Source organism: Pinus tabuliformis, chromosome 8, assembly GCF_031772625.1.
Source record: "Pinus tabuliformis cultivar Carrire ecotype Pingquan chromosome 8, CPIR1, whole genome shotgun sequence".
In the NCBI taxonomy this organism is placed as follows: Eukaryota; Viridiplantae; Streptophyta; class Pinopsida; order Pinales; family Pinaceae; genus Pinus; species Pinus tabuliformis.
In genome coordinates, this window is record NC_142294.1 from 261,466,026 (window position 1) to 261,610,204 (window position 144,179).

Sequence of the window (144,179 nt, forward strand, 5' to 3'; positions counted from 1 at the left end):
TCAACGGAAATATCTGAGCTTGATCATGGGAATCAAGCCCTGCAGCCAATATCTAGGCCTAACCCCAAGGGCTTCAGGGAGAATTGACTTTTTGACCTCCCGAATAGCTAGGTCTAACCCCAAGGGCTTTGGGGAGAATTGACCTTTTGACCTCTCGAACAACGAAGCACTTATTTGACAAGTTGAGCTAACCCTTCGAGCTTCTATTGTCTATATCTTATATCTATCTAACATTTATATATATGAAAATATTATTAGTTTTAATTATATGTTCCAAAATATCATGGTTACAAATATGATTCATTATTATTTAAAATATTTTATTGTTATTTGTATATATTATTTTTTTATTATAAATAAGAACGTTATAATATAACAAATTGAATTGAATCCATTTATTGATTTTACTACCTTTTTAAACATCATAGATCCATCTTAACTTTGAACCTACCAAGCATAGAAGGATCAAATCTCTCAAGATGCAAACTTCATTTTGAGTCCAAAACTTGAGGAAAGGTTTGCACCTGAGAGATTTGACTCCTCTCATGACTTGGTAGATCCCTAGTTGAGACGGATTCCTTAATAATATTATTTATATTATATAAAATTTCACATCTTTATATATATATATATATATATATATATATATATATATATATATATATATATATATATTGATTTTTAATTTTATTGAAAGCTTGTCCTAATCTCTATAAAATATGCATGTAATATTTTTAGTATTGAGGATAGAGGGATAATATATATCTCAAATAATCATAACTTTATGCTTTCAAATTTAACTAAAAAAGCATTATAAAATTAAATTAAATTTAACATTTATAAAATATTTTGATTGTGAAATGAATTATGTTTTTTGGACAGTATTAATACACAATCGTATTGGCCCATATTATTTTAACAAAACATATTTACACGTTAATACTATCCATGGTAAAGTGGGAGTGAATATCTACCATAAAGAATCTTTTTATATTGTAAGTTTATTGAAGTATCAAGCTTTTATGTGTTTATTAATTAAATTTAAATATATTATACAATAATTATTTTAATTTATATGGTGAAACTAATTTATAGTTAATAATAATAATAATAATAATAATATATTTTAATGTGATATGTATATTATGGTTTTCCTTCATCTGAAAATTTGTTCCTAATTTTATTAATAAAAACAAAATTACAATATAAAACAAATTAAATTTTATTATTTTATGACATTTAAGTTTTTGTTATTAATTGAGATAAAATTTAAATGTTTATGGTTATTTATAGACACTAGAACATTTCCCTTGTATTGGGCTCTATACTAGCCTAGATCCATCATAACCTCAGACCTATAAAGCTTCCAGAGGGATCAACTCTTTTTAGGTGCAAACCTCCTTTTTGAGTGCAAAACTTGACGAAAAGTTTGCACCTCCATAGATTTGATCTCTCTCACCATTTTATAGATATCAGGTAAATATGGATCTACGCTAGTTCTAGTAATGTGCATCGTACAAAATTTGTTCAACAACTAATTATTTTGATCATTTTAAATATGCTAAATATGTTTAAGATTAATTTGGTCAATTTAAATTTAAAGCTGAGAGAGATTGTTAGTAACTTGATGAAAAATGATGAAAAAAAAAATTTAACTTCAAAGTGACAATGTAACAACGTTGAAGAATAGAAAATGTGAATAATAAGAATATAGTGAATTACACACAATATTCATTGCTATCAATCTGAAACTATTTTTTTCTACTATTCTTCTTATTGTCACACCTAGTTACTTTTTATTAATGCATTTGAATGCAAAGTGATTAAAAATGGTGAAATATGGAAAATGGGAATAATAAGAATGTAGCCAATTAAAAATAGTTTATAGTTTTAAGAAGAAGACATCTTGTGTAAGTGAAAATTTTATTTAGGATGAAAATTCAAGTATTGCGTTTATGGTTAAATTACTATAACAAAGAAGTCAATTAACGTCACGAATAAGGTTTATTGTGCACACAGTGAGATATATTTTGTATGTTTTGGGGGTTAGATAAAGATATAGATGGATAGGGGGAGAGAGGGAAGAAGAGAGAGACAAAAAAATGGAGAGAGGAAGATATATATAGATATGGAGATATAAGTGTTAGAGAGAGAGAGGAGGGGAACAGAGAGGGGGAATGGAAAAGGAGAGAGAGAGAGAGAGAGAGAGAGAGAGAGAGAGAGAATCTGTTTGTTTGGGGAGTGAGATAGAGAGATAAATAATGAGAGACAATGGGAGATAGAGATATAGATGGAGGGGGAACAAATGTGCTTACATTGAGATCAATGCACACAGTAAATCTAATTACCTTGAAATTAATGTACATCATACATCTAGTTGCGTGAGATCATAAATCAACATCTACACTGAAATTAATGCATCTAGTGCAAACAATCAACTAGGATTAGAAATCAACATCTATGAAATCAATGCATCTAATGCAAGCAATCAAATAGGAATAGAAATAAATATCTACACTCAAACAAATGCAAGCAATCAAATATGAGTAGAAATCAACATCTACATGAAATGAATTCATCTAGTGTAAGGTATTAAACAAGATTAGAAATTGACACCTACACTGAAATCAATGCATCTAGTATAAGGTATTAAATAGGATTATAAATCAACATCTACACTAAAATCAAAGCATATAGTGCACACAATCAAATACAATTAGAAGATAATATCTACATTGAAACCAATGCATCTAGTGCAGGAAATCAAATAGGAGTAGAAATCAACATTTACATTCAAATAAATGCATCTAGTGTAAGGTATTAAATAGGATTAGAAATAACATATACATTGAAATCAATGCATCTAATGCAAGTGATCAAATAGGATTAGAAGTCAACAACTACACTAAAATCGATACATCTATTTTAGTGAAAAAAACAAATATTGATGACTTTCTAGATCTAATTTCTATGTCTATATTTGTCTTTGTGTGTCTCTTTCTTATTCCCCCTCTCTCAGCCTTCCATTATGTGTCTATCTCCCTCCCTCTCTACTTCTCTCCCCCCCACCCTCTCTCCCTTGTCTCTCTCTCTCTCCACCTCTCTCTCCCTTTCTCTACCTTTCTCTTCTTCCCTCTCCCCCATGCCATCTATATCTATACCTCCCCCCATCTCGCCTTAGTATTTTTATCTTTATCTCAACCCCCTAAGCACATCTCTCTCTCTCTCTCTCTCTCTTTCTCATACACACACACACATAATCTCTCTTTCTCTCTCTCTCTCTCTCTCTCTCTCTCTCTCTCTCTCTCTCTCTCTCTCTCTCTCTCTCTCTCTCTCTCCATATCTATGTCTCTTCCTTCCTCCCTCACTTTACGTCTCTATTCTTCCATCTTTTCCCCCTCCATCTATATCTCTATCTGCCTTGTCTCTCCTTATCAACCTCAAAACATACACTCCCTCTCCATATGTATCTCTCTCTCTCTCCCTCTCTCTCTTCCCCTCCTCTCTCTCTCTTCACTCTCTCTCTCTCTCTCTCTCTCTCTCTCTCTCTCATCATCTCACCATCTCTCCCTTGTCACTCCCTATCCCTCTATGCCTTTCTTTCTATATTCCTTTCTTCCCCTTCCAACTCCATCTCTCTCTCTCGTTGCTCTCAAGTCCTCTCTCTCTTCCTTCATCTTTCCCTTTCTCTCCCAACTCATTTTGTCTCTCCCCCCATCACATACACACTCGCTCTCCATCCTCCAACTATGTCACTATATACCCCTCTCTCTCGTTCTCGCTCTCCCCCTCTCCCCCCCTCCATCTCTATGTCTCCCTGTTATCTCTCTTCCCCTTCTTTCCCTACTTTTATCCCATCCTTTTCTCTCCCTTCTCTCATCTCCTCTCTCCCACATTCCATGTTCATCTCTCCCTTATCACTCCTTTCTCTCTCTCCACCTCTATCTCTCAATGTATTTGTTCTTCCCTCCCTCTCTCCACCCCTTCCAACTCCATCTCTCTCTCTCCTCTCTCTCAAGTGCCCTCTCTCTTCCCTCCTCTCTCTCCCTTTGTCTCCCACCTACCTCTAACTCGCCCCCTCATCAAACACACACTCTCTCTCTATCCACCATCCAAATCTGGTGTAATGTCCCTTAATAGTAAATAATAAATAATAAATAATATAATATAATATAATTAAATAAAAAACAATAAATAAAAAATAGTAATAGCAAATAAATAATAAATAATAATAAATTAATAAATTAGTTACGTGCTCTAAATAAATATAAATAAGAATAAAACAAGAAAGTAGAAAAGTTGCATGTGGACACATGGAGTATGTGCATGTGGTTCCCATTCCAATGTTTTCTCTATTTAACAGATGGAGAGGAAGATGAGAGGCAATCCATCATTCCATGATTCCGTCATCCATTCTCTTGGGAGAATAGTGTTGTAAGGCAAAGGATTCCCTGGCAGTAGTATGTTGATTGAGGGCTCGGGGGTGGCCATTTGTAGCAAGATTTTGTGCAACTGAGCCTACGGTTGGGTGGAGAGTCATCCCAAAGACTTTGTTGCAATTAGCTGAATTCAACTAGCATTCAACCCCGAAGTCACAAGTGAGAAACATCATCACCACAGGTAAGTTATCTGTACTCATATTTATGAAATTTGATGTTAATTAGTTGATAAATTGCGTGTTGATTATAAATGTCATGATTAATCTAATTAATTGCATGTTTTTATTTCGAGGTTGTTACATATGGTATCAGAGGTTAGGTTCAGCTCTTAGGGCCAATAGACATTTTAATATAGAAAACCTCGATCTAAATGATTAAAAAAAAAGAAGAGGTTGGACTTGTTTAGATTTTCCCCTACATTGTCCAAGTCATTCTAATCATACAAAAAAAATCTACATACATAAAGTTTATGACTTCAAACAAAAGCTCATGATATAAAGGAAACTAAAGACTTGCTATTGGCCACACAATAACCTAGAGAGAAGTTTATTCCATCTTAAATACCTTGAATGGAAAGGTGAGGAAAAGAGACCTTATTTTTACATACCGTCACATGGTGTAGCTTAGCGGTCTTCGTTGTCACATGATATTTAAGGTGCTTGTCCATTGGTGGGTCGAGGGTTCAGATTCCTCCCATAACTTATTTAAAACACATATCCATGGAGTGGCTGTCAGCGGACAAGCGCGTTAACAATGGGACGGGTGGTCCATGGATAAGAGGACAGATGGGTTAATGGTGGAATGGACGGTCAAGGAAGGTGTCCAACCATTTTTCGTGTTCGTTGCAGACAGAAAATTTTGGATCAGGGTGGAAATTCAACGCACCTTGTGACAGGTAGCACAATATTTAAGAGATGTGTACTATTGAAATTTCAATGGGAAATAATGGTGTAGCCTGTAGGTATTGTCTGATCTTAAGCACGAGATCTAGAAAATGACGGCCAACTTTTGCTGAAATACGGCAAAATACAAATTCCTTCGTGGATTGATCTTTGTATATTTTCGACAGAAAAGAAAATTCATCATATATTTAATTTGATAGATAGAAACCATTAAGACTCTTTGATACCGGGAAGAATCATGATTGAGATGAATTTTTGATATAACTATGATTAGTTTTCAAGAGGTTTGGGATTTATTTGAAATTTTTTGAACCCTCAGAAAATTTTTAATCCCTTAGAAACAGAATCATAATCCAAAATTCCAAGTAAAAACTTGAATAGGACCATCAAGTTCTAGGGAATCGTTTGTCTCACAACACTATTCTCCCAAGAGAATGGATGATGGAATCATGGAATGATGGAATGCCTCTCATCTTCCTCCTCATCTATTAAATAGAGCAAACATTGGAAGGGGAACCACATGCACATACTTCATGTGTCAACATCCCACTTTACTACTTTCTTGTTTTATTCTTTTGGTTTTTTTTTTTTCTGATAGCTTTACTGATTTTTATTGCTCTCTTGTTTTATTCTTATTTATATTTATTTAGAGCATGTAATTAATTTATTAATTTATTACTATTTATTATTTATTTACTATTACTATTTTTTATTATTTATTGTTTATTATTTATTTAATATTATATTATATTATTTATTATTTATTTCCACCGCTATACGCAATTTCATATAAACATTTTGTCATCATGATTAATTTTATATCGTGCTATTTCACTTGTCCAAAAGCTTGTTGATCCATGGTGATTTATCCATCACTTAATAATTATCGTTTTCATCGTAATACCAATAATATCATACAATCCTAAAAAGATTGTCTTATCTCATCAAGTTTCCATCTCAATACCACTTGATCACATTATCATAACTTCACTCTTCTTCAAGTTCGACAAGAGATTGTTCCACTTAATGTGTTTCTCATTAAATACAATATTTAGTTTAGAATTTGAAATTGTTGGAACACTACCACCATTATTGTCCATCGAAATTTTAAATGTGTGGTGTATTGTGGAAACTTCTTTTACGCTACAATGCTCAATAAAAATAATATATAATAAAAATAATACATAATAAATAATATAATATAATATTAAAAAAATAATAAACAATAAATAAAAAATAGTAATAGTAAATAAATAATAAATAATAATAAATTATTTACATGCTCTAAATACATATAAATAAGAATAAAACAAGAAAGCAGTAAAAATCAGTAAAGCTATCAAGAAAGTAAGAACAGAAGAATAAAACAAGAAAGCAGAAAAGTTGCATGTGGACACATGGAGTATGTGCATGTGGTTCCCCTTCCAATATTTTCTCTATTTAATAGATGGAGAGCAAGATGAGAGGCATTCCATCATTCCATGATTCCATCATCCATTCTCTTGGGAGAATAGTGTTGTGAGACAAAGGATTCCCTGGCAGTAGTATGTTGATTGAGGGCTCGGGGGTGGCGAGTTGTAGCAAGATTTTGTGCAACTGAGCCTACAGTTGGGTGGAGAGTTGTCCCCAAGACTTTGTTGCAGTTAGATGAATTCAACTAGCATTCGACCTCGAAGTCACAAGTGAGAAACATCATCGCTACAGGTAAGTTATCTCTACTCATATTTATGAAATTTGATGTTAATTAGTTGATAAATTGTGTGTTGATTATAAATCTCATGATTAATTTAATTAATTACATGTTTTTATTGTGGGATTTTTAGATATGGTATCAGAGGTTAGGTTCAACTCTTAGGGCCTATAGACATTTTAATGTTGGAAACTTTGATCTAAATGATTAAAAAAATAAAAAATAAAAAATTACAATCACATCCTAATGATTCTCTAGTTGTGACTTATCACTCACATAATGCAGCTCTGCACGTTGCGGCTACACATTTTCTCATTGCCCCGCTTTGGCTTTGGCTCTATCCTCAATTCCGCCAAAAGTGTAGGATCTTCACATGCATCAATTCTATCAAAGACCGTAAATTGATTATATCAAGGCAGTTTAACACAACTGGTTTGGTTCATCTATTAAGATTGTATAATTCAAATAATTGTATCTCTGTTTGATTACCCATTTGAATTTTTACTTGGAAAATTTAGATATATATAAATTGTTGTAGTGTGCAAAACAATCCATTTGTATCCACAGTTCTGAAACGTTTGAATTGAATCTTAATTGTAAAGCTGTGATGTATGATCCATTTGGTTTTTCGAATGTTCAATTACAAAGCATAAATGCAATAACGTGCCAGATAACCTCTTTGTTTTTCTACTTCTTAAAAATTCAAATAAGTTGTTATTGAGATACTGTATCACGTGCTGGGTTGTGCATTTCAATTTTTTTTATTATTCAGTGTCCCAGATGATCCATTTGGGTTTTGTTGATTTTCGGTAAAAAAATCAAAGCGTTAGATGCTCGTTTTGGTAGATTTCAAGTGGAATTCTCAGGGATGTTGCTGATTTTGGAAATTCCACTATTTATTTGAAAGAAATAGCAGAATTGTAGGGAGAGCAGAACTTCTGCCTAGAATTGACCAAATTGCGCAGAGCTGTTGCAGATATTCTGCTGTTTTGGGATTCGGAGACGATGAAATTTATGAACAATGTTTTGCCTAAATGAATGACAAATTGAACAAATTTAAAAGAAAAACACATTGGTTACCTGTAAATGAAGTGCGACAGTCAACCTTGCATGAGATTTGAGATCTTGGTGCAGAAAATCTGGAGAACTCAGGGTGGAAGAATCTCTAAGAGAAACCAGGGTTGCAGAACCGTAAAACCCATCTCCAACAACATATTGGACTGAGTGATCTAGGACTATGTTTTTCTAGTAGACCCCATTATCTCAAACCTTATTAGCTTGTACATTGTTTGAATTACCCAATGGATGCCCCTTTCAATTTTCATTTGCACCATAAAATTTAAGAAGCAAGGTATGAGTGTAGCATTTGTCCAACTTTTTTTTTGAATTCATTGACGTTTTGGTTTTTGATATACTGCAATAATCCGTCTGATAAATTTAGGTTTATTTTTAAAGTCAGAAATCTAGCATCATTCCTGGAATTTGCCTTCGCATAAAATCCGCCGATGGGTATCAGTTTAAATTTAGGGCGTTTCTCTATCGTTCATTTTACTCATTTGACCTGCATGTGCATATTTTGTTTCATTTGAATGGCTTTGTCAATTATTTTCCATTTGAATTGATGCCTCTTTGGACCTGGTTCACTTCATTGTGCGTGGATAATTCAGATCATATGTGCTATTAGCAATTCGTAATAATATTTTTTTTGCATCTGATCAGACTTTCTCATATCCTTTGCCTTCTAGAATTAAATTGGTGAATTCAGGGTGGGGTCACTCCTAAATTCATCATGAATTGCCACAGCATGGGTATGTAAAGTTAGAGTCTGATTTTCAAGCTGAAACATTGGAGGAATTACTGATTTTGACGTTGCATGCTAACCGTTTGACGAAATGTGTTCTTGAAACTTTGCATTTGCTCAACAGCTATGGTCAAATTAGTAGGCTAGAATGCCCACTTTATATGCAGGTTTAGACTCAAATTTGTAAGTTGGAATGCCTATTTTTCTATGTCTAAAAGTTTATAGTTCCATAACTATGTGTCGCAACAGTTTTTGAATTTCTTAGAGTATTTTAATAAATCTGAAGAATATGCCAGCTGTAGCATGAGTCTTGGTATGCACATTAACATTGACAAATCATAACAAATCCCTAGGCATATCTTCATTTGGATTATATTTTCACATTATTTCACATTAGTGAAATCACTAGGACTATCCCATTAGGATGGATGCATACAGACTATTTGATAAAATGTATGAACGAAAATTTTCAGTTGTTTGATGATAGCAAGTGGGAAGCTTTGCCTTTGATTCTCTAATCATTTTCACCACTTTGAAATTGCCTCAGAATTTGACTTCTGAACAATATATTGGCCATTAGCGCTTGTCAAAGGATTATGTATCTAGTTGCATTGGTGTTTACATAAATAAATAACCAAAATTTGAACGACCATTTTTTATTCCTAGGTGATTTCTACAAACTGAAAGAAAATACATCTCAATTCTATTTCAGATTTGTGACTCTGTCTTCTTCCTGTCCTATTTGAATGTTGCCCATTTATTTAGTAAACACTCTAATTTCAGAGCTTCCTCTATTCTATTATTGTCTAAAAATACGTGCTTCATTTTGATAATAGCTCCATTTGCATGATGGAAACAATAGTTTGATGATTAGTAACAGACTCATTAGTTTATGGATTTGGCTATCCATGAGAAGGAGATTCCAGTACATTATATCTATATTACATTGAGAGCTATCCTACATCTGCCAAAAACAAGGTATTTCCCTGCAGCATAGATACGAATTGAAATGTCATTTAAGAGTGTTATTTAGGAAAACCCCTAGTGGTGATTAGATTCACCTTAAGTAGAGGGAGGAAAAGCTGAAGTGATAGTGGTTTATCCGAGTTCCCATTGCTTTATCTTGAGAAATACCATTCATCTCTTGCAAGACAAACTGAGCGGTAACAGACCCAAACCTTGTATGTGCTTGTCATGGAGACCCGGGCTACCTCCTCCACCATAAGAATGTCTAAGGGTGCATAAACAATATGCCCCTTTTAAGGCCTAATAGTGGTGAGATGGTGAATGGGCATTTTGTTGAAGACTTCTTTCTTACTATTTTGGAAAAAAGAGTCAGTTGACAACATGGTTGGAATGTATTCAGAGTTTTAATGAAACCTCTTGCTCCTAGCTTCAAATGGCCAAAACATAGTGCTATCAAGAAGCTGAAGAAGCTATTTTTAACTGGCTTGTTGGTTAGGAATGGTTATGGCTATTTTTAACTGGTTTGTTGGTTAGGAATGGTTAGGAACTTGAAGTTTTTAAATTTTTGGGATTCCTTTTTCGTTTTAAACCTCTCCCACATCTCTGTGTGAGGAGAGAGGAGATCTAGCAATAGAGAAAGAACATTGGACTTGTAGCACAATCTTTAACCTCTCCAACGACCAAGCCTATCAAGCATGGAACTCATCATTCCATAACCAAGGCCACACCCACCACATGATTAAACTCATGGGAGTTTCACTTATAATTATAATTAGTTATTTTAATTAATTATATTAAATGCAAAAATATTAATTTTAATGCATTCATTTAGAGATAAATATAAGTGTTTGTGTATTATTTGTGTAGGTATTAGTGAATTATTATAAATATTTGTTTTAATTAGTTTTGAAAATATTTAGAATACTATAAAATTAGTGGTTATTGATAACTTATGGTTTAAGTATTGTAATAAATAAATTTGGATGAATGGAAAATAAATTGTGGTTTGATCTCTATTGTGAAACTTATTATTATTGTTAAGAAAGATAGGGAAAAATAAAGATGAAATGTTGGTCTTTTCATGTTTTAATTCTAATTAAAAATATTGATTTCTCACCTAATGTATACTTGTCTATTAAGTTAAGATGTCAATTTTATTTAATGTTTGGGTTTCCTTGGGTCTAGTTATTAATGTTGTTGACACTAATATATTAAATTTACATTGATCGAGCGAGAATTTTCTGGACCTTCATGAAATTAGTTTTACAATAACTAACAATGTGGTGTCCCTTATTGAATTATGTGAGTTTTGATGATTGGTCAATTATGACTTGATTCATCAAATTGATTATAGAGGTATCACGCTTTCTCATGGTGTTGACCTACTATACGTTATCTAAAATATAATTTGTTTATTATTTCAATAATTCTCACTATGTTTATTTATAGGTTGGTTGCAATAATGTGATCATGTGCCTATGTTGTATCCTAGTTTCCGACATCTTATATTTTATGGAATTGATGCAAGAGTTTGAGCTCGCAAGGGTATACATATGTGTAATTTTGGGTTATCATTTATGGTTGGTAGTGTCCTTTTTAGAAAGATATAGATGTAATTCATATGATTGAAAATATATGTGATTTAACTCTCATAGTCCTTTGGGAATATCAATAGTTTAGTTGGTCAACATTGCTTTGAGGATGTCACCCCTTGAAATTTGACGATGATGACCATAACCCTAGGTAAATAGTCAACTTCGTAGTTAAAAGAACTGTAAATGATTATTAAAAAAAGTAATTGGTACCTTGAGGATATGCATTAAGTAAACAAATTACAATATATCTATATATATAGACCACATGTTGGTATATTTTAGTCTCAGTGGCAAAATCATATAGATTTGGAATAGCTTGTTTGATTAAATGTCTGATTTTCATTAGAATTAATTTATTGTTGTTATTTCATTCTCTCGTTTCATATATTTTCTTCAACTGAAATAGTTTCTTTAAATAGAGTTTCGTGGTGTCTATGTAACTGATCTCTCATTACTGATGTAAAAACCCAAACAAAGTTTCGTAATTAACTGAGTTAAATATTTCACCCTTATGACCATTTGAGACCTGGCACTATTTAACTTTGCAAAGAATTTATAGAGGAATGACTAGTTTTACGTAGATGCTAAATAAATGAGCATGAATTTTCTTGAGTTCTCTTTCAGCTGTTTGCTTGTTTCCTTACTCTCACTAAATTTTAATTTTTTTTCACTTTTTATTGAGAAATTTGATGGTTTCATTGCTCCATTTTATCTGACTAGGTTGCCGGATCTCTATTTATTTAAATTGTTATATCATATAAAACTTTGATTTATATCATTGCTGACTAGTCCTTTTGTGACAAACCAATTAAATTTGGCACAGGTTAGGGTAGATCTCATTTTCTTTTTACTCATTTCCAGATCTACCCTCTATCAAATAAGATAATTCCAGGATGCATAGTCTGCTGTCATTTTAAGTGACTTACTGTTATTCAAGTTTGGAAAAAATATGGTGAATACTAGTCTTGTTCCTCATTGAGCTCAGTAATTTATTTCTAAATGGATGTTCATGTTCTAACTCATACTTCAGCAACATCTTCCATCCAAAAGCCATTAAGAATTAAACAGACCCTATAATGCTTGAATGACCTTTTAATGGATACTAACAATTGATTGGTTCAAGCGACTGTTTGTTTCTTTAAGGACTGCAACATCTGAGTCTAAGGAATAGAAAAAAGGTCACGGTCATATAGTTTATTCTCACAATCCTAGAGATGTTTTCATGTTGAATACATTGGATGTCCTGCTTCTTGAGCTTGACGTCACCCACCAAATTTGCTTAGGCCTGCTGAATCACTGTTAGCGAGTTTTTGTGAATGATTTGTTTTTATTTTCAAATTATTAAAAGGGTAGTTGAGGTGCATGCTTTTCTACATCCTAATGGGCTATAAATTCTAAATTATTGCTTCGTAGTTATGTTCACACTTAATAAACTTGTGGATGGTGATAATCTACCCACAATTGACGATGTATAATTCTCTAAAAGATCGGTATTTTTTCTATCTATCAGCTTATTTTGATATGAATTTGGCCTTGAGAATCTTGTGATACCATGCTATGATGTTAAACATATCTTGAATGATGGTCATTTCTAAACATTCTAAACAACTAAATTTCACATCCTAAACATTCATTTCTTGTGATTGAACAATACACCAACTGACATGATTCGATCCACATTGGATGGCATTTTCCCTAAAAATTTTGAGCACTATTGATATGGTATACTAGCATGTCTTTGTGGAGGAACAAATTTTTAATGTTGGTGTATTTTCTTAACTACTCACCACCATTTCATTTTACAACACAGTTTACATAGTGCTTGAAGTATGTGGATAATTTATGTTGACATTTCTAATATCGTCACCATTTGAAGTGCTCTAAAATAGTGAAATCTGTTCCAATTCACAATGGTATAAACTCTAATATCTTATTACCTTTAGATGATCGTTGTTTATGTGAAAAAATTGTTGACTCTGTCCACTTGCATCTGTTCATTATTTTATGGTTTCAATCTAATCTAAAAACAGAGAGATAACATTCCTTGAATGTTGATCATATTATTCACTATTTATTTGAGTTGAATTGTTGTTCTCATTGTCCTTTAGCGATAGCAGTTTGCTTAGCATTTCTCTGGTTTATTATTGCAAGAACACAACTCTTTGAATATGATCTTCTAAAGATGACAACGAATGCCTTGTCAAGGATCAAACCCAGGTCACCCACGGGACAGGCGGGAATACTTACCACTATACTACAACGAATCCTTGATGATTAAGATCTAGTGAACTAATTAGGAGTGCTTACTTAGCTAAGACAAATACTTTTATGGAGCATCTAAATTATGTGTATTGTTTAAACTTTATGATACATCTAAATCATACACGACGATTTCAGTTTAGTTTAATTAATTATTATGATGTTGAGTATAATGTTACATGAGGTTTCATGATAAAATGGTAGGAGGATAATGATGCACATGTGGTTCTTATAGTGATGATGTATCCTTATGATGATGATATGCATAGGCATTATGATCTTATATCGAGGTATATTGACATATTCATAGGTATTTAATGTTGAATACTCATGATGGATATGATATGCATGACATGGCATAGGAATTATGATGCTATATTATGAGGGTTATTGACATATGGGTCATTTATTATGTGAAGTCATGCAAATATGTTGATGTTATAACTTATGATGGTATTTCATGAGGTGAAGAATGTGATAGTTGCGTACAAATTTAGGACATGCATGGCCATGCAGTTTGTTATTATTCATAACGTTGCGATTAAGAATGATGAATGATCTCATGATGACATGCAAGACTTGGTATGTGGATTATTTTCTATGATACTATGATGGTATAGCTAATGCATTGGTTGCATGTTGAGGTGTGATGATTGACAGGACTCCGCAAATGGGCCGAGAGGGCTGGTTTATTTGATGATCTCGTGTGAGCCCATATGCACAAGGGAGAATAAGTAACAGCATATGGGCTGGGGACAAACTCAATCAACACTACATATGCCAGTGGTTCCTTTGTCTTGTATAGCTCTTGATGGATAGCTCTTAAGGGCTAGGGGACCATCTCAAGGAGGCCAAGTGCCTAGTATTGAAGGCTAGGTACCTAGTATTGTATTGGGACGCTGAAGTCTGGTGGGGGTGTAAGGACTTCAATAATTGGGGTTGTGCACCTTAGTGAGTTGTGGAGGGAGTGGGCCAACCTTGTGATATGCTCGGAGACATTGAGAATTATACCGAATGCCTGCCTTGGGGCAGATGACGACTGAGTTAGGCACCAGCCTTGGGGCATGCCTTGGACTAGGATACAGACCTGGGAGGCTTATGCCTGGTTCCGAAAGTGGGAAAAAGGATAGAGATTCCTTGGGATTTCCTGAGCGTTGTGAAACTTTCGATGCCTGATGGTTATACTAGTTCAGCAGAGAGTGCCAAGACTGTTACATGAAGTAATAAATAAAAAAATAAATGTAATGTCCCTTAATAATAAATAAAAAATTATATAATATAATATTAAATAAATAATAAACAATAAATAAAAAAATAGTAATACCAAATAAATAATAAATAATAATAAATTAATAAATTAATTATATGCTCTAAATAAATATAAATGAGAATAAACCAAGAAAGCAGTAAAAATCAGTAAAGCTATCAAAAAAGTAAAAACAAAAGAATAAAACAAGAAAGTAGAAAAGTTTCATGTGGACACATGGAGTATGTGCATGTGGTTCCCCTTCTAATGTTTTCTCTATTTAATAGATGGAGAGGAAGATGAGAGGCATTCCGTCATTCCATGATTCCATCATTCATTTTTGTGGGAGAATAGTGTTGTGAGCCAAAGGATTCCCTGACAGTAGTACGTTGATTGAGGGCTTGCAGGTGGCTAGTTGTAGCAAGATTTTGTGCAACTAAGCCTACGGTTGGGTGGACAGTCGTCCCCAAGACTTTGTTGCAGTTCGTTGAATTCAACTAGCATTCAACCACCAAGTCACAAGTGAGAAACATCATCACCACAGGTAAGTTATCTCTACTCATATTTTTGAAATTTGATGTTAATTAGTTAATATATTGCATGTTGATTATAAATCTCATGATTAATCTTAATACATGTTTTTATTTTGAGGCTATTACATATGGCGCTATCTCCCTCTCTCTCCCCCTCTCGCTCTCCGCCTCCCACTCTCCTTCTCTGCACCCCCTCCATATCTATATCTCCCTATCTCTCCCTTCCCTTTCTCTTCCTATCTATATCCTCTCCTTTTCTCTCCCTTCCATTGTCTCCTCTCTCCCTCATTCCATCTTCATCCCTCCCTTACCACTTCCTCTCTCTCTCTCTCTCTCTCTCTCTCTCTCCACCTCTATCTCTCAATGTCTTTTTCCCCTCCCTCTCTTTCCCCCTCCAAATCCATCTCTTCCTCCCTCCCTCTCTCCTCTTCTCTCTCTTTGTCTCTTCCACTTCTATGTCTCTCTCCACAACTCTATCCCCCTTCATCTTACTTTGTCTCTTAAATATGATCCCACTGTATTGTATTTAAGAAAGTTTTCAAAATAAAATATATATAATTGGTTGTAAAATATTAAAAGTATATTTTGGATCAATCGTGTCAAAGAAAATAAAATAATAAAAAACCTAAAATAATCACGCACTATCTTTCCTCTATCATTGTTAGCACTTTGTTTTCTCTTTTTGCTTCGATCCTTGGTTAAAATTCATCTATCCTTGATTTAATCTCTATGGGAATATTTTGAGTATTTGTGTGGATGGAGGGTTTAGCTATACCTACAAAGTAATTGTAACTTTTTTCTTTTAGATTTAATTAAAACATGTTATAAATTAAAATAAAACAAAGTATTTGTAAAATATTTTGATTATGAAATAAGTTATGGTTTTTGGGCATGTGGTATTGATAAGCTATGGTATTGGCCCATGGTATTATAACAAAATAATAAAAGCCTAGATTCATAACATAATAATCAAAAGCATAGATGACCCATGGCATTGATAAACCATGGTATTAGCCCATGCTATTGTGATTTTCTTCCCTCCTCTCCCTGTGTCCCTCTCACTATCTTTTCCTTCTGGGTATGGCCCATGGTATTGTAAAAAAGGCTATTTATATGTTAATAATATTCATGGTAAATATTCATGACTAAAAACCTTGTTATACTGTAAATATTAAATTTGTATCCACTTATATTAAATTTAAAGATCGTTATGCAATCATTATTTTAATTTATGTGGTAAAATAGATATTAATTTATAAGCACTAACTATATGATATATATTTTAATATGATATGTATATTATACTTTTTTTTTTATCTAAAAAAATGTTCATAATTTTATTAATAAAAAACAAAGATACAATAGAAAAAAATGAATTGAAAAAATATTTCACATCTAATGCTCACCGATCTAATATTTACACATTTAACGTTCACCCATCCACCCTAAACTGGGTTGTAAAGCGCCTCGAAGCAATCACTTTTAATAGTTTATTATTTTTTAAATAAACAAATATATAAATACAAAGAAACATCTATACCACTACAACATCTAATTTACACCACTACAACATCTAATATGCAGTCTCTAAACACATACACTACAACATCTAATATGCAGTCTCTAAACACATACAGAATTTGTAAACACAATTGCTAAGAATTTTTTATTTTTTTTAAATATTAATCTGTAAATTTTATAAAATTTTGATAATAAAATCTTTAACCAAGGCTCAATGTTTTCTGGGTTGCTTCCAATAGCTACCCTGAAAACATAAATGGAAAAAAATAGGTACCAATATAAAGGGGGAAACGACACTAAATCAACTCACACAATGCTTTAAATTATTCCATATTTTTTTTATTTCGGTTTCTGCTTTTGTTATTCTGATATTATGCAAGAATGTCATCTTGCTATTGGACGTGTTATGATATAAAAAAATATGTTATTAATTATTATTTCTAAAACCGTATGGAATTGCATTTCTTAAATGGGAAATAGTTGGTTTTCTAATGTCAACAAAGCTTTATCTTCACTTTCGCATTTCTTAAAAGAGAAATAGGTGGGTTTTTAATTTCGGCACAGCTTTATCTTCACTTTCCTCCCATTCATGTACAGGCATTAAGATTTAGCTTTTTAAGAGAAACTAATCTGAGGAAATATCATTAATAAACTTTTAAATTCCACTTTAATAATTTTTTATTCCACTTTAATACTTGTTCAGAGAATAAGCATTTATGGTAGGGAAATGCCATATTCAATGGCATATATACCTTTTTGAGTTGTTTTCTATTATTTTGCGTTGGTACTTATTTTTATATCTTAATCTTATACTTTTAGTAACTATAATATTTAAAATGCGATAGTAATTTAGTTTATAGGAAAGATATAGAACTATTTAGAAAAATAAATAGTTCTCTTTGGGTTGATTTATTTGAAATTTAATCTCAATTAAAGTTATTAATTAAATTTTATGGCGAGGCATTAAAATGAGAGCCACTTGTGAAAAATAAAAACTGTGTAAGATGCCGGCAGACGAGCAGGTAAACCCCGTATTAATGGTATTTCAACGTTGGCGTTCTTTTAAGATTCCTACTTATGTTATTATGGTCGCAGGCGTCCCAAAGTGGTGCAGGATACCCATTCCGCAGTGCCTAATGCCAAAAACTAAGTGCTACAATTGAAAAAATGCGCCAGTGTCGTAGAGGGGCATTCCTTTGAATATATCTCACATAAATATCTTTGTTGACAATTGTTTTACTTTAGCTTTTCATATTGAACACCTGGATTCCTGACATCGAATGATCGCCATCCAAAACAATTTGTTCTATTAAATCAATGCGAGTTTCTACAGAGTTTAAGCCTAAGCACAATGATCCATACATCTACAGACCACTGCTGCTGCTTCAAACTTGTCAAGCAGATGAGCTGCACCAGTGCTGTGCTGCCCTTTATTATTGTCGTCTGCACACTTTTAGTGGCGATTCTTCTCGTTACTGTAAAGCGACCTTCGAAGCGCATACAAATTTCCCCATCATGATCTTCAAGCCTCACCGGTATTACCTATTCCATTGTTATTTGATTGGATAGAATCCATGGTCGTATCATCAGCAGAAGTTTGGAAAGACTGAACATCGTGAATTGCTCTAGCACTCTCGTTTCTTTGCACGACTTCGATTCTGGCGTTGTGCGCAATCTCAGCGGCTGGTTGGGTTGATTTCTTCAGAAACACAAAAAGCAAAGAATTTCGACATGAAGGACAAGAGGGATTGGAAACCAACCACGCGTCTATGCAATCCGCATGGAAACTGTGACAGCATTCTGGTAAAACTTTAACCTTTTCTCCTTCCACGAATTCTGCTAAGCAAATAGAGCAATCAATATTGCGGAACGGGGAGCCCGTACGGTACACTGTGGCTGGCAGTGCTTTGATATTGATTTTCTTGATGTTGGATGTACCTCCTTCGACATCGGCAATGAGCGACGGCCTGGACAGCGCCCACCATCGTCTGAACCAGAGTCTACAGCGTCCCACGAAACTCACGCTCAACGCGCATAGGATGGAACACAGCAACGCTCCGAGGATGATGACTAAGCTCGCGTCAAAGCTAGATTTCGCTACCTTGGTAACCTCTGTCGATCCCTCTGGACCCTCCATTCGCGGCCTAATGGGAACGGCTGGCTGCAATATCATACGACTTGCGAGCAATTTCTGCAATGAATAGACCCCAAGAAGGATCAGCCGGAATCGCATCAAACGTCCATGTGGGCGAAGGCACAATGCCTCACAAACCATCAAGTCTGCAGCTTGGGACTCTGACTGCAAGATTAAAGTAAAAGGCAGGGAAAATGTTGCAGAAGAGGAAGAGTATAGAGGGCAGAGGGAAATTGGATGTTGTAACCGATGTTCGAGGACGGTTGCCGCTAAATAGAGCAGCAGGAAGAGGAGGATATATTCTACAGCTGGCGCACAGAAGAGGGCACTGAAAAGCCTCCTGGAGACACGGCGAGACCTCGGAGAAGTCTATCTGAACAAATGGCCCACCTTATTGGCGGTTATTAAGCTGGAGAATATCGAGGATGGACTACAGCTAAATATCTTACGGCTGACGCTGGAGAATATTAATCATGGACTACAGATAAATATTCCAAGGAGTTTTGACCCGGCCCTACAATTACTCTCGGGACATTCAAAGAGATATGAATACTGAGACGAGTAGCCATGAGCAAGTGGTGCGAAACAAACGGACTATAATTTTTTCATTACGACATACACAAACACCCATGAATGAATGAGGACATGTGCGGTAATAAAGATGTGCGCCACTATTTTTTGTTTTTATGATGAATACTGAGATGACTAGCTATAATTTTTTCATTATAATTTTTTCGGTAATAAAGATGTGCGCCACTATTTTTTGTTTTTTATGGATAGAGATTTGCACACTTCCCACCGACAGTTTTGGAATATTGAAAAGAAAATCATGGCCATGCCAGAATAATAGGACTTCTTTTGTGTACGTTAATGCAAAAAAATTGTGTTCCCATTATTGAGGTAGGATGATAATTACCAATATATACTCCAGTGCATCTATTTAAAAGAAATATCAGTTTAATTTGTTTTTTAATTAAATTAATGTATATGTTTTGTGAGTGAAGTTTTTTTTTGTTAAGCATTAAAATCGTTTTAGTACTTCAATATATATGACCCATATTTATTTCAAAGTGAATTATCTAAAATCTGTGTCTATTAATATTAATTGCAAATAAATAATTTTGATAATTTTTAATATTTTGATTGAGTAGAGATGTTTATTGAGGCGAAAGGTTCATTCTACGGTACAATATGATGTGTAAGAATGGCCCATCTATCATCCAAGTTGAAATTTTGTTCGTCTCTCAAAATAAAAATTTTAAAAAATTTAGAAATTAAAAAAATTAAATAACTATACAAAACATTTAAATAATGTGGGCTCAAAAAGAAATTTGCACGTGAAGAAATTGGATCCCTCTTGGTTCATGTTTATTTGGTTCTATATATCTTCTATGTAGCATTCAAAAATACAATTTAAACAATAAAAACTTACACATTACATTTGCACGTGCAGAAATTGGATCCCTATCGGTTCATGTTTATTTGGTTATATATATATATATAGCATTCAAAAATACAATTTAAACAAGGAAAAGTTACACATTATATTTGCACTCTAAAGAAGGTTGAACGTGAAAAAAATTGATCCTATTGGCTCATCATGTTATATTAATATTTAAAATTGATGTATGTTGGTTCTACACCCCAATGTGAGGGGGATGTGTATGTTTGTCCATCCATTATTTCCCTAGAGTACAGGTGCTTTTAAGAGAAATAATGTTTGCAATAATTAAAAAAAATGAATATGGTGTAATGTAATTAAAAATAAAAAAAAATGTGTGAATAAGATGTTTAAAATTTATAATTTTAAAAAATATTTTAAGAGGAGGTTAAATAAACTATTTAAGATCTATGTTAACTAATTTGAATTGATAAAATGTCTCTTTTGACATGTTATGAAAAACATTTTAATGTCAATTATGTATATATTATATAACATTTACAAAATGATAAAATATTTTTTTTATGTTTAAAATATTTATTTGATCCTATAAATACTTAATATAGCATTCAAAAATACAATTTAAATGATGAAATACTACATACTGTATTTTGCACTCTAAAGAATTTTGCACGTGAAGAAATTTTATCCCTCTTGGCTCATGTTAGATCTGTACTTAAGATGGATCTATGCTTGTTAGCACTCATTGCAAGGTGATGCTTATAAGGGCCAGGAAGTGGAATTGAAACTAGTGACACAAATTGCTAGTAGGCTCATGTTAGATATATATTTAAGATGGATCTATGTTGGTTAGCACTCATTACAAGGTGATGCTTATAAGGGTGAGGAAGTGGAATCGAAACTAGTGACACAAATTTCATTGGACTAGCTTAGGCCATCTTAACTTCAGATCAATCAAGTCCCAAGAGAGATCAAATCTCTCAAGGCGTAGACCTCTTTTTTGAGTGAGAAACTTGAAAAAAGTTTTTCTCCTTGATAAATTCTATTGTCTCAACACTTATAGATCCAGAGTTCAGATAGATCTATGATGCTTATATATATATATATATATATATATATATATATATATATATATATATATATATATATATATATATATATATATATATATATATATATATATATATATATATATATATATATATACTAATAATTTTATCTTTTATTTATTTTGTTTTATTTATTTTTTATTTACTCTGACTGAGTAAAATAATTTACATAATAGGGTAAGATAGGACAAGAGAACATCTCTTCCACACTATGTTGGAAAGCACCTCTCAATGTAATCAATCATCAAGTGTGAGACTTGATTCAACAACTAATTCTTCCATGGGTGTAACCTACCCCAATACACCTATGGCTCAAGTGCATTTAGCTATGTAATATTCCCGAAAATCAAGCCCACTTGGCTTGCCTCTTCATTTCCAAAATATTTAAGGCATCTATGATATCCATATTTTAATTATTGGATTTATAGAATATGTTTGTACAACATGGAATGTTGGAGAACCTAATAGTGTAATACTTTTCAAATATTAATATTGAAAATACTTGACTAGTTATAAAGAGACAATCATAAGAATTATAAGCGATTATATTTCCTGTTTAATGATAAATTTCTCTCATAGTAGTGAGTTACTTTAGATCTGGCAGGCCTACCTAAGACTTACCGAAATGGGCGATGTGGAAATAAATAACAACAATAACTAATCCAATCCCAAGTATGCAGACTAGAAATCACAAAGAAAGATAAAGGACATACATTTTCTATCGCAAGAAATAGATTCCAGTTGTTCTAGCCAACATGTATGTTAACACTTATCTTTGATACTATATACCTACACATAATAGAGAAACTAGTGAACCACTATTCCCTATAACAATGATTAATACATGCATATAAATATATGCAAAACAATCATGTAAATATCAATAAATACACGAGAGAATGGGGGAGAATACATGCAACATGAGTTATACCAAAATGAATGTACATCTTTCACTGTCTTTTAAACATTGCCCATTGTCTCCTCCTCACCAACACTCATTGTTCAGTAAACCTATTTGTCCAAGCCTATCATAAAGATAGACTATAGGTTAGTTTTCCAAAAAAATTCTCACATTCTAACTTTACCCTCCATTATGATCCATGGAGAGCTTCCTTTTATAAGTTTTCTTAAGGAGTGATCACATTGAATGGAGACATTTTCTCGACTGTGTCTCATCCTTTCATCCTTATCCACTCTAAGTGATCAATTGTAACTTGAGCAAGCCTTATCCATGTAAATTTTCACTATGCTTCTCCTACTCAGTGGAACCAGGGCTTTGTTAGCCTACTATTTCTTGAGTCTAGTGTACACACAACGTTGTTTGGTTTAGTGTTTCTTGGCAACAACTATAGGGAACGTTGAATTCTTCATTTCTTACTTTATGGAGCAATACACAAACCAATTTTGACACCCTAAATGGGTAGATGGTGTTCCATTCTAATGTACCCTATGGGGTGGCTTTTAGAGTTATAAAATGCCTCCCTAATGTACAAGGTCATAAGATAAATTGATGGCAAAAACAAATTATGATAACTAGACTAGTGAGTGAGGTAGAGAGAGACCATAGACATAGGATCTATGGAGGCTGCAAAAATCATACTTAGATACATCTAAAGTACATCCTGAGGTAGGCATACTCGTACTCGATACTAAGGTAGGCAAACTCTTGTCATCAAGGTCTAGTCATGATAAAATATAGATATTTTGCACAATAGGTATTAGTAAGGATGGATAGTGATGTAAGCTCCCCCAATGATGGATCTCAAATGACATAATATATTCTCAAATGCAAATTGAGGGATGCAATGGTCATGAGTGAGTTAGCCCCATACCTTAATGTCATCGACTCTTCCTACTGGTATAACTCTACTACATGTGAATGGATGATTTGGTGTCAAGCATGTAAGGAAACTATTTGATTACTAGGAATTAAGGTATCTCGTTAATAGTTGTGAGGGAGAAGACCAATAATAAAAATTCTTACAAGGTTACCTAGCATAGTCTACAGAGTGAAAATGAATGAGCTGATGTCAAGAACTATGTAGAATCAATCAGCATGAGCCAATGATGAAAGCCTACCATCAATAACGAGGAAACTTTCCACTAAGGTTCGAAGCTTGAAGGTACTAGACTACTTCTAGATGTACATCCTAAATAAGGTGTTGATGTTGATGGGAAGAGATCAGTTGAAGGAGGGCCTTAATGTATCCCCCATCAATTTAATTGAAACTAGCACAAAGATAATTTCTCCGATAATAGTAGCTAAAGAATTGATGCATAACTGACACAAAGGTTGCCGACAAAAAAAATATAATGATACCTGCAAATGGTCGACTTTGACTAAGACTTCCCTTGAACATATGAAAACATAAAACAATAGTGAACTTGGAAGGATAGAATGACGAATACCAAATACACATAGTGGTTACATAGGAGGAATCATCAAAGCCCATGGACCAGAAGGGTAACCAATGGGGTGGTATACTGACTTAAAAACATAGTGACCCAACTCAAGCTAATTGTATGGTTCTGAAGACTAGAAAAGGGAAAATGTAATTGTATGAATGAAATAACTACCATGTTCAAGGGTAACATATAATGACCATTATATAACAAATAAGACAACAGATACTTACCCACCCTCGCACCCCAATTTTCTGTATAGTGTATCCCCTTCATAGTTTAGACAAGTTATGGGCCTCCAAATTAGACATAAATTAAAGCCCATCTGACCATAATTAAACACATTAAGCTTCTCGTTCTTGCATTAGATGACATATTTTTAGCTTTAATATGTGCATTAGGAAGGTTTAGAGATAATTTCATATTTGTGCCTAATATAATTTATTTTTGTAGAATATTGTGAAAATCTTAGGCAGATTATGAAGATTTGGAGGAGGAGATAATTTAGGGACTTTCTCCCTACAATAGGAGGATGAAGGTTGGATTATAAATCAATAGTATATTATGAAATTATTGCATAAATTCTCGAGCTCTAGTGATTGAGAAAATCTGAGAATGTGTTCCCCATTATTTAATGGAGATTCCTAGTGTTGGGAACTAGATCCACTATTTGAGGGGTTTTTGAGTGGAAATATTCATCCTTTCCAAGAGAATGTCTCTTCATCACTTCGAATTTTACTATAGAGTAAGATATTTCATAGATTTCTTGTGGAGAATAGTTGTATTTTTGTAACTCCACTTTCATTTCTAGCAGATATGTACTTGGATTGATTCAAATAATGAAGTTTGTTACCATTTTTAGCTTCTAAAGCTTGGTATCCTTCAAATGACTTTGACTATCCATGGACATGGACATCCCAGGAGCCTCAAAGCCATTCTATATAATTTTATTTTATTCTTTTCACTTCTTATTCACATGCATCTCTTATTCTTGTTTTTCTTATTTCTGCATTTAGTATTGATGTTTATTTTGCTATAGGACAAGGTTAAATGATTGAAGTGAGTTGTTTTTTAGGTTATTTATAGAGTCACAAGCATGATTCAGCCTTATAATATCTTCTAAAATTCATATTATCATTGAGCTACTTGGATTGGTTTACTAGTTCACAAATCTAGAATTTTTGGATGTCCCTTGTAGCAAAACGTCGTAAGTTTCTACTATTTTTTAGAACATGTTAATGCGATTCAATTGAGTTTATCAAACATTTATTAGGTCATAAAAACATTCAAGTTGATAAAAAATTTACCCCAATGAATTTTCATTACTTCTTGAATTTCTAGTTTTTAGAGTAGTAATTTTTTGTTATTTTTTAGCACATGTTAACAGGGGTGATTTGTAGTGATTCCACATGGAATGGAGTCCTAAGACACCCTACTTAATAATAAAAAAATTCCTATCCCATTTTAATTTGATTTACTTTTCCATTCGATGACTTATCTCCTCCTATAACAATTTTGTTTCGTGTGTACCAACCACCAATAGCACTTTTGTGCATGTTCAAACTTGACCATGTTATGAAACCAGCTCAAGAAAAGATGGAAAAGATAGATCAACGCCTTAGAATTCAACCTCTTCGAGGGGGAAACCTCCTTTACATTACATAAATGAACGATTCTTGGATGATACAAATGAAAAGACCTCCTTTCTATATATAGGAGTCTAAGGGGTCATAACATAATCAGAGATGACATAACAATAATAATGTAAGGGCACAATAATAACAGTAGTGGGTTTCTATGGGGCACAATAGTAACAATATGGGCACTACATGGGTACATCAATGTAATAAGTGGGTTGTACTAATAACAATAAGGGGTTACACTAGTAGTATAGGGGCCTAACATGCCCCTCTCCTTCAAAAAGTGTTGTCCTCAACGCTTGAGTAGTTCTTGATCCTTCTGTATAAAATTCTTGTCCTCCCACGTGGAATCTTCAACGGGTAAGTTCCTCCACTTGATGACATACTATGAAATTGATCGATTTTGTAGTTGTCAGGTTCCTTTTTCTGTGACTGCTCCAGGTTCCAATATGATTTTTCCTTCCTCTTCAATTTCTGGCAACATTGTTTGAATTGGGATCTTTTGCAACTTTTGAATAAGTGGCCATACTTCTTCGTCCTTCTTCCATTCATCCCTTGCTTCGTTTATCCAATCTAGTTGGATAATAGAAATAGCACAAAACAATGCTTCGACATCCTCATCCTTGAAGAGTCTTCCCATTCGATAAGGTCGTCATTTTTTAAGTGTATGTAGTATTGCCAACATTTCCTTCTCATAAATAGCTTGCTTGAGATGTAGCAGTAAAAATACCCAATCACCTACATCAAAACATTTTTCACTACGATGTTGATCTACCTATTGTTTCGTTTGATTTTGCACCAAAGTGGCGTTATCCTTTAAAAGTTGGAGAACTTCTTGTTGATGCTCGATGTGATCTTTCACTACTTGAACCTTTTTCTTCTTGATATGTCCTTCTATCTGTAGAGTTTGAGGAGTGGTAATTTCTTCCAATCCTTTAAAACAAATGGTCGGATTCATTTCTTGATGCTCGATGTGATCTTTCACTTCTTGAACATTTTTCTTCTTGATATGTCCTTCTATCTTGATAGTTTGAGGAGTGGTAATTTTGACCAATGAATTAAAAGATATGGTTGGATTCATTTCTTCTTTCTCGATGTGATCTTTCACTTCTTTCACTTTTTATTCTTGATATGTCCTTCTATCTTGAGATTTTGAGGAGTGGTAATTCTTGCCAATGCTTTACAAGATATGTTTTGATTCATTTCTTCTTTCTTTGGGTGGAGTCCTCGCATATATCTTCTTCTTTTGATATTTATTTATCCTTTTCTTCCTCCTCTTCATATTCTATGTAAAATAATTTCTTCTCAGCACACTTATGACCTTTAGTGCATTTGCTATCACAATTGTAACAAAGCCCTTTTTCTATTTTTTCTTCCAATTGTTGTGGTGTAACCCTTGTAGGTTGTGGAAGGCTAGGAGAAACAACACTTTCATCTTTATAGTTATGAGGGGTATGCTTCCTGGTTTCCATAATTTTGCTTTCCACTATGTCACAAATCCCTTTTAATCTTTCCAATTGCTGTGGTGTTGCTCTAAAGAAGGTGTTGCTCTTTGTATCCTCATAATGTGCTATCATTTCCTCCGTGAAAATTGAACACGTAACAAGTTGTTTACGAGAACAAAGCCCTTCATACCATACAAATTGGTCTGGTTCTAAATATGAAGATGCAATACATACCTTCTGTAACAGTGGTACACCATGTAGATCAAAATATTGCTCCATCTAAAGTATCCAATTTACCGGATCCTTGCCATCAAACTTCCTCATCTCGCTTTTTCTTGATTTTAGGAGCTCAATCTTGAAATGACTGTAACTCTGTAATTTTGGATCTTTAAGTTCTGAAATTGCGACCTGTAGTAGCTGTCTCTGTCCTCTTTCTAATGCCACTAGTCTGATCCAAATTGGATTCTCTAAGAAGGAGTTATGCACAATCTCCCACAGTGACCTCATTATAGACTAGTTCAGTAGAGCAAACTTGTACGACATGTCACGAGTCACTATATTGATATTCAGATCTGAAAAAGATATAAAAGAAACTAAAGTCCATGCTATTTTTTACCTTCTTACAAAATTTCAATCCGATGCTCAGAGAGAAAGTTATGACGATTTTCCCTAGGTCACCTGTTTGGAATGTAATTCAGGAGTCTGCAAAAATACCAACTTCCTCAGGTCATATCTCCGCAAATATACCACAAAAGGCTCTGAAATTCGGACCCGACATTCAACGCAATTTCTTCTCAAATGGGGTTTTTTTTTAGCTTCTGAAAAATTGCAGAAAAAAAGTTATAGTGAAAATTGCATGATGACCTGTTCGGAGCAGCGAAACCCTAGAATCCAAAGCTCTGATACCAATTGTTATGAAACCAGCTCAAGAAAAGATAGATAAACGCCTTAGAATTCAGCCTCTTCGAGGGGGAAACCTCCTTTACATTACATAAATGAATTATTCTTGGATGATACAAATGAGAAGACCTCCTTTCTCTATATATGAGTCTAAGGGGTCATAACATAATCAGAGCCGACATAACAATAATAATGTAAGGGCACAATAATAACAATAGTGGGCTTATATGGGGCACAATAGTAACAATATGGGCACTACATGGGTACATCAATATAATAAGTGGGTTGTACCAATAACAATAAGGGGTTACACTAGTAGTATAGGGGCCTAACAGACCAAATTTTCTCTAAAAGATTGTTTCTTATCTCTTAGACTTAAAACATGACCCCGAGTATCTGAATGCATTATTGAGGAAGAATAAACACCACTTAGGACATGCCTTTTTACAAAGTAGATTGGGCTTGTTTATTTGAATTCATGCTCTTAGGATTTCAATTACAAATTGTTGTTCTTTCCTAGCATTAATTTCTTTTCAAAGTAACATTTCTATTTCTACAATTAGTTTAGGCTTTGATTTCATTACATTCACTCCATTACATCATATCAACGAAATAAGGACACATTCTATGTTGCACATATGATGTCAACACCTCTTAATTTTGTACAAACCTCGGTTTGATAATTTAAGTTGGTATCCTTGGGAGTTGCAACATTCTTGTTGCAATACTAGGGCTATTCACTTTTTGGCACCGTTTCTATGGAGGTGTCAAAGTATGAATATTTTTCTTCCATAGTCGATTCGTTTCTTTTACTTTTTCAAAAAACAAAAAATTGCATTAACCATATTTCATTTTAGAAAATTTCATTGCATTAGCATTCTTCTTCAATTTGTTTTATAAAAGCATAAAAAAATTACTTCTCCAATACCTAACCCCTTGATCACGTGGTGCAATAAGATCCACATCACCATCCACTTTTTCAAGTATAAGAATAAGAGGTGGCAGAGAAGGTAGAAGAAATGGATGGAGTGGATGACAATGAAGAAGATCTTCTTGGACTTCCCATTCAAGATATTGATGTCAATGTTCATATGAAGAAAATCCCTCCACGTTTCCTTCCCAACTTCCATGGTATGAGGTTGGAGGATCTGGAAGCCTTTATCTTTGAATTTGAAATTGTTTGTAGATCATAGGGTTACCTACTAAACAATAAAAAGTTGAGATTGTTTCCAACAACATTGAAGGATAGGGCTCTTAAATGGTTCACGATTTTAGGGGATAATTCAATAATATCTTGGAATGATATGCAAAAGATATTTCAAGAAAAATATAAAGATAATGATCTTAAAGAGGAAATATCTAGAATGAATAAAAAAGAAGATGAGAGGCTTGAGGATCTAATAGAGAGGTTCATGTATAATGTTAAGAGTGAAAAATTACATCACTTAGGATCTAACACACTAAAAATCCTCTTACTTACAACAATTAGGTATGATTCTATTGATCTCATGAGTAGAGGTGCTATATACTAATTATCATTTGAAGAAATTTATGAAACATGCAAACACATATCAAGAGGATGGGAAAGAGTAAGTAAATCATCGTCAATATCAGTAAGTCAAGCTAAACTTGTAAATTTGTTTGATGACTTTAAAAAATAAATTCTTAGCAATCTAAGCGAACAAGTATCAATGTTAAGAATGAAATATGAGGAAAATGAAATGTTGATATTTGTGTTGTCCATGCAGAATCACATACTACTAAATATTTCCCATCATTATCAAGGTTGAAGGAAGTTTACCATGAGGACAATGGAGCAAGTCAATCACCAAAGCAACTATGCTATGTAGCTCCATGAAGACCATGGAAGCCTAGTCAACTTGATATGATGTAGAACCTAATTCAAAATTTCAATCTTATTCACATCCATCTCAAAGTAACTGGAACACACCCTTTCCTTTCCAACCTTGGCCATCTCAACCCGAAAATCAACCTTGGAAATGTGTTTGGCAAGGAATTTATGGGATGTATCTACAATATACTCAATATCCTGCATATCCAACTCCATGTTTTCCCTATCATCCACCTCCACCACAACCACAACCCCCACCACATTTGATCCAAAATGGATCTTGGATAGACTTCTAATTCTAAAGTGTTCCTCACAGAGGAAAATTAAAGTCCAAGGATGCTCCTGTAAATAGTCCCATTGCATAGGTCTTTTCATTTTGAACCTACTACAATTTGAAAGGGCTAAAATGGACTTTGGGTGAAGAAGTTATCGCAGAAAGAAGATTGCTTTTGTCCTCTGGAAAAGGAGGCATTTCTTCTAAAAATGGCATAAAAGGCCTTATATGAAAAAAACGCATGTGAGGGTTTAAAGGGCAGACCTGAGATATTATGTTTTGTAGCCTAAACCCTTATCGGATATGTGATATGTATCAAATCACAACAATGAAGGGATAAAGTTCTGGCAGGAGGAATTGGTGATTGCGATATGCCGATGCGATATGTGATACTGTGATTGCCGATGACAAGATCGGTGGATCAGCATCGGCGATGTACAGACCCCATAGGACCTAATGAATGCTATTTCCGATTACCAATCCACGGCATGTGATCTCAGCCATTGAATAAAAAATGAGATCAGTGGCTAGGATTAAATCGGTGGTCGGGAGATCAGTGATCCCCGATACAAAGGCCCAATGCGATAGCGATATGCAATGTGATCTGGACTGTCCAATCAGGGATCAGATCAACGGTCTAGATTAGATTAGTGTTTGACGATCCCCGATAATAGGGGTAATGCAATTGCGATTGCAATAAGCGATAAGGGCAGGACCCGATGGGGATTATAAGCCTGATTACATAATTTTTGAAGTCTAGGAATTCAGCTTTTCTATGTTATCCTGTGTATTTGGGATTTTGGCCATGTGATGATGCAATAGTGATATTGTGACTAATGGTAGACCTGATAGGGTTATAGGGGCGATTTAATGAAATTTAAAGTCTGGAATTCACGCCTGATAGTGTAATTTTGGAAAAATCTCTGTGTATTTGATTTCTCTCCATTTTTGGGTTTTTACCTGGAAGAAGGCCCCGAGCCATCTGTAATGGCCCTTGATCATTATGCCATGTTGCAAGAAGGCATTTTAGGCATACAATGATGTGTCTGAAGCCAGAGAGTTGTAGAGCCAGATGGCTAGTCGAAAAGACGACGCACAAAGAAGCCACATAGCCAGAGGGGAGTAATGACATGCAAAGAAATGGTTGGGGAAGCCGTAGAGCCGAGAAAATACCTCAAAGGAGCTAGAGAGCATGATTGAGGGGTAGCGCTTGACAGAGATCTGAATTGATAGCAACGAGTTGTTGCTAAAGGTCACTGGAAGGTTGCCAAGGGATTCTTGGAGGTCAAGCGATCTATTGATGCACGCAGAGGCTAAGAGAAGCTCATGAGAGCTAGATCTAGAGCCAAGAGATAATTCCAGAGCCAAGAGCGAGAGCACTAGAGCCATGGAGCCAGAGTGCTTGACGGAGGCATAGCCACTAGAGGTTGGAGGCAGAACCTCAGAGCCACAGAGCTCAAAGCATACTTCCAAGAGTTGTGATGCCATAGTGAAGCTGCAGAACACCAAAGGGTCGAAATGATCAGCTATTGCTGATGTCCAGAGTGGGCTGAAGACAGAAGAAGGAATTCCAAAGACAGTTAAGAGGATTTTGAGGGAGTTGGTGCAAGCTAGAGCAATGTCACTCAGAGCGCTGATTGAAGGAGTTGAGTCCAGAGAAGCCTAGATCTATCATCAAAGTGAGGGTAGCCAATGGGATAAGATGGCATTCTAAACCCATAGGTTCAGTGTAAGCCAATGGAGTTGAGTGTGGAGCTTGTAAAATATTTATTTCCATAATCCCAGAGAGCCTAGTTGAATTGACTAGAGCTCAAGGAGACATAGCCCAAGAGTAAAGGGTGAACTCCATAATATATTGGTGTTATGTGTTATTGCTTATTGTTGTATTGCATTTGCTTCTTATTTGTTGTTCTATTTATTGTTATATGTATTGTATATCAGCATAAGCACGTGAACTTACAACACATAATGGTTTTAAAACAAATATAAGCATACACCTATGTTCAAGCACATTATTAATTCCACATTGGTTACTCAATAAATCTTGGGAATATTTAAGCTTTGGAAGCGGGAGAGGTTCTTGTAAGCTCACAAGAAGCCTTTAGTGCCCCATTTTCAGATCAGGCAGTATCAGAGCCTAAGATTGGTTAACCACACCTTCAAAGAAGGCTATATCAGAATGCTTGATTGGCAAAGCAAAGATTGCTTGTCTGAAAGGTGTTTAAACAGTCGGAGGTTGATTGTATGTTTGGTTGTAGATTGACTATTGTTTGAGTTTACAGAGGTGAAGGGAAAGCTATTGATAGCTCAGTCCAGGAAAGACAAGAAGGAAGAAGGGTTGAAGGCATTCTTCTATGCCAAAGGACCTCAAGGCAATCCTTGAAGCACAAGAGGTTTGTCGCAAAAGGTTGTTGAATAAGCTTTTTATTAATCTTGTTTGAAATTCTTTTGTTCATTGGCATAATGACAACTTCTACAAGTGAGTCCTCAAATTCCTCCTTCATCATAAGATTCTTTGATGAAGACATGAAGCAATACTTTTCCACTATGATGGATATGGTGAAAGAAATGTATGAGGATGGAAGGAAGAGCAACATACTTAGAGAGCAGTTGAATTCTGTGGAGGAAGAGAAGCAGTTTCCTTCTGACAAATTGCAGGAAATGGAGAGGCAACTTCACATTGCAAATATGAACCTGCAAAGAATGCATGAGTTAGAGACACAACCCTTTGTTGCCAAAGAAGCCTTAGTAAAGTATCAACTTGAAGAAGAGGTATACCATTCTAGTTTGTCTTCAAATTCTTCTAAGAATGCTTATATTGGTTCTTTTGAAAAACATACTAGAGGCATAGGTTGCAAGCTAATGTCAAAGATGGGATATGAAGGAAAATGCTTGGGTAAGCATGTACAAGGTATTGTTGAGCCCATAATGGTTGAGGAAATGGAAAGGTATTTGGGTCTTGGCTATGGACAGTATTCAGGAGGAAGTTCCAAAGCTACCATGAAGGTCATTAAAATAGTTCCAAGAAGGAGTTTCATTTTAGGTCCTCTACCTCATGAGTGTGAAGATTGTATTTAGGAGGAATGCAATAGCTTGAAACATCATTTGCAGGATGCAGGTGGTCAGAAGCACACACTTGAACCAAAGAGTTGTGGAAACTCTGACAACCTTGAAGAGATTGATGGTGTTCCAAAAGGAGCCACTTCTTCATTTGATTCCCCTCCTCGTGAAGGCAATAAAGGTGAAAGACAAAGGTATAAATCTAGTTCTAATCATCTTCCTTTTTATTTTCCAAAGCATGATAAATTTCCACATAGATATGGGAAAAGAATTGCATGTTCCTTTTTTGGTTTGGATAACCATCATGTTTCTAGATGTTGGAAGAGAATGGCCACATACACGAAACTTTTTAAGGAAAGGAAGCAAGAAGCCAAAGGTCCATCGGACAAGGCAAATCATGTTGTTAAGAGGATGCACATGTGTTTCACTTACTGCCATGAGCAAGGGCATCTTGCTAAAAGGTGTTGGACTCTAAATCCAGCAATGCTTCCACGAAAGCTAAATAATGTGGAGAGAGAGGATGACAGGAATGGAAGGGAAGATTCCATGAATGATGTGTCTTAGGACGATTCACATGTTGATACTGATGTGAAGACAAAGGTAGTACCTTTGAAAGGGATTGGTGAGAAATGTTTGACTTCTTATCCAATTAAGATTGCATGTCTATTGATGCAACTATTTACATTTTTTTGTTAATGGAATGCAAGTTGCAGGTTTTTACCAAGATGATGGATGGAAAAAGGTTGAGTAGGAGACTCACTTTATTGCTACAACATTACATTTCATTTCATCCTCAAAACTATAGTGTACTTAAGCGAAAGTTAAAGGATGAAATGAATCCATGAGCATGATATGCAAGAACATAGGGACGCTGATGATTTCCTTATATTTGAACATGTATGTGTAATTAACTTGAAGGGTTGATTGCTTTGTTGTAACTTGCATGTAATGTTGGCTTGGGAGAAATTAACTTGGTCTCCAAGATGGAGATAATGATGAAGTGTTTTATATTTTGAAAAAGATTCCTAATGGTAGTTTTCTACATGCTTGACTTTAAGGGTCATTTGTTTTAAAGGCATGTTTTTTGGGCTTGTTATCTAGTCCTTCATTTGTATGTAGATGTAAGACATGGGGTGTTCACAAGATGTGAAATATGTTTCTTTTGTTGAAGCAGGAGTTTAAGACATCTAGTTGTTGTCTGTATTTCTATTTTTGTTAACAGTAGTTGTTGATAGCTTGTCAAACAGGTACAAATGAAAATTTTATGAAGCAGATGTATCTTCACATTGGTTTGAGCCACCTTTGATCAATGATCAAGGTAGAGAAGTTCAAACTACCTGCTATGACCATTTTAGCAGGAGTTCTACAGGAAGGCATGGAGGAGGGAAAATCTTCCCAAGAGGACCAACACATCCATGAAGGAAAGTGGTCAAAGTCTTTGGTTCAGAGGCACTATGCAAAGCAAGTGTGTGTAGGCTGAAAGAAGAGGGTGTTGTTACTCTCATTTACTATTTAGATCAGTATATCAGTATTTTGGAGACCAAAAGTTCTTTAGTGGGAAAGCGTGATCCAAAATGGATCTTGGATAGACTTCTAACTCTAAAGTGTTCCTCAAAGAGAAAAATGAACGCCCAAGGATGCTCCTAGAAATAGTCCCATTGCATAATTCTTTTCATTCTGAACCTGCTGCAATTTGAACGAGCTAAAATGTACTTCATGTCAAGAAGTTATCGTAGAAAGAAGATTGCCTTTGTCCTTTGGAAAATGAGGCATTTATTCTAAAAATGGCATAAAGGGCCTTATATGCAAAAATCGCATGTGAAAGGTTTAAAGGGCAAACCCAAAATATTATGCTCCACAGCCTAAACCATTACCGGATCCGTGAGATGTATTGGATCAGAGCAATGAAGGGATAAAGGCCTCGCGGGAGGACTTAGCGATTACGATATGCTGATGCGATATGCGACATTGCAATTGTCGATGATCAGATCGGCATCGGCGATGTATAGACCCCGTCGGCCATAGCGAATTCAATATGCGATTTCCTATCTGCGGCGTGTGATCTCAGCCGTCGGTCACAAATGAGATCAATGGCCTGGATTAAATTGGTGGTCAGGAGATTAGCAATCCTCGACACAAAGGGCCAATGTGATAGCGATATGTGATGCGATCTGGACCATCCAATTGGGGATCAGATCAACCATTAGGATTAAATCGACGATCCCTGATAGTAGGGCTAATGCGATTTCAATTGTGATAAGCGATAAGGGCTGGGCCTGATGGGGATTATAAGCTTGATTACATATTTTTTGAAGTTTAGGAATTCGGATTTTCTATGTTATCCTGTGTATTTAAGATTTTCGCAATGCGATGATGCGAAAGTGATATTGCGACTAATGACAGACATGATAGGGTTATTGGGGTGATTTAATGAAATTTCAAGTCCAAAATTTACGCTCGATAGTGTAATTTCAGAAAAATCTCTGTGTATTTGATTTTTCTCCATTTTCATGTTTATTCCTGGAAGAAGGCCCTGATCCCTCTATAACAGTCCTTGATCACTCTACCACACAGCAAGCAGGAATTTTTGGTAGACAATGATGCGTTTGAAGCCACAAAGCCACAAAGCGAGATGGCCAGTTGAACAGACAACGCACAGAGAAGCCACAGAGCTGCAGGGGAGTAATGACACACGGAGAAACAACTAGGGAAGCCGCAAAGCTGGGAGAATACCTCAAAGAATCGAGAGAGAATGATTTAGGGGTAGTGCATGACAAAGTGCTCAATTGACAGCAGCAAATTGTTGCTGAAGGTCACTCGAATGTTGCTAAGGGATGCTTGGAGGTCGAGTGATCCATTGATGCACACAAAGGCTGAGAGAAGCTCGTGAGAGCGAGAGCCAGAGCCAAGAGCCAGAGTAGGAGCTAAGAGCGAGAGCACCAGAGTCGCAGAACCAAAGTCCTTGATAGAGGCATGGCCACCTGAGGTTGGAGGCAAAACCTTAAAGCCAGAAAGCTCAAAGCAGACTTCCAAGAACCGTAATGTCGTAGTGAAGCTGCAGAATAGTAAAGGGTCGAAATGATCAGATGTTGTTGGTGTCTAGTGTTGGTTGAAGACAGAAGAAGGCATTCCAGAGACAGTTAAGAGGATTCTGAGGGAGTTGATGCAAGCTAGAGCAAGATCGCTCAGAGCGATGATTGAAGGAGTTGAGTCCAGAGGAGCTTAGATTTGTCATTAGAGTGAGGTCAACTAGCTGGATAAGATGGCATTCTAAACCCATAGGTTCAGTGTAAGCCAATGGAGTTGAGCACGGAGCTTGTAAAATATTTCTTGCCATAATCGCAGAGAGCCTAGTTGAGTTGACTAGACCTCAAGGAGACGTAGCCCAAGAGTAAAGGGTAAACTCCATATTATATTGTTGGTTATGTCTTATTGCTTATTGCTGCATTGCATTTGCTACTTATTTGTTGTTCTATCTACTGTTATAAGTATTTTATATTAGCATAAGCAAGTGAACTTACAACACATAATGGTTTTAAAATAAATATAAGTATACACCTACGTTCAAGCACATTATTAATTCTGCATTGGTTAAACAATAAATCATGGGAATATTTAAGCTTTCGAAGTGGGAGAGGTTTTGCTAAGCTCACAAGAAGCCTCTAGTGCCCCATTTCTAGATCAACATCTATCTCAAGGATCCACTCCCACTCTACTACCTGTACCACCATTTCCAAACCCACACAAGGAAGTAGATCAACCCACTTACAACACAAAGGTACAACACTTCCAAACATGTCCTCTTCATCTAAATGATATTCGTCTTAGTTGAGGAAGAGTATTTCAAAAAATATTTTCTCTTGATGTCATTGATGGACAACATTCAAAAAAAGAAGATTCAAATGAGAAGACCAAAGAATAATGGGTTGCACTTGATGAATAGTATAGATTGGAATCAAATATTGAGAAAGTTACATCGTGTTTACGAGTAGATCCTCCATGTGTTCAAGAGAATAATATGTAAAAAGAGGAATATTTTAATGTAATGGTAGAATAAGGCATGAATAATTATCCAGATCAGCAAGCAAGCCAAAGGAATCAAAGCTATATTGAGATTTGGATCCAAAATTATCAACCATATGGAGCATCACTCTCTTCTTTATTGTGCTTGATATCGTCAAAGTCAAAGCATTTGGTCTCTGAAATTCAGGTACATGTCAAATCATGTATTTCAATCCTACACATCAGTTTATCTATCATCTTGATGTGCACATGGCTCCATTGTAAGTATTCCTATACTTGAAGGAAATTTTGTATTTTCAAGTAGAGTAGATATAATAAAAATTTTAAAAAATTAAAAATAAGAGGAAAAAATAAAATCTTAGGTGAATACATCTTGTGAGGTGCCTGAGATTGTATCATTGATTTAAAACCTCGACGAGGTGGTTAATGGGTTGGAAAAAGATAAAAAAGAGAAAAAAAGAGATCATAGGGGAAAACCTCCTTTGAGGTGCCTCGGGAGACCTACTAGTTGAAAACCTCATTGAGGTAGCTAGTAGGCATAAAAGAAAGAAAATGAAAAAATGAAAAAAAAAATTTCTCCATGTATCTTTCTCTGATGAATGCGCCTACTCTACAACCTTTGCAAGCAACAAAAACAAGTCATCACCAAAAGAAAAAGTTGGTCAAAGTTCTAGTCAAAGGATGTCAAACTTGAGCTTTCTCGTCCTTTTGTCAAATGGTCCAACTAGACGAAGGCGATGTAAATCCATCACCGTCATCATTCCCAAGCCTTTATCATGCATTTTTATCATCGTCCTAAAATGCTATTGGAGGTCAAAATAAACATAGCATAATTTGTTTTTACCATTTCTTGATAATCATACATCCCTTGGTCGATATGGTTCATGGGGAGATGCACATGGATGATGGTAATAGCCTCAAGTATTTTCATAAAATTCGAGTGCACACTTTTCGAGAAATCGACCTCGATCACCTACAACCATTTTTAATTTTCCTTGTGATTTGTCCATTAACTGGCTAATTTTGTTTTATAGGGAGGTTTACAAGTCTAATGGTAACATTCTAAAAAAAATTAGGTCGATGCAGTCTACCATTTGAGAGATATGGACAAAACAATTTTGCTATAGGAGACTGTCTTGAAATGCTACAGGAGCAACTTGAAATGTTTTAGGAGGAGCCCGAAATGCTACAGGAGCTAGATATGATTGGAGGAAAGGGTCAGAAGGTCATGTCTTCTTTCGTGAATGTTGGGAGAGTTACCCCAACACCATTTTCATCACTTATCCAATTCATATAGTGAAGATTGATCTTCAATTTCGACTCTGCCTTACATTCAAAAAATTAGAAAAATATTTGTCATCAACTTTTCCACCACCTACACCACCTCTTGATGATTTTAAATCTATCCTTATACCTCCTATGAATTTCCATAAATGCCACATGCAGTAATGAGGTCTCAAAGAGGAATGAAATGACTGCTATAGGAAGAGGATTCCTCCTGTAGTAGCATGTATAGTTAGAACAAAAATCAACATCAATTTTTACACCCATAGAGTAGAAGATCCGACCAACTTGAGCATCATGAGACCATTTTGAAACTTGAGAAGGGACACATACTCCTTAGGAAGCAGTCCATCCACTCCACCAGTAGCAGATGGGATACTAGGAAGAAACTTGAACACACATCAATTTTATCAGTGAAAGGATCATCAAGCTAACAAGACTTGTGGAGAAGCAAACAAAGGAAACCAAAACCTTCAATATCATCATATTATGATGTCTAAATCTAGCGTGCAATCATCTCCAACATATCAACATTATAGGTAGGTAAAGGTATGAAATATTCTTCACCTCTTCTCTTGAGTGTGTTATGGTTAGAAATTTTTTTGTCAATGCATAAAATATGAGGTTTTATAAACAAAGGGTGGCTCAAAATTCTTGGTCACCCTCAACAGGTTAAGTAGGATCCCCCCTCCACACTTTCCTTACAATTTCATAGTACATGCATCACGTAACAAAAACCTTAAGAGGCAAATTCCTTTGGAAAAATTATATTCTTATATAAGAGGGGCAAGGCAAGGAAAAAGGAATTATTTCACTGAGATAGGGGCCACCATTCTTCTCTTTCTCTAACCGACAATCAGCCACCCTATGTCTACCTCTACACCCTAGACTATTCAAAGAAACATTTTGTAAATTCCTTTCAAATATTTTAAGGAGACAATAATAGGAGACATGGGGGGGAGGTTTCAACCAAAGAGGAAGAAAATTTTTACATCCATGATAAGGCCAACCACTATAAAATACATAGCTAAGAAGCTTAAAGAAAAAACTTCCATTGTACAGGAGAAAATTGGGCTACTATAGGAGAAACAAGGCTACTACAGGAGAAACATATTTTCTATAGGAGGAGATAATGTGATACAGTAATGTCCATAGAGCTCACAAAATCTTGATCTTTAGCAACTTTACCATATATTTGAAGAGGAACATCTAAGAGAAGGGTAAGTAAACATTTTTCTCTGCCATCTATGGACAAGAAACCTGCAAAACCTCTCATTCCTTAAACTAAAATTCTGACATCAGTTTGGGAAAAAAAATTTGAATGACAATGTTGCTTTTTATTTAAGAAACATACGAAAATAAATCGAATTTTTTTGGAGTTGAGTCTGGAGTTTTCCCACCTGTAACCAATATTGATTTCTCTTTTACCGATGTATCAGATTAAGAGTATTGGTTTGCCAAACTTTGGAAAATCACAGTGAGAATCATGGGGGGTGGTTTTAATTAAAGAGATTCCATAGACTCATCAAGGATGTTAATTATCATATATTTTGTGTAGAATGTTCAAAAAATTTTATCATGAGAAAACACTGTGTCCATTAACAGGGAAACTTTTCTTAAGACACAAGCACAAGCCCAATTAGAACTTGGAGAAAAATATGGATCTATAAAAGAAGGAGCTATAGAAGAAGATGAATAGAAGGGGCAAGAGAAGATGTGCAAAAATTTCTTTTGAGGTAGTTTAGGTTATTAAAGAGGCCACTAGGGCCATGAATGGGGCACAATCAGGTCTCTAAGTTTCTCAAAACATGAGCAACAATTTCAACAGAGGGGGTATGATGGGCCTCCAAATTAGACATAAATTAATGCCCACATGACCATAATTTTCCACATTAAACCTCTCTTTTTTGCATTAGATGATATATTTTTAGCTTTAATATGTTCATTAGGAATTTTTAGAGATAATTGCATATTTGTGCCTAATATTATTTATTTTTGTAGAATATTGTGAGAATATTGGGTAGATTAGGAATATTTGGAGGAGGAGATAATCTAGGGACTTTCTCCCTACTATAGGAGAATCAAGATTGGATAATAAATCAACAGGATATTATAAAATTATTACAAAAAAATTGGAGCTCATGCAATTTAGAAAATCTAAGAATATGTTTCCTGTCTTTTAATGCAGATTCCTAGTGTTGGGAACTAGATCCATTATTTGAGGGATTTTGGAGGGGAGAGCTTCCTCTTTTCAAGGAGAATTATTCCTCATAATTTTGTATAAGTATGAATTTGAATTTTCCTCTAGAGGCACATAATTCTTAGTTCTTAGTCTTTTGGTGGAGAAGAAAACTTGTATTTTTGCAGCTCCACTTTCATTTCTAAGAGGGATGTACTTGGATTGATTCAAATAATGAAGTTTGGTTCCATTTTTAGCTTCTAAATCTTGGTATCCTTCATAGAAATTTGAGTATCCATGGGCTTGGCCATCCTAGGAGCCTCAAATCCTTTTCTTATAATTTTATTTTCTTATTTTCACTTCTTATTCACATTCACATTCATCTTTTATTCTTGTTTTTCCTATTTTTGCATTTAGTATTGATGCTTATTTTGTTGTAGGATTGGGTTAAATGATTATAGTGAGTTGTTTTTAGGGTTATCTGCAGAGTCGCAAGTGTGATGCACTCTTATAATAACTTTTAAAATTCATATTAATCATTGAGCTACTTGGATTGGCTTACTAGTTCACAAATCTAGAATTTCTGGAAGACCCTTGTAGAAAAACGTAATAATTTTCTGATAATTTTTAGAACATGTTAATGAGCTTAAGTTGAGTTGATTCCACTAGTATTAAGTCATAAAAAATTCAAGTTAATAAAAAAAATTATCCCAATGCATTTTTACTTTATTAGGTTAGGGATTTGATCAGTTAACTAGCTCACTAGTTCTTGAATTTCTAGTTTTTAGAGTCGTAATTTTCTGCTATTTTTTAGCACATTTTAACAATGGTGTTTTTGAGTAATTCTACTTGGAATGGAGTACTAAGAAATCCTACTTAATAGAAAAAATTTTCCCATCCCATTTTCATTTTATTTACTTGGTCATTCGGTGAATTATCTCCTCCTATAGCAATTTTTTTCGCCTCTAGCGACCCCCTGTAGCACACCTGTAGCACGTGTGGCCCTAAATCTGTGATTAAGGTAGAATAAACAACAAATAGGGAATGCCATTTTACAAAGTAGATTAGGCTTATTTATTTGAATTCATGCTCTTAGTATTTCAATTACAAATTATTGTTCTTGCTTAGAATTAATTTCTTTTCAAAGTAAAATTTCCATTTATACAATTAGTTTGGGCTATGATTTTATGAAATTTACTTGATTACATGAGATTTATGAAAGAAGGACATATTGTATGTTGCACATATACTTTTGAAACTTCTTAAGTTTGTACGAACCTTGATTTGATAATTTAAGTTGGTAGCCTTGGGAGTTGCAACAATCTTGTTGCAATAATGGGGCTCATAAACAAGTGAGCTTGATAAATTCCTTTTTCATTTAGTTCTAATTGTACTTGAAAGTGAGAAGATAATCCTTGGAATGGTTCGCTTTTCATGAGTTTTGTAGTATGGAAGAAAAAGAGATAAAATAATACTTCTGTCTTTGTCATGGTTTAACAAGATTGAAAAAGGAGAGGATATAAATCACTCGCTTTCATCTTGACTAACGAGTAGCAAAGAGCATAAAGAATTATCTATTTTTGTAATATCCTTGGTGAAAATTCCATGTAATAAAAGTTAATAGAGGGAAAATAAGACCACAGTTCAGGGACACATATTCCAAGATGAATGTTGGGAAAATATATCCTAGTGGGCATCATTGGATCTGTGATTTGGCTAAGGAAAATGACAAAGCCTAAGGAAAATGCACTAAAAGGAAAAGAAGCATTTTTGGCACATTTATTTATGAAAATAAAGGAAATTAGGATAAAAGTAAGGTGAAAGGTTAGAGGCTGCATGTGAGGAGGAAAATCAAGAAAAATGATGGGAAATGAAGAAAATAGAGGCCTCATTCATAAAAAGGCTTATGATGATCAGTGCACGACTTTTGTCAAGTTCATGTTTGGAGCTCACTCATTATTCTCTCTCTCTCTCACTTTATTGGTCACTTAGAGTCTTCCTAAAGCACTATAGTTTGGAGCAAGAAAGGAAAAGAAAGAAAAGGAAAGGAAAAAATATCAAGGATCAAGGAAAGGAAAGAAAGATCAAGCAGCTTCAGCAGGAATACCTGCAAGTAACCTTTTTCATGTGTGATTTCCTAGCTCATTTGTACATGCATGGCTTTGCATGTTGGTGTATGGTTCTCTTTCTATCAGTGGCATGGTCTTGCTAGGTTATGACGGTGGATTTAAACCTACCCTAACCTTTTTTTCGATTCCATGGTATGTTGGGATGTTTATTTCAGTTTTTGAGCTTTGGTTTGGTGGATGGATTTCAAAATCTAGGGTCGATGTGGTTTGAAGGCTCATTCCCAAAGGTCTAGGAATCCATTGACCAATTTTGACGAGATACATAGTAAGGTCTTAGGGACAAATCTCAGTTTAGGACATATTGTTCCGGGTTTGGATTGCGGTAAAGCTTGAGAGGCAAGGAGACAAAAAAATTCCTCAAAGATAGTGATGGATTCCGGATGGAATTCCATGTTAGGCCCGTATAGTACTAGTGTAACCCATTATTGTTATTAGTTCAACCCGCTTATTATATTGTTGTACCCATGTAGTCCCCATATTGTTACTATTGTGCCCCATAGAAGTCCACAATTGTTATTATTGTGCCCTTACATTATTATTGTTATGTCGGCTCTGATTATATTATGACCCCTTAGACTCCTATATATATAAAGGAGGTCTTTTCATTTGTATCATCCAAGAATTGTTCATTTCTGTAATGTAAAGGAGGTTTCCCCCTCAAAGAGGCTTATTTCTAAGGCATTCATCTATCTTTTCTATCTTTTTGTGAGTTGGTTCCATGACATTGGTATCAGAGCTTTGGATTCTAGGGTTTCAATGCTCCAAATATGTCATCGTGGAATTTTTGCTATAACTTGTTTTCTGCAATGTTTCAGAAGTGAAAAAGACAACCCATTTGAGATGAACTTGTGCTAAACCTTCGGTCTGAATTTAAGATCTTTTCTCGCTATATTTTAGGAGATATGATCTGTGGAAGTTAGGGTTTTTGAAAGCTCCAGAATTTCAACTAAAACAGGTCAACGTGGGGTTTTTGCTATAAAGTTTCAGAAGCTAAACCAAAAACCCATTTGAGAAGAAATCGGTCTAGACCTCGGATCCAAATTCCAAATCCTGTATCACTATAGTTTCGAAGATATAGTCTAAGGAAATTAGGGTTTTGCAGACCCCCAAATTACATTCCAAACAGGTCACCTTGGGAAAATAGTCATAACTATCGCTTTTCCCTAAAGCAAGAGTCGAACCTTCTATTGACCTAGAAATGAAAATAAGTTACATAAGTTACAACAAGCATTAAGATGACTCATTCTCCAACAAAGGGAAGAAATAAGTAAGCCCTTAATACCAGTGAAAAAACTAGAGTACAAAAGGGGGAAATAAAACCAAAGTACAAATCTGCTTGACTCTCAGTAGCAATTGATCTACTTCCTCCTGATCAAAGGGACAGTATCCATATCACACAGAGCAATAGCCCAAGGAATACCCACCCAAGGAGTGGCATCACTTGCAAATAAAAAATACTACTTAAGGATTTGAGGGCGCCCGATAAGGGCGGTAAACTGGAAGCTGATTTGACCCTTGATGACTGCCACCTAGACCCACTAACCTGCTTGACAGTCTATAGCCGTCGATCTTCTCCCTACTGAACCAATGGCCAATGTCAATATCACACGACATAGAGGCCCTATAAATACCTACACGATGAGAGTGGTATTCCCTCTCCTCCCCCAGCCACGTGTAGACAGCTAAGTGGTATCGCTTGCATTTCATGAAAACCACTTTAGTATTTGAGGGCGCCTGATAAGGGTGGTTTAGAAAAAGTGGTTTTGACTCCTGTTTCCTTTTCCCTAGACCCCCAAACTCGCTCGACTTCTTATAATCGTCAATATGCTCCATTTTGATCGAACGGCCCATGGCTAAATCACGTGAATTCACCATCCATCTCGGTAGCCTATCATCTCCGATATTTTTCCTTATGAGAAAATGACCAATGGCACGAGGACTTCATCTGGCTAGGCTTCCAATAGCATTTGTGCTAATGCAAATGATGTTGATTTCCTTTGAGATCCTTAAGTTAACATACTCTGTGAAACTTTCTAATGTACTCTTATTCTTCATTGATGAAAGGTGATATTCCATTTCCCTATCTGTTTTGATATTGCTCCATATCTATGAGGGCCTGAGATGAGCATCCTTCTCGTATTTGTCTATCTGTTAGCTCCTCCCACCTACAACACATGTTGGTTCATGTGCATTTGACCCCTTCATTGGCAAGCAAGTCTGCTACTTTGTTGGCTTCCCTGTGAACATGCACAAACCTGAGAGTTGTTAGAACTCTTAGGTGTGCTTGAATTCTGTAATAGACTTGTAGAAGCCTCTAGTGGCTTGATATTTTCTTTGGTGTTGATCTTGAGCCTATACGCTTGACCAAATTGATGACTAATTCTGAGACAGTCTTGATGATAACATTATGCGTGTTTTTCTCTATCGGTATTTCCAAGCATTGTTCCATAGCCATGAGTTTAGCCATATTCTTGGTGGCTTTTCCCAGATTACTGTGAAAGATTACTTGTATGTTGCCTTCCTCATCTCTCATGACTCCTCCATAACGTACATCTCTAGGATTTCCTTTAGAGGCTCCATCTATGTTGAATTTTAAAAAACCCTATGGATGGGGTTGCTAGAAAGCCTTTCCTTTTGAAGTATGCTTTGTAGTCTGATGAGGAATCTGAGGGATATGTGTCTAAAGCTCCAACCTTTCCAGGATGCTCACGTCCCTGTGTCCAATGTGCTTTTCTGTAGAGAATCCCCCAAGGGTGTTGACTTTCTCCTTGAGTTGTTTAAGGATTAGCGTTATGATGCTACTCACTGCGCCCTTTTTATCTTTAAAATTTCTGTTGTTGTTCTTTTTCCATACATTCTAGATCAAGAACCCTAGAGTGAAAGCCCAAGCTGTGTTTTTTATCTCATTGTCCAAGAAATTTCTTCTCCAATTTTTTAGGGTAACAATGATATTATTTTCATTCCTGTCTGTCTACTTGAAGATGTCTCCAACCCAGTTCCATAATGTTGAAGTGAAGGAGAAGAGATTGAGAAGATGATTTGTGGTTTCGTCCTGCTGACCACATAGGTGACATCTTGAGGGGCCAGCAAAAACTCTCTTTCTGAGATTCTCCCATGTAGAATCTTGTCTTGTTGAACTAGCCACCTGAATAGTCTGATCTTCATCCAATGTGGGTTGTTCCAAAGGTCTTTCCAACTCTTATTAGTGTCTAGAAAGTTAAGACCTGTAGCAATTCTTTTGGCTTCTTTGAGTTTGAAGAGACCCCCATTATTTCTTCCCCATCTTAATTGGTCATCTAAGGTTGAGGTCAGGATTTTCCTTTTACCAGAATATCTTCCAGGGATTGAGCTTGAGTGTTCAGCGTGGTCAACTCATTGTAATCTGGAATTTTCCATATTCATCATTTTCCATTGTTCCTTGACTTATCCCAATAGTAACTAACCCTCTTTAATCCTTTGTTAATGGTATCTGTTTGGATACTTTCTAGTTGCTCGTAGATGAGACTACCTTCCTACTGCCAATTGTCCTCCCAGAACCACACCAGATTTCCACTTCTGATCTCCCAGAAAGTATGTTTTTGTACTAAGTCTCTATTATCCCAGGCCCTGTTCCAAATTTGAGAACCTTTTACTTGTCCTGTCATTCTTATGAGGGTTGTTTCATGCTAGTTCATTGCATACGTTTGTTTCAATATTTTCGCCCAGGGGGTGCGTATTTCCTTTAGCCATCTCCACCACACTTTTTATCCTAGAAATTTGTTTAGAGTGCCTGGGTCATGTAGACCCAAGCCACCATGGGATTTGGGTTTGCATATCCTATACCAAGCCACCAGAGCCCATTTATTTTTCTCTTCCCCTTTCCCCCAAAGAAAGTCTCTTTACATGTTTCTAATTTGTTGAAGGAATTCTGTTGGTTCCGGAAGGGCTAATAGCATGTAGATTGGGATGGTTTGAAGGATCACCTTAGTCAGGACTAGCCTCCCTGCTAGGTTCAGGGCTCTATTTTTCCACTTGTTGATGTTGTCTTTTAATTTGTTTATTACTGTCTCCCAGATGTCTTTGTTCTGCAGTTTGTTAGTGAGGGGAACTCCCAGATACTTCGAGGGTAGTGAATCTCTTTGAAAGCCTAAAATTCTAGAGAGATTTCTCTGAATAGAAATATCAGTATTGAAAGAGAAGATCTTTGACTTTGAGAGGCTTACCTCAATGCCAACTTCCATTGCAAACTCATACAAAGTTTTCTTGAATGCTTTGGCTTCCTTGACTGTAGGTATGCCTTGCAGCATAGTATCATCCACAAATTGTTGATGTGTCACCGTGTCTCCATCTCGAGTGAGTCTCAATCCTTGCATTCTTCCTTCCTCCTTGGTAGCTCTGATCGCTCTACCTAACCCTTCCATCATGAGAATGAAGAGGAAAGCGGAAAGAGGATCACCTTGTCTGATACCTCTTGTAGGCTTGAAGGTTCTAGAAGGAGATCCATTGAGAAGAATTGAACAACTGGTAGTGGTGACAAGAGCCATGTCCCACCCTATTCAATTATGGCCAAAGCCTTATGCTTTTATAACCTCCGTTATGTAAGCCTAGCTTAGTTTATCATAAGCTTTTGCTCTGTCTAGCTGTATTATCATCCCTGCTTGCTTGTTGGTTTTGAGGGAATGAACCACTTCATGAGCTTGAATTATGTTATTGAGAATCTGTCTCCCTTCCACATAACTCGTTTGCTCCTCTGACACCAAAGTTAGGAGGAGGGGCTTGAGTCTGTTGGTAATGACTTTGGAAATGATTTTGTACACCACATTGGATAATGTTATGGGTCTAAACCTATCTGGAGAGTTGGATCCTTCCTGTTTGGGGATTAAGGCAACAAAGGATTCATTGAGCGTCCTCAATATTGATTTAGAGCTTCTTGAGTCCTCCACTACCTCCAGAATATTTTGTTTTACAATTTTCCAGCATGTTTTGAAGAAGTCCACATTGAAGCCATCACAGCCTGGAGCTTTGCCATTATGCATTTCTTTGATAACTTCCTCGACCTCTTCCTTTGTTACTGGTTTGTCGAGATTATAATTTTCTTCTCTGGAGACCAGTTTAGTTATATACTGTGTAAATCTTCTCGTGAATTGGGATCTATCTGTTATAGTTTCCTCAAAAATTCTCTGAAGTGCTGGACTAGAACATCTTCCATTTCCTCATGTGTATTTTTTTTCTATTCCTTGAGGATCTATGAGTTTCAACATCCTATTGTTATTTTTGTGATCTATGGTGGATTTGTGAAAGAATTTGGGGTTTCTCTCCCCTTCCTTAATCCATTAGACTCTAGATTTTTGTCTCCAAAAGATTTCCTCTTGTAGACATCTATTGTTCCTTTCATGCTGGAGTGAGTTTGCAAGCTCTTTTCCTTCCTCTTTAAAGCCTTATGAAATGATAATTTGGTTAATTTCCTGTAATTTCTATCCCACTTCTCCTTTAGCTTTGAGGATATTTCCAAATTCTTTTTTATTCCATTAATTGAGTCTACCTTTGATGTGTTTGAGCTTGAGATGTAGAAGGAACATCTTCATGCCTTGAAAGTGTAGCTCTTCTTTCTACCACTTCTCAATGTTTGTGAGGAAATTAGAGTGAGTGAGCCAGACATTCTCAAACCTGAAGGGTCTATTTCTTGGTTTTCCAGTTAAGGATTCTTCCAGTTGGATGGGTTAGTGGTCTGAACCTCCAAAAGGTAGGATGAACGCTCTCAGGCTTTTTCGAGTGACAAGTTCTTCTGAGATTATGAATCTACCTAATTTTGAGGCTACTTGGGTAGAACGCCCTCTTTTGTTGTTCCAAGTGAAAATTCCATTGCCAGTGTCCATATCCACCAATTTCATATTGGTGAGGAAGTTCTAGAAGGCAACTGAATCTCGACTAAGTGTTTTGGTTCCCCCTTTTTTTTTCATGAGAGATTTGATCATGCTAAAGTCACCCACTAGAATCCAGGGTAATGCTAGGTGTCTTTTTTTTATTTCCTCCATAGAGGTGAGGAGCTAGAGTTTATCTCCTAGTGGTTGAGGTCCATAGACATTGGTGATCATATAACACTCCTTGTCACCCACTGGTTGGATAATCAAAGAAAGGTAGTGCCTTGATGCCTTCGCATCAAGAATACCAAATTTCTGAGGATTTCATAGAGTGAGAATGCCTCCACCTGAGTTAGTTGCTTTGACCTCAAGGTACTCATATCTATTTAACCATTTGCTATGCTTTTCTTTGATCTTTTCTACTGAGCATTTTGTTTCCTGTATGAAAACTATGTCTGGTTTTTCCTCTTTGATTCTATTACTTAGATTTCTTTGTTTCCTTCTACTCCCTAGTCCTCTAATGTTCTAGGTTGTGAGCTTCATTGAGGGGCTTTGTGAAGGAGTAACTGGAGAGATATTTCATCCTGCCTATGTCAATCATGAGTTTTCCACATTCTAGCAACAATTCTTTCTGTCTCTTTCTTCCTCTTTTCTTGCCTGGGTTTTTTGTCGATTTTCCTATTATTAATCCCAATGACGTAACCCCTTTGTTTTCCTGATTGTCATGTCCTCTTTTAACTCCTAGAGCTTTTTGATGTGACTTTTTAAGGAAGAGCTATTTCACCCTATCAACTTCCTCATGTGATATAGAGTTAATTCCCTTGTTGCCTCCTTGTTCTAGAAACTTTTCTAGTTCAAGATTCTCCCTCTCAAGGATCTCTCGTAAGTCTTGGTCCTCTGTGCCACTTTCACTTTGAGTCATATCACGGTCTCTTTCTATTTCCATGGTACTCAATGGGTCTATTTTGTGTTCATTTTATTCCCGAGTGATCTCCATGCGAATATCTTTTCCTTTCCCCCTTTCTTTTTGGTCCTCTGGTTTCGTTTGAGTTCCCTCCTCTTCTTCTACTTCTTCTAAGATTTAAAAACTTTTATGACTTCTTTATTTGCTTTCACTAGGGTTCTTTTGGGTGTTTTTTCCACATCCTTTCCCTTTTACTCCCACTTTGATAAAACCTATTGGGTCTTTCCCTTTGTTGGTTTCTGGTGTTCCTCCCTTTTATTAAGAGGGCAGTCTCTGAGTAGGTGTCCATGTTCATGACATTTGCGACATTTGAATGGTATGTGTTCATAGTCCACTACCTGAACCCATTCATCATCATAGACTGCCAAGATGACTTCATATGGGAGTGCTCCTGATAAGTCCATCTCAACACATATGTGGGCAAAGGGGGTATACCTTCCTCAAAGAGTTGCCTCTGAAATCTTTAAAAAATGACCTAATTTATTACCTATTGCTTTTAAAGATTCTTGCATCCAATAATATAAAGGTAAGGAGTATAGTCTGATCCATACCAGGACCGATGTGAATGTTTCTCGCTCTGGAACAATGTTCATCATCCATGGTTACATATAGAGACCATCATCCGCATAGAAGTATGGTCATCCTTCAGAAATTTTGTCCCTGTCTTCCAAGTTCATGAATACCATCGTAAAAAAACCTTTGGATCCAAGATGTATATTTAACTCTCCTTTTGGTTTCCAGGTGTATTTTATCCAAGTGTACAAAGCTTTCTCCATTGGCCAGATTCCCATAAACTTGCAAATTATCGCATAGTTTGTCATATGATCTCTATGCTCCTGGAGAGCTTGATCATTTAGGATTACCCTCGGGTTTAATATTAGACTTTGGTTTATAGGGCCCCATCTTGGCTTTATTCTCATATCCTAACCTCTATCTTCTCCTTTCTTCTCCTGTCGAACTTCATCATGGGTCCCTTCCTTATCATGGGGTTTGCTACCCTCTGCCTTTTGGGTGTGAGAAATTTTTGTCTTATTATCCGAGGGGTTTTGAGGCTTATTTGTGTTCGCTACTCTGCCTCTGTTTGAAACCACATTACTGTAGGAGGGAGTTTCAAGCACCCTCCTCCTTGCCCTTCCATGGTTATCCACTTACTTCTGTCGCTTCCTGTGTTGAACCCTAGTTTTTCCTCTCAGAGCTCAGTTTCGTTTATTATTCCCCACTGAGTATTTTTCATGCATATTTGTAAACATCACTATTCAAAACTTAATAAAAAATAGTCATAACTATCTCTCTGAGCATCAGATTGAAATTTTGTAAGTTGTTATAGAAAGAGGACAGACTATAGTTTCTTGTATATATTTTTCAGATCCAAAGGTCAAAATAGTGACACAAGGAACTTCATACAAGTTCGCTCTTTTGAAAAGGTATATAATCAGGTCATTTTCGGAGATTGTGCATAAATCTTTCTTGGAGTATCCAATTTTGATCAGACTGGTAGCACTGGAAAGAGGACACAGAGGGCTACCGTCGATTGCAATTTCAGAACTTAAAGATCTGAAAGTACAGAGTTACAGTCGTGTCAATATCAAGCTCCTAAAATAAATAAAAATCGAGATGAGGAAGTTTGATGGCAAGGATCTAGTAAATTGCATACTACAAGTGGAGAAATATTTTGATCTACATGGTGTACCATTGTTACAAAAGGTATGTATTGCATCTTGATATTTAGAACAAGATCAATTTTTATGGTATAAAGGACTTTGTTCATGTAAACCACTTGTTACGTGGTCAATTTTCATAGAGGAAATTATAGCACATTATGAGAATACAAAGAGCAACACCTTCTTTAGAGAAACACCACAACAATTGGAAGAAAAAAGAGAGAAAGCACTTTGTTACAAAGTGGAAAGAAAAATTATGGCAAAAAGGAAGTTTACCCTCACAACTATAAAGATGGAAGTGTTGTTTCTCCTAGCCTTCCACACCCTACAAGGGTTACACCACAGCGATTGGAAGAAAAAAGAGAAAAAGGGGTTTGCTATAATTGTGATAGCAAATGCACTAAAGGTCATAAGTGTGCTAAGAAGAAATTATTTTACATAGAGTATGAAGAGGAGGAAGAAAAGGATCAAGAAACATCGAAAGAAGAGGATATATGCCAGGACCCAACCCCAGAGAAAGATGGAATGAATCCGACCATATCTTGTAAAGCATTTGCAAGAATTACCACTCCTCAAACTCTTAAGATAGAATGACATATCAAGAAGAGAAAGGTTCAAGAAGTGAAAGATCACATCAAGAAAGAAGAAATGAATCCAACCATATCTTGTAATGCATTGGCCAGAATTACCAGTCCTCAAACTATCAAGATAGAAGGTCATATCAAGAAGAAAAATGTTCAAGAAGTGAAAGACCACATCGACCATCAAGAAATGAATCCGACCATATCTTGTAAAGCATTGGAAGAAATTACCACTCCTCAAACTTTCAAGATAGAAGGACATATCAAGAAGAAAAAGGTTCAAGCAGTGAAATATCACATCACGCATTAACAAAAAGTTCTCTAACTTTTAAAAGATAATGCCACTTTTGTTCAGAATCGAATGAAACAACAAGTAGATCAACATCGTAGTGAAATTTTTTTTGATGCAGGTGATTGTGTGTTTTTATGGCTACATATCAAGCAAGCTATTTATGAGAAGGAAATGTTGGCAATACTACATGCACTTAAGAAATGGTGACCTTACCTAATGGGAAGACAATTCAACATTAAAATGGATCATGATATTCTTAAATACTATTTAGAACAAAGATTATCTTTATAAGAACATAAAAAATGAGTCACAAATATGTTGCATTATGACTTTGACATCATCTATAGAAAAGGGAAGCAAAATTTTGTTGCAGATGCACTCTCAAGAAAGGATGAGGATGTGGAAGCATTTTTTTGTGCTATTTCTATTATCCAGCCAGATTGGATACACAAAGCAAGGGATGAATGGAAGAAGGACGAAGAAATGTGGTGACTCATTAAAAAATTGCAGAAGATCCCAATTCAAACAATATTGCTGGAACTTGAAGAGGAAGGAAAAAACATATTGGAACCTAGAGCAATCACAAAAAAATAACCCGACAGCTACGAAATCAATCAATTTCAGACTATCTCATGAAGTGGAAGAACTTATCGCTGAATATTCCACATGGGAGGATAAGAATTTTATACAGAAGCATCAAGAACTATTCAAGCATTCAGGACAACACTTTTAGAAGGAGACGGACATGGTAGGCCCCTATACTACTAGTGTAACCCTTTATTGTTATTAGTACAACCCCCTTATTATATTTTTGTACCCATGTAGTCCCCATATTATTACTATTGTGCCCCATAGAAGCCCACTATTATTATTATTGCGCCTTTACATTATTATTGATATGTCGTCTCTGATTATATTATGACCCCTTAGACTCCTATCTATAGAAAGGAGGTCTTTTCATTTGTATCATCCAAGAATCGTTCATTTATGTAATGTAAAGGAGGTTTCCCCCTTGAGGAGGCTTATTTCTAAGGCGTTCATATATTTTGTCTATCTCTTTGTGAGCTGGTTCCATAACATTCCAATTTTTGTTCGGTTTTGCTCAGAGCACCGATTTCGGTGTGATCACAGTTGGATGAGGGTGGAGGTGGTTTAACCTATGGATTCCCTTGGTTGTTATTGGATTGGTTGTTTTATGATATGTTGGGTCCCTATAATACTAGTGATTACCCCATTACTATTGTAGTTATACCCCTTATTTATATTTTTGTACCCCCATTACCCCCATATTGTTATTAATGTGCCCATAAAATCCCTCTATTGTTATTTTTGTGGCTTTATATTATTATTGTTAGGTCGGCTGGATTATATTGTGACTCCATAGACTCCTATATATAGAAAGGAGGTTTTGTCATTTCTATCATCCAAGAATTGTTCATTTATGTAATGTAAAGGAGGTTGCCCCCTCGAAGAGGCTGAATTCTAAGGCGTGGATCTCTCTTTTCTATCTTTTGTGAGCTGGTTTCATAACATTTGGTATCAGAGCTTTGGATTCTAGGGTTTCGCTGCTCCAAACAGGTCATCATGGCATTTTCGCTATAACGTTTTTTCTATGACGTTTCAAAAGTCACAAAAAAAAACCCATTTGAGAAGAAATCGCGCTGAACCTTGGGTCCGAATTTCAGAGCTTTTCGCATGATATTTTCGGAGATATGATCTTAGGAAGTTGGTCTTTTGCAGACTCCTAAATTACACTCAAAACAGGTGACCTGGGGAAAATCGTCATAACTTTCTTTCTGAGCATCGGATTGAAATTTCGTAAGAAGGTATAGAAAGAGGACGGATTGTAGTTTTCTTTTATATATTTTTTAGAGTCAAAGGTTGAAACAGTGACACGTGGCACTTCATACTAGTTCACTCTACTGAACTAGTCTATAATCAGGTCACTGCGGGAGATTGTGCATAACTCTTTCTTGGAGAATCCAATTTGGTTCAGACTAGTGGAATTGGAAAGAGGACATAGAAGGATGCTACAGGTCAGAATTTTAGAACTGGATGATTCGAAATTACAGAGATACATCAGATTCAATATCAGGATTCTACAAAGTAAATTATGTTGCACAGGTGTGACTGGCAGAAACATATCATTTTTCCAGCTAAATGTATCAGACGTACTGAAATCTTGTTGTAGCTTTCGAATAAGTGCCCACACTTCTTCGTCATTCTTCCATTCCTCCCTTGCTTCATTTATCCAATCTAGTTGGATGATAGAAATAGCGCACAACAATGCTTCCACATCCTCATCCTTCCTTGAGAGTGCATCTGCCACCACATTTTGCTTCCCTTTTTTGTAGATGATTTCAAAGTCATAACCCAACCTCTTTGTGACCCAGTTTTGTTGCTCTTCAGAGGATAATATTTGTTCTAAAAAGTATTTAAGGCTATCATGATCCGTTTTTACCTTGAAGTGTCTTCCCATTAGGTAGGGTCGCCATTTCTTAAGTGCATGGAGTATTGCCAACATTTCCTTCTCATAAATAGCTTTGCTTAGAAACTTTCCCTTGATTGGACGACTTTCAAAAGCAATGGGTCTTTCATCTTGCATTAGAACAGCACCAATTCCATTTCCTGAAGCATCACATTCCACAATAAAGGTTTTTGTGAAGTCCGGTGTAGCTAAGACTGGTGCTTGGCACATTGCCTCTTTAAGATGTTCAAAGGCCTTTGTTGCTTCCGGAGTTCATGAAAATGCATCTTTCTTCAATAATGTCGTTAGAGGTGCTGCTATTCTCCCATAATTCTTAACAAACTTGCGATAATACCCTGTCAACCCAAGAAATCCGCGCAAATGCTTTATGGATGTGGGTATTTTCCATTCCTTAATGGCTTTAATTTTGGTAGGGTCTACCTTAACTCCTTCATGAGATACAATATGACCCAAATATTCCACCTCCTAGACTCCAAAGAAACATTTGGATCTTTTGGCATATAATTGTTTCTCTTCCAATAGTTGTAGCACCCTGTCAACATGTTCAACATGATCCTTCCAAGACTTGTTGTAGATAAGTATATTATCAAAAAATACTAACACAAATTTTCTAAGGAATGGTTTGAAAATTGAATTCATCAAACCTTGAAATGTTGAAGGTGCATTGGTAAGGCCAAAAGGCATGACCAAAAATTCATAATGACCCTCATGAATTCTAAATGCCGTTTTCGGAATGTCTTCAATCTTCATTCTGATTTGATGATATCCTGAACGAAGATCCAACTTGGTGAAGTAAATTGATCCATGCAATTCATCCAGTAATTCATCAATGACAGGAATGGGGAACTTATCTTTAATAGTGAGCTTGTTGAGCTCCCTATAATCCGGACACATGCGCCATGATCCATCCTTCTTGTGCACCAATACTACTAGAGCAAAGAAAGAACTTTGACTCGGTTGAATTATACCAGCCTCTAGCATTTCTGCAACCATACGTTCAATTTCACTTTTTTGGACATAGGGATATATGTATGGCCTGATGTTTGGAGGAACACTTCCTGCAATCAGATGAATAGCATGATCATGATCACGCATAGGTGGGAGACCTTTGGGAGTCTCAAATACCTTGGAATGATTGTCCAGGACTTTTTGGAGATCTGGAGAAATAGATGATTCTAATGTGGAAACATCTAGCGAACATAATTGTGCAATTACACCCCTTTGCTCCTTTTTTAGAAGCATTGTCATACCATTAGAGCGGATTATCTTTCCTGGTTTCCTTGCAATACACCTTAATTCAACTTCTTTCCTTCCACAGAAAATTTGATGAAAATTTCTTGAAAATTAAAAGCTATTGTACCCAAGGATTGTAGCCATTGGACTCCTAGTACAACATCAGCACCTCCCATTGGAATGGAAAGCATTGGGCTAGTCAATACATATTCTCCCATGGCTAGCTTGATATTATGGCACTTTCCAGAGCAATTTCCTAGAATTATGTTTGTATCCTTTAAAGACCCTATGAACACATCAATTCTATGCTACTCTGGAATATCTTTTACCCTTATGTTCAATTTTTGGAACTCCTCAATGTGCTCCATTATTGAACCCTTTTGTTTGAGACTTATAAATTGGCTAAAAAAAGTGTTGCTTTTTGTATCCTCATAATGTGCTATCAATTCTTCCGTAAAAATTTCCCAAGTGATAAATTTTTTACGAGAGAAAAGCCATTGATACAATACAAATTGATTTGGTTCCAAATATAAAGTTGCCATACGTACCTTTTGTGTGTTTTGCACATTATTGAGATCGAAGAACTGCTCCATCTGTAATATCCATGTGGCGGGATCCTTGCCATCAAACTTCCTCATATCGATTTTTGGAATATGGTGGGTCTTCAATCCAACATTAGAGTCTATGGAATCATGATTAACATTTCTTTTGTTCACATCATGAGTTTCCTTTACAACCTTTTCACCATTAGTAAGTATTTCTTGTAGAAAATTTGTCAAATTTGTCTTCAAATATGCCATGTCTGTCTTCAAATCTGTCCTCAAATCTGTCTTCAGATCATCCATCTTAGCTTCCATGCCCTTTATCTTAGATTCCACGCCATTTATCTTAGCATATGTTAGCTTTTGTGAGCGTGACATTTGTTGCACTTGTTCTTGTAATTTTGATATATCATGTAGCATTTCTTCCTCTTCTTCATGAGTCATGCTAGAGCTTTCAGGCTCCTTACTAGGTGTTTGCATTTTCTTTCCTCGGGGCATCAGTTACCGATAATAATGCTTTACTATGCCCTTTGAATTCCTTCAAACCAAGCTTATGCAAAAATAAAAAATAAAAACTACACACCTTTTTTTACTTTGTAGAAGCCTGATATTGAATCTGATATATCTCTGTAATTTCGAATCATCCAGTTCTAAAATTGTGACCTGTAGCAGCCTTCTATGTCCTCTTTCCAATGCCACTAGCCTGAACCAAATTGGGTTCTCCAAGAAAGAGTTATGCCCAATCTCCCGCAGTGACCTGATTATAGACTACTTCAGTAGAGCGAACTTGTATGAAGTGCCACGTGTCACTGTTTCAACCTTTGACTCTAAAAAATATGCTCTGGAAAGTGCCATAATATCAAGCTATCCATGGGAGAATATGTATTGACTAGCCCAATGCTTTCCATTCCAATTGGAGGCGCTGATGTTGTACTAGGAGTCCAATGGCTACAATCCTTGGGTACAATAGCTTTTAATTTTCAAGAACTTTTCATCAAATTTTCTGTGGAAGGAAAGGAAGTTGAATTAAGGGGTATTGCAGGGAAACCAGGAAAGATAATCAGCTCTAATGGTATGACAAAGCTTCTAAAAAAGGAGCAAAGGGGTGTAATTGCACAATTATGTTCGCTAGATGTTTCCACATTAGAATCATCTATTTCTCCAGATCTCCAAAAAGTCCTGGACAATCATTCCAAGGTATTTGAGACTCCCAAAGGTCTCCCACCTATGCGTGATCATGATCATGCTATTCATCTGATTCCAGGAAGTGTTCCTCCAAACATCAAGCCGTACAGATATCCCTATGTCCAAAAAAGTGAAATTGAACATATGGTTGCAGAAATGCTAGAGGCTGGTATAATTCAACCGAGTCAAAGTTCTTTCTCTGCTCCAGTAGTATTGGTGCACAAGAAGGATGGATCATGGCGCATGTGTCCGGATTATAGGGAGCTCAACAAGCTCACTATTAAATATAAGTTCCCCATTCCTGCCATTGATGAATTACTGGATGAATTGCATGGATCAATTTACTTCACCAAGTTGGATCTTCTTTCAGGATATCATCAAATCAAAATGAAGATTGATAATATTCCGAAAACGACATTTAGAACTCATGAGGGTCATTATGAATTTTTGGTCATGCCTTTTGGCCTTACCAATTCACCTTCAACATTTCAAGGTTTGATGAATTCAATTTTCAAACCATTCCTTAGAAAATTTGTGTTAGTATTTTTTGATGATATACTTATCTACAGAAAGTCTTGGAAGGATCATGTTGAACATGTTGACAGGGTGCTACAACTATTGGAAGAGAAACAATTATATGCCAAAAGATCCAAATGTTTCTTTGGAGTCCAGGAGGTGGAATATTCGGGTCATATTGTATCTCATGAAGGAGTTAAGGTAGACCCTACCAAAATTAAAGCCATTAAGGAATGGAAAATCCCCACATCCAGAAAGCATTTGCGCGGATTTCTTGGGTTGATAGGGTATTATCGCAAGTTTGTTAAGAATTATGGGAGAATAGCAGCACCTCTAACGACATTATTGAAGAAAGATGCATTTTCATGGACTCCATAAGCAACAAAGGCCTTTGAACATCTTAAAGAGGCAATGTGCCAAGCACCGGTCTTAGCTACACCGGACTTCACAAAAACCTTTATTGTGGAATGTGATGCTTCAGGAAATGGAATTGGTGCTATTCTAATGCAAGATGAAAGACCCATTGCTTTTGAAAGTCGTCCAATCAAGGGAAAGTTTCTAAGCAAAGCTATTTATGAGAAGGAAATGTTTGCAATACTCCATGCACTTAAGAAATGGCGACCCTACCTAATGGGAAGACACTTCAAGGTAAAAATGGATCATGATAGCCTTAAATACTTTTTAGAACAAAGATTATCCTCTGAAGAGCAACAAAAGTGGGTCACAAAGATGTTGGGTTATGACTTTGAAATCATCTACAAAAAAGGGAAGCAAAATGTGGTGGCAGGTGCACTCTCAAGGAAGGATGAGGATGTGGAAGCATTGTTGTGCGCTATTTCTATCATCCAACTAGATTGGATAAATGAAGCAAGGGAGGAATGGAAGAATGATGAAGAAGTGTGGGCACTTATCCAAAAGCTACAACAAGATTCCAGTACGTCTGATTCAATAGCTGGAAAAATGATTCGTTAGTATGTTGGTTATGCATTGATTCACTTATTGATATATTTCTATATGATATTATGGTTATGTTGTATCCTCCCTGAGTATTATAAGGTACATTTATTTATGGTGATTTGGTTTAGCTAACATAATATGCCTTGTAGGAAAGAGATCAGATGGCTAGGAAGCTGGTACACTACATAGAATCTCCCTATGCATCAGATTTGCAGCATGGTGTGGGGAACTCTTTTGACTTGGAAAACACATTGAGAAGCCCGAAAGAATAAATATGGAATTGCAAAGAAGATAATGACCAAATCATTGAGGAACAAGAGAAACAAGCCGATTGGAATTCAATATTGCTTCAAAGTTTGTGAAATTTGCAGCGACAGGGACCTGTTTGGATCAACCATGGAAATGAGGACAAAAGTAATGGGGCATACAGCAACAAGTCTCATAGTAGACACAGGTAAGATATATCTGACAGTATCAAAGATGGTAGGATGTTGGAAACTTCAGATAGGAGGGGTGACAGATACAAGTATTACTCTAGTTCTGGTTCTGATAGACATCTTGATCATTGTCATCATCATCTATACAGAAGGAATGATAGGGGATACTTGCCAGATGAGTTCAACAAGGAAACTCCACCTACCTTTGATGGAGAGATGAAGAAATCAAAAGATGCATAGGCTTGGTTTCTTGGCATGAGGAAATTATTTAGATTGCATGATTACTCAGAAAACATGAAAGCAAGGATAACACTTTTCAGCATCAAAGGTAAAGTGGATATTTGGTGGGAAGATGTGAAGAATGTCAAGGACATACATGAGGATGATTTGATTTGTAATGCATTTGAAAGTCTCTCTAATAAGAGGTACTTTCCTGAGAGGTACTATTATAACAGAGGTAAGGAGTTTTATGCGTTGCAGATGGCTTCTATAATAGATGAGGAGTATACTAGCAGATTTTTTGAGTTGTTGAGATATGTGCCTTACCTCAGAGAGGAGAAGGAAAAGGTTTAGAGATTCATTAGTGGATTTCCAATTGCATATAAAGACCAGATTATGTTTTATGAGCCTAAATCATTGGAGGAGGCCATCCGAAAGTTGAAGCGTTGTCATGATCAATCAAGTGCAAAGTGGAGCTAAAGCATGAATTAAAAAGAAACAACAAAGCTAAAAGAAAATAGGCACCAAAGCGAGGAAGACCTCAAGATGAAAGTGAGAAAGATAATGCAGTTCCTTATGAGAGATTTAATAAAGCTGAGAAGGGACATGGAAAGTAGCACGCTAGAGGCGATGCTAGGGAACCATTGCAGTGTTAGAATGTGGTAAGGATCATCATAAGAGGGATTGTGCATAGTATCAGAGTAGTGGTAGACCCCAGATCTACAGTACTCTGGAGGCACATACATTTGATGATGTTGGTCATAACATTACTTAGAGTTATGCTGTTGTGGACGACAGGCAGGTAGATCCACAAGAACCGATCATTGAGATGAATGATAAGATTTGTGATCAAGTTATTTCTATTTTGATTGATCCTGAATCTCACTATAGTTATATTAATCTTGACCTAGTAGAAAAATGTGGTTTTAGAAAAGAAGGGCATGCAAAAGCTTTGTTGGTATGGTTGGCTATAGGTACAAAGAAGTGAGTCCAACATTGGGTAAAATCTTGTGCATTTTAGTTCAATGGTATGCCTAAAACAATGCATTTGAATGTACTTCCATTGGGTTAGTATAGTATGCTTCTGGGTATGGATTGGTTATACCCTCATAGAACCAAAGTGGATTGTCTCGACAAGGCCATTGATTGTGTGGATGATAATGGGGAAAAGAGGAACTTGCAAGGAAACAAGAAGTCTACATTAGTGAGGATAGTTACCACCATGTAGGCTAAGCGTAGTTGTAGAAAAGGTTGTGTGATGTTTGTAGTACAAATTTCAAGTCACAAGGGTAAGGACGTTAAGGATGCTAATGTTATGAGTAGGTATCCAGTATTGCAGTAGTTTTGGGATGTATTTCCTAAGGACATTTCAGAGTTGCCACCTTACAGGAAGGTAGACATTTCCATTGAGTTAGTGCTAGGGGCAGCTCCAGTATCGAAAGAACCCTACAAGATGAGCATGCCTGAGTTGGTAGATTTGAAGTTACAGCTAAAGGAAATGTTGGAAAAATGATACATCATTCCCAATGTATCACCTTCATGTGTACCGGTGTTGTTCGTAAAGAAGAAAGATGATACTCTTAGATTGTGCATTGATTACAGGTAGCTGAATAAGGTAACGATCAAGAATGGGTACACTTATCTGAGGATTGATGGTTTGTTTGATTAATTGAAGGGAGCAACAATGTTCTCTAAGATCGACTTGAGATTGGGATACCATGAGGTACGCATCAGGGAAGAGGATATCTTCAAGACTACGTTCAGGACTAGGTATGGGCATTATGATATTGTTGTTGTTCCATTCAGTTTGAATAATTCTCCAGCTACATTCATGTGTTTGATGAATAATGTGTTGCGTCCTTATTTGGACAAGTTTTTTATTGTATTCGTTGATGACACACTGGTATATTCTAAGAATGAGTAAGAACATGTCGAAAATTTAGGAGTAGTGTTGAGATTGCTAAGAGAGAATTAGCTATATGCTAATCTTAGCAAGTGTAGTTACTTTAAGACTAACGTACAGTACTTGGGACATGTTGTCTCCAATGAAGGCATAACAGTAGATCCAAAAAAGATAAGGGCCATCATGGAATGGGAAGCTCCTAAGAATGTAGATAAGGTGAGATCATTCATGGGATTGGTAGGTTACTATAGTAAGTTCATTAGAAGCTTCTCATGCATTGCGTACCCTATCACATCATTGTAGCAGAAAGGTAAGAAGTTTGAATGGATCACAGAATGTGAAGATAATTTTGAGTAGCATAAGTAGTTGTTGACACATACACCATTACAAAATATTTCAGATCTAAACATAGAGTTTGTAGTGTGTTCAGATGCTTGCAAGAGGGGACATGGTGGAGTTCTCGTGCAAGAAGGATAGGTAGTGTGTTATGAATCACGGAGACTTGATGAGCACAAGAAGAACAATCCAACGCATAATCTTAGTTAGAAGTGATTATACATGCATTGAATATGTGGAGAAATTATATTCTTGGTAGGAGGTTTACATTGATGAGCGATCACAGTGGCTTGAGCTATTTGTTTGACTAGTCGAATCTAAATGCCACAAAACTTAGATGGTTCGCTACCCTTAGCGAGTTTGAATTTGAGATCAAATACATCAAGGGGAATGAGAATAGGGTTGTATATGCTCCTAGCAGGAAGGTAAAGGTAAATCATATAGTAGTTGTAAGCTGCTATGGGACAAAGTTCCAAGATTGGATCTTGTAGGCAGGACAACAAGATGAAAAATACATGGAGATTATGAACAAGTTACAACAGAGTATAGGCATATGTATAGGTTAGGTACAGATAGAGGTATAGGTACAGGTGATCAAGATGCAGACTATCGTCTCATGGTAGATGGCTTGGTGAGGTATTGAGATAGGATCTATGTGCCGAAGTGCAGTGAGCTCAAGAAGGTTACCTTGAGGGAGTTTCATGTGAAACCATTTTTGGGTCATCTAGGATATTAGAAGACATTGACGACAGTGATAGAATTTTACTATTCACCGAATCTGAAGAAGGAAGTGGTAGAGTTCGTGGCTAGATGTTTATACTATTAGCAGGTAAAGGTGGAAAGCGAGAATCCAAGTGGTATACTACAAACCATTGTGATTAGAGAATGGAAATGGGAGGTCATATCCATGGATTTCATCACAGTTCCTCCGAGGATAGTGAAGCAACATGATTCTGTTATGGTCATGGTTGACATGTTGAGCAAGGTAGCTCAGTTCATTCTAATAAGGACTACATATTGAACACGTGAGGTAGCACATGTGTTCATTAGAGAGACAGTTAGACTACATGGTGTTTCAAAGAAAATTATGTTCAACAGGGACGCAAAGTTCACTTCCATGTTTTGGGAGGAGCTATTTTCAAGCTTCAGTATAGATTTGGCCTTCAGTATAGCTTATCATCCACAGAAAGATGGAAAAACAAAGAGGGTTAATATGATTTTGAAGGATATGGTGTGGATGTACATGATGCACCAGTAGAGGAAAGGAGAGAAGTATCTACCATTGGTGGAGTTTTCATACAATAATGGTTATGAGGAGTCATTAAGGATGAGTCCTTTCGATGCATTGTATGGGCGAAGTTTTAATACTCCTATCAGCAGGAGTGATCCAATGAATAGGGTACTTACTGTACTAGACATGTTGATGTACCTGGAGTAGGAAATGTAGGAAATAAAGAAGAATCTCAAGGCAACACAAGATAGATAGAAGAGTTATGTGGATCAACACAGGGTATTCAATGAGTTTCATCTTGGGGACCATCTGTATTTTCCCATCAAGCCCAATAAAATCTCTTTGATGATTGGTTCATGTGCCAAGTTGGAACCATAGTATTGTGGGACTTTCGAGATCCTTGAGAGGATTGGACTGATGGCATATCAACTTGCACTACCTCCAACAATGAATGTCCATGATGTTTTTCATATTTCATTGCTTAAGAAGTATATAATGGATGTTGATCATGTTATTGATTGGTCCATATTGCAGGTAGAGTAAGAAGGAGAGTTCCAGCCAGAGCCTTAGTGCATATTGCAGTAGAAATAGTTCATGCTAAGGAACAGAGGCATAGAGCATGTTAAAGTGTAGTGGAATCAATTTGGGGCTCAAGAAGCTACATGGGAGATGTTGGGTCAGATGTGGGCCCTATATTCTTCATAGTTTGTCAGTTGAGGAAAATAATTTTGGGTTTGATGTTGGTTATTTTTTGACATAAGTTTTGTTGATGTTTTGATATTTGTATATGTATATGTATATGGATGTAAATACCACCATGAGCTAAGTTATAAAGCTCCAATAAGCAATATGGTTATTATCTTGTCATGTTGTCATGGTGTTTTTATTTTTAGTAGGTTCTTCATTCTAAATACTACAACGAGCTAAGTTATAAACCTCCATACATAGTATGTTTTCTTTTCAATAGCTTTGTTGAGGACTTGGTGTGGTTTCACACCGAGCATGGTGTTCCCCAAGGGGGAGGGTTCTTTAACATCCCTAGTGAAAAGTTCATGTAATAAAATTTAATAAAGGAAAAATAAGACCACGGTTAGAGGACATGTATTCCAAGCCCAATATTAGGAAAATTTATCCTAGTGGCAATTAATGGATGTGTGTTTAGGTTAAGGAAATTTGCAAAGGCCAAGGCAAAGGCATTAAAAGGAAAAAAAGGAATTTTTGGTACATTTATTTATGAAAATAAATTAAATTAGGAGAAATGTAAGGTGAAAGGTCATAGGTTTCATGTGAGGAGGAAAATGAAGGAAAATAATTGAAAATGAAGAAAATAGAGGCCTCATTCATAAAAAGGCTTATGAGGATCAGTTCATCTCTTTTTTCAAGTTCAAGTTTGGAGCTCTCTCATTATTCCCTCTCTCTCACTCTCGTGGTCACTTAGAGTTTTCTTGGAGCACTCTATTTTGGATCAAGGAAAGGACAAACAAGCAAAGGAAAGGAAAATTAAGAAAGGATCATGGGAAGGAAAGGTGGATCAAGCAGCTTCAATAGTAATACCTGTAGGTAACCTTTTTTCATGTGTGATTTCCTAGCTGGTTTGGACATCCATGGCTTTGCATGTTGGTGCATGGTTCTCTTGTTGTCGATGGCATGGTATTGTTTGGTTATGACAATGGATTTTAGCATAGCCTAGCCTTTTTCCATATGCCATGGTATGTTGGGATGTTTATTTTGTTCTTTGAGCCTTGGTTTGTAGAATGGATTTCAGAATTTGGGGCGAAGGTAGTCTCAAGGTTCATTCCCAAAGGCCTAGGAATTCCTTCACTGATTTTGGCGAGATACATGGTAAAGCCTGAGGGATCAATCTCGGTTTAGGGCCTAGTGATCGAGGTTTGGATTGCAGTAAAAATTGAGAGACAAGGAGATGGAAAATTCCTCAAGGATAGTGATGGATTCAAGATGGCATTCTGAGTTCTATTTGGTTGTGATTGGAGGACTGATTTTTGTGTGATGATGTTTTGATGAGGGTGGAGGTGGTTTAACCTCTGGATTCCCTTGGTATTTATTAGAGTGGTTGTTCTATGATATCCCACATTCATGCCTGGAATATGGCAAGGGGATGACTGACTGAAAGAGAGATTTAATTCTTCCTTGTTTATGGCCGGGTGGTAGGTGGATGTCCTAAACATGGTCAAATTTTCCATTGATTAATAAAAGCTAAGTTCTCTTACTTTTGCACTGATTTATATGTGGATTTAATGTGTTTCGTATATATGATATTTATATGGTTTTATGCTAGTTATAAACATGGTTAAATGAATAGTTTATGTCATAGCTATTTCATGTATTTACCTATAATTGTTAAATGGATGGATGTAAGACCAGATTGATTATATATTAGTTAAATGGAGAAAGAGGCGATCCTTGTGGTTATGTTTCATAAGTTCTTCCAGTTGTTTATGCTTTGTCTTGCATCCTAGAACTATAGGTCTCATTGATGCCAAGTGTTGGACAGAATGTCAGTACCCATTGGAGATGCTCAGGCATAGTCCTGAGGGTGATTTTTTTATTTATCAACATTGTTATTAAGTTTTTAACGAATTATGGAAGTTACAATAAGTGCTAGGTAGAGGCTAGGACTATGGGCTAGAAAATTGGCTTAAATCCTGGGGTCGCAAGCATAAAACAGGCAATTCTGTTCCATATGTCACTCAAAGGTAGGGCGGTAAGAGAGACTTTGGGTTCTGCTCACCCTCTTGCCCATAGGGTGAGAGTGACTATGGCCTAAGAGCTACAGAATGGTGGTGTAACCTAGGGACAAACTATCTGAGTAGCTCACTTATCTCTTAAGGGTTTCGTTGATGATGTTGGATGAATGTATGCGATTTTCCATTGATTGCACTTCCTTAGGGTGTCAGAGGAGCTTGAATCTGATTGTAGTAGTATCTCTCAGGTTTAAAATAATTGGCATGGTTACTTTCGGTAGACCTGAGAGGAGGTCTTATAATTTTCATGTAGTTTTAATGAGCATGAAAACATTGAAAAAGAAGCTCGAGATTTTTATTTTTTAACGAGCATGAAAATAAGATCAAGAGGTATCTTGTTCTAGAGAAAAATGTGGTATAATGGTATTCATATTATTATAAGGCTAACAAAAAAGACTTAAGAAAAGCAAGAGGTAGTGAAAAAGTGTTTGGTAATGGAAATCCACTTATAACAATGGTCTCTTTGAAAGGTGATGATGGGTTGCAAGATGGAGGCAAGTTGGATGCAAAGGAAAAAGGTCAAGCATGGATACAAGGTTGGTGAGAAAAATGAATATAAGAATCGTTATGGTAGCATTCAGTAAGACACTATCGACCATGAGCATAGGTGACAGAAAATAAATGAATAAATGAGTAGGGACACCCTATAAGAAATGATGGCCAAAAATAATAGATAAAGTGTGAAATGACGTCTAATTACTCATAATAAAGGTGAAATTGGTACCTTTATTATGAGTGCCTTACTTTATGACTTTAAAATTACTTAGATCATTACCATTGTTAACCATGAGTTTTTATCTACCATTGATAATGTGATAAGTAAGTACCTTTAACTTAGACAATGCCACCTCAATTATGGGGGATAATTTCAACCCCTAAAATGTGATTGTTTCACATAAAGTGAATTTGACAGTACATTTTCCTTATTAGGTCCATTTTCAACCTCAAAATTCCTCTAAGGACACATGTTATGATGTGAAGAAAGGTATGGTTAACATTGTAACCTAGTAGGGCAGACCCTAAGAAAAAGTGAAATAGTGAAAGAAAAGGTCAATAATGTAGTGAAAATATTGATTAACCCTAATCCTATATGTGATTTTTCACTATACATTGTAGTGCAACATGAAATGTGTGAATGTATTTGTAAACCTAATTGAAATATTAGTCATAAAGCCTTCACAAAACCATTCATATCATGATATAATATGGATAACATATTATTAAGAATCCCAATAATTAAATATTTGACATGAGATGGATGATCAATGTTAAAGGATACATCTTGGACCCACTTCCCTAATAGGAAATCGGAATTGTTTACCATTTTGTTCATTTGCACCCCATTTGGAGACAAACTTGGTGAAAACCATCTTGCTCCATAAACTTGAATTCCATCACCGCCAAGTTAGTCCCCATAACTGCCTCTTTCTTTTGATATAAATTTAATACACACTTTCCATGAATTTTTAATTTGGGACACACATAATCAAGCTATGGTTGGTTGAACACTTTGTCATAGACAAATAAAGAAACATAAGCCTAGTAATTTAGGCTTGCCACTAGGACAAAGAAATACTAGCTTTCTATTGTGCAATTATCAGTGGAGGAGAGCATTGAAGGGCTTATTTTTCATATCTAGGGAGGGAAACTTCTAGTGAAGGGAACGTCCTCTTTAGACAATTAGTTTTTCTCTTGATTAGATATTAATGAGATCTATCATGGGTTTAACATATGAGAGGGCAACCCACACTTCTAGAAAGCATCATACAGTGGTGGCATCTTGTTGAGAAACACTTTGACATATGGGGATAGGTATTTACTATAGAGTTGGAGGATGTGTACTTTTTCATGTTCTTGTCAAGGCCAGGAGCTTCACTAAAGGTATTTAGAGGTTGATTATTGTGTAAGAGATCAATGGAAGAGTGGATGACGACATAAAAAATACTACTTTCCAAAAATTATGTGGGAAAACCCCCATTAAAGGTGTGACAAAACTCCCACTTCACACCATTCTATTCACCTTGACCTGAGTAGTGGGTATAATGAGTCCTTATCTGGCTTCCAAAGGTTAGGTGGACATAATAGTGAAATATATGATACCTATGTTATTCAACCGAACTGAAGGTATACTTCTGAACATAATGATTAGTTGAACAATTGTAGAACACGTAAATAAACAATTTTTTGATATGATAATATCATTTTAACTTTATTCTTCCAACAAGTTCTGATACTATGACTGCAGATCATGGCACCATGACTAGGGATGTGGACACATGATATGGATAAGTAAAAAAACTTATTATGAAGGTTGTTGGGGGGCAACCATTTTAGCATATGACAGTGAATACATTAAGTGGCTAAATGAGAAGCATGCATGGATAAATGGTTATGCATATGAAGGAGTATAATTTCAAATAGACCTCGCCCTCATATTTCCCCATAGTAAGTAGTGGGGAGAATTGGGCAAGTGAACCTTTTTTAAGGAATTTGATTTCTCTATTATTTCAATGGTACAGTGCACTAGTTGTGGACAAGGATATCACACCACAGAGAAATAAGGGTGAGTCCTCTTATACATGTCAGGCGGAAACAAGAGAGGTGGAGCCACTAACACCCCAGGAAGATACTGATGAGGAGGAAGAAAGTTACAACATTAAGTTGAGGCAAGTGAAATAGATCACAGAGGGGACCACGATGGGTGTACTCTATCCTAAATTAAGGATGTAACGTGACATATTCAATCTCACATAGTTATTTGTCCAATAAGATAGGTTGGATTCTCTGTCAAGTGGCCAGGACGGTTGTGCTCTATCAAGCACACTAAAAATATAATTATGAGTAGAGCGAAGATTTCACTACGTGTTCTTCATTAGGGAAATTCTTTGTGGAAATTAGTGTATTTGTGATGGGATTATGAGCCTCAGTTTCCAAGCCAAATTTTGACACCATAAAATTTTATATGTTATGTTGATGTCTGTAAACTAATTTATACATATATATCCATATGTGTTTTAGTAATTTTTTTATGGGTGTGTGAATGATATAAACTGGATACCACATGTTTTACTTAAAATAATGTTTAGTTATATTTATTATATATGTCATGGATATTTTTCCAACACACAGTTAGTCAATGGATCAACCAATGCATTATAGCTCCCAGAGACATTTTGATAAATTATGTGATCAAATGAACATTCAAGAAGACGTACCCTGAGATAACAATGAAATAAGGTAGGATGCCAAACATTATATACATGATTCAATTGTAATACCACACGTTGGGAGTCCATACTAACCACCAACTAATCAATTCCTAGAGATATGGCCTTGATTAAGATTTCAAATACAACACTATATTTCTTTGTGTTATTAGTGGTAAGGCATAGAAATATGTCCCCTAAAATAAAAAGTTTATCAATGGGTGAAAAGGGAAACCAAGCGACACAAGAAATGTTCTAAGAACTAAGGCTAGTGCTATCGGCCTATTGTATGCAGATCGAAAAGGATACATACCTCTATAAGACAAGTAGAAAACGTGATAAGAAATGGATTAAAATGTGACACACGTGCAAAAAAAAAGGTTAAAAATCATACTACCTATGTATGTGCAGGTAATTATGCCTGGAAGACTAGGCATAGTACTTCCTAAGATAGATCCCATCAAGGAGCTTTGTAATGGTGTACCTATCAGCATCATTATATTTAAGATATGAACATGACTGATAGTCCACATGGGCATGACAAGTACCATTTTTTAATGATGGGAATACTGTTAGGAACCTAATGATGGGAAGAAATTGCCATGCTGACACTTGAGAAACCACCTCGATGAAGGCCCCATCGAACCTTTTTCTATTTGGAATGGTGATTTTCAATGGTATGTCAGCCTGGTTGCCACTTATAGGATTTTATTAAAAAATGAAGGCTTTCTAATATGATCTCCTAAATGAAAATTCAAGTTGAGCTAATTTTCATATAATAGAAATACATTTAATCTATCTTGATCAATAAAAGGAACCCTTCCACTCTCAACCAAAAACAAGATGAAAGGATCGAACTCTAGTCTAAGATAAGCATGAGCGAACAAATCATAGAAATAGTTCATGTGATTTGAAATAGTTAAAACACATGCACATATCTAATTATCTAATAAGAAATTACCACAACATTACATAGACATACATAGATTCAATTAGCATCATTCAAATTCAAGATCATATATACAATTGTAACACAAAAGTAACTCTTGAGATGAAATAATAATTAGAGAAAAGACATGTATGTAATGAAGATGCCAAACAATTATCACTGATAACATATAGATATACTTGAATTCATTATTCAATTCTTACTTCAATCAAATCCACCGTGAAATTGTATATTTTCATTAGTTTAAACAAGCATATAACTATATGGAATTGATGATAGTGAAAAATAATTCATCACACATTTATCTGGAACAAATATTAAATCAAAACTAACTAGACTTTTATTAAGTCATCATGCAAATTGGATAAAATTACACCAAAATTAAGTTTTAATCATGAGATCTTAGAGTACAAAGGAATTAAAGAAAATAGTGATAGAATAAGCCTTTTTAGTCTTCAGAATCTCTCGTATGATTCAGTCTAGGAATGTTCCAATTTCCCTTGAGAAAATTCATCTACAAGATTGTAGAAACTCTATTTATTTCCATAAATTGGAACCCTTCTCTCTTATATAAACCTTTAGTATATAATCATATAGTTTAATTGAAAAAAAGAAGTGTGTTTCATGACAGCTTCATGAATATTTATTTTCTCATTTCTTAGGAGTTGAGAGATCAAATTTATCTCTAAAATTTTAGCTCACTAATTTTCATATTCCATCTAGTGATTTCCCTCAAAGCTCTCCAAATATCAATAAAATTATCATTAAAAACCATATTAAAATTAAAAGAAAAATGCAAATCTAAAACATGAAAAACTAATTATTAAAAAAAAAAAAAAACCCGAGTCATGTAAATTAGCAATGATTTCAGAATATTATCCAAGTTACTTTTTGTTGTTGCATTCTTGAAAAATAGGAAAAATTGTTATTATATACCAATATAAAACCATTTTGGTAGGTTATTTTATTTCCAGAAATAAACAAACTAATCCCTGTTTTTCGAGATGTAGCCCTTTTTTGACAAACGTTTGTGGCACTTAGATTGCATTTTTTTAAAATCAGTGTTACCAAATTGTTCTCCTAGATATTAGATTTCCAACCAGGTATCACGAGTCTAATTTCGTGCCTCATAGCCCAAGATATGGCCTTTGTAAGTGGGGTTCCTGTAACAACCCATTGACTTGGGAGTTGCATTATGGTAAATGATTAATTTTCCAAAAAATTACATCCCACATGCAAGAGATCAAATGAGGAATTTGTGTTTATATAGTTTTCTGGGTTATATGTATCATGTAAACATATGGTGGATCCTATAGTGTAGGTTCACCCAAGGTAACAAAATATAATAAATGTGTGAATATTACCATCGAAAGTTCCATCATGAGAGAGAAATTAATAACATAGATTACCATCGACACATGGGACTAATCAATTAAGGCATAGCATAGTTTACTGGCACCAAACTATCATTCAGAAATAAATAACATAGATTACCATCGACACATGGGACTAATCAATTAAGGCATAGCATAGTTTACTGGCACCAAACTATCATTCAGGCCTTGTGAAGGCCTTGTGAAATGGGACTAATAGATTACCATCGACACATGGGACTAATCAATTAAGGCATAGCATAGTTTACTGGCACCAAACTATCATTCAGGCCTTGTGAATGCCTCGTGAAATGGGACTAATCAATTAAGGCATAGCATAGTTTACTGGCACCAAACTATCATTCAGGCCTTGTGAATGCCTCGTGAAATGGGACTAATCAATTAAGGCATAGTTTAGTGGCACCAAACTATCATTCAGGCCTTGATAATCTTGATTTAATGCTTAGTGAGGTGGAGAAATAAATAACATAGAAAATAACATAGATTACCATCGACACACGTAATGAAATGGGACTAATCAATTAAGGCATAGTTTAGTGGCACCAAACTATCATTCAGGGCTTGTGAAGGCCTTGTGAAATGGGAGTAATCAATTAAGGCATAGTTTAGTGGCACCAAACTATCATTCAGGCCACAAACTATCATTCATGCCTTGTTCTGATAATCTTGATTTAATGCTTAGTGAGGTGGTGCATAGTTTAGTGGCATCAAACTATCATTCAGGCCTTGTTCTGATAATCTTGATTTAATGCTTAGTGAGGTGGTGCTCATTAATAATGTGGAGTGGCGGTAAAAAATGTGATAATAAATCTTCCCCACCAAAGTTCCATCATGAGAGAGAAATAAATAACGTTTAGTGGCATCAAACTATCATTCAGGCCTTGTTATGATAATCTTGATTTAATGCTTAGTGAGGTGGTGCTCATTAATAATGTGGAGTGGCGGTAAAAAATGTGATAATAAATCTTCCCCACCAAAGTTCCATCATGAGAGAGAAATAAATAACATAGATTACCATCGACACACGTAATGAAATGGGACTAATCAATTAAGGCATAGTTTAGTGGCACCAAACTATCATTCAGGCCTTGTTCTGATAATCTTGATTTAATGCTTAGTGAGGTGGTGCTCATTAATAATGTGGGGTGGCGGTAAACTCAAGTTAAGAAATAATTTAAGGTGGAGCCCCATGGGGAGGGTTGGAATAATATCTAATAAAAAATAAAATGTGATCACAAATCTTCCCCACCAAAGTTCCATCATGAGAGAGAAATAAATAACATAGATTACCATCGACACACGTAATGAAATGGGACTAATCAATTAAGGCATAGTTTAGTGGCACCAAACTATCATTTAGGCCTTGTTCTTATAATCTTGATTTAATGCTTAGTGAGGTGGTGCTCATTAATAATGTGGGCTGGCGGTAAACTCAAGTTAAGATGTGTTTATATGGTAAGAAAATAAATATATATATATATATATATATATATATATATATATATATATATATTTGAATAAAATAATAAACCTTCCTCACAACCCCCTTTCACTTCCATGTGGGTGCATTATAGTGACTATACACACACACATAATAAACTTATATATATATTATTTTGAATAAAATAATAAACATTCTTCACAAACCCCCTTCACTTCCATGTGAATGCATTATGGTGACAAATGAAAATAGATCAAGGTTGATGTGGAATAAACAATCATACTAAAACATCATCCACTAAGAGCTAATCATTGCATGAACACAATTATAGGATGATAAAATCCATATTTCTTGACATAAAATATCGTTGTTACTCTCCCGCACCTTCTTTCAATGGCACCACCATGCCCATCACCAAACTGTGGATAAATGGAAATTGGAGCTAGCAAGAAACAAAATGCATGAAGGGGAAATTTCCCATCAACTATTCTCGTCTTTCATCAAGTGTATTCTATTAATTGTGTGAGTAAACCAAATAATACCTGGAAGGATGGAAACCTGCTTATGCATCATCCTCATAAAGGTTTAACATGGAGTGATGTGGAAAATATTGTGGTTTTGTCTCCCACATGGAGGTTCCACATGATGCATGGAAAATCATGCCTAGATGCTTCTTTGATTAGGATTTGGTGACACATGGTGGTGTTGTGAAATCACCCACTAGTAGAAAATAGAGAAATTAGTGACTGGATGACTAAAAGAGTTCGTCACCATAGCTCTTCCAAGTGAAATACTAGCAAGCATCAGCAATGTTAAGTGACCCAACTAAAAATGACTAACATAAATGACTATATTAATATCGGGTTAAAATATACAACTAGCTAATAAGTAAGAAAACTAAAAATGACTAGTGTGAATGACTCATTTTCTCTAGGAACAAAAATACGACTACCTAATAAGTACTACAATAATAGGAATCAGTCGTTTATGTTAGTGATTTTAATTGTGTCACTTCAGAAATCTAAACTTACAAGTGATAGGGGATTCAAAGGATATTATAAATTGGATGGAAGGTTATACTTTCAGAAATACTTATTTATTGTATCAGTGATGATTAGAGTTATGGAGTTAATTAGAATATTTACGGTTATATCCTTTGATCACATTCACAGGGAATTCAATTCAAAGGCTGAAAAATTATCAAAAATGGGAGTGGGCTTACAACTGCGTCAAATACATTAGGAAGAATACCTACAAGGATAAGTGTTTTCTAATTAGTAAAGGACACATTTCATTTGTTGAAGACTTAAAATTTCATGCATATCACAATTTTTTATTATTAGGGTTATAATAATTGAACTTAGGATACTAATTTTTAACTTCTTTATTGAGATGTTTATATAGTTTGAACGTACATTATGAACATCGAATTACTAGACTTATGAAATGGTTTTGAATCCTAAGGGTATTTTTATATTTCTCGAACATTAGATGTTGCACATATTATAGTATCATGTCATACATATGAAGAAAATTTAGTATATGTTAGATGATATACATTATAACTTTCCAATAATATTAATACAAAAATTATGTTTTTTTTTTCCTGTAATTTACCTTGGTGTCATGCCAAAGAAATTTTAGTTACTTGCATAATTTACAATTCCTCAATACATTTTGAACACTGTGAAGTATTTCCTATTTTAAACTTAATCATGATTTCCTATTTCCTTGAAAGAGTTAGTTACTACTTACTCTTACCCCCACACTCTATATTTACTCTTAAATTTTATGAGTTCCATTATTTTGTTTTGTCATATATATATATATATATATATATATATTCCATGGCTATTATTTCGATCTCAACCCATTTAACCTATACCTACCTTAAGTCTACTAAGGAAACATTAGTTGTCCATATTACTTCACTCTATGTGGTATCTTATGTTTCTTTGCACTTCACATATATCATATGGTGTAACTTAAGGTTCTATCTATATATAATGTTATGTGTTGGAGGATCCACCCTCTCAACACTATTTCAAGGCTATATTTGTGTTAACCCTTAATTCAACTTAAACCAAGTTACATAGTTTGTTTCGGTCAATAACATATCCCTGTTATGTGTTATGTGTATGTTTATAAGGATTATGTGTCCCAACACCCTTGTGGTGTTTCCACTTGAAAACTTAAACATGGGCCATCTTACCCACTTCACATAGAATTAATGCTTGATGGTTGAGATTGGTCAAGGTGATCCAACGACTTAGGTTTATTAATGGAGAAATGACTAAGCTTGCCCACCCTTTTCCTTGTTCATTTTCCTTTGAGGTTTCATTTTCTACCACCATGGTTTCCTTTTCAAAGGACCATGTGAAGTTTAGAACCTTAGCCATTTCTTCTATACATACGTAATTCAAGTTACCTGACTATCTTCCATCAATTCAGAGATCCTTGTCCCATGTCATTACAATGTCTTGGTTGTGAGATGTGCTGAAGTTTTATGTTAATTTATTGATTAATAATCAATGTCTAGTTTGAAGAAGGTATGTATTAGCAAGGGATATGTGAAGAAGGATGTAACCAGGTGAAATACTGTGTTATTGGAATAAAACAACAATATACAAAATGTGTTGGCCTACTTGTTAGCTCAAGTATGTCCTAAAAATAGTTTATTTCCAATCAATCATGGGGATGCTTCTTCTATAAAGTGCTTTAGGATGCCAATAAATGTAGAGGAGACTACCATAGAACCCGAGGAGCTGTGAGTATAATGACTATGCTGCTCCTAATGGTTTACTTGAAATTCATGGGTATTTATCACCTTTTTATTTTAACCATTCACCATTGCACTTTGTGCTTTGGATTATTAATTGGTAGTCACATGGACACATTGTATTTACCCATCAAAACTACACTAATTATCAATTCTAATAGAAATATAGTGGATAGTGTGGATCACTACTAATGTGCACCATAATCCCATTACTATTAGTACCACAAATACTAATTTTAACTGCTAACAAACATAGGATAGAATATTAGCTTGTGCACCAAACCACCACTTATTATTGTTTTACCTTTTCATTTGTTTTATGACAAAACTTTGATTGACAATATATATTCGGCCAAATTTTCATAGGACTAGCACCTGCCCAGGTGCGATGACCCACCAACCTCTTAGGTGCTAACCAAGAGTATTTATTCAACCAAATATGCCCTAGAATCTCACTTAATTGAGCGAGACAATCCACCAAGAGAAATTAAGACTAATCATTTAGCACAAATCTCCTTATGAATTAGACCTTCCCAGGTGAGAAATCCTATTAGAGATTGATTAAGTAAGAATATCTATTCAAAAACAATTCTCCTAGAGACATTCACTTAACAAGGTGAGGTATTCCAATATGATAAATTGAGAATATATGAACTAAAGTTTCCAAATATTTGCACCTACTGAGGTGAGCCAGCCCACTAGGGGCAGTTAAGAGCATCTACTCAGCTAAATTTCCCCAAGACTTGCACCTACCAATGGGAATCTGGATGAGGAATAACAAAACCCTTGTTTCACCACCCATGGAAGCCTAGGTTGACTTTATTTTATATTGGGTTTTCAATTGATGAATGTTAACTAAATATTCCTCTCATGTTTTTTCTATAATAGGTAAAAATGTTGATATAGGGCTTGCAAGTCGGAGGAAAATACAATAAAAGTAACATGCACACACCAATGGGACATCCTACTAGGGTGATTAATATTATCAATTCAGAAAAAATTTCTCAAGAATCATAGCTACGTAGGTGAGAAGGCTCACCATAGAATAACCTGCTAGGGTGGTTGAGAGCATCTATTTAGAAAAAAATGCGTAGAACTTGTAGCTACCCAAGTCAAACAACTCACTAGGTACAAAAATGTTTAGGAAAATTTCGACCCCAGTTGGGGAATAACAACAACCATGTTTTACAACCCAATTGAACCCCATTCTACTTCTTTTTGTACATAGTACTCAATAGATGGAATGTTAACTAAATATTCCTTCTCTTTTTCCATGAATATAGATTTTTTGGTTCACAAATTTGAAGCCCATCTATCTTAAATGAACATGTAATTGTATGCATCCAGGTGGTATGAATCATAGAGTGCCACATTTTCTTGCCAAGACATATTTTAGTTGCCAAAATTTGAACTTTAAATGTAAAACATGACATAAAAACAATCCTAAAATTTCATTTTGGATCTATGATTTTGAATCTCAAACTCTCCAACCACGTGAATATGTTTAGATTCTAGATTATTAATACTCTATTCTAGTTACTTTAGAACAATGACCTCCTTCTAAGGACATTTTCATGATATGGAACCATACTTGTTTATTTGTAACTACATTGTTGTAGTCATTTTCCATATGAAATATTTGTAGCAATCTCACAGTCAGCATGACATGATCATGCTAACTTTCTCATACAGGATATAAGACCAACTGCAATGACCAACTATGCTTCCATAATTGATATTTCTTTCATTTGCCAAAAATATAGAAATAGATATTAATTTCTTGTTTTTTGCATTAATTATAGATCACATCCTTCGAAAATATGTGGCTTTATATTGTTGATTTCCTTTGGAAAGTTAAAAATCCTTTATTTTCTTGAAAAATTGGTTTAAATCATGGACTGTTAAATCTTGAAAGACAAACTTTTAGGATTTAAGACACAAATAGGTAGCAACCTTGATTGGTATTTGTGCTTGCTCACTGAGGATGTTATGATTGATGATGTCAAATCCTAGCTCAATAATTTTTTTAATTTGTATCTTGGGACACAAGGTGAAGTGGCACTTCATTGTTGTTGGTAAAAGGTAGATTTTTTCCTACAGAAATATGCATATGTGTATGTATGTGTTTTCTTTTTCAACTCATTTCTCTATTTCTTCTTCTTGTGTGTGCTCTTGGAAAATTTGACACAATCCTAAACCTAGTGGAACTAGCCACGTAGATTTTGTATAATCCCCATACCAAATGATAAATTGTACTAGAGTTAGAAAACTGGGAGATTGGTTTTATCGTTCTTCTACTACATCTTAACTTCTTTGGATGATGTGAAGGATTGTGGCAACAATAATGCTGATCTTTTTTTATTTTTTTAATGTGTGTATATATATGTGTGTGTGTGTGTATATATATACATATACATACACACACAGACACACACACATATATATATATATATATATATATATATATATATATATATATATATATATATATATATATATATATATATATATGACCAACTGCAATGACCAACTGTGCTCAGATAATTGGTATTTCATTCATTTGCCAAATATATAGAAATAGTTATTAATTTGTTGGTTTGTGCATTAATTATTGATCATTGTCTTGGAAAATATGTGGTTTTTATATTGTTGATTTGTTTTGGATAGTTACAAAGCCTTTACTTCTGAGTTTTTTTTTTTTTAAATTAATGGCCTGTTGAAACTTGAAAGACAAACTTGGAGGATTTAAGTCACAAATAGGTAGTGACCTTGATTGGTATTTATGCTTGCTCATTCAGGATGTTATGATTGATGATGCCATATCCTAGCTAGATAATTTTTTAAATTTCTATCTTGGGACACAGGATGATGTGGCACTTCATTATTGTTCGTAAACCCTTTTTCTTAAAATTCATTAAAAGGTATATCTTTTTCTGTAGAAATATGCATCTGCGTATGGATGTATTTTCTTTTTCAACTCATTTCTCTATTTCTTCTTGTTTTGTGTGCTCTTGGAAAATTTGACACAATCCTAAACCTAGTGGAACTAGCCATGTATATGTTGTATAATCCCCATACTAAAGGATAAATTGTAGTAGAGTTAGAAAACTCGGAGATTGGTTTTATTGTTCTTCTACTACATATTAATTTCTTTGAACGATGTGAAGGATTGTGGCAACAGTTATGCTAATTTTTTATTTTCTTCGTGTGTGTCTATATATATATATATATATATATATATATATATATATATATATATATATATATATATATCTTCTTCATGTCTATAATTTACGTGCACATATGGTCATCGATTCAATTTGCTGTTGGCTATCCCATTCCCTACCACAATATAAATTCAAATGTTGAAAGAGAGTGGGTATGGGAAGTGGATCATTTATCACCTAAGCAAATCAACTTGTGGATTTTGTTTGGTTTTCTAGAGTTTATGTAGTGCCTGCAAGGATCAAGACAACAATGAGTGGTATTGTTGGATTTCAAGGCTAGACAAAACCCCTTGAAGATAAGGATTGAGTATGGGAATAAAATAGTTAATCACCTAGACAGCTTAATTCACTAAGACACTAAGTTTTTTTTAATCTCCTACAAAATGCATGATGGTTTTATGCATTAGGGAAATATGATGCTGCCAAATTTATGGATTTAGCTACCTTTCTGTATTTCTATTTGTAGTGTACATATAAATTTGTTTATGTTCCTACCTTAATGGAGCTTTCCCTTTTCTAGTGCTATTGTAGAGTCTATTTCCTCAATCCTACCTTACAATATTACTTCTAATGTTGGATACCTCATGGTTGGTTTCTCGCAAGCTATACACATGTGCATGGAAGTATCAGCAAATAAAGGCTCAAATATGCTCCCACCACAAGTAGGATTTTGAGTTTATGAAATTGCTTGTTGATATAGTGGAATTGAAATCTAGTTTTATGACCTGATTCAAGAGAATAAATAGGAAGTTAGCTTCGATCAATAAAGGTTGTTATATGAGATTTATGATTCTAGACAAGATTATCTATCCTAGGTCTGTGGCTAACCTAGAGCAATAGAGAGACAAGGAACATAATGTTTTCACTTAAAGGAAATAGATGATGGAGCGAGGCCTACCTGTATTCTTTTGCATGCTTCACTCCTTCTTAATCTTGGAATCTCCGATTCCAGCTCTGATTTCCAAAATTACAACATGCATAGTCAGATAACATAGGCCAAGAAACTACAAGATCTACGAAATATCATATAAGTACTTCATTTAATGGATCAACGTGGTATTGAAATAAGTGAAACAACATCACATATAGGAAAATAATGAATTCTTTGCATTACTATAAATGGAAGGATATTTCAACCATAAGTAGCAATTGATCATGTATACGATCTCGTCCAAGTTGTTGAATTGTCCTTTCCTTGTCACCAAATGCACCTCTAATCACCCTAAATGCATCAAATAATGATCACTCACTACGAAAACATAAATTCAGAATCACTCTCCAAAAGCCAACCCACACCCACATAGAAAGTTGGGAGTATATAGAGAGGTATGTTAAGTTAGGAGTTCTTATCCAATTACCAATCTAGGGTAAGATATCCACCTTTGATGGATGGATAGGATGAAAGGATAAGTGGTGAAAAGGCCAGTTTAATGATGGATAGGATCCAAATGTTTTATCCAAGGCAAGTAGTTGTAGCAAGTTCTGAAAACTTCTAAAAGAGGAAGCTTTCGAAATCCCAATCATTCTCCCTAATTTATAGAACGAATGTAGGTGTAAAGGGGAGAAACTTGTTGGTGACCAACACATTCCATAGTGGAGAAACCTGCTAGTGAATGCACCCTAGTAGGCTTACAGGGAGCATTGGTCCTCAAACTATCTCAGATGAAGCAATTTAGGGCTCAAACTCTAGGAAATGAAAGGTACATGCATAGGGGTATGTGCAAGATGTTGACAAGTGGGAATAGGATGTTGATTGATCCCATTAGGAGGCTCACTAATCTTATGTGACAAAATGGCATATAATAAAATGCCCCCTAAAGAGGAAAGTCAAAGATGATGAGTAATGACTAAAGTGATTTACCTTCTGACAAGTAGGGATCAAGGGCAGCCAATGAGCTTCATATGTTACAATACATTTACAACATGACATCATTGTTTGATGAGGGAGGCATACCTATACTCAACTCAAAAAATAACATCACATGTAAAATGATCAAATGACGTGTCCACGTATGCAACTGGTGGATGCATGACTCGTTGACTGTCAATATGATCACAACTATCATACATTGTGATCTTTGTATAATCCTGAAATCATAGCCCAGATGGATGAAACTAGGTTTGGGGTCTTCCATCTCCTTCACATGACCAATCAATGTACGAGTCTAACTATGTGAATCAATTTCCTGGAGAAGAACATGGTAGACACCATGTGATTACTTACCAATGTTGTGATGTGTTAACAGACATGAGAGAAACTATTGCTGATGTTAATGGTTGACCATATGGTGTGAATGAATGAGTAATGTCAAGCACCACATGGAATCTTTTTGTCGAAGGCGAATGATGTAAACATGTCGCTGAGATACGAATGGGTGTTTCTTAGTCAACTTCATGAATTATGTGTTGATGTTGATAGGAAGCAACCAGTCACAAGAGGGCCTTCATGTATCCCCCATAAACGACATGAAATTGGTATCATGATTGATACATAATGATCAGAATTATGCTGAAATCAAACTGGATCAAGAAAGGCATACATGAAATGAAGGGTTAAGATTTATTGTAGCAGAGATCAACTAAATGAATTCTCTTGAATACACCAATGACACTGAATGGAGTTGGCAGCATTGACCCAAAATCAAAATGGAGGCTCTGACAGCTGTATGATAACCAAAATACAAGCATATTAGCCAACCCAATAGCCATAAGGATGAAGTGGAAGAGTGTTGTGCTTAAAACTGATATGCTTCCACTAGAAAAATTGAATCCCTTGTTTTCCCAATTTCCAAAACAATACTGGTTAGTGCCTCTTTATTTTCTAACAAGCTTGAGGAGGATAACATATGCTTGATATGTAAATTCATCATTTGGATGAATCCCTCAAAATATATTTAACTAACCTAAAGAAAGAGTGGTTCGGCACCATCATGATCGATGAGTCCATCACTGTTTGATGTTTCAATGAGTCCATAGAAGGTAAAATTTGACATGTTTTTCATGTTTACCGAGTTTGAAAAAGAGCCCAAAAATAAAAATCCAAAAGTCACTTTTTGTAGGTAGTCCCTTAGGTCCGAAAACGTAGAAAACAATACCCAAGGGAACCTCTTAGCCATGTTCGACTAAGGTATTCATTTTTCGTAGTTAGTTAATATCAGTTTGGAAAAGGGTTAACCTTATACTTAGTAGATGTCTTTTCATTCACTCTTACAAGTTCGAAAAACAAGTGCTTGACAATCTTTTCATATTTTGGGAGTATGAAAAGAGTTGAAAGAGAACTCTAGGGGGTTTCCTTTTTCATAATTTTAAAGAGCCCGAAAAGAGATAAAGGTATACTCTGTGGTTAATGTAACATGTTCAAAACATAATGGAAAACTGCTAACATATGTTGACCTTCTTAAAACACCATAGGAAGGATTAAACCTGCCTGTTTCATAGTAAAACTAAAGCATATCTAGGTCAAAACACTAAAAATGAATAAAATAGTGAGAAAATGACCATAGATATTCAAAATGAATTTTCATTTTTACCATTTTGCATTTTAATTTCAACAGTAAGTATTTGGAGCCCTTTTTCCCTCGATCTTATGCAATTGATTGTGGCATTTCAAATGTTGTTGCTTCCAGGTAGGAACTGAGACATTTCTCTATCTCTTTATGGTGTATTTCTATGATTTCATGCAATATTTTTCGGGTTTTGAGGTTCCTGTGGTTCATAAAAAATTCCCTGGGACCAATGCACCGCCCCCACCCCATGTCGAAAAATGTGTTACACCTAAAAAGAGAAACACTACAGGTAGAGGAGCAACACTCTTGTAGGCACTGCTGTGGTGCATTGGGCACATTTTCCTAAGTTGTTTCTTTGTTTTGCCTCAAATTTTGTTCATTTTTTTACATGGGAAAGAGCCTAATCGATCCCTTTTTTATGTTTTAGGTACCCATTATCACAAAATGGCATTCATCTACTGAGAAGGAGAACATGAGGAACAATATTTGAATGCGGAAAATAACCCTGCTACCATCTAGGCACTAAGAAATTATGGGTTATCAAAATTGTTTTGGCTACCTAGTATGAGGCGACAAATGTAGTTTCTAAAATACCTTGTTTTATCACGAGACATTGAGGCACAAGAATTCTGGTTTGGGAGAACCTTCTTGAGATTTAGGTAGAGCATATTTACTTTCTGATAGGATTTTCAAACTGAGGTTACCTCGTCTCTCTTCTAGGTGGAAGAAGTGGTGGCAAGATGGTGAAAGACTATATCGCGACCTATTGAAGACCTTGAGCTCTTCCTACTAGAGATGGGAAGATCAATATAAATAATTTAACCCAATTACCTCTCAAAATGATCTTGTTCATTATTGCAAGATTGGAAGGTAGCTCAACACTACATGTAGCAAGCAATAAAATTTCTAGAGATGACAGTATTCAACTAGAGTGACGGTGTCTTGGTCAATTGGAAGGAATATCTTACTAAAGCAAAGGAGGGGAAGTTGATGAACTTTGTTTATGGCATGATCTTAGTATATTTTTCTTTAGAGCAGGTGCCATTATTGTAGCCTCAACAAATTATAATTGAGCGCATCAATCTGAGGATGACATGGAGAGGAGGTGGATAGGCCACATGAGTCGACATGCAGGCCCATCAACTATCAACTTTTCACTAGCCTTCTGTGGGTGGCTGCATAGGAAGTTCATCATCATTGATGATTTTCCTTGCACAGGGATGGATTTTCATGATGATCCTGAGCTCAAATTTCCTAAGGGTGAGAAATGGGATGATTCATTGAATATACTTTGACCATTAATTTTTTTAAATTTGTATGATTTTGTTTGTGCTTTTTGATGTTCCTAAGACTAAACAGTTTGATTTTTTCATGCAAACATTGGACTTGTTCAACCAACGGGTGGTATATATCTTTGTCGTATAGAGAGACAACCACAGGAGGAGGTATGGGGACCAATGCAAGTCACTGCAGTAGGATGAAATGCACTACTCGATCTAGATGTAGCAGAGGTCCTATTGTAGGTGGAGTGCAACATGGAAGAACTGACACACAGGATTGATGACACTATGGTTGGTTGACTTCCATTGTGACTTCAACAACACACAATCAAAGTACCTGGTCATATGGATCAATTATTGTGCAAGATAGCTCGTGCAATGTCATTTTATCATGAACACCAATGATTTGTTTACTTGGATGTTTTGTATGAAGTTTTTATATGGATGATGTAGCCATATGTGTCTCAGTGCACACATTTTGTAAAGCCAATCTATATATATATATATATATATATATATATATATATATATATATATATATATATATATTCAATGTTTCCTAGTTCTTATTCTGATTTCAATATGATGTGATGTGAATTGAAAGCTATCTACATTCTTTGCAAATTTATATATAAAAAAGAATAGCTAGGGAATTTGCCAATATTTTCAGATTTATAGATATATGTTCATATTGTATGAAATAGAAATGTCTTTGCATAAGACACACTCTCAAAACGATGCGAAGGATGGCATGATATATCACTGAGTGGATATTTGTGAGTTGTAGTACTACAAGATGTGAGTCAATCTTCATGACTATATGGTAGATACCATGTGAAATAACATTAGAAAGTAGCTCAACCATTGCATTATACAAAGCAATGTTGTTAGTTGAGTGACCAATGCAAATCCCTTTCATACTCACTAGATCAACATTTTGAGCAAATATAGCCCATCTTGTAGAGGATAGGTTTTGAGTACTACGGATAGCATCATTAGAATAACGAACATATGGTTCGAGAGAGGTTGGGAACTAAAATTCAAAGGTAAACAGAGTCAACAGGAACCATGGGAAACTTTGAAAAACACAGTGCAAACACACTCAACACACCTATAAATAGTATGTACATAATGTACCATCAATGGAATCAAGCATAGTAGTTTTTGAGGTACAACCCATTTGTAGTATGTGCCAATGGAACTCCATCAATATCTACTAACTCATAAGCCCCTTTTTCAAGAACTCACTTGACAATTCCTGGTCTCAAGCACATAAGCTGAAACTTTCCTTGACCTAACTTGTTGGCCTCCTGGTCATACAAGAGAACCATATCTCCTTCCGAGAAGATTCTAGGCTTAACACTTTTGTCATATTCTGCTTTGATGTGTCTTTTGTGGAATTCATTGGCTAACACAACATATTGTTGAGTTTCAACCAAACAAGTTAAATTTAAAAGACGCTCTCCTCTGTGGAAGTAGCAGAAATGAGTTCGATAACTAGTTTTAGTGATGGAAGTACTACTTTGATTGGGAGGATTAGTTCTAGACCATAGAACAATTGGAAGGGTTTGAATCCATTAGCAATCCTAACTAAGGCTCGATATGCCAACAAGGTAGCAAAGAGAAGCAAGTGCAATATGATTTGGCAATCCCTATCATACGTTGAAGCATAGTCTTAAGAAATTTGTTAATCACCTCAACTTGTCTATTATCCTGAGGATAATAGAGAGTCAAATTTTCATGTCAAAGTCATAATTTGGCAGCTAATTCGGTCATCATATGATTTCAAAAGTGCTTCCTGTGATCTGTTACTATTTCTTGTAGAAAACTGAAGCTAGAAATCATGTGGTTGAAGAAAACATACGCAGTCGTTTCACCAATATTATTGAATGTAGGCATTGCTTCAGCCCAGTTAGCAAACTAGTCAACAATGACAATAATGTAGCCATTCCCTCTAGCCAAGTGAGGTTTACATGCCATAAAATTGATGCCCCATTTTGAAAAGGGACCAACGATGAAAACGAGATGCAAAGGAGTAAGAAGAGTGCAAAATTTTTGATCATAGACCTGGCATGCATGACATTTATGGACTGCAAGGATAAAGTCATGGAAAATGGTGGTCCAAAAGTAGCCAACACATAAGATAATTTGCACAGTAACAAAACCAAATAAATTTCCATCGCATGCCCCTAATTAGCATTCATTCAAGACTTTCTTGGACTCCTCTAGAGTCAATCACCCCAATAATATCTTATCGATACCATGACGGTAAAGGGTGTCATTGATAATCACATAGTTTAGGGATTGGTACTAGATACATCGCTGCCTTGAGCGTGAGTTATTAGGATGGAAATTTTGGGTCTGGAAATTAATGAGAAAATATCCATACCATGGATCAGATAAGGAGATTAGGAAGAATGACTCATCTAGGATGGAATATTCAGAAGCTGATTAATCATCAAGGGAAGGGAGATCACATATAAGCTTAGCAAAAGCTAAGGATTTCTTTGACTTGTACCTAATGAAATCCAGGTCGAAATCTTGGAGAATAATGATCCACTTAGAGTATTTGTCCCCCAACAATTGATGTGATAATATGTATGCAATAGTGTTGGAATTGAAGATGACGATAGTTTTGTGAAGCAAGATGTAATGGAAAAATATTAGGATGGATTGAATGATCACCAAAGCTAACCTTTCCACATGAGTTTACCAGATCTCAGTATCATTGAGGTTCTGAATTAGACAATAAATGGGATCTTTAGTCCCCATATCATCTTCTTGGACCAACACCATAGCTATAGTAGAGATGGCAACAAAAAGTTACAAGAAATAGTCGCATTCATAGTCAAGAGGATATAAAAGAGATGGCCAAACGAAAACATCTTTCAAGGCATCGAATGATTTTTGTGTAGCATCATCCCAATGGAAGGGAATCCCCTTTTGAGTAAGTGAGTAAATCCTTTGGTCAGTTCAGTGTAGTTAGGGATGAACCTCCTCAAGAAGTTGGGCATTCCCTTGAGGTATTTCTAACTTAAAAGGAGTGGCAAGCAGAGGAAATTTAATGATTTCTGGTACTTTTAAAGGATCAGTAAGAATTTCTTGTTTGAAAAGTACAAAACTAAGGAGTCTTCCAGAACGGACACATAAAACACATTTGTGCAGGTTGAGTCGAATGCTCTAATCTCTACAACAGAGGACAATGACCCATTAATGCATGGGGTGATTAGCTTGATGCTCGGAGTGAGAAAGGATATCATACAAATAGGATTTCATGATGTGATTTATATCATGGAAAGTGTAGTCCATCGCACATTGAAATGTGGCCCCTCTGTTGTTTAAACTGAAATGGAGATTCTTATAAGAAAACGTACGCCAAAGAAATAGAAATGTGGTTTTAGGTTGGTTTGTGAGGATAATTTTAATTTGATTATAGCCTGAGAATCTATCCATAAATGAATAAATATCACATAGATCTCATCCATCAACAATCTTGTCAATAAATTGGGTGGGGTAGTTGTCCTTTCAACAACCTCGATTTACATCACGATAATCAAAAAATACTCAGATCGTGCCCTGTTTCTTCATGATAGGCAGAACGTGCGATACCCAATCAGTTAAATGAGCAGAATATATAAAACTAGCCCAAAGAATATCTTTGATTCCAGCCTTTATGCCAGTAGCCTTCTTGTGATGGACCAGATGGAGGCGCTGTCAGATGGGTTTAGCATCAATATATGTCTTGATTGCGTGCACTAAAATGCTTGGATCAATACCTCATATTTCCTCGTATGTCTGGGCAAAGACATCTTTGAACTCATTAAAAATGGATCGATAAATATCGAATTTTGATGAACTGCAAGATTCCCCGATGTATAAATTTTCCACTATTCCTAGTTTAATCAAAATATCGAGTGGAATGGTTTCTTCAATATCTGAAAGGTTCTTTTCAAATTCAGTCTCATGAATGGAAATGCAATTATAGAGGGTTCGACAAAATTAAGTAGCTACACAAAACTGACATTATATTCAATGGTATTTGGGGAGGAAGAACATTGATGATGTTCATTCCATGGTGCGTCATTTGACATCATGATTTCCATGATGATTTCCTTGGTAGAGAATGTACATGAGAAAGGATCACAGGGAAAACCATAATCCATTGATCCAAGAAAAGTATGGGTTACACAAGCTTAGAAGATGGCTTCGTAATATTTCTCAATGTGTGTAAGTGCCATTTGATTACCAAAACATTTGATTTCAGTTTCGTCAAAGATAATCCATGGATCCACCGGGATTATAGATGATGATATCATGTTGATATAAGGAACTGAAGTGGAGGAGTTGGGAAGGGGAGGGGGAGGGAGAAAAAAAATTCCCATAATCGATGAGTCCTTTAATAAACCAACTCCAGCATGTTGATAGGAATGTAAGGCTTCCCCTACAAAATGGACACTTACAATAACATTGGAATGAAAGGTGAAAAATGTGAGTTGATCTATGGCCACAATCTCTCCTTTATGAGGAGAGGAGACCATTTGGAAGTAAGTTGAAACAACAGAAGCCGTAGAATAAAATCTTTTAAGTCCCAATAGAAGATTATAATACAATGTTCCATTGATAACTTCTACTTCAACGGAGATGACTCTTCCCCCTAATTCCACTTGGAAGGAGTTAAAAATCCCACAAGGTTTGTATGTCCTTCGATCAAAGAATTCTGATGTGGTGGTTGATTGACTCAGTTGGGGTGAACCAATCGGCATCCAGCAAGACAAGAACATGATGAAGGTCGAGCCTCCCTCGTCAACAATGGAATGATGAATGTTCTTACCATGGAAAATGACCTTGATCATAAAATCTAATTGATCCAGAAGTCGAGGGGTATAGTTTTCATGAGAGAAAACCACTACATTGGAATCCGATGGACCCACACATCTGATAACTGACAATAAGTCCTTCTTTTCAGTGGGGAAATTTTGCAACACCTCAATGGTCAACATAGCCAAAGGAGACTGATCAAGTCTTCAACTACGTTGTAATTTTGAGTTTCTTTTGAATGAGGGTTGAAAGAAAACTTATGGATAACACCCTTCAGAGGCTTGATAGTTAATTCTGTAAGAACCAAAGGTGGAACAAGATCAGATGAAGGTGGTGTCAAACTGGCAAGTTGATTAGTAGCCTGACCATTCAGTGGATTCACATTAATGTAGTCCTTATTCTGTATGGCCAACATGACATTATACCTGAACTTTGATAAGGAAAGAATCAAAATTTTATTAGGGAAAGAGGCATCCTAGGAAGCCATATGGGTCTACTGATTGGGAAATGCATTGGTTAACACAACAGAAGAAGTGGATGATTTAAATAACTGATTCACTTTAGCGTGATGAGGAAAATCACATGTAAAGTGATCCTCGTTAAAAATAAGAAATGGGTAGTAAGGCTTTCATTCCTCATTGGAAGACAAATTTGTTTATTTTTCCTGCAGTGAGGAATATATATTTTTCTTACCTTTACCACTCTTTTTACTTCCAGCCTTTTGTTGGGACTTGCCTTTATCAAATGAGGTAGCATTTATGTCAGAATAAAAAGCCCCAGAAGGATGAGATGGAGGATTTTTTGCAGGAGTGGCAACAAGAATACCAGGTGGTTTACTCATCGAATTCAAACTAGTAGAACCTATAGTTCCATCAGTAGCATGGTATTATTTACTAGGTGGAGGAGAAACAATATTCAATAGTGTCGGAGTGTTTGGTATCTCATCATAGAGAGTTCCCAATTGAGTATAAACTAGATCTAGGTACCGAGAATGAGAAATAACTTACTCTTTGGTCACAACTCCACCTTTGGAAACATCTTCTGTTATGGGAGCTAACATATACTTGACAAACCATTCTACTAACAACTGATTGAGAACATAAGCCTTGACCAATCAACAATGACGTCTCCACTCATGAATGTCATCTGAAATGTGAGTAGAGTCTGATTTTTATGGTTAGTCAATAGTTTCATTCTAATTTCGTATATGATGGGAGAATGGAAATGTGTGAGGAATGTAGTGGCTAAAGTGTTGAGGTCATGAAATGATGCTCTAGGTAACTCAATATACCATTTAGTGTTGGTGCTCGTAAGCATTCATTGGAAAAGACAGAGTTGAATGGGATCATCATTAAGTGATTTGGATGAACACCAAAAATGATGCATCATGTCATGCATCGATGAGTCTTCTCCAGGATTCCCATTGAACTTTGGGATATCAGAAGGAAATTTAGTGGGAATTAATGGCCACCATGGTGAATTAGAAATGGGATTGTTAGTAAGTTGAGTTAATTCTAGTAATTCAAGAGTACCCACAAAAGGAAACTTCTTGTTAATTTCCAAAGGTGGATGACCTCGATATGAAGGGATAACCTAGGAAATAGGCACTTGCACTCTTAGATAAGGAGGATTATGATAATAAGGAACCTCGTTACTAGAATATGTAGGGTTCTGATAAGCAACATACAAGTGGTTTTGTTTCCCAATCCCAGAATGGTGATAAAGCTACTGGAATGGTTGGGTTTGGATTTGTTGGACTTGAAAAGGCACTTGATGTGATCTATAGTATTGCTCAATTGGGGTTTGAATTTCCCTTGGTATGGGTAGACTTGCGACTGCACCAAATTCTGAATAATTAGGCCTACCGAAACTTGAGGATTTCCTTGTGCAAGGGATTGAAAAGATGAGGTACCTTGTATGGATTGATGAATCAGGATTTGGAGAGAACCAGATACCATAGGAATGGGTTGTAAAGGTTGGCTCACATTTATTTGAGATTTTTGAGATGCTGACAGATGGTAGGAATTTGCAATGAAGGTGGTACAATTTGATTATTCAACAATCAATTTGAATATGAACAAGGTTGTATGAGTAAAGTAGGTCGCCAAACACTAGAAACCATTCTTAGGATGAGGAGGACTGTAACTAGGAGGATTACCATATTGAGGTATACCAACAATAGGTTCCCCCCCTTCCATGGGAGGAGGGGATGATGGAGGCAACTCCAATCAAGATGGAGGGTACCCGATGTAAAGAGGGTTGGTTTATTGAGGGTAGATTTTCCCACTAACATAAGGGCTAGCTTACTTCTCTATTGTCGGTGTAGATGGTGTAAGAGGAGAAATTTTTTTGGCATTCATACAAGAGGTGCCAGAAATTATTCCCAAATTGGATGTAATGGGAGAGGTCCAAGAGGTGGAAGTCGCACCAGAAAAGGTACTAGATAATGAATTATAGCCAGGAAGGAAAAACGGTCCACCATATAATTAACATTTTTATGATGTTACAGACATGGATGAGGATGTAATAATTGATGTCTTAACCATAGTTGAGGACATAGGCTGGGACTTTGAATTAGTTCCAGTCATGGTTAAAAATTCCATTGAATATTGTTGCGAGAAATCTACGAGTAAGCCCAAAAAATTAGGTAAAGGAGATTGTGTCTGAGGATAAGGAGGTGGAGGAGGCTAGGTTTGATAAAAATGAAGTCCGTCCCAAAGAACAGGAGTGGAAGTATGAGATGTTCATGAGGGATCTCTTCAATACTCAAAAGTCTATATGGAAGAGGTTCACCATCATGCCCAAGATATATTGGTTCTATCTAAGATAAAGGATGAGAGGAGGAAGATCCCAAAGGCTTAGGTAAAGATGAATGAGGCTCCTCAAGTTCAATAACCTCAGGAAAAAAAGTTTCTAACTCAGGGAGATTAGATTTAATGACCTCAAGTAACAATGTTTTAGGGAATTATGTTTCAATTGTTTCAGTGTGACCAAGAGGAATAGATGTAATATCAGGTTCAGAACTCAATGAGATAGATGATTCTGGATGATCAATAATGGGTGGATGTTATTAAACCATCTCACAAAAAGGTAGAAAATATAGATAAACCCCTTCAAAATAAGCCTCTTCAAGGGGGAAACCTCCCTTACATTACAGAAATGAATAATTCTTTGATGATACAAATGACAAGACCTCCTTTCTATATATAGGAAGGGGTCATAATATAATCATAGCTGACATAACAATAATAATGTAAGAGCACAATACTCATAAAACGGAGCTTCTATGGGGCACAATAATAAGAATATGGGGACTACACTAGTAGTATAGGGACCTAACATGACCTTCTCCTTCGAAAAGTGTTGTACTCAATGCTTGAGTAGTTCTTGATGCTTCTGTATAAAATTCTTGTCCTCCCATGTGAACTGTTCAGTGGGTAAGTGCTTCCACTTAAAGAGATACTCTGAAATTTAATGATTTCATAGTTGTTAGGTTACTATTTCTATGACTTCTCTAGGTTCCAATATGATTTTTCCATCCTCATCAAGTTCTGGCAATATTATTTGAACTGGGATCTTCTGCAAGTTTTGAATGAGTGGCCACACTTCTTTTTCCTTCATCCATTCACCCACTACTTCGTTTATCCAATCTAGTTGGATAATAGAAATAGCACAAAACAACACTTCCACATCCTCATCCTTTCTTAAGAGTGCACCTGCAACAACATTTTGCTTCCCTTTTTTGTAAATGATTTCAAAATCATAACCAAACATATTTGTGACACATTTTTTCTATTCTTCTAAAGATAATCTTTGTTCTAAAAAGTATTTAAGACTATCATGATCCATTTTTACCTTGAAGTGTCTTCCCATTAGGCAAGGTCGCCATTTCTTAAGTGCATGTAGTATTGCCAACATTTCCTTCTCATAAATAGCTTTCTTGAGGGACTTTTGTTTGTATGGATGTAACCATAAAAATACCCAATCCTACATCAAAAATTATTTCATTTTGAAGTTGATCTGCTTGTTGTTTCATTCGATTATGTACCAAAGTTGCATTATCCTTTAAAAGTTGGAGAACTTGTTGTCAATGCTCGATGTGATCTTTCACTGCTCAAATCTTTTTCTTCTTGATATGTACTTCTATCTTGAGAGTTTGAGGAGTGGTAATTTCCTCCAATGCATTACAAGATATGGTCAGATTCATTTCTTGATGATCGATCTGATCTTTCACTTCTTGAAGATTTTTCTTCTTGATATATCCTTCTATATTGATAGTTTGAGGAATGGTAATTCCAGCCAATGCATTACAAGATATGGTCGGATTCATTTCTTCTTCCTTGATGTGATCTTTCACTTCTTGAACCTTTTTCTTCTTGATATGTCCCTCTATCTTAAGAGTTTGTGGAGTCGTAATTCTTTCCAATTCTTTAGAAGATATGGTAGGATTCATTTATTGTTTTTCTGGGGTTGGTTCTTGGTGTATATCCCCTTCTTTTGACATTTATTGATCCTTTTCTTCCTCCTCTCCATAATCAAGATAAAATAATTTCTTCTTAGCACACTTATGACCTTTAATGTATTTGTTATCATAATTGTAACAAAGCCCTTTTGTTCTTTTTTATTCCAATTGTTGTGGTGTCAAAATTGTAGGATATGGAAGGCTAGGAGAAACAACACTTCCATATTTATAGTTGTGAGGGGTAGACTTCCTTTTTGTCATAATTCTTCTTTCCACTTTTCTTTCCAACCTAAATGCCTTCTCCAATGAATCAGGTTCCCAAAGATGAACCTCATGTTGGATGTGACCCTTTAAAGTCCCTATGGAGACATCAATCCTTTGCTTCTCTAGAATATCATTTTCCATTATATTCAATTTTTGAAAGTCCTCAATAGCCTCTGCCATTGAACACTTTTGTTTGAGATTTATCAATTGGCTAAAGAAGTTGTTGCTCTTTGTATCCTCATAATATGCTATCATTTCCTCCATGAAAATTGACCATATAAAAAGTGGTTTACCAGAAAAAAGCCCTTTATACCATAAAAATTGATCTGATTGTAAATATGAAGATGCATTAAGTACCTTTTGTAATAGTTTTACCTCATGTAGATCAAAATATTGCTCCATCTGTAGTATCCAATTTATCGGATGATGGCCATCAAACTTCCTCATATCGCCTTTTCTTGATTTTAGGAGATCAATCTTGAAATGATTGTAACTTTGTAATGTCAGATCTCCAAGGTGTGTAATCGTGACCTGCGGTATCCCTGTATGTCCTCTTTCCAATGCCACAAATCTGGCCAAAATTGGATTCTCCAAGAAAGAGTTATGCCCAATCTCCCAAGATGACCTGCTTATATATGTTTTCAGTAGATTGAACTTGTACAAAGTGCCATGTGTTATTGTTTTGACCTCAGTATCTAAACATGATATAAGAAAACTATATTTTGTCCTCTTTCTGTAACTTCTTACAAAATTTCAATCTTATGCTCAAAGAGAAAGTTATGATGACTTTCCCAAGGTCACCTGTTTATGATGTAATTTGGGAGCTTGTAGAAACCCTAAATGTCTTGGATTGTATCTCCAAATATATAGAGAAACAAGATATGAAATTTGGTCCCGAGATTCACGATTTTTTTAGCTCAAGTGTAGTTTAATTTCAAAATCTAAAACTTTGTAGAAAATAATTATAGAGAAAATTCCACGATGACTTGTTTGATATGGAATTCTGGATCTTGCAAAAACCCTAATTTCCTTAGACCAGATCTCCGTGAAAATAGCGATACATTATCTAAAATTTAGGCCCAAGGTTTGAAATGATTTTGTCTCAAATGGGTTCTTATTTTAGCTTCTGAAACTTTGTAGCCAAGAAGCTATAGCGAAAATGAGACGATGACCTATTTGGAGCAGCGAAACCCTAGAATCCAAAGCTTTGATACCAAACGTTATGAAAGCGGCTCACAAAATGGTAGAAAAGATAGATAAACACCTTCAAAATAAGCCTCTTTGAGGGGGAAACCTCTCTTACATTACACAAATGAATAATTATTAGATGATATAAATGATAAGACCTCCTTTCTATGTATGGGAGTCTAAGGGGTCATAATATAATCAGAGCCAACATAAATATAATAATTTAAGGGCACAATAATAACAATAGTGGGCTTCTATGGGGCACAATAATAAAAATATGGGGACTACATGGGAACAAAAATATAATAAGGGGGTTTTACTAATAACAATAAGGGGTTACACTAGTAGTATAGGGACCTAATAATGGAGGGCTAGAAGTAGTTCCCGATGTTCTTGATTCAGTATTTTGCAATTTTCTATGTCTAGGATGATGGTTAGGAGTAGCCTCTGGAGGAAGTGGAGGCTTATTTTTCATTCTACACAAATGATGGGAAGGGTGATATTTCTATGCCACATTGGGAAATAAATTTTATTAGCATAAAAGGAAATAACTCAAAAAGAGGGTAATCTAGGCATAAAGGATTACCAAGTAATCATGAACTGCAATATACACCTTGGTGAACCAAGGACTTAACGTATGAAAACCAATCTCCCTAAATGTTATGTTCGGTGTATCACGATATACAAGGTGACAAACTTAGTTAGGTATGGATGAATAGAAGCTAACTCGGGCTCCCAAAATATACAGGAAGGTACTTGGGAGTGAAATTTGTGGTAGTGTATTCTAATGTGTAATCATTCGATGAGAGCGTTCCCATATAATTTACATGTGTAGAGCTTGTTATGAAACCAGCTCAAGAAAAGATAGAAAAGATAGATCAAGGCCTTAGAATTCAGCCTCTTCGAGGGGGCAACCTCCTTTACATTACATAAATGAACAATTCTCGGATGACACAAATGACAAAACCTCCTTTCTATATATAGGAGTCTAAGGAGTCACAATATAATCCAGCTGACCTAACAATAATAATATAAAGCCACAAAAATAACAATAGAGGGATTCTATGGGGCACAGAAATAACAACATGGGGGTAATAGGGGCACAACAATATAAATAAGGGGTATAACTACAATAGTAATGGGGTAATCACTAGTATTATAGGGACCCAACATGCCCCTCTCCTTCAAAAAAGTGTTGTCCTCAACACTTGAGTAGTTTTGGATACTTCTGCATAAAATTCTCATCCTCCCATGTGGAATCTTCAGCGGATAAGTTCTTCCACTTGATAAGATACTCTGAAATTGATCGATTTCGTAGCTATCGAGTTCTTGTTTCTGTGACTGCTTCCAGTTCCAATATAATTTTTCCTTCCTCATCAAGTTATGGCAATATTGTTTGAATTGGGAGCTTGTCGCTTATAACCTTCTTTAAACATGAAACATGGAAAACTGGGTGCAATCGAGAAGCTGCAGGAAGCTCCAATTTGTATGCCATAGTACCAATCTTTTGCAACACCTTGTATGGACCATAATAAGGTCAATTCTTTTATTCTCCATCATGCCTCTACTTTGGTTCCTTAGTTCGTGGTATCTTGTGGTAGCCAACATTTCTTGTTTGGCATGACTGAATCATGGTATATTACAGTAGATAGAAGCTCTATTTTTCTTGGGATGAAACAATGTAATTGTTGGTCTTGATTCATTTTTGGGTTGGTAAAGGACCTATTTATGCAGGATTGTAGTTGCACATACATGTTGGTGTTTGTTCATTTTTGTCATTGGGGTGCGGGAAGTTATGGTCTTTTGTGTGTAGCTACCATTGTAATCATAGAATATGCTCACTATTGGTTTCTATTGTGTGATATGGAATGAATCACTTCGCGTAGCTTAATTTTCATCTCTCAGTTCTGTACCTTTTGTTGGGAATGGGTCCCATGAGGGGAAATTTTGGGGTTAAAAACCAAAGTTTTGGGGCAAAAGGCCCGAAGTTTGTATAAAGAAATGTAAAGTCTCCACATTTGGTGGTCGTGGAGCGTGAAGATATAAAGAGTCAAAAAGGGCTTCTGCCCTTAGTCTAGATAGGTTTTGTTGGTTTTAGAGATCCTCCCTTGGTCTGCGGACAATGGGATTGTATAAAAAGGAGGTCTTAGAGGAGTCTAAGGGAGAATAAGTCAGTTAAGTAGGAGTGCTCTATGAGTTTGTAAGAGCTAAGAGCAAGAGTCTTAGTGTAGGAATATGCTCTGCATCTGAGTGCGAAGAGGCCTAGGGTAGAAGTTCGTAGCTGAGTGCGCAAATCCCTGCAGCTATATGCGCAGGGTGGATAGAGTCTGTATTAGAAACCTGAGTCATTAATAAAGAGGAGTATTCTGAAATAATTGTGTATTTTCCTCTGGTTATTACATAAAATTATATCATGTTAAGTTCTGGGTTTACATTATAATGCTAATTTGATGCATGAATATATATGTTTCTATCTATTATTTGAACGCGAGTAAGAATATATGTTTACATGAAGACAATTCTAATTGTATTATAAAGTTGGTGAACACTTAAATTATACAACAACATATTGACAAAGGCGTGTAAGTGCCTGAATCATTGTTTAGGGTTGTGTGAAGGACAATTGTATACCTTCGTAGAGGTTCCAAGAGATGAAAGAGAAAGTACATCGATAAGCCCTAAAGGCTTATCGATCTGTAGAAAGGAAGGTTTTAAGGTATAAAGTCGACATCACGACCATCTCTGGGTGCGGAAGCTTGGTTCCTGCATTCCACCCATACTGCTTTGGGTGAGACTTCGGTTCACACTCCACGAAATGATGCTGAAAGGGCTAGTAGTGTATGGATTTTCTTGGCTAACTAATGCTAGAATTGGGTCAGGGTCCATCAAAGCCAATAAATGGTTCTATTTTCGAGACTGGGATGTGCATAACGACATGTGTGATGTCACATCATTGGAGTCCAACTAAGAAGGAGATTGAAGATTGGTTGGATAGGAAGATCCATGAATTTGCGGCATAAGAAAATAGGAACACATGATTAACAAATGAACAATCCTTAGACAGGTACATGTCCAGAGAGATTCACAAAATCTTCTTCTTCTCCTTCCCGGTTGAATTATACAAGTGGATCGCGAAGTTGGCAGATGGTCAGGAAAGGTGGAGGCTTGAAAATGCAATTGTCTAGAACCCGAAACTAGCACAGAGATTGGAAGCCTTTGAAGATAAGATCATGCATGTTTTCGACCATTGGCTCGACTGCATCATAGGAGGGTTTGTGACAGAGTTCGTGGTCGGTACTTATGTCAGTTACAGTGAAGCAGAGCATCGCTTCTTCAAAGGACCATCAGGTAAGTATTTGAAATCACTAAATACTTGGATTAAGATGCTCTTGTGTGAAAAGTAGGTCATTCAGTTACCTTGATGTTTGGAGCTACGCGAAGTGGAAGGTCTTTCAGGGACAAAGGAAGAAAAAGTTTTGAATATAGCCCGTTGATTGGGTCTCCTTTGAGTGACAATGAGGGAGCAATGCAGGCTTCCCCGATAAGTGTTATTCAATTGATAAGACAAGGGTTCCCACAAATACCTACAATGCATCCATCCTCATCCCATCCATCCACACCGCCCCCATCCTCACCTCCACCCCTTACCCCATCATACCCACCATTGCCACCCCCACCACTTTTCAACATGGCGAACTGCGTAAAGCTACCTGTATTCAAGGGCATATGAAATGGATATCTAGAGTAGTTTTGGTTCATTGCAAAGGCTATATGGGAAGCTTAGGGTATCGCGGATGATCAAATGAAGAAAGCAATGATGGTTAGTGCTTTACAGGACCGCGTAGTAACGGGGTACATTAAGTACAGTACAGATAACCCAACATCGATGTTAACAGACATCGAGACTATGCTGAATAGAGAATTCAGTAGACCTATGTCTTAAGTGTAATGAATTGTGTGATTCAAGCAAATCATGATGAATCTTGGCGAGACTCCCTAAGATTTCGATCAAATATTTAAGAGTACGATGTAGAAATTTCACTTATAGATCAAATTGATATATGTAATTTCCTAAAGCATAATACTTGATCTACTTCTACAAAACATTGAGCGAAAGAAAAATCGATTTCATGAGCAACATCAAGCATAAACACATATAACTGATCAAGAGAAATAATCACACATAACAAAAGATGTATCATTGGGGAAAGCACCAGCATAAAACCCCCAACACTATATTATCAATCAAGTGGAAATCCTCTTCTGGTTACAAAAAATATCAGCTCAAGAGCTATCTTGTACTCTCTACAATCAAAAGATGAAGATCATAGACTCACTAGGCCTCAATATATTGGCCACCAGTCCTCCAATCCCCTATTTCCTTGCAAAATTTTGATTGGGGTCCAATTACAAAACATATGTGAATTGGCCCCAGATCATACCTGTTGTCAACCTCAGGTCCAACTATGCAATCCTTGAGGACACTAGTTCCTCCTGCATGCAAGGAATATTCCATGGGAAGATCCAAGCATCTAATAGTACATTGTCCCTCATCTGATCTCAACTGGGTCTTTGTCCGAATTGCCATGCATCAGTTATCCATGAGAAAATACTCAGTTATCTAAAATAATAGTTGTCACATACATGCAAGCATTAACAAACTAAATTTTATTATTTTAACAACTTGTTAAAATAATCTAACTAGACTTGACTAGTTAGCACTAAGTCAACTGATTCTCTCATTATAGAACTCATACTTAATTCCTCAATTAGTGGAGAGAATAAAGGATAAATTCCTCAATCAGTGGGCAACTAATTGCATGTTCTCACAAAGAATTCAAGTTTAATTTTTACAACTAATTAACTCATGGAGATTAATTAGTTAAAATTTTAAACTACTGTTAAGACCAAATTCGATTTTACTTCCTATATATAGACCAGGGACTGTTATAAATAGGAAGGGACCTAGAAATTCTATTTTTAGGACTTTCTGTTTTTAGCAGTTTCACCTCTCACCCAAGGTGGCCAATGACCTCACTTGCCAAACTACTATTTTTAGACATGCTATTTTTAGGAGTTCTATTTTTAGCACATTCCAAAATTTATCATTTCTTGTTGCACACTTTTCAACACTCCCTCTCAACAAGAAAGGGATTATCAGCAACCCCGATCTTGTCTCTATGGAACTCAAACTTGCCTTTTGACAATGCATTTGTCAAAATATCTGCATCCTATTCCTCAGTCGAAATGTACTGCAACATCATGATCCTCTTGACCACACAATCCCGTAGATGATGATAGCAGATATCTATATGCTTGGACCTGTCATGAAACACTGGATTCTCAAAGATTTTATTGCAACTCTAATTATCACAATATATCACTGTAGGATCCATCATCTGACCAAACAATCCCACTAGAATCTTCTACATCTAGATGGCCTCACATGCAGCCTCTCTATGCAAGAGAGTTTGAGATGAAGGACATGGGCCTCATGCACTACTTTCTAGGCATGGAGGTGTGGCAGAGAGATGGGGAAGTATTTGTGTCTCAAGGCAAGTATTTCCATGTAGCCAGTGTATCTATTGGGAGATCTCCTCTATCTACGCTGAGAGCATGGTTGCCCCACATTCTCTCTCGCATCCTGCATCAATCTGTCAGCTTCCTGTGAGTGTTTCCGTCCATCTTTGGAAGACTCTGCAGTAGTGGTGATCTCCACTACTGGAATCCCTACATGTGGCTAATTAGCATCATCAGAAGGCTCCTCCTCCTTAGGAACTAATAGTTCATCATCATCACCATGCAACTTGATCTCCCTCTCAAGAGATACTCACATGGCTTGCTGCTCATCAAACTTCAGATCCCTGCACACTACGGTCCTCTGAATGGCAGGCAAAAACACACAATAGTTGTGAGGTGTATCCATGTACCCCACAAGTATTCCCAACTCAGCTGTTGGTTCTAGCTTCTTCTGAGCATCTTTGTTCACATGACAGAAGACTAGTGATCCAAAGATGCGAAAGTGACTCAGATCTGGTCTCTTCCCCGAAAAAGCCTCCGTAGGTGTCTTCATCCCAAAAATACGCTTAGGACTTCTATTCTGAAGATATACTGTTGTATTGCATGCCTCAGCCCATAGATGAAGTGGTAGGCCTTGGTCATGAAACCAAGGATAATTTTAGGGGCGAATGTTCGCCCTTTGGCGAAATTAAGGGGTTTTAAATTTTTAGTGGGCGAATATTTTGTATCATAGTACATTTTTACAAATCACCTCAAATAGCCCACCTTATTTTAAGGGAGAGGGTAGAAAAGGTAAATTTAGCCCTTGAAATTAGGACTTACAACCTTCCATTCGCCCATTTTCAAGAATAGGTTTTATTTAAGTGAATCCATTCGCCCATTTTCAAGAATAGGGTTTATTTAAGTGAATCCTATGGGCCAAATATCATATTTATAAAAGAGGTATGGTAAATTAATAAAAATATAAATAAATGAGAGGTATGGTAAATAAATAAAACATTTTTTATATTTACTCCATAAGTCACCTTATATACATGTAAGGGTGTAAACAAATAAAAATATAAGTAAAGTGGAGGTATGGTAAATAAATAAAACGTCTTTTTATACTTACTCAAAAGGTATGGTAAATAAATAAAAATATAAATAAACTATACGTATCGTAAATAAATAAAACCTCTTTTTATATTTAGTCCATAACCCTCGTTCTATTTATGAACGCTCAAGAAAGAGGTTTTATTTAAGTGAATCCTATGGGCCAAATACCATATTTGTAAAAGAGGTATGGTAAATTAATAAAAATATAAATAAACGAGAGGTATGTTAAACAAATAAAACATTTTTTTATATTTACTCCATAAGTCATATTATATTTACGAACACTAAAAAAATGGGTTATATTTAGGTGAAACCTATGGCCAAAATACTATGGGACAAATACCATGGACTAGATTGTTATTAATACCATGCAAAAAACCATTATTAACCCTAATATTAGAATTAATAAAAATGAAAATGGCACATAGTATTGACCCATGGTATTCACCAAAATGGCACATGGTATTGACCCATGGTATTCACCTGGAATGTAGCCTATTTAAATGGGGGAATTAAACCAGCATGTAGCCTATGCTAAGATTCACTATGACTTTACAAAGTTTTATTATTTAGTGAAAGACTCGCCAAGATCTTACAAGATTTATAATTGAGTAAAATATTCGCCATGCCTGGTGAGAGATTCGCCAAAAAATTATATATACATATTATATTATTGATAAAATCGCCTTCCATTTTTCCTATATACCATGGAGAATCGCCCATTTATTATATTTATAAATTTAGGGGGGGTTCTTAAAATTTTCCCTGCATGAAACATCGATCAAGCTGCACCCACAATAAATCTGTTCTTCCTTTCGGCTCCCCATTCTGCTGTGGGTTATGAGGAGCCGTGAGTTCCCATTTAATTCCTTCTAAAGCACAGAAGTCCTTAAACTATTGGGAAATATACTCTCCACCATTATCATTTCGCATGGCCTTTACTTTCATCCCTGATTCTTTCTTTGCCAAAGCTTTGAACTCACAAAACTTCAAGAAGGTTTGATCCTTCTTTTGCATGAAGTAGATCAAAAATCTACGAGAAAAATCATCAACAAAAATAACATAATACCGTTTCTTTACGATGGAGGTTGTAGAGAAGGGCCCACATACATTTGAATGAACTCGCTCCAGAACTGCTCTTGCTCTACAATCTCGATCATGAAAGTAAGATTTTGCATACTTACCCAAAGTGCAACCTTTGCATGTGCTCACTTGATCCAACTTGCACTTGGGTAATCCAGTAAAAAATTTCTGCATGATCTTCAAGGCCCCATGATGTAAGTGGCCCAATCTCCTATGCCATAACTCGCCAATATATTGGCTGTGCATCACCTCTACTTTGGAACTCAAAGCAGCATAGTCTTCTACCTGTAACTTATAGAGATTCTTAAGTCGAATCCTTATCTGTTTGGTCTATCCAGTGCCTATATGCCTTAGGAAAACCTTTCCAAAAATAAAGACTACATCATAGCCTTTATCCTCAAGCATAGCAATAGACACAAGATTCTTTTTCAGCCCTAGTAGATACATAACATTAGAAAGAGAGAAGGGAGAACCATGCTCCCTCTGAAACACAACTGTACCTTCACCTCAGACACAATACTTTCCGTCATTGACCATCTCAATCTATATCTGGAGATCCTTCTCCTCCAAAGTGTTGAAAATAGTCTTATCACTTGACATGTGGAAAGAAGATCCATTGTCCAGGTACCAAACACATCGCATGCTGGATGAAACCATGCATACAATAAGTGAGAAATCCATCTCAAATTGTGAAGCTAGAGCATCACCATCAGATTCCTTGGAGGAACCTTTCTTCGACTTCTTCCTCTTTGGGCAACTAGTAGCATAGTGACCCAACTCATGACAATGAAAGCATCTCATCTTTGACTTGTCAAACTTCTTCCCTTCTTGAGAAGACTTGGATTGGGATGCCTTCCCTTTCCCTTTCTTAGCTTTAGATGCTAAAGCCAAGTTCTCTTCATCATCATGCTTTCATGAAGAACCTCCATCTCTGGTGTTTTGTCTGATCTCCTCCTGCATCAAATTCGACCATAGTCATTCCAAATCTGGTAGTTTTCCCTTCCATTCACTAAGTCCTGGTAGCTATGGCAGCTCTTAGGAAGGCTAAGGAGTTTTAGACTCGCCATATCATCATCAGAGGTAGTGACCCCTATGCTTGCAAGCTCATCTCTGTAGTTGGTGAGCTTGTTCAAGAATGTAGTGATCGTGTCACCCTTTTCACATTTGATGTTTCAAAGCTTGTCCTTCAATGTGAGCTTCCTCTGATCATTGCTATTTTAATATAAATCTTTCAATGTTTTCCACATTACAAACGGAGTTTCCTTCCCATGGAGGCTCGACACTATGTGATCTCGAACTCCCTCTAGGATGATTCTCCTAGCTCTGACGACGTTCCTCTTCCAGTCTGCACCCTGAGTAGCATCAATAGTCTTAGGGACATCTTAATCAATGAAGTCCTTAATGCCATTATCTTTCAATACTGCCTCCATGCAATCCTTCCAAGCTATGTAGTTTGAGCTACCATCAAGGGCATACTCAAGCCTTAACTTAGTGAAGGCCATCTAGATGAAATCTGAACTGTGATGAGAACTAGAAATCTATATCTCGAATAATAAACTTCAACTTTCTTTCTCTTGCTTGTATATCGTTCCTTGCTTGATTAACTGTGCTCCGATATCATGTAGAAATTTCGCCTATATATCAAACTGATATATGCAATTCCTAAAGCATAATACTTGATCTACTTCTACAAAACATTAAGCAGAAGCAAAATCGATTTCATGAGCAACATCAAGCATAAACACATAGAAATTATCAAGAGAAATAATCACACATAACACAAGATGTATCACTGGGGAAAGCACTAGCATAAAACCCCTAACACTATATTATCAATCAAGTGGAAATCCTCTTATGGTTACAAAAAATATCAGCTCAAGAGCTATCTTGTACTCTCTACAATCAAAAGATCAAGATCATAGACTCACTAGGCCTCAATATAATGGCCCCCAGTCCTCCAATCCCCTATTTTCTTGCATAATTTTGATTGGGGTCCAACTACAAAACATATGTGAATTGGCCCCAAATCATACCTGTTGTCAACCTCAGGTCCAACTACACAATCCTTGAGGACACTAGTTCCTCCTGGATGCAAGGAATATTCCATGGGAAGATCCAAGCATCTGATCTCAACTAGGTCTCTGTTTGAACTTCCATGCATCAGTTATCTATGAGAAAATACTCAGTTATATAAAATAATAGTTGTCACATGCATGCAATAATTAACAAACTATATTTTATTATTTAAAAACTTACTAAAATAATCTAACTGGACTTGACTAGTTAGCACTAAGTCAATTGATTCTCTCATTATAGAACTCATACTTAATTCCTCAATCATTAGAGAGAATAAAGGATAAATTCCTCAGTCACTGGGACAAGTAATTGCATGTTCTCACAAAGACTTCAAGTTTAATTTTTACAACTAATTAACTCATGGAGATTAATCAATTAATAATTGAAACTGTTGGTAAGACCAAATTCGATTTTACTTCCTATAGATAGACCAGGGACTACTATAAATAGGAAGGGACCCAGAAATGCTATTTTTAGAACTTTCTGTTTTTAGAAGTTTCACCTCTCACCCAATATGGCCAATGACCTCACTTGCCAAACTTCTATTTTTAGACATGCTATTTTTAGGAGTTCTATTTTTAGCACATTCTAAATTTAGAATTTCTTGTTGCACAGTCTTCAACATATGATCCAAGAAGCCAACATGAACCTAATTGATGGGCAGCACCGTGAATGGTTCATGGCCTCACTCCTGCCCCACCTACGGGTTGCACTATCACAACAGAAGATCACGAACCAGATGAAAGCTCTAGAAAACGTGATGAGACTGCATGAGACACCAATGCCAGATGCTAATATGGGGGTTTGGTAGATTCATGCGCAGTTGCAGAACCTTTGCCTCTAAATGCAAAGTCTGAAGAAAGATAGAACAACTCGGCTAGAGGCGTGCGAAGAAGTCTAGTTCCATAAATGCAAAGGTCACGGGCATGACAATGATCACTATGTAGTCTTAGTGAACTACATTGCAGTAGAGGGACTAATGCCTTTATGACCGAAGGTTTCTTCAGGGCTAAGTGCAGGGGGCGTGCTATGGTGTGCTATATGCCAAGTAGTTCAGAAACATGCGAATGAAAATTTCCATTTGTTGCAGAAATTCATACATACACCACAACAGCTCTTCAACAATTTTTGGTAAATGAGTAGGTCATGACGAGCACAATTGTCATAGTTACAAATTAATGATAGACAAGACACCTACATACAGGGTGCTGGAAGAAACACGGCCTCTAGACCAAGGAATTGGGGGAGCGTAAGGTGAGTGTTAGGGGCGCAGCTGAGGCCAAGGTGGAGGAGGGCCTGGTAGAGGCCAAGGTCAACTAATTTGTTACAATTGTGGATGACCAGGACACTACGCGAGAGCCTGTCTGAATCAGACGCGACTGTCATGCCGCTACTATACTCATTTTTACCATGTAACTGAGGATTGCCATATAATGTTGGCTAAGATTCACAAAGAGGGGGTGCACCCTCTGTAGCCGACACAGAACCTCCAGATGGTGAGGGTTGAGCCTCCCAAGGAAGACCCTAAGGTAAACATTATGTTGCGAAGAGGAACAACGACTGGTGAGGATAAAGGGAAGAAGCCTGTAGAAGGTGAGTGGGTTTGCAAAGCACCTAAAAAAGAGGTTAGTTTTCATCTAGAGTGCGCAAAAGAAACCTTTATGGAAGAAAAGAAAAGGTTCACTGAGGCCTATACCTCAGAAAGTCAAGAGAAACCAGTTGAAGAAATCGACCCATCCATGATTACCATGTTCTTAGAGACCTGCATGAAATTGCTCCGCGATAGTAAGGCTATGAATGGACCGCAGGAGTTGATAAATCAATGTGCTGGAAAGGATAGCGCTACTAGCGAATTGCATGGAGTCAGAAAGCTTGGTAAGAATAAGGCAAGGACTGGACATGAGATGAGATTCACCACGCAGATAGGGGAATACGGAATGGACCAAGTTATATTGGATTTAGTGTCCGACATGAATGTTTTTCCAAAACAAACATGGGAAAGAATGGGGAGACCTGTTCTTTATTGGTTTTTGATCCAGTTAAGGATGGTGAATCAATAGAAAATTATCCCAATGGGGAGGCTACAAGGAGTTAAATTTGATATCGAAGGTGCAAGTGCACTAACAGATTTTGAAGTAATATAGATTGTGGATGATAGCAATCCCTACCTTGCACTCCTTGGGATCGATTGGGCCACTGACATGAATGGGGTAATCAACTTGAAGAAGTGAAAGATGATATTTGGAAAGAAATCTCTCTGCGTAGTGGCGCCACTGGTTCGTGCAGAAGGACCGTGCTATACAGAATCAGTCCGTGATTATGAAAGTGATGATGATTTGGACCAGATTTACAAGAGAATAGTGCGAGCTAGGATTGGGTAAATCCAATAGTAGATGGATGTATCACATGGAACTACGAGAGCTCCTGCACATCAATTTCAAATGAAGAACTAGAGCACTAGTAGAACCAGCTACATGAAGTATCTAAGTTGTGCTATAATATGATGACCAAGTCATTACGCTGCGTGTCATCAGAAGTAAGGAATCTTCCTTCTTATGATGGGTTGACTGATGTGGATATATTTTTGGATGCATTTGAAAGAGAAGTGTTGGAGAATCATTGCTTTTAGGCCTTGGATTGGGCATTGTGCAGTACATCCACAAGATGGTGGGGTATGAACAAGGATAATTTTGGGATTGCCGTGAATGTAGGAGGATGATGAGAATACGTTTTCGATAGCCAAAAATATGAATGACAGACAAGTATGATGGAAGGCATGATTTGCACAATAACCTAGCCAAATGCACTAAGGCTTATGGAGTGGAGCCCCAGCCTGAACGGGTGCATCTATTTTGTCATACCCTGGATGTCATACCAATGAATTGGTACCTGGAAACAGAGCTCCGCCATGGCACTAAAGAATGGGACATCTTGCACCAAGGGCTTATAATGACGTTCAGCTTTGAGGATGCGTTTGACTGTATTTACACAGTGCTACAAGAGGTTAAAGCAGTGATCTTTAGGATACTGCGCAATCCTTTGGACCTGATACAACCTAACTGGACTACCCTACTAAGCCATGCACTGGAATTGTATAACTTGACTATTGAAGGAGAAGACAAGGATCCCAAAAAGATTAATATTCTAGAAACTGAGGCTCACTGCAAGGCTAAAGGACTGCAGATAGAGAATCCAAACATAACCACGCCACTGAAAACTACACAGGTCAACATTGGAAAAGAGGTGGAGCCAAAATTTTGTGAAGGTTGGGGACTATTGGGACAATGCGACAGTATATAAGGTCTTCGAGCTCCTCTGTGAATACCAGAATTTGTTCACCACAAAGTTTTCTGATTTGAAGGGAATAATAGGAGACCTAGGTGTCATGAAGATCACCCTGAAACCGGACGTGAAACCTATGAAATAAGGACCTTACCACCTTAATTCGAAGTATAAGAAAAGGGTCCATGCTGAGTTAGATAAGATTCTCGTAGCAAGTGTTATTGAACCAGCGAAAGAATCTAAATGGGTAAGCCCAATAGTGGTTTAGAAAAAGAAATAGAAGGAAGAAATAAGGATATGCATAGATCTCAGGAGATTTAATAACGCTTGTATGCATGGTCCTTTTCTGACCCCGTTCACTGACAAGGTCCTAGATAATGTAGGTGGCCAAGAAGCATACTCTTTCACTTATGGGTTCTTTAGGTACCATCAGATCAAAATCGTTCTTGAGGATAGAAGCAAGATGACCTTCATGAATGAATGGGGATGTTTTCAGTACACCTTGATGCATTTTGGGCTGAAGAATGTGCCAGCAATCTTTTCACGCATAGTCATTGCGACATTCAATGACATCATTCATAAATTTTTGGAGGTATACTTTAATGATTGGACAATGTTTGGATTGGTCAAACACCATGTGGAAATTCTGCGTTTAATGCTAGATACATGTAGCAAATACCAGATTCCTCTCATTCTGAAGAATTCGCTATTTTGTGTCCCTTTTGGGATCTTGCTGGTTCATGTGCTATGCAGACAAGGATTAATGGTAGACCTTGTGAAGATCGCAGTGATAATCAACTTGGAGGCATCGAGGAATGTGAAATAGTTGCATGCAACTCGAAGGCATACCAGATACTATAGGAAGTTAATCAAGAGCTATGCCTAGATCACTACACCTATGGAGGAATTGTTAAAAAAGGATGCTACGTTCTGTTGGAATGATGAATGTCAGAAGAGCATGGACGTGCTGAAGGCGAAAATGGTCACCGTGCGGATCCTAGTCTTCCCAGACTGGAAGAAAGAATTTCATGTCAACATGGACACATCATGTATTGCGCTAGGGTCGATGCTGACAAATGTTGGTGAGGGAGAATTGGATCATCCTATAGCGTTCGCAAGTAGGAAGCTATCTAAAGAAAAGAAAAATTATTCCACAATAGAGCATGAAGGATTAGCTATGGTGTACGTGCTTCAGATGGTCAGGCACTATTTATTGAGCAGACACTTTAATATGTATACGGATCATTTTGTGTTGAAGTACTTGGTCAACAAGGCTGTGTTGGGGGGGGGGGGGAATATGTAGGTGTCTATCGTTGTTCTAGGAGTACGAATTCAAAGCTATTTTAAAGCTAGGACGCCTAAATACGAGACTTGATCATCTGTCGCGCATTGAAACTGGAGAGGAACCTACTAATTTGGAGGAAGGACTACCTGACACACAGCTCTTTGCAGTGCGTTTACCCGCAGTGCTATGGGCCTACAAAACAACTTGCAAGAAGTTGACTACAAAAACACCTTTCAGAAGTCTTATGTATGGTGTAGAGGTTGTGATGCCAATGGAGTACATTATACCTAGTCTATGGATAGAGGCACTCACAGGAATGGCGGATCACAGAGCTCTGGAAGAGAGGCTCGCATAGCTTATAGAGCTTCAGGAGGACCGATTTCTAGCTGGATTTCATTAACAAGTTCAAAAGGAGTGTAAAAAGGCATGGCACGATCGGCACATCAAACTGTGCACCTTCAGGGTGAATGATCTAGTCTTGTTATATGAAAACAAATTTGATAAATTTCCAGGGTGTGTTAGGATGCACTAGCTAGGGCCATATGGCATCAAGGAGATTACCGATCGTGGAGCAATTCAGCTAGTCAAATTGAATGGAGAACACTTCCCAGGAAAGGTGAATGGTAGCAGATTGAAGCCATACACCAGTGATCTAGCTAGGTGACTACATGAGGGAAGCATAGTCTTAGAGCTTCAGGCAACAGAAAGGAAGTGCGGGACTATAAACTATATTGCCAGGGTTGGAGAGCTACGTGATTGGTGAACTGCAGAGAACGAAAAAATGTCACAAAAACCATAGAAATGCACAGACAGCTACGCTACCAAAGGAAAAACTGCATAGGATAGTCAAAAAGTGACTGTTAGAGTCACTGTTCATTATGTAATGATGTCAAAATGACCAAATGGAGTGGGGGCATGGCATTTAAGTCGAAATTTATGGACCAGATCTTTGAAAGTCTACTACCAATCGAGCATTAATGAACTAATTGTGGGGTGAACAGTCTGATTTGAATTCGAAAATGCTTATAAATTACAAAGGGTTTCCCAACAGAAAACACTTTGAATTTTTAGAATTGAGATGTTGAGCTCTTAGGCGCACTTGAACCATGAAAAATTTGAATTTTTGATAGCAAGTTCAGTACTTGAGACGTTGCCAAAGGAGACACAGGAGTTGTTTCATAGCATGATGTTGACACCCATAGAAGCTATGAGTGTTGAAGCAGTGACAGCCGAGGGAGTTGTTCCAGAGGTAGCTATGGTAGCAGAGGGAGCTAACCCAGAAGCAAAGAAAACTTTAGGGGCAAATGTTCGCCCTTTAGCGAAATTAAGGGGTTTTAAATATTTAGTGGGAGAATATTTTGTATCATATTACATTTTTACAAATCACCTCAAATAGCCCACCTTATTTTAAGGGAGAGGGTAAAAAAGGTAAATTTAGCCCTTGAAATTAGGAGTTACAACCTTCCATTTTCCCATTTTCAAGAATAGGTTTTATTTAAGTGAATCCATTCGCCCATTTTCAAGAATAGGTTTTATTTAAGTGAATCCTATGGGCCAAAGGCCCAAATACCATATTTATAAAAGAGGTATGGTAAATTAATAAAAATATAAATAAATGAGAGGTATGGTAAATAAATAAAACATTTTTTATATTTACTCCATAAGTCACCTTATATACATTCAAGGGTGTAAACAAATAAAAATAAAAGTAAAGTGGAGGTATGGTAAATAAATAAAACATCTTTTTATACTTACTCAAAAGGTATGGTAAATAAATAAAAATATAAATGACTAGACGCATGGTAAATAAATAAAACCTCTTTTTATATTTAGTCCATAACCCTCGTTCTATTTATGAAGGCTCAAGAAAGAGGTTTTATTTAAGTGAATCCTATGGGCCAAATACCATATTTTTAAAAGAAGTATGGTAAATTAATAAAAATATAAATAAACGAGAGGTATGGTAAACAAATAAAACATTTTTTTATATTTACTCCATAAGTCACCTTATATTTACGAACACTCAAAAAATGTGTTATATTTAGATGAAACCTATGGGACAAATACCATGGACTAGATTGTTGTTAATACCATGCAAAAAAACATTATTAACCATAATATTAGTATTAATAAAAATAAAAATGGCACATGGTATTGACCCATGGTATTCACCAAAATTGCACATGGTATTGACCCATGGTATTCACCTGGAATGTAGCCTATTTAAATGGGGGAATTAAACTAGCATAAATTCATCTTTACTCTGGATCTACTAGCCCCCAAGAGGTATCAAATATCATGATATGCAAACTAGCATAGAGTGAAAAAATATTTGATCCAATCAAGAGTAAAAATGGATGTTGTAGTTTAATGTATGTTAAACATTTATCTTGGTTAAAACAAAAAATAAAATAAAAATAAACTATTAATTTTATTAATTTTTATAAATTACTAATAGTAATTTTTAAGCTCGAGGTTTATGATAACCCATGGTATTGACCCATGGTAATACCATGGTATTCATGTGAGCATAGAATATTTAAAGGGGAAATTCTATCATCTTAGATCCATCTTAATTCTGGGTCTACCAAGTGCTCAGAGGGATAAATAGATTTCATCCCCCTAAGAGTGGTAGATGTGGAGTTAAGATGGATATAGGTTGGTTTTTATGATAATGAAGATATTAAATAGACTTAGGAAAGTATATTGTAAAAACATCTTAAGGTGAATGGTTAAAGCATAGACATTGGACAAGTATATTTGTATACTTATATTTTAAACTGAAACAAATACAGGGCTAAAAGGAATGGATTGATTGCACTAGTCATCCTTCTATAACTTTCCAACATACGCTAAACAGATTGTAATTTGGGTAATTTCTCTAATTGCAAATGGGAACATAATTGTGTATTGGCAGGGTGGTTACGAGATCCCTAGAAGTGATGAATTTGAACTTTTCTTGGTTTTATATATAGTATTAGGTTTTTTCTCATGCTTTCTGTGAATGGCACGAGTGAATTTTATCCTACACCAACTAGGTTATCGATATGTAATTTCGGTAATTTTGATTTCAAAAGATATTTTAAAGAAATGCAATGATTTCATTTGTGTATTCAATAAACACAAGATTTTATAATTGAGTAAAATATTTGCCATGCCTGGTCAGAGATTCGTCAAAAAATTATATATACATATCATATTATTGATAAAATCGCCTTCCATTTTTCCTATATACCATGGAGATTCACCCATTTATTATACATGTAAATTTGGGGGGGTTCTTAAAATTTTCCCTGCCCAGAAGTTGCACTTGTGGAAGTACCGAGAGAAGTGCCTAAATTCCCCAGGACACCTAAGCCAAGGCCTATGCCAACCTAGGAGTGTCCAAAACCAAAGAAGAAAAAGAAGAAAATGTAGTCGCAAGTGCATGCATCACCTAGAAAGCACCCATAGCCATGCAAACCCACCATGTAAGAAAGGGCAAAAATGATTGACCTAGAGACGAAAGAAGAGGGCGAACAAATCCCCATGGATGATCAAGATATTTCAATGGAAACGGTGGAAGTTGAAATTCAGGGGTCATACCCCATCTCTAAGATGCCTAAATACATTCTTCTATGCAGGGGAATGGCAAAGGTGCCCAAAGATATTGATGAGAGTAAGGTCACCCTACACACAGCCCTCCTACCAGACCAAATTGTCTTTGAGGGACCGCACTGGGGCGTGTATACCTTTTGAAGTTGGAGGATGCGACTTAGCTGACACAGAGAACTTCCCTCATTTAGTGACAGAACAACTTAAGAATTGTGTCTTCCACAAAAATACTGGAGTTACTGCTTTAGAGACGAGGAAGTGGTTGAAAGGCATGGAGAAGGTTGGCTTGCTAAACCTGTTGTGTGTGCCGCATTACAACTGCACACCTATCACGATGGTAGTGATCAAGCAACTTACGTGCTTGGTGCATGATGGACACCTGTATATGGAGGAGCCGATACCCATCACTGGCATATTGATCCATAGGATCACGTGGTTGCCATACAGAGGAGAAAATATGGCCATGGAATTTGGAGGAAATGCCAGCGAGCATGTGCTTGTCGAGGTGATGAAGGAAAAATTCAAGCTCATATAGAAGCTACACAGATACGTAATTTCAAGTATATTTGACCTCACGGTCAAAGTGGCGATGAAAATCTTGGTAGGGAAGGTGATGCGAAAGTGTCGCGCAGATGAAGTGCTAGCACCAATGACAGCTTTGGCAACCAAGTGTGCAGAGGGAGTTCAATTTAACTGGGCATGATACATTTGCGGTGAGTTCCTCGTGACCTATCGTGAGGCACAAGATCACAGTAAGACTTTCCACTATGCATGGCTATTGTTTTCCATAGTGCTCGTTGCATGGGATCTACCTGAAGATAGCCAGTTTCCTCTAGTCGCGCCGAACCTACCAAAGGCAGTGAAGTTTGCTTCGTTGTGGGTGATGAAGGATCCTCAGCAGATAAATGACAGCAAGATCTTATGGATCTTGATGGAGATGAGCATCCATATGGCTATGAACTGCAAGCCATGGCTGACACCTACAAATTTTGAGAAGTTGCAGGAGTATGTGGAATTCAAGGTGACTTCCACCATGTCTCAATATGGGCGTGAAAGGACCCTGAGCAAAAGTGGCATGACCTACCATACTTGGCCACAAATGATGCAATTGCAGCAGTCCTCGACTCCTGGCCAGTAGATTGGTGAAATGCCATGGACTCAATAGCGAGATCTAGTAAAACTTCCTCGCAGAGGAGAAAGGAAGAAGCCAAGCTGAAGATGGAACAGCTGGCCGTGGAGAGGAGAAAAGAGGCTGATGACTAGGCCATGGCAGAGCGCGCTACTATGGAGTAGTCAAGTGGACAGGCAGGCGAAGGGGAGCGTGGCTCTGACTGGTGTTAGAAGTCACCTTTCCTATCAACTGAGGAAGAAGATGATTAGACGGAGCAAGGAGGAGCAGACCCGAAAACAACTCCGTTCTGCATCCAGTGCACCAGAAACCTAGAGAAAGTAGTGCCGCAGAAGAATTCCAAGACTAGCAAGACGTCTCTGGACCCGATCACCCTGACAGAGGGGGAATTTAAATGACATAGGTGATACGGTGCGGGATTCCACTATAGAACAGTTGCAGCAATTCGAACAGCAACAACAGTAGTTGTTGGGTGCCATACATATGGGTCTGCATGAGCTGCAGATCCATGCATCACAGATACAGACCAATGCGATGTCAACGAGTTTGGTGTCTGGCACCTTAGAAGCCACAAGGATGTTGCGTGTAAGGGATCCCAAAGCAATAGTGCTGCCAGATGGAGCACTGACAACAAATACTGAAGCTGATAGACCCACTTTCAGTGCCATCAAGAGAGTTGAACTCAACCTGGTTGTGCTTCCCAATGAGGTGCTTCACCTTTTGTAGGACGGCATGATCACGGAACTTCAGTCCCATGAACAACATGAATTGTAGGTGATAAGCGAAAATAAGGTCAAAAACACCCAGCTAATCATGCAAAGAGACTCCGCCCTTGACCTTGTAAAAGACATTACAAATAAGAACCAGCGCATTGCCACAATCGTGGCTGAGTCATGCAAGACTATCCCAGAGCTGGGCATTCTCGAGGCTGAGATGGTAGATGTCAGGGTTTGGAAGCTAACTGTTGGAGAGTGTGACACATGAACTAAATTGGCAAAGGTCTAGCTGGAGCTGAACCTCAAAATTGCAAAGTTGTAGTTGAATGCTCATCCTTAGACTCCACCAAAGATTAGAGAGCAGTGCGAGACCGCTATGAAAGATGCGGTAGTAGCAATAGAGAGCGTAGTGAAGGACTATACCACACTCTTCGAGCAATCACTCAAGGTACTCACCTGCTTGCAAGAAGATCTTACTGTACAAAGACTGGAAACGGAAGCGCAAGAGCTGCAGCAACACTATGACAAAGTCAAAGAGACAATGCGCAATGTCACCAGCACGTAGAGGTGGGCTAAGCTTCAAGAGGCCAAGCCATTGAAAGAGAAGGTAGATGCAGCCTGGCACAAGGAAGTTGTGCTGAAGGCTCACTTGAATCCTTGGTTACACGAGGCCTATTTGATCACTGCTATGGTTGAAGGCAAGCTAGCTAGTCTACCGAAGACTTAGTAGAAGATTTAGTCCGACGGCGTAGGGCCAGCAAAGGAGCAGTTTGTTGAGGAGATGAAGCAAGAAAAAACATAGTGTACCACTAAAGTTGCAGCAATCCAAGTCGAGCTAGGAGGTCTTCGCAACAAGATCTCCACACCAGATGAGTGACTCAAGGGTGAGTCACGATGTTTGTGTTGGGGGCCTATTGGGAACGGGTTCCCTCGAGGTCAATTTCAGGGTTAAAAACCCATGTTTTGGGGCAGAAGGCCCGAATTTTGTATAAATAAATGTAATGTCTCTGCATTTTTTGGTCACGGAGTGCGAAGATATCAAGAGTGAAAAAGAGTTTTCCACCCTTAGTCTAGATAGGTTGTGTCAGTTTTAGAGATCCGCCCTTGGTCCGCAGACTATAGGATTGTATAAAAAGGAGGTCTTGGAGGAGTCTAAGGGGGAAGATGTCAATTAAGTAGGAGTTCTTGATGAATCTATAAGAGATAAGAGCAAGAGTCTTAGCGTAGGAAGAGGCTCTACAGCTGAGTGTGCAGAGGCTGAGGGTAGAAGTCCCCAACCAAGTGCATGGACCCCTGCAGCTATGTGCATCAAGCGAATAGAGTCTATATTGGAAACTTAAGTCATCAATAAAGAGGAGTATTCTGAAATTACTGTGTATTTTACCTCTTCTTATTGCATGCAATTATATTAATATGTTAAGTTCTATGTTTACATTATAATGCTAAGTTGATGCGCAAATATATCTGTTTCTATCTGTTATTTGAACGCAAGTAAGAATATATGTATACACAAAGACAATTCTAATTGTATGATAAAGTTGGTGAACACTTAAGATAATTTGGGAACTTATATAGTAACATATTTACAAAGGCACATAAGTTCCTGAATCATCATTTAGCATTGTGTGAAGGATGATCGTATGCCTTCACAGACATTCCAAGAGATGAAAGAGAAAGTACATCGATTAGCCATAAAGGCTTATCGATATACATGAAGGAAGCATTTAACATATAAATTTGACATCATGACCATCTCAGGGTGTGGAAAATTGGTTCCTGCATCCCCCCATACTACTTTGGGTGAGATTTCAGTCCGCACTCCGCGGACTGGTGCCGAAAGGACCAATATTGTAGGGATTTGATTGGCTGACTAACACTGAACCTGGTTCAAGGCTCATCAAGCCAACAAATGGTTCCATTGCTGGGACCGGGATCTTCATAACGAGATGTGTGATGTCGCATCATTGGAATCCAACTAAGAAGGATATTGAAGACTGGTTGGGTAAGAAGATGCACGAATTCGCAGCACAAGAAAACAAGAACCCTTGATTAACAAATGAACAATGGTCAGACAGATACTTGTACACATAGATTCATGAAATATCCTTTTGCTCCTTCCCAGTTGAATTATACAAGTGGATCGCGAAGTTGGCAGACGACTAGGGAAGGTGGATACTTGAGAATACGATTGTATGGACCATGAAATTAGTGCGGAGATTGGAAGCCTCAGAAGATAATATCACACGTTTTGTCGACCAATGGCTCGACCGCATCATAGGAGGGTTTGCGACAGAGTTCACGGTCGATACTTTTGTTAGTTATAGTGAATCAGAGTGTCGCTTCTTCAAACGACCATGAGGATCTGTGCAAAGGAAGGGTTAAGGTATAAAGTCGACATTGCAAGCATCTCAGGGTGTGGAAACTTGGTTCTACCATCCCCTCATTGTGCTTCAGGTGAGGATTCAGTCCACTCTCTACAGACTGATGCTGAAAGGTCCAATAGTGTATGGATTTGCTTGGCTGACTAACGCTAAACCTAGGTTAGGGCCCATCAAGCCAACACCTTTCATCTAATATGGATGGCTATGATGTTCATGTTTGTTGTAATGATGTAGACTCTACCAGGGTCGGTTGTGTGAACTCCATGTAAACTTTTTCTATTAATGAAAATCTTTTGCATTAGCACACAAAAACATTACTGGACATATAAGATATTGTGGATGTAGATTCCCTTAGCCATGATATATGTGAAAATTATTTTCAATCCTAAAACCATATTTTCTTCTTCAGAAAATTAAATATAATGATAATGATATGCTTATGTTAATTTCAAGAAGTTATTTTGAGTAAATATCATAGAAAAATATTATTTCAATGTTCAAATTCATACTTATATAGTTTAGATTTAATTTTATTTCTCTTTGGTTCATGGATCGTAGAGATCAGTGAGAACTACGTCCACAAAATATTTGTGTTAGGTAGATCCACCCAAACTGATCACTTCCTACCGGCTCAACCGCAGACCCTAACCCTGACAGTGTCGAGAAAATTGAACTTGTGACCTTTCAATAGTAATGGTACTTTGATAATGGCAACTCGACCAATTGAGCTAAGTCTTAGGGCTATATGATTTAGATTTACACTTATATAGTATAATAAATATCATTTGTAACACAAATTTAATTAATTTATTTATTATTTTACTATCATGATCAAAGATGGCTACTATTGTCAACATGATCAACTATAGTCAACATGGTCAACCATATATGTATATAGTTACACATTGAAAATCATGGTCAAGTAAGCTCAATAACATTCAACCATAATAAAATAGCTCATCTGTTGTCAATATTGTCAACTATAAGCTATAGGTAAACATTCTCAACCATGGTCAAACGTGTTCACAAAGATCACTCACGATTAACTCTGTTTACCCATAGTTAATCATGGTTGACCATAAATAACCATGGTGAAACATGGTCAACACTGCATCCATATTCAACCATGATTAAAATAGCTCAACAATGGTCAACCGTGGTTAACATAGTCAACCATACAATCTACCTTTAAAAATTGACAATTGTGGTCAACCATGCTCATTGAGACTCAATTATACTTGAATATGGTCAACCATGTTCAAATAAACTCAACCACATTAAAAAAAAATGGATATCACAATGTGGTGAACAAAATTTTATGTCACAATATGACAAAAAATAAACCAATGTCATAATGTGATGAACAAACATTGATGTCACAATGGGATGAACAAAGGTTGTCATCATAATGAGATGGACAATGATCAATGTTACAATGTGATGAAGAAAAGCTGATGTCAAATGTGATGAACAAATATTGATAATGTAATGTGATAAAAAAAAGTCAACATTGCAATGTAACAAAAAAATATCAATGTTGTAGTGTAATAAGAAAAAATCAACATTGCAATTTGATTAACAAAAATCAATGTCACAAAGTGACAAACAAAAATTGCCCACATGTGATGAATCACAATTTACATCACAATGTGAGGAAAAAATTAATTGACATTGCACTATGGAATACCAACATCGTAATGTGCCCAACAAAAATCAACATTGCAATGTGACAAATAAAATTTTATGTCACAACCTGATGCACAAAAGTTGACATCATATGTGAGGGAAAAAAAGTCACATCGAAATGTGATAAATAAAACTATATGTGACCGTGTGACAAACAAATATCAAAGTCGAAACGTAATAGGAAAAATCAATGTCACAATGTGACAAACATAAATTGACCTCACAATGTTACAAATAAAAGTTATGTCGCATGTGATGAACAAAAATTAGTGTCATAATGCGATGAACAAAAATTGATTTGATAATGTAATGAAAAAAATTAAGACCCCATGTGATGAACTAAAATCCTCAATGCAATCTGATGAACATAAATTGATACTACAATGTGATGAACAAAAATCGTTGATGCAATGTGATGAATGAAAATTAACATCACAATGTGACATAAAGGAAAACAATGTCATACTGTGATGAATATATAATAAGTTCATAACGTGAGGAATATATAACAATGTGAAAACATGATACAAATTTATCGTCATAATGTAATGAACAAAAATCCACATTACAATGAGATGAACAAAACTCAACATCATAATTTGATGAACAAAAATTTGATGCCACAATGTCACATCATATCTTAGTGTGAAAATGTGACAATGTAACAATGCTCAAGCATAATCAACCATGGTCAAACATGGTCAAATATAGTCACAATATCTTAATGTCCATTTGTTAAACATGGTAACAATTGTCTATCACGGTTGACAATTGTCAACGTCATCACATAGTCAACCATTGTCAATCATAGGAAACATAGCTAACATAAAAAATATGTTCAAAGATAATTAACCATAGTAAACATGGTGAAATATCGTCACACTGTCGTAATGTCATAATGGTCAAACATGGTCAGAATGTCACAACGTCCTAATGGTCGCAATGGTTAGCCATGGCCATATATATATGTCATGTGTTAAACGTAGTCAAACATGCTCCAACATCTTGAAACATGGTGGAACATGCTCAATCAACATATATCAACCAATTTTAATATGGTTGATATAGATATCATGGTGAACCATGTATAACAATGGTCAACTATGTTGAACATTGTCAAACATTTCTTAGCCATGGTCTACATGCCCAACGTAGCCATCCAAGGTCAAGTATCGGAAAAGCATTCTTAATCATGTTTTACATTATCACCCGTAATCAACCATGGAATCATGGTTGGACATAGTCAAACATTCTCACACGAACAACCTTATTCATTTGTAGTCAAATTTTCACTATCATGGTCTACCATGTTCACATATAGTCATACATAGTTGACCATGGTCAATCATGGTCAAACATGGTCAACAAATTTAACCCTAGTCAATCATATTCAAACGTGGTTGAGCCAACTCAACAATGGTCAACCATAACCGCCATGCTCAACCATGTCCACCGTAGTCATCCATGAGCATCCATGGTCAACCACTTTGCAAGCATACTCAACATGCTCAACCATGTTCATCTATAGTTACACATTTCTAATCATGGTCAATCTTGTTAATCCATAGTCAACCATGCTTTTCCAAACCCACCAATGGTTGAACATGTTGACCATGGTCAAACCAACTTAAGAATGGTTAACCATGGTGACCATGCTCATCCATGGCCAACCCTTGTCACCCATGGTCCGCCACAATCACAATTGGTCGACTCCTCATTGATCCATAGTCAACCATGGATAATCCTCATTAACCTGGTTAACCATGGTCACCAATGGTTGAGCCACTTCAACCATCATCAACCATTATCAACCAGAGTCAATCATCTTCAACCATAGTCAACCATTTTCAAGCCTCAACAACCATAGTTAATCATGGTCAACTCTCATCAACCATAACTTAATTATATTTATTCATAGTCAACCATGGTTGGCGAAAGTCAGCCATAGTCACACATATTCATGAATCCTTATATCGATTGTTGATTCCTCGAATATTCAACAATGAGATGTGTTAGGTTCCTATACCAATAGGTTTCATTTTTCATGATTGACTATGGAAGTGCCAAATATGATCATCCTTTCGATGCTGCAAAGGTTCCATATTTTGTAAACAAATAAAGAAAATTAAAAAATGTAAAGAGGGTATGCCCTAAAAGAAAAATCAAAGGGCAAGAAAATGAATTGGTCAAGAAAGAAAGAAAATGAACCGCAAAGAAAGACCAGGAAAGTGGCTAGTCAAAATGCCACTACTGTCCTATTTGTGCAAAGCAAGTTCACAATGTGTAAACATTGTTTCTTATCTAACTTGATCGATGGTCCAACAACTCAATCTCGGCCAGTCCATATTTAAATTTCCTGTTGTAGAATAGAGAATGAAGGTCTGTCCAAATAGTTCAAGCTTGGCAGATCACTAGATAGATAGAGAAATAAAGGGCCCAACTGTTTAATCTGAGCCCTTGGAAGAAATAAGGATAGATTTAGATAGGAGGGTAGCCAAAAGAAAATAGGAAGATCAGGGTTTGCTAGTTCAAGTGCACCCTATCAAAATGAAAAAAAAATGTTAGGAATTGTAGAATGGGTAAGTAAATTGAAGTTGCAGAAACAGGTCTATCAGTAGTGTCATCTTTTTAAATAAGATCTATTTCATGGATATCTCAAGTGCCATGGAAAAGTTGTGATGACAGATCACATGTTGCATGACTAATTTCCCCTCTCATTTACCCCAAGCAACTATCACTAACACCCCCTCAAGGACATTGGGATCTGCTCAGTGGTCCTAGCTTATTTCATTTTATGAGAAATACTAAGTGAAGCTCTGTGTTCACTTGTTTATAACAAGCCACATTTCTTGTGTAAAATAACCACTTCATTTCCCTAAAGATCTAAGTTTTTTTCACCTCATAAACTTAGCATTCTCCTATCATTTGTCATATTAACACCCTAACTTTATTATATAAATCCTATATAAAGTTTCCCTACCCCTACTATATATAAATAACAAGAAAAACCAAAAAACATTATAAATATCCTGCCCCAACCTAATATGGCTATATTTTAGTTTTCTTGGGAGTCATTGGTCCACTTGGGGCCAATAACGACCCACCATGTGTTCCACCGGCATTGGTTTGACCTTTGGTTGAAAAAATACCTATAGTCTGTCGTGCAATGACACTAGGATTTAATTGACATTCGGTTAATTAAATAACCATACCCCAATAACCAAAAGTTTTCAACCCCGCACTTCGTATAAACCATTACTATTTGGTGGGCTCTCGCACCATAACCACCCGGCACCTTGCCTTCCCGTCAACTGTTGGATCGCACCCTCCAGATCCAACAGCTCTCACCAATATCGGAGCCGCTCCTATGACCGAACGTTAGCTCCCAATGGAAAGCGGCTTTCCTGCCGTACCTCGAGACGCATGTCCATTTTCTATTGCATCGGGCCCATTCTGACGCAAACCGCCTCCATACCAAAAGCGGTCTGATGGAAACCACAAACCGCCTCCTGTTCCTGCTGCTCACGTCACTCACCACGTCTGCACCCATGTCAGTGCCCATGTCAGCGACCACGTCATCCACCATGTCACCTTTCGTACCCCGCAACAGGATAAATTTACGTCATGCTGACGTCAACACAAAAAGCACCAAAAAGTCTGAAAAAAGCCCAAATTTGTTCAAAAGTCATGAAAGTGATGTTTTTGTTTATTTCCTATTCGTCGTATTATGGAGACTCTACATGTGAATTACGTTGAATCCGCCCCCGACGCTCTAGTCCACCACCCAAGCGAGTTCATGCTGCAAACCTAACCCCATCAGCTCCGTCTGCAACTGCATTTCATGCCAGACTCCTGTAAAACAGGTATTTATTCGACAGTCGCCCATAAACCCTGTTTTTACATGATTTCTCTGTTAAAATCTTCGGGAGAGATAAATTTGACTCAAATACATTGTTGCCCGCAAACCTCTGCGCTCTAAGTCACTGTTTGACCGTGTTTTCAAGGAAAACCTACTAATTCTGTGGTCCTCTGTCAATTGTCCATCAAACTGCGAGTTGAGCTCATGTCCGCCTACAAAACCACCCAAAACCGCCTACAACAGGAGCGCCATTTCCACTGTTTTTTAGCTTCCTAATTAAAAAATTCTGCAGACTCTGTCCTTCCTTTGAATTTTACTCAGTGAGGCCATTTCCATATAAAACTCAAATTGCAAAATTCCTGTGAAATTCCTATGAAAGACCCAGTGCCAGTACTCTGTTTCCTATTGAGACCCAGACTCAAAATCCAATTATAAACACAGTGAATCATGGAGGCTCCAGTGGCCTTGAATATTGCACCCTTGAATGCACCACATAGGGAGTTGGAGTGGCTACCTCTCGCTGATAGAGATTTCCATATTGATGACATGGAGGGTCACAAGCCTCACCTGCAAGCTTTTTGTGAAATAAGAAATAGCTACAGGAATAAAACTGACATATTTAGAATCTGGGAGTCTAATATGCATATATACTACCTGCCTTCAGTGAATTTTTTCCCTGACCTCATCCATCAATGTTGTGCTAATTATGAGCCTTCTCGAAGGGTAGTGATGGACCCTTCTGGCAATGAGATGCCCCCTCAGTCTATAAATGAGATGCTGCACTTTGAGCCAACTCAGCCCTTGGTCCCTCTCTCCATGAAAAATTTGCTGGATCAAGCCTCCAAGTTGTCCTCTGTAGAAGTTGACCAAATTGCCAAGATGTTCATGCCAACAGATTGCTACTCCAGATACAAAATTCCCTATCACCATGCCTAGTTTGATGAGCCTGGAAGAATGCTCATAGACATGATTTCCTACATCCTTGGATTCAGAATAAGTGAAATTGTAGACTGTCTTTTCTTTGATGTCCATGTTTGCTCTAGAACAGCCCCCTGCTGTCAAGTATGATTATGCCACCTTCATAGCTAAAAAAATTCACGATAAATTCATGAATTTAGAAAGAGAGAGAGTGTTCAAGTACACTTCATATATCTATCATTTGCTGTTGTACTATCAACCTGATAGTTTCCCAGTTTCCCTCAAAAAATTGGATGCTAAGGGGGAGCGAAGGTCTGTAATATTTTGGTCCTCAGTATTCTAGCATGTTCGTAGCTCCCCATATACATATTGTGAGTTTATTGACCTTTTCATATATCCAGCCACCTATTTGTTGTCAACAACTCCTCCTGCCAGGCTCTCTGCTGAAATGCAGAAAATCCTACATCTCTCAAAGGAATACAGTATTGGGGACTGGTATTTTTACCAAAACCACACAGTGATCAGAATCTATGGATGTCAATTAGCTCCCTACAAGCTGCCAAAGTATGTCCCTATGAGACTCTTTGCCCTGGAATACTACCAGCAATTCAATAGTTCAAATTTGACTCATTTCTCTGGTGCTAGGAAAAAAGCACAGCTCAAGATAAGGCATCAATTGGGCCCTTTTATCTTTGATGAAAGGGAATAAGCATGGAAGGAAGCTGACAATATTCTGAGAGAAAAACTTAAGCTGAAACAAAGTTTTCTTTGGTCACCATATGACCCTGAACATTTCATAAGCTTTAGAAGAGTCAAAAACAAGCTTAAAGGATATGTGAACCATAGAATCCCTAAAATTGAACAATATGCCTATCAACAGGAATGGGTAGAAGGCACACTAGTTGAGGAACTTACTGAAGAGGAGAGATTAGAAAAAGAAATGAAAGAGTTTGAAAAAACACTTGACCTGGACTCTTTTGGACAGGTGCATTTCACATTGCCTCAACACCTTGGAGCGGGCACATAATTTGCCACAACTGCACAACAACCTGCCCAAGAGACTACTCAATCTGTAGGGACATCCAAAGGCAAGGAAGTGAAGCATTCAGAGCAGCAGGAGACTATGGCATACCGGCCAGATACAGCAAAAGAGCAAAGTCAAGGGCAAGCCCCTTCAACACAAACAAAGGCACCTGAAATCCCTGTGTTACAAACTCCTCTCAATGAGGAAAGAGCTAAGAAAACGGACAGGCAGGAAGATACACCCACAGGGGCATCCACAGAACAGCAAGGGAAGAAGAGGCAAAGGTTGAACCCTTACTCCGATGAAGAATTTACAGAAGAAACAGCAGGCAACTTAAGGGGTTAGGAAACAACCGAACAACGGATTCCCCCAAGTATGGAAAGATCAGCTAGTTCCTTTTAGCAGGAGCAAGAGAGGCAACATGGTGTGGAGGTTACATCCACCAAGTAACAGAGCAAGCAAGGCTCTGACATCAAGAAGGCATTCACTAAAATCAAGGCCAGAAATGAGCCAGTAAGGTTCCAGCTCTATAATCAATTGCTAAGAATGGCTCCCACCAATCAACAAAGGCTAATGGTAGCCTATGTTATCCAAGAAGGGAAAATGACCCTTAGTCACTTCAGCCATACAGTACAGCAGCCCCAGTTAGTTGTTGATTATATCAAAACCAATCTGGAAGTCATCGCTAAAGACATCCACCCAATGAACCAGATTGAGTTACAAAAACAAACTGGAGAAATGGTGTACTCCACCCTGGCAGATAAAGCAATATTGGCCCACAGATTGCAAAATTCACTTCATAATACTTCTGCTCAATAGGAATTGGAGAAAGCCTCCTCATCAGCAAAGGACAATAGAATCAAATCATTGGAGGAAATTATTATGGAACTAGGACATGATCCCAAGGATCCCAAGGACATACAGGCCCTAATTAAAAAGAAAGAAGAAGACATAGCAGCCCTCAAGAGGCAGCTCAAGTTGCCAGCTACAATACATCCTCAAACCACAGAAGTAGCACAGCAGAAAGAAGAGGAGGATGTAGTAAGTTTGCTAATGAGGATGAATGAAAGACTGCTAGAAACAGAGAAAGCCTTGGAGGCAACACTGCAAGGAAAATAGGGAGAGTTGGCCTCTCAGCCAGCTCAAACAGCTCCAATTCTTACAACTGCTCTTCCTACAACTACATCAGCAGCCCCTCCTACTGATCCAACATCAACAGCAGGTACCTCAGCTCCAACCTCAACTTCAGCAACAGTTATGGCAACAACTACAACAGCAGGAGGACAAGATGCCAGCCTGAGTATGGAAGATATGATGAAAGAAATAAAAGCTCTGGAACTCCAAATGGCAGAATTAAAAGAAGCCAAAGAAAAACTAGCCAAGATTGAGGTAAATTATGACAAATCAAAAATTGCTATGGCTGAGAAGACAAGGGAAGTGAAGACTCTGGAAAATAAGATAAAGGCCTTGGAGAAGGACCTTACACTTCACAAAACTCTGGCAGAAATCAAAACAATTTTGTGGGCTAAAATTGGTCAGTCCATCACTGATCAATGGACTGCAATCCAGACTATTCATGACCAGGTTGAATTGATAGGGATAGCTCAATTCGAGACTCAAAAGGCTAGAGCATTATTGGCAAACAAGCCCGAAGAGGCCAACAAGATGATCCATTTTTTGAATACTCATACTAGAGAACAGTTAGCAGCTCTGGATATCAGGAACATAACAGACACAATTTTGTTAGTGAAAAAGGTGCTGACCATGAGGAATTTTGTGCATACTTTGGAAAGAAAGTGCCAAGAGATGAAAACATAAATAAATGCCTTCAGACAAAAGTTTGCAGTGTTGCAGAGCAAGGGGTTACCCAGTTTACTGACCAGCAGTGGAAGACTGTTAACACATGAACAGTATGCTCGAAGGGTAAATACCTATGTCACCAGTCAAATCACCGCATCATCAAGCAACACAGAAGAGACAGCACCTCCCTGTGGATAGGTTTTATATGACAAATTAGAAAATTTGTTCTATATTGAACGTGAAATAAATCATCTTTTTGAAGTCCAGCCAAATTACTACACATACACTGAAGCTGATGAAACATTAATTAAACTACAGAGACACCAGCTGCCAACAGATCAATGGTGGGAGGGCATGCTTGAGGTTTTTCCAAGGTAATTTTATTGCTCTTTTTGGTCAGTTTCACATGAGAAAATTCAAATACAATATCCACCTATCAGAAATTCAAATTGATAAGGAGAGAATTCGCGCTAAAAAGCATTAAGGGAAATTCAGGCACAGGTGGCAAGTGACAGCACATCAGGAACGCAAATCACAGAAGCAGCTGTCGGCCAACTACTTAAGTAGAAAAGTCAATAATAACGGAACACCTAAGCCGGCCAGTACAAGCATAGTTACTTCTGAATTCATTTCTGCGCGGTTTTCCCACATTAGTTATTGCCTTTGCCAAAGTAGATGGATGAATTTATTACTTGATATTTTTTCCTACGAGATATTTTGTAAACTCTTTTTATAAATACTTCCCCATGATATGTATTATTGTTGGCTGATGAATATCATTCTAGACCTGCGCTGTAAGTTTGGAGAACTCTTCTGAAATAAAAATTGTTGGAATGCTTTGCTGGGGAATTTGCTGGTTATGGAATCAATGGCACAAGGATATATTGCAGAATTCTCGTGTTAATACATGGATCAATAAGTCTTCTTTAATCTTGTGTTAATGTATCTGTGTTTTATTTATCATCAAAATATGATGCTCTAAGTTACAAGAAAAAAGGATAACACAGAATTTACTTTGTTGTACTCTGTGTTCAATTTCTGTAATTTCTTATGTTTTCTACAGGACTAGCATAGGCAACAATTCTTTACTGCTCTTGTCTCCCTGATTCTTTCACTCTAAATATCATCAAGGAATTCTTAACTGCTCCCTGATAATGTTTATACAATTTCCCTCTGTTAGCATAATGAAAGATTCTTGATTGCCTTTCATTCCCTGACTTCATTTCATCTTATTTCAGCTTGAAAATTGTTCTGTGTTTAATTATCTTGCTCTGTAGTTTTCCTATTGCCAAAGAAACCATACCCAGTCATTTACTACCTGACTCCATCAACCCAATGGTCTGAACTTCTCTCACATTACAACCCTGCTCTACTGAATTTCATCTTCCAAACACCAAACAAAACTTGTGCTTCATAACTAGCCAAACATATAACAAAACAAATCTAAATCATAAAGAGAGAGCCCTCTCTGGTTGCAGATTGGCTAGAATCTGTAGCTAAAAGACTGGTTAGTGGTTACCTCAGCCGTATTCCCTTCCGGAGGTAGGAAACAACCTGAGTGATAACAAGATGGACATGGGCACAACCAATTATTTGACTGCACCCATATCTGTCTAGTTGTTGAATATTCAAGGAATCAACAATCGAGGTAAGCTCATGGAACATATTCAACCATGTTTTAACCAATGTCAATGTTGATCAACCATGTTCACCATGGTTAATATGGTCAAACATAGTCAACATGGTCAACCATATTTAGATTTATTTAAACATTCCCATGTTCAACAATGTTCACCCATAATCAACCATATTTTACCATAGTCAATGATGGTCCCAATAGCTCAACATTGGTCAACCATGGTTAACATGGTCATCTATTTTCAACCATGTTTAACCATAGTCAACCATGTTCAACCCTTCTCACCCATGGTCAACCATGTCACCAATGTTTAATCATCATTTTCATTTGGTCAACCATGTTCAATCCTGGTCAACCATGTTCAATCATCGTTAAGCATGGTTAAACCTCATTAACCACAATCAACCATGGTCAACCCTCAACGACCATGGTTAAACACGTCAACCCTCATCAACCATAGTCAACCATGGTCAATTTTCATCAACCATGATCCGAATTGGATCCATAAAGAACTGTCAAAAGAAACATCACTATATTAGGTTGGGACAAACATCAAGGAATTCAAAACAACGATAAAAAAACCTCTGAACCAGTGGCAGTGGCATCTAGCATGGAACGACGAGGACCTCGGTCAAAGCGCGCTGTCCGAGGCCCATGCAGACTGCATGGGAGGCAGAATTAGCCCCTGGGAGGCCTAGATCAGGAAACAAAGGAGGTTTTTGATGCACGATTAGCACTAATCGTGCATCGCTAGGCAAGAAGGCTTGAAATGGAGAAGCCCCAAGCACTTGGTCACATCGAGAGTCAGAGAACCGAAGGGAAAAAGGCGAAAAGGCTAAAGGACAACGGCGGGACCCGCTCCAAAACCGACGGTATTGATTGGGGACTCCTTGAATGGTAAGTGGTTTTAGATGAAAGCGAAGCGATTCCACTTAGTGATCGACACGTGGCAAGCGGAGGAGAGAGAAAACCACCACTCATCGCATGCTAATGGTCGAGCAATTCAACCATGCAAAATGTGCATATGGCAGATCTGGAGACCCCAGATCTAACAACTAAGATCGTACCTGATGGTGAAGCAGAATCGACAAGGGAATAAGCTGTGATTTACAGGGTTTTGATTTCTACTTTGACCGCCACGGTGGAGGAAGACTCATTCCACAATGCAACCAGAGGAATGAACCTACAAAGTAGGCTGGCACTTTACAAGAGGATATGTGGCCACTCCCTATGAGCCTGATGATGACGTCGAACAGGGAACTCCAAGCGCAACTGCAGAAGGCAATTCGATGGAGGTGGAAGACGAACTAAACAGACATGGGAATGGATGGCCTTAAAGCCATGAACAAAGACAGAAAACATATAGACAGAAAAAAGACCGAAACCCCGAGAGGAGGACGGAACACAGAGAGGAAGAACAGAGAACAGTGAAGCAAAAGCAGAAAGAAGACAGAGGGTTGAGTTGACCAAAGGTAGCATCGAGCACCAGAGAGCTTGAGAGATTCAAGCCATCCCCGAGAGGATCTGTCAGACCAGAGAGGTCAAAGAGCTAGTAGGCAACAGAGTTTGTGCACTCCAGTGGCTTGGGGAATCTAAGAACTACCCTACCAAGCAAATCTGCTTCAGGTGACTCAAGTTGAGCTCCTGCATTGTAATTCTCTGCTTAAGACATAATAAAATAAGGCCACCACCAAGAGCTGGACCAGAGATGTAGCCCTGGAGGATAGGTTGAACTCCTTATTAATTTCTTGTGTTCTTGTATTTGCTTATTGTATTTCTCTGTTGTCTTTCCATTTCAAGTGTCTGTGTATTTGCAATCTGATCGATCCGTTGCTTAAATAACATAGACACACACCAACACATGAGTCTGTAATACCTTTATTCAATAAATCTTTAACTAAGTTCACTCATAGGGTGATTATCAGATCAAGCGGTATTAGAGCTTGAGGCTATAAGGTTAGACAAGCTTGTGTTGGTTTAGCTGTTGAATGCTTACTAGATCAAAGCTCAAATTAGGAGAAGGAGAGTTGGTAGAAACTAATCTTGAAATTGGGAGAGTCTATCCTAGGAAGACAATGTTAGAAGAAGGTTCTATGGGGCCAGACCCTCAATTCATAGAAAGTTTCCTAGCTATATAGTCTATGGTAGAAGAAATGTATAAGGCCTTTAGAAAGCACAAGGATTAAGACTCCTCAGGTTCTAAACAAGATAAAGAAGAAGATGAGTCTCATTTCCAAGACCACTCCAAAGGAAAGGGGAAAGAGGAAAGCTTTCTCACACCTCCTAATAGCCCTGTTCATAATAAGAAAGCATCTTTGATCAAGATAGATATTAAATTTGACTTGCTTATATATGATGGAGAGCTAAATGCTGAAAAGTTAGACAATTGGATAAGACAAATTGATGTGTATTGCAGAGTACAGAACATAGACTCAGACAAGAGTAAGATTTAGCTGGAAAGCCTATACCTAGGAGGCACTGCCTTGGTTTGGTGGGAAGGTAGAACCCAAGCTGATATGAAAAGACATGGTAAGACTATCTCTGTCTAGAGTGAATTTGTTTCTGCAATTTAAAAGCAGTTCTATACATTGGCCTACATGCAACAAGCCATGATGAGTTGGAAAAATCTTCGATAGTTGAAAGGACAAAGCGTGCAAGGGTACACTCAAGAATTCAAAAAGAGAGCGTTGATGTTGGATATCTCATTAGACTCACCAAAAACTCTTTTGAAGTACATTGCTGGTCTACACAGCTACATGAGGCATACCATCCTCATGTTTAATCCCACTAGTATAGATGAGTTATCTGTACAAGCTACTCATCTGGAAGCTAGAGGAAAGAATGGAAATCCAGAAGTTGGGGGACCATCCCAACCCACTGCAAGCAAGAGCAAGGAGAAAAGAAAGCAGAAGTGGAAATCAAGGAAGGCTAACACTGCACAGAAAATCAAAGCTTTATGCACTCACTATAAAAAGGATGGGCATGATGATGAGCATTGTTGGATTCTGCATCGAGAGCTGGGACCTAAGAAGTTCGAGGGCAAGAAGAAGAAGACTGTTGTAGCTATTTAGAAAGATTTGGGGTCAAACTCAGTAGATGAAACAACTATTACAGCCACAGGTATAAAAGGTAAGAATTTTGAAGCATCTACTAGTAATTCTGCTCAATCTATTAATGATGAAGAAAAAGAGAGAAAAAGACATGAGCTTTTCCAACAATGTAAACTTTGAAACAGGAACTATAAACTCAAAATGGTAACTCTAGCCCAAAAACCTCGAAAAAAACATGAAAAATAGTGCTGAAAATGAAAAGTGTGTATACTGGAACAGTGGTTTTTTCTTTTAGGGTCAATTTTGAACATGTTTCAAAAATGGCAGTGAAAACGATTTTTTTTGGAAAAATTGTGCAAAAAACACCCTGAAAATGAAAAGTATTGATACTCGAATGACGACTTTTTTTTAGGGTGAATTTTCAACATTTTTAAAAAATGTCAGTAAAACCGAATTTAAAATTTAAAATTTAAAATTTCAATTAATTTTTTTTTAAGATCGTTAAAAAGATGATTTTATTTAAAAAAACATTAAAAAAAACTCACACTACCCTATAAAAATATAAATATAATTTGATTCAAATTAAAAAATTAAAATTATTATTATTATTATTATTTTATTACATAACGTTCATAACATATTTCATTAAAAAAACTTAAAAATATTAACATTATGCGTATGTTTTTTTAAATTGAATGTTTTATTTTATATCAATACATCATATATATATATATATATATATATATATATATATATATATATATATATATATATATATATATATATATATATATACACTCTTTAACCAGTTTAACATATTTTAATAAATTTAACTATAAAAAATTATATATATCAATAAAATATAAAACACCTAAATATATATATTCAAGTGTTAGATATCTTAATATAAACACAGTATTAATTAGTCATATTTATTAATTTTTGGTGATGGAATTTAACAATAAAGTGTTTTATTAGTTGTTTCATTTTTGTGATAAAAATTGTCTTTATTATTTTTTAATTTAATTAAAATATATTTAAATTAAATAACACCTACTAACTACTATATAAATTTATATTAATTTAGATATTTAAATTCAAATTATTATATATTTATTTTTATTTGGATATGTTATACTCTAAAATTATATAAAATACTTACATTCAAATCTTTCATTCCATTTTTTTTTTAATTTCATGCATGTGTAATCAAGATATTTCTATGCGTAGAATAATAAAATTTCATGGAAATTTCCATGGAAATTGTCCTTTAATCATTGTACTAGAATTTCTATATTTAATTATTCATTGAGATTGTTGTTTAATCATTGTACTAGGATCTCTATATTTAAAGTTTTATCGATAATTTTTTAATTAGAATAACAAAACTTCATCAAAACAACCATTTAATCATTGTACTAGGATCTTAGTATCTAAAACTGTGTAATCAGTGTACTACGATCTCAGTATCTAAAGGTTTTCCATTGTCAGCACATTTAATAAACATCTTTTGCAATAAACAAAATATGCCTACATACGACGAAGGAAGAGGAAGGCTAAAGGTTTAGCTCTGTTATGTTTATCATATTTACAGTGAAGTCATTCACGAGATAAATGATTTTTTGTCTATTCATTCACTATTAGAGTAATCACGAGAGTTATCCAGATTTTTTTCATTGGAATCATCCAAGTTGTTCTTCACTAATCGAGTAATCACCAGAGTCATCCAGATTGTTTTCATTAGAATCATCCAAATTGTTCTTGGATGATTTCTCAAAATAATGCTCATAATAGATTCCAATATATTTGATAGATATCATATACAATAATTTGAGTTCTGATAGATATAACTTACAATAATTTCAGTTCTGACCACAACATCAATATGGATTTGTTATCGTACTATTTATGCCTTCATAATAAATTTGAAATGTTTTTAGGGAAAAAATAAATTCAAGGAACAAATAGTTTGACCGAGTAATCTCTTATCAATTACATGATATAGAAGTCCTAACGGCCTAAAAGCTGCTTTGAATCTCAGTATAGTTGCTTTGTTATTCTAAAAGGCTTGGAGTCTTCTTTGATTTAGATTAAAAAATGAATGCACCTATTCCTAACTACCCTATCGCATGCGAGTATTTACACTGGTACTTATTCTTAATGTTTTAAATTTAGGAATTTTAATTTGAATCTAATCCCTCTAAATTCCTTAATTTAAAATATATTGCTGGAATCGCGTAACGTAAACCTGTTGGCTTTTGGGGAGAAAAGATTTGACTTTGTTATGTTGCAATTAGTTTTTATGTTAAAATAAAACTAGTAATTATTCATAATATTTTAAATTTAGGAATTTTAATTTGAATCTAATCCCTCTAAATTCCTAAATTTAAAATATATTGGCGTTGGGCAATTCCAAGAATTGCCCAATGTAAATCTACTAGCTTTTGAGGAAAAATATTTGACTTTGTTATGTTGCAATTATTTTTATTTTAAAACAAAACTGGTATTTATTCATAATATTTTAAATTTAGGAATTTTAATTTGAATCTAATCCCTCTAAATTCCTAAATTTAAAATATATTGGCATGGGGCAATTCTGAGAATCGCCCAACGTTGCGGGCTTTTGAGGAGAAAATATTTGACTTTGTTATGTTGCAATTATTTTTATTTTAAAATAAAATTAGTATTTATTCATAATATTTTAAATTTAGGAATTTATTTTGAATATAATCCCTCTAAATTTCTAAATTTAAAATATATTGGCCTTGGGCAATTCCGAGAATTGCCCAAATCACCCAACGTAAACCTACTGGATTTTAGGGAGAAAAGATTTGACTTTGTTATCTTGCAATTATTTTTATTTTAAAATAACACTGGTATTTATTCATAATATTTAAAATTTAGGAATTTCAATTTGTATCTAATCCTTCTAAATTCCTAAATTTAAAATATATTGGCCTTGGGTGATTCCAATAGCTTTTGGGGAGAAAAGATTTGACTTTGTTATGTTGCAATTATTTTTATTTTAAAATAAAACTAGTATTTATTCATAATATTTTAAATCTAGGAATTTTAATTTGAATCTAATCCCTTTAAATTCCTATATATCACCCAACGTAAAAACCTGTTGGATTTTGAGGAGAAAAGATTTGACTTTGTTATGTTGCAATTATTTTTATTTTAAAATAAAACTCGTATTTATTCATAATATTTTAAATTTAGGAGTTTTAATTTGAATCTAACCCCTCTAAATTCCTAAATTTAAAATATATTGGCTTTAAGCGATTCGCAGAATCAACCAACATAAACCTATTGGTTTTTGGGAAGAAAAAAATTGACTTTGTTATGTTGCAATTATTTTTATTTTAAAATAAGAATTTTAATTTGAATCTAATCTTTCTAAATTCCTAAATTTAAAATATATTGGCCTTGAGCAATTCTCACAATCACCCAACATAAACCTACTGGCTTTTGGGGAGAAAATATTTGACTTTGTTATGTTGCAATTATTTTTATTTTAAAATAAAGCTGATATTTATTCATAATATTTTAAATTTAGGAATTTTAATTTGAATCTAATCCCTCTAAATTCCTAAATTTAAAATATATTGGCCTTGGGCGATTCTGAGAATCGTCCAACGTAAACCAGTTGGCTTTTGGGGAGAAAAGATTTGACTTTGTTATGTTGCAATTATTTTTATTTTAAAATAAAATTTGATATTAAAAAAAGAACGAATATTTTATTAAAAAATACATTTAATTTTTTCATACAAATAATATTTATTTAAAAAAAATTAAATGTTTTTCACACAAAAAATATTGCGTCATAAAGGACGGAGGTGTGTTAGGATTTATTTTCTTTCTTGGTATAACGATCTAAAATAACTTTGTCCTTCCATATGATTCAATACTTTGTTCATTGAATTATTTTATTTCAAATTAAATGTGACACACAAGATATTGGGTCATTTATAAAGGAGAATGTGGGTTCTGTATTTGAAAATTGGTGGAAAACGAACTTGAATATTATGGAAACGGGCTTGTGAGGAACCCACACAAAAAAAAAATGAAAGGTGTATGCATGGAGTTCAAATGTGTTACCATGAAAATGATCTCAACGATATCTTATGCTCGGTCATTTATATAATCTCGATTAATAGAAACCTCTAAAATAGTTTTCTCTGGTTATATGCACGTAGCTTGTGACCTGTTGTTGTACGTGATGGCATAATTCACAACTTTGAAATTCATAAAAGATTAAACTGAGAAACTGAATGTGATTTATCTCTTAAAATGTGTACGGAAAATTCCCATGTATGCCCACATAGTCCTGTAATTTCATTCTCTCTACTTGTCAAATTTTAATGAAAATGTGATGACTTTTTTTTTTTTTTTTTTTGCATATTTTTATGCATGTCATTTTACGTTTTAATCCAATCAAATTTGTGAGCGTGTCCCTGCTTTTATTTGAAAATTTTCTTTCAACAACTCTTACAAATTTCTTTTATAATACAAAATAATTAAATTCCAGGCTAATAATAACTATTATTTATAAGCATTCATTTTAAATTTTCATCATTTACAAATATTTAATAATAATTTTTTTAAATGATTTTTTTTTTCAAAAAATCAATTTGTTTTCCTAAAAAATAAATTCTTGGATTTATTCTATAGCAGAAAAATTATGCAACTTGAGTGATATTGTAACATTAAAACTCTTGGCTTTTGTGTCTCATTTATTATTGCTAGTGGTTTAATTAGGGATTGAGACTAGTTGATTCTAGTTGGAAAATAATATTTTTTAAAATTAATAAATAAGTATTAATAAATAAAGTTTTTTGTCTAGTTGTTGAAAATTATAATGGGTGACATTAGAATAAACGATACTTTGCTGGAATTTAGAGGAATTAGATTCAAATTAAAATTCCTAAATTTAAAATATATTGGCAACCAAGCAATTCCGGGAATCACCCAACGTAAATTAGAAAAACTTTGACCTTGTTATGTTGCAATTATTATAACTGTAACCACTCCAAAATGATGCATGTAGATTTATTTGATTCCCTATTAATGTTAAAAAAATATCATGTTATGTTACTAAAGTTACTGTTTTATCATTTTAACTCTTGAATTTTTAAATGAGGAATTAATAAAGTGGATTAACAACTTTGGTATCACTTAAAATATAATGATAATTGTTTTTTCTTTTTCAATAAAAAAATATTTTTTTTAATAATCTTAAAAAAATTTAAATCGAAATTTTAAATTTTAAAATTTTTAATATAAAATTTAAAATATTTTTCTTTCAAATGAAAAATATGTTTTTTTAATGTTTTTTTTATTTATTTTTATTTTTAATTTCAAAATACCTATATTTTTTTAAAATTTTAAATGCTTTTCTTTTTTTCATTTTTTTTTATTTTTTTATTTTGTTTTAAATTTTTAAATTTTTATTTTAGTAACTTTGTTTTTTTTTTTTTTTGTTAATTTTCTAATTTTTTTTTATTAAATCTAGTTTGTTTTTAATTTGTTTTTTTATTTTTTATTTTTTATTTTTTTATGTTTTTTAAATTTTTGTTTTTACTTACTTAATTTTACAGTTTTTTTTTAATATATATTTTTTTATTTTTTTATGTCAAAAAACATTGACATAAAAATTTAACGTGTCAAAAATCGTTAAATTAGAAAATAATTATTTATATTTCGTACATTAGAAAATTTAAAGTCAAAAAATAGGTCTTTTAAAAAAACAACATGATGTAGAATTATCACTTTTTTAAATCAACATGTAAATCACTAACATTCTAAAACGTAATGTACATAAAAAAAAAAAAAAAATTAATTAATTAATTAAATAAATAAATTGCCAAAAACCTTGCTTTAAAAAAAATATGTGTGTTTTGCATCGCCCCTTTTCAAAATCAGGTCACTTTTTCGCTATATCTACGAAACGGGTAATAGTATTAGTTCTTGTTTCAAAGTTTACATTGTTTTCCATATTTGAGTTGTTTCCAAACATCAAAAGATTAATACTTTGTTTGATAGTGGCTCACAAGTAAATTTGATTTCTGAAACAATTGTAAAGAAATTGTGATTAGTAACTACACCTCATAAAAAACCATACCCATTAAGATGGTTGAATGATAAAGCACAACTACAAATGACTAGACAGTGCAAACTCAAGTTTTCTTTTAGGTCAGCATTTGTAGATGAGGTTGAGTTAGACATAATTCCTTTGGATATATGTGGAATTGTTGTAGGAAGTCCTTACTTGTATGATAGAAAGGCTATTTTCTCTATAGCTGAGAACAAGTATCTGCTTGTCAAAGATGGAATTGAATACTTTGTAAGAGCTCATAAGCTCAAGAATAATTATACTCTCAAAAACTTAGGGCAGATGAAAAGAATGATAAATTCATGTAAACAATTCTTACTGATGGTTGTAAAGGAAAAGAAACCCGATAAAACCAATGTATTTGAAGGCTATAATGATGAACAACAAGCTGATATAGAAAAGATTGTTTCAGAGTATGATGTCTTATTTCAAGAACCTAAAGGTCTACCACCCAAAAAGGGAATAGTACATGATATTATTTTGCAGCAAAATGTTCCATTGCCTAACATTGGAAAGTATAGGTTGTCTACTTTAGAGAATGCTGAAATCAAGAAGCAGGTGCAAGAGTTGCTCGAAAAAGGGTTCATCAGGCCTAGCACATCACCATGTGGGTCACCAATTGTTTTGGTGAAAAAGAAATATGGCTCATGGAGAATGTGCATTGATTACTGAGCACTGAATAAGATAACAATAAAAAATTGTTATCCCCTTCCTCGCATAGATGATCTTCTAGATCAGTTAAAGGAAGTTTATTTCACCAAGCTAGATTTGCATAGTGGATACCATCAGGTCAAGGTTGCAGAGAAAAATGCATGGAAGACTTCTTTCAAAACAAAGCAGGGATTGTATGAATGGCTAGTTATGCCTTTTGGCTTGACCAATGTTCCTGCTACTTTCATGAGATTAATGAATGATCTACTTAGACCTTTTCTTGATGATTTTGTTATTGTGTATCTGGATGACATTCTGATTTTTAGTAAAACATGGGAAGAACATTTAAAGCATGTTAAGTAGACACTAGATGTTTTGAAAAGAGAAAAACTTTATGTTAAACTTTCAAAATGTGAATTTGGCAAAACATATCTAAACTACTTGAGTCATATAGTAGGGGGAAGTGAGTTGAAAATAGATCCCTCTAAAGTGGCAGTCATTGTGAATTGGCCTAAACCCAAGTCTGCTACAGAAGTAAGAAGCTTCTTAGGAGTAGCACAATATTGGAGAAAGTTCATTTCTAACTTCTCCTCAATTGTAGCTTCCTTACATGATTTAATAGGATTGGATAAGGTGTTTCAGTGGGGAGGCAAACATTAGAAAGCCTTCGACACCTTGAAAGAAAACATTAGCACAACACCTGTATTGGCATTGCCTGATCTACAAAGACCAATTGAGATCCAAACTGATGCCATTGACTATGCCGTGGGAGAAGTGTTGACACAGCACGATAAACCCATATGCTATCATTCTGAGACTTTTAATATTGTAGTAGTAAATTATCCTACCTATGATAAAGAATTGTATGCATTAGTTGAGAGTGTGAAAAAGTGGAAGCATTACTTAATGGGAAAAGAGACAGTAATACATACTGATCATCAACCACTTCAATATCTACACTTCCAAACTAAGTTGCAGCAATCAAGACATTACAGATGGATGGGTTTTCTACAACAGTTTCATTTAGTCATAAGATATAAAAGGGGCATACATAACAAAGTTGTAGACATGCTATCTAGGCCCGTTATAAATGCATCTACCATACTTAACCATAATTTTGTACTACATGAAAGCTACATTGAACAATATTCTTAGGATATGGACTTTAACGATGTATATGCAACTTTGAGTCAAGGAAAAAGAGTAGAAGAATTGGACTATCATATGAAGGACTGACTCTTATACCATTGTGATAAACTCTGCATTCCACAAACTGAGAGAGTAAATATAATTAGGGAAGCGCACACTTCTATGATATCAGTTCACTTTGGGGTAAGTAAAACAGTTGCACAGCTACAAAGGTTTTGTTATTGGCCGAAAATGAATGAGTCAGTTTCTAGATATGTAAGAGGGTGTGCTATGTGTGCTAAAAGTAAGCCCAACAACAGAAAACTATGCTTTTACATTCCATTGCTAGTTCCTTCTAACCCTTGGGAAAGTATTTCCATGGATTTTGTTGGAGGACTGCCTAAATCTAGGAAAGGTCGTGATTATCTATATGTTGTTGTAGATAGGTTCAGCAAAATGTGTATTTTGATACCTTGTAATAATCAAATTACAATTGAACATACTGCAAAATTGTTCTTTGAACATGTATGGGTTCATTTTGGATTACCCACTTCCATTGTATCTAATCGAGACACCCGATTTGTGGGGAAGTTTTGGTCGAGTCTGTGGGAACTGATGGACACCAAATTGAAGAAAATCAAAGCTTTTCATCTGCAAACTGATGGCCATACAGAAGTAGTTAATAGGACAATAATCCAGTTACTAAGAGGATATTGTAGCAAACATCCTAAGCTTTGGGATGAACACTTGTGTTATGTGCAACATGCTTACAACAGAGCAAAACATTCTTCTACACAGATATCACCTTTTGAGATTTGTTTTGGTCTCACACCAAGGTCTCCTTTGGATTTTGTATATGTTAAAGACACCATGGTTGATGAACACAATGATGTGGACAATGCAACTAGGTTCATTGAATAGATCTAGGAGATCCACCAAGCAGTACAGGAACAGCTGGAAAATAGCCAGGCCAAATACAAGGCTAGGCATGTTAAGCATCAGATGGAGCATATTTTTCAAGTTGGTGACCAGGTCTGGTTGTATATTAGAAAGGACAGGATGCAAGGTGAAGGTAAAAAGCTAAAGCCTATCAGGTATGGACCCTTTAGGATACTTGAGAAGATTGGCGAAAATGCTTTTTGCCTTGATCTATCAGCTTACATGCACATCTACTCATTCGTAAATGCATATTGCTTGAGATTGTTTGAACCTTCAATGGTTGAGGGCCCTGAAGAGCAAAGTCAATTGCGTTCTATCAATGACCTACTACCTGAATATCTTAATGAATTGTAGGAAGACACAGTACTAGACAGGAAGGTGAGGACAACGCATAGGGGAGATGTTGAGTACCTCATAATTGGGCTCAAAGGATTTAAGCCAAGCAGTGCAAAGTGGATTGAGATTGGGCAAGTGAGAAAAAAATACCCTCACTTGGTCGATGCTTGAAAACCAACTTTTGGCGGTCCAAAAGCTCTTTCAGTGGGAAGGCCATGATCTGAATTGGATCCATAAAGAACTGTCAAAAGAACCATGATTGTATCAAGTCGAGACAAACATCAAGGAATTGAAAACAACGATCAAAAAACCTATGAACCAGTGACAGTGGAAACCAGCATGGAACGACGAGGACCTCTGTCAAAGCGCGCTAACTGAGGCTCATGGAGACTATGCGGGAGGCGAAATTAGCCCCTGGGAGGCCCAGATTGCGAAACAAAGGAGGTTTTTGATGCACGATCATTGGGTAAAAAGGCTTGAAATGGAGAAGCCCCAAGCACTTGGTCGCATGGAGAGCCAAAGAACCGAAGGGTAAAAGGAAAAAAGGCTAAATGACAATGGTGGGACCCGCTCCAAAACCGATGGTATTGATCTGGGGCTCCTTGAACGGTAAGCATGTTTGGATGAAAGCGGAGTGATTCCACTCAGCGATCGACACATGGCAAGCATAGAAGAGAGAAAACTGCCACTCATCGCGCACTAACGGTCGTGCAAGTCCACCATGTGAAATATGTGTATGGCGTCGAATCTGGAGGCCCCAGATCTAACAGCTGAGATCGCGCCCAATGGGGAAGCAGAATCGACAAGAGAATAAGCCATGATTTAGAAGGATTTGATGTTCGCTTTGACTGCCATGGTGGAGGAAGAATCTTTCCACGACGCAACTGAAGAAATGAACTGACAAAGTAGGCTGGCTCTTTACACGAGGACATGTGTCCACTCCCTGTGAACTTGATGATGACGCCAAACAGGGAACTCCAAGTGCAACTGCAGAAGGCGATTCGATGAAGGTGGAATAGGAACAGAGACATAAAACATATAGACAGAAAAAAGACCGGAACCCTGAGAGGAGGACAGAACACAGAGAGGAAGAATAGATAACAATGAAGCAAAAGCAGAAAGAAGACAGAGGGCCAAACTCAGCAAAGGCAGCATCGAGCACCAGAGAGCTTGAGAGATTCAATCCATCCCTGAGATAATCTGTCAGACCAGAGAGGTCAACGAGCTGGTAGGCAACAAATTTTTTGCACTCCAGTGGCTTGGGGAATCCAAGAACCAGCCTACCAATCAAATCTGCTTCAGGTGACTCATGTTGAGCTCTTGCATTGTAATTCTCTGCTTAAGACACAATAAAATAAGTCCACCACTAAGAGCTGGACCAGAGATGTAGCCCTAGAGGAAAGGGTGAATTCCTTATTAATTTCTTGTGTTATTGTATTTGCTTACTTTATTTCTCTGCTATCTTTCCATTTCAAGTGTCTGTGTATTTGCAAACTGATCGATTTGTTTCTTAAATAACATAGACACACACACTAGCACATGATTCTGTAATACCTTTATTCAATAAATCTTTAACTGAGGTCACTCATAGGGCGATTATTAGATCAAACCATAACTTGACCATATTTAACCATAGTTAACAAGAGTTAACAAAGGTTTACTAATCCTCCCACCTGCTTAGTATGTCAACTAGCACAATTGGATTAAAAAAGTTGTTGATATAGATCTTTCAACTTTAATTTTAACATTTCAAAGATTAATATATGCATATCAATTTTCTAACTACTTTATTAATGTGGTTATGCTAATATTACTATATTAAACAATACAATCTTTGTATGTGTTAGGTCCCTATAATACTAGTGGTTACCCCATTACTATTGTAGTTGTATCCCTTATTAATATTGTTGTGCCCCTATTGCCCCCATATTGTTATTACTGTGCCCCATAGAATCCATCTATTGTTATTCTTGTGGCTTTATATTATTATTGATAGGTCGGCTGGGTTATATTGTGACTCCTTAGACTCCTATATATAGAAAGGAGGTTTTGTCATTTGAATCATGAAGGAATCATTCATTTGTGTAATGTAAAGGAGGTTGCCCCCTCGAAGATGTTGAATTCTAAGTCATTGATCTATCTTTTCTATCTTTTTGTGAGCTGGTTTCATAACAGTATGTCAAAATAACTTGTATTAATGTAATTGTGTTAATATTACTATATTAAACAATACAATCTTTGTATGCTAAAATCATTTTTAGTTTTCTATTTCTCTCACCATAATATGAGAGCCACTAGGACACTCACTTTCTTAAATATGACCATCACTATTATTCATATTTAAAATTCAATTTATAAGAATAGTTTATTCGAGAGTTAATTGTTTTGTGAATGTTTTAAAAGTGTGCTTTGTCCTATTACTGATCATACAAAGAATCAATGTCAGAAACATATGCGATACTTTCTATGTTTGTCATATGTGTCTGAGTGAAATCTGTGTACACTATTTGCCACAACACAGATCTATTTGTAAGATCACAAATGGATGTCGATTAGTCGAAGGGTGGAGTATAATGTAGTGAGGGACATGTTGTCTTAAATTGCATTTATTCTTGAACCTTTGTCTGAGTGTCAAATAAATATTTGTCTGAACGTCAAATAAATTTCTCAGCGTTTTTTGCTTTGAGTTAAGGTTGTAGTGTTGCAATCGCAGATCACTGAATGTTGAGTGGGCCAAATATCAATCTTGCACAAAATCCATTGAGAAAAGGCATTGGAGAGAGGACATGTCACATCGCTAGAGTGCAAAGTTGTTGAAGAGGATGTGATTATGAAGAGAAAGGCATATGGAAAGATAAATTACCCAAAGAAAAAGGTATATCACACCTATAGCATTAGCATGTTTTATGTGAGGGTTTATGATGCAGAGGGTAAATGATGATGTGAGGAGTAGAGGCGTCCATGCCATGAATCCTTTGGCTCTGTCAATTATAAATGAAGCCCATGTGCATGGCTGAGTGTAGGAGACATAGCACAACCACATTATATGGATTTTTCTCTAGTTAACCAGGCAAGAAGATGAAAATCTCATCCCCTATGTACTACTGATCGATCTATTTGTTGAGATAGATATTTTCTCTCCTCATCTTTTTATAACACTTAAATATTATGAGAAATGTCTTTCTTCAAAAAAAATTATTACACCAAAACCTATCAATTTTAGTACAACTTTAATAAAGTTTCAAACATGTAACATTATTTATTTTAAATATGAAATTTGTTTCATGTTCTAGCCATTGTAAAATTAGTCCACAATATTGATTCCTATAAGTTATCCAACAATGTGCGTGGTGGTTGGAAGGGACTTTCATTTTTATGGAAGCTAGTTTGATGGAGAATAAAAACTTTGGACATGGAGAAATCAAAGAAAAGTTTACATGTTAACAACCATCGAATACAAGTGTGTAGAGCATTGGTGATTGATTTGCGTGAATCCATTTGGAGAAATGTGCAGATGAGTATGAATTTGATCATATATTCATGCTTGAACCATATGTTCCTACCTCTAGAAATAGATCCCACTGGAGGTCTGATGGAGCGTTTTTAAGGATATCTCATTGAACTGGAAAGTGATCAACACAAGCCCCTCATGGAATGCCATAACGAGGAACCAACAATAAGGAATCACTCAATCTTGAAAGTGCTCGAATATTGGCAAATGGTTCGACTAGTGAATTGTTGTGCATGCAAAATGGGTGGAAATGTCTTGGAGAGGAAATGTGTTGGACAATATTGACCAAGTATTTCAAATGGTTGAGATAATGGTTTATGGTGTAGCTGCGTTGACCCCTGTGATGAGCCCTAGTATTGTAGCAAGGATGTTACAACTCTTAGGGCGACTAACTTTACTTTATCAACCCGGGGTTCATACAAACTTGGAGGTGATAGCGCTATATGCATAGTAGATGCAACAATATACTCTTGTCACTTTTCAAATTGGGCGACAAACCACTATGGTTTTTCTAACTAGTCTTATATTCACTAGAAGGAGGTTGACTACTAACAGTGAATGTAAAACTATCTTTAATGCAGAAAGTAAATGCTTGCCTATTTTAGTAAAATGAATGTGTTGAATGGGAAGTGTTATGAAATGACCTGACTAAGAACTAACAGAAATTACTTGCAGAAGAGACCTAATTAACCTTGCATACTATCATCTAGTTATCTGGACTAAGTAGGAAAGTAAATTATCCTAACACTTCTATGACTAATGTATGAATGCACTAACTAAATATTGCAGAAAAGAGTCTTTTGATTTCCCATTTAGAGATGTGAATTCTACGCTAAACAAGATGATATTTTGCAAGAGAGGAAGGCATGGAAAAGTTTTGGAAATAATACTGAGACGGGGGTGAATCAATATTAT